This window comes from Lepidochelys kempii, chromosome 6, assembly GCF_965140265.1.
Source record: "Lepidochelys kempii isolate rLepKem1 chromosome 6, rLepKem1.hap2, whole genome shotgun sequence".
Taxonomy (NCBI): domain Eukaryota; kingdom Metazoa; phylum Chordata; order Testudines; family Cheloniidae; genus Lepidochelys; species Lepidochelys kempii.
Genome location: NC_133261.1, coordinates 90,519,441 through 90,645,206, shown reverse-complemented (window position 1 = coordinate 90,645,206; position 125,766 = coordinate 90,519,441). Strand labels below are relative to the sequence as shown.

General features: G+C 48.7%; 3 protein-coding genes across 12 annotated transcripts; 1 reads left to right on the top strand and 2 right to left on the bottom strand.

Annotated features, from left to right (window-relative positions):
• Positions 1-10,515: 10,515 nt before the first annotated feature.
• ABCD4 (ATP binding cassette subfamily D member 4) lies at positions 10,516-45,066 on the top strand. 10 transcript variants are annotated; one of them, XM_073349151.1, is made up of 20 exons: positions 10,523-10,833; positions 13,497-13,818; positions 15,029-15,156; positions 15,310-15,437; positions 17,878-18,017; positions 21,211-21,327; positions 21,659-21,784; positions 22,784-22,834; positions 25,087-25,181; positions 26,218-26,339; positions 27,864-27,955; positions 28,758-28,850; positions 31,433-31,650; positions 31,991-32,082; positions 32,341-32,377; positions 34,379-34,428; positions 34,886-34,938; positions 35,460-35,536; positions 43,103-43,218; positions 43,474-45,066. In XM_073349151.1, the coding sequence occupies exons 2-20, from the start codon at positions 13,559-13,561 to the stop codon at positions 43,567-43,569; spliced, it is 2,091 nt and encodes a 696-aa protein (XP_073205252.1). In that variant the 5' UTR covers positions 10,523-10,833; positions 13,497-13,558; the 3' UTR covers positions 43,570-45,066. The 10 variants fall into 10 exon arrangements, with proteins under 10 accessions (XP_073205251.1, XP_073205254.1, XP_073205253.1 ...); XM_073349158.1 differs by lacking the exon at positions 22,784-22,834 and having other exon boundaries at positions 10,522-10,833; XM_073349148.1 differs by lacking the exon at positions 43,474-45,066 and having other exon boundaries at positions 10,522-10,833; positions 43,103-43,465.
• LOC140913193 (acetyl-coenzyme A synthetase 2-like, mitochondrial) lies at positions 41,785-61,518 on the bottom strand. Its single transcript, XM_073349159.1, has 14 exons — positions 60,871-61,518; positions 59,003-59,099; positions 58,589-58,788; positions 57,312-57,487; positions 54,977-55,129; positions 50,677-50,824; positions 49,867-50,004; positions 49,524-49,616; positions 48,933-49,045; positions 48,128-48,254; positions 47,265-47,392; positions 46,151-46,214; positions 45,491-45,612; positions 41,785-45,337 (listed from the first exon to the last, which is right to left on the bottom strand). Exons 1-14 carry the CDS (start codon positions 61,181-61,183, stop codon positions 45,161-45,163), a joined length of 2,049 nt encoding a protein of 682 aa, XP_073205260.1. The 5' UTR covers positions 61,184-61,518; the 3' UTR covers positions 41,785-45,160.
• A 15,212-nt stretch (positions 61,519-76,730) lies between these two features.
• On the bottom strand, positions 76,731-119,151 carry VSX2 (visual system homeobox 2). The gene is made up of 5 exons (XM_073349160.1): positions 118,731-119,151; positions 117,383-117,467; positions 113,252-113,375; positions 78,608-78,788; positions 76,731-77,059 (listed from the first exon to the last, which is right to left on the bottom strand). Exons 1-5 carry the CDS (start codon positions 119,149-119,151, stop codon positions 76,731-76,733), a joined length of 1,140 nt encoding a protein of 379 aa, XP_073205261.1.
• Positions 119,152-125,766: the final 6,615 nt, after the last annotated feature.

The window sequence follows — 125,766 nt, the reverse complement described above, 5'->3', positions numbered from 1 at the left end:
AGAACCTGGTTCTAATATGGCAGACCCAAGTCTCAGCTGCATTGCCTTTCAGAAAGAATTATCCACATTTACCTGCTTGTCTGTAACCACCAGGCCCTACTGCCTCCTAGAGCCCAACCTTACCAGTCTCCCCCTGGCTCTGGTGCTCTACCCACTGGCTCTTTACTCCTGGCAGCTTGCTTATACACATGGCTTGTCCCTCACCCACACCCTTCTACCATCAGCCTCTTTCCCCCACTCTCCCTGATACCTGGACTGGTCCCTCTCTTGTTCATTGGATCTCTTCCCTCACTCCTTTCTTGCCCTCAGAAACCACCCCCCTCCCACTAGCTCTGGCCTGCTGCAGCTCTCTCCCTCTCCCTATTCTCTTGGCCCCAGAAATCTCTTTATCAGCCCCTCCCAGCACATTAGATTCGTCACATTCCTTGGGCTTTACATGAATCTGTGTAAACAATAAAACCCATGAGAGTTTTGCTCCATTGTCCCCCAGTCCCTAAAACCAACTGCCTCAAAGTCTAAGTCCTCTCTGCAAGACCCTGCAGCCTCTAAGACCTCACTCGAGACCCTGAAATTGCAAACCTTACCCTCTTCTTCCAGCTACAGCTCTGCCATTCCCACAGCCTCTCCAGCCCTCCAATGCCCTGTGGTCTATCCTAACCTAACCACTGCCTCCTGCCAGCCCCCCTGAAGCCCCTGCACTCTTGCCCTCTATGTCTATTCCACACTGGCTTCTCCAAAGCATCTGTCTCCCATGCCCTGTTTGGATTTGTGTGGAAAAAACAGCAATGGAATGAATGGTATGTCAATTTCCTAGGACTCTGGTTCTACCAGGGGCGGCTTCCTGCAGTCTTTGTAGTGGGTTGGTCATTTGCACAGTCAGTGTCCAGGCTCTGGACTGGGACAATTCAGATGAGGGAAGTTTAAACAAGTTCTTGGATTTGAAATGCTTAATTGAGAGAGTGAGAGACTGACTGTCCACTGCCCCAAAATGGGGCCCTGAGCTTTGGTGCTTGTTACTGAGGGTGGGCAGATATAATGGACCCCAGTGGTCTTGGAAGCCCAGCATACATCATGTTTTCTCTTGCAGGTATTAGCAATAAGAAGAGAGGAGCCCTGGTGTCAGGTTATCCCCAACCGGTTCATTATTCTCGTTGTCAGCTGCATCCACCTTTGTTTAGCCAACGTGTGATTTCTGCTGGCCCCCAAACAAACCCTTTACTCAGGTCTAGTCTCCACCCACCCCCTTCTCCCAGGACTAGCCCAGACCCCAACCCAGCCCCGTACCTTTTGACCTGCCAAACCCCAAGCATGGGATATGGTGTGTGACAAAGACCCGAAGTGAGAGGCACAAAATAGTTATTGATGCAGATACCGAACATGCTGTAGCATTCCTTCGTCAGCATAACTCACTTTCTGGACCTTCCATTTTTTTATTCTTTATTTCTCATGTAATAATGGCCAGTAATAATGGAGGGGGGGGATCAAATTTTTGAAGTTGTGTGGCCTGTAGGTAACTTTGGGGCTAAAAATGAGTTAGGACCCTTGAAATGAGGGACATTTGAGAAGTGTTTCCAGACCCCCTATGTCTCATTCCTGTTTTCTCCCCCACTCTCCTCCCAATGTGCAAATGACTCGCTCAGTTGCCACTGCTCACTCCAGAAGCATCTTGGGGAGGTTTCAGCAGGAGAAGAAGGGCATGACTCCCTGTAGACTAGTGCTGTGACCAGCCCCATCTCCCAGCTGCTAGACTCTCCTCAATCCCTCTAATTAAGACCATGACCCAATCTACCTTCGAACCCTGGCAGCCCCTATTTCCAGGTGTTGGCTGCTCACCCAGAACTTGGATTCCATGCCCAATGAGTTCACTATTCTGAAACACTGAAGAGTCATTTCAGAGAGAGTGAATGAGGGAGAGGAACCCAAAGAGCTGCCAGATTAGCCTCCTTCTCCCTGACACCTTGGGCAGCTGCATAGCCAGTTTCCTTCTCCCTCAGACCCTGATTCAGAATCACCTCTCCCTGGCAGCCTGGCTGGCTCCTTTCTCCCTAGCACACCCACAGACACTCTAACAATGTTTTCCTGCACCCTTCTCTTTGTAACTTTTTGGTCTTATTTGCAAGGCTGCGCTCACAGGCCTGGGACACTGGTAAATCCAGAGTCAGCTGGATCAGTGATTAACATGGGGGCTGGAAAGCACACAAAGAGACACCCCTGAGCAGTTCTGTTATGCAGATCACTGCACACACAGGCTTGCAGCATATAAACAAGTAGTTAGTGTTTTTCTGTGCTTGGTGCCGCCTGTTCCCTGGGCCAGGTCAGCGGGAGACACCATTGCTCTCTGTTACTTGGTTCTGAGGAGGCTGGATTTTTTTTCTGTAGGTCATGGAGACATTTGTGGTTTAGCTGTTGTGCTTTAACCTGCCTGCTGCAGCCCGTCCTTCTCAAACAAGCCCTGGGGCAGGGGGCGCAGAATCCAGCTGGGCTCAGTTTCTCATGCTGGGTTCTCTGCCATGTTGTAAGTCAGGCCTGTCTGCTCTAAGCCATCGGCACATGCATTTCTGTGCAGAAAACTGGTCCAGTTTTCAATAGACATTTGTAACTCTCCCTGGTGTTTTTGAAATGGGGGAGGAGTGTCCGCAGGGCGTAGAGCTGGGTTCTTGTTCAAGGAGGGGTATTTGTAGCTGCGTCACTGGAATGTGATGACTCTGATAGCGCCTGAAAAGGGGAAGGGGGGCACATTTGAACACATTCCACACTCTCCCCCAAATAAGAAGAAAGCACTCTCCTCTCCCTACCCCAATGCAGAGTCAACTTCCCTCACAGGATCAGATACAGGGGACCCTCCAGAACGGAGCATGGGCTGAGCAAGTCCAAGTAACTCATTGACTCCAGCATTGTTCAGGGGAGGACAGAGGAGACCGATTGATTTTGGGCTGTGGGATGTCATATAATTGCCCAATCTTCTGTGTGTCACAGCTAGAGCCAGGCTCTGTTCTGGGTGGGTCAGGCTGCTGCTGGGGTGATTCTTCTGGATTTGGCCTGAGTTGATCTGAATGGATTCAGGGCTCGTGTCGCTCAGCCCTTCTCTAAAGAATAGATTTTGTTCTTTGCCTTTCTCAGGGCTCAGTCCAGCAAGGTGCTGAGCTCCCTCCATTCCCATGGAAGTCTATGGGAGTTGAGGGTGCTGCACATCTGTTCCCATGGTTTGACTTCTCCCCTCTTACTCATGTGCTGTTCTGCAGGGAAGCTGAAACCTGGGAAGTGGGAAGAGTTTGCAGCAAGCAGGGTGGAGTTTGCAAATTGCACCAAAAGCTGGGTCAGTGCAGTGGCCCCAGGTCAGGAGACAGAGGGGTGAGAACCCCTCTCTGTACAGCTCTGGTGGGATATTATGTTCAGTTCTGGGCACCTCTCTCTGAGTTAGATAGAGAGAGTTCAGAGAAGAGCAACAAAAAGGCTCAGAAACTAGAGCAATTGAATTATGGGGAAAGATTAAATGAGCTAAATCTGTGTAGCTGAGCTAAGTAAGGACTAGAGGGGAGGGACAGCTAGCATCAAAGGGGTTAACCCAGGGATTTCTCAAATTGGGGGTCAGGACCCCGCAGGGGTTTATGAGGTTATTACATGGGGGGGGGGGTCACGAACTGTCAGCCTCCACCCCAAACCCCGCTTTGCCTCCAGCATTTATCATGATGTTAAATATATAAAAAAGTGTGTTTAATTTATAAGGAGGGGTCACACTCAGAGGCTTGCTATGTGAAAGGGGTCACTGGTACTAAAGTTTGAGAACCACTGAGTTAACCCTTACGGAGGGAGAGGAACTAATTAGGGTGATACCAGGGGCAGGGACTGAGCGTAATGGAATGAAATGAAGGAAGGAAGGGGAAACCCTTGCTCAGAGAATGGCTCAGGGGGAGACTTGTCCCTCCAGGGGAAGGTGAGCAGGAGGGGAGAGGCCCCATTGCTTGAGTCATTTCGACCAGAAAATGCACTGGCCCATTTGCAAGAGGGACAGTCCTGCCCTGGGATAATAGAGATGGGACCCAAATGGCTTTCTCATCTCTGCCTTTGATTTCCAATGACATGCTCTGGGCTTCTGCACTCTTAGGCTCCCTGCCCTCCTCGCTCAAGGTACCTGCCCAGTTGGGTTCCCTTCTCCCGCACCCTGCTTTTGCAAAGGGTGCGTGCCATGGACTGATTTAACGCTGGTTCTGGGCTCTGTTTTCTGCTCTGGGGGGCTGTCCTTAGGGGTGACTGTAATGCACACAGCACAGTTTCCTGCTGTTGGACAGGAGCGGGAGACACCAGCTTATCCCAGCCCATGTCCTATAATGCTGGGCAAGCTCCTGGCAGCAGGTGGTGGGGGAGGGGGAGTTCTGGGAACTGCTGAAGATTCAAAGTCAAGATCAAAGCATTTCTCTTCTGATCCCCTCACACTTTCCTTCCCTCCCGCATGCACATAAAAGCATTCAGCCCCCAGCAGGCTCTCTGTGGAAGGGGATGGGGGCTGCTCTTCCCCTTGCTTTTCCTGTGTCATAATAACTCTACCCGCAGTGGAGACCTGGTGAATGTCCCCCACCCCCAGTGTTAGTGGAGACCTGATGTGAGTTTGGTGACTGATTTCCTCCCATGCTTGTGCCAAGAACTCTCAAGGAGCCTCACAGTCCAGGGCTTCTTTCAGGGCGGGGGGAGGGGTCCCAGAAGATCTCCTTGCTACCCCTTTCCCTACCCCTTTCCCAGGAACAGGGGCTGCCAGTAGGACCTGGGAGGAGTAGGGATTGGAGGTTAGTGGTAGACGGTGAACCACAAGGAGAGATTTGGAAGAGGAGAATAAGGCAGCTTGGCCCTCTGGAAAAGGAAGGTTAAGCCAAGCATAGTGAATGGGGTGAGAAGAAGCAGAGTCATTAGATACTAGGATGACAGGCACCAACCTACACACATAGACTTGAGAGCAAGAGGAAGACAAAGGGAGTGGGAGTGCAGGGGACAATAATAGGCCGAATTATATTTAATTTCCTCATTAATGATCCAAAAGGGGGACTGAACAACCTGCTATGACACTTGCTGATGACACTGAGTTGTGAGCAGCTGCCAACTCCAGGGAATACAGAGAACTATAAAAGGGCCTAGAGATTAGACCCATGGGCAGGAAACAGCAGAGCAAGACTCAACTTTGGAAAGCTTCTGCTGATATGTCTGGAGGAAGATAATCCCAAACCCAGCTACCGGCAGGGGGAACCTGGGAAGTAGGAATGTCTGGAAGAGACTGAATGTGGAGAACAGGCAGCTTGCAATGCAGTCTAGCTGCAAAGAAGCCACTGTCACTCTGTCAAAGAGAATGTATAGTCACTGTCCATACAGCTCTGCCTCTGCTGTGACCGCAAACTGGAAGGAGCTGGAGAGCAGCAACAAGAATGGTTCAGGGGCTTGAGAGACTGACTGATGAGGAAAGTTGAATAGAGCTAAATCTGTCTAGCTTGGGTATAGAACATTGGGCTCAGGGGGGACAACAACCAGGAGGTTTGGAGGATTGTGGGAGGCATGCAAGGGGTTATAACTGAGAGCAACAGGATGGACTGACACCTAGGAAAATACAGGCTGAATCTCAGGCAATTTCTGAATGCTGAGATCAGTCAAGCTCTGCACAGAGAAGGGAGTGGCAGCCTTATCTCACGGCTCATTGAGAACTGGACTGGCCAAAGCCCTGCTTAGTACACCAGAGGGAATTACGTTGCACTGCTGGGAGGGGGTCAGCTGTATGGGACCAACTAGAGCTCTTCCTTCTCTAACTTCTGAATCAATAGCAAATCCCTCAGTCGGGGCCCTGCAGTGCAGAGGGGATCATTTGGTGCGTGTCGCCAGAACAGCGGATATGAAATGGCCTGTGGTGTAAACAGTGCAGCGCGTCCCCAGAAGGTCTGACTCCAGGACTCACTCCCCAGCCCTGCCCTGAGGCATGTCCTGGAATGGACACAGCCTTTGCTAGTGAAGAAGTGTGAGAAGTGGGAAGGGTGTCATAAAAGATGTAAATGTTCAGTGCTGAGAGCGGCTCCGACTGTCTTGGACACGGGCTCTGGGGGGGAGGGGGAAGAAAGCTGATAGAGAGGCCCAGAGGGTGCGTTTCTCTTTTGTTCTTGATCTTGGCTGTGTCAGGAAGAGCTGGGGAAATTCTTGGAACTGATACACTAAATGGAGCTCACAGCAGGTGTTGTATGAGGCAGGGGGAGGACAAAGAGGTGGTGGGAAAGGGGTTGGAATAGACAATTGCAGCCCAGCATGTATATGTGTGTCAGATCCCCTGGCTTCCAAGCATTCAAAGTGGAGTCCAGTTTATAACAACCCGGACATGAATATTCTGTCCCAGCTGGGAAGCCACTTAATCTTCCTAGTGGGAGGGAGAGCGAGGCAGATAAATTCCAGTGATTACTGACATGACAAGGCTCACAAATGCCACCTCTTAAATACTGGTTTCAGAGTAGCAGCCGTGTTAGTCTGTATTCGCAAAAAGAAAAGGAGTTCTTGTGGCACCTTAGAGACTAACCAATTTATTTGATCATCAGTTGGCAAGAACAAATGGGACAAATGCCCAGTTTGCCAGAAAAGTCAGGTGCAACTGCTAGCGGGGCAGGAAAGACTGTGCGGGGGGAGGGAGGGTTTGGGCGAGCAGCTCAGGCTGGCCTGGCCCCACGCAGGCGGGGAGAGTGAGTGGCAGGAGCTGGCCCCACGCAGGCAGTGGGGACCCTCAGGCTAGCCCCAGGCGGTGTCCCGTTTTCGCTTTGGGGAAATATGGTTAACCAGTAGCCATAACATTCCATGCTAGTGGGCTCAGTGTTTGACAGTGGTGGTGGGCTTGACCTTTAAATATGACTGATAAAGCTGTAAATCACAACAGCCTGTGGTGGGAGGGAGCTGAGATGTGAACCAGGTGGGAGAGCGATATTTGCAAGGAGGCAGATTGTGTGCATTTTAATTGATTATGTAGAGTCTGATTTTTTTTGTTGCTTTTTAAACTGATCAGGCACAGGACCAGCTAGTGCCTGAGTAGAGAGGAGTGTGGGGAAGCAGCCAAGAGGAGTGACCTGCAAGGAGGGATTGGACAGGACAGGGGAGTGAGGCTGGTTGGTGTGTGGACAAAGGGAGCATGGTCTGGGCACAGGGGTTGTGTGTGTGCAAGGAAAGGCCCAAAGGCGCAGTGGGAGAAGAGATACAAAGAGAGGTCCAGGTGTGAGGGGGGATTGTGAGGAAATGTGGGCCTCAAGCCCAAAGGGGCTCAAATCTCTTTACAATCAGATTTTCCTCAAGCAAAAAGGTTTCCTAACCCAGAGTTAAGATACAATTTAAAAAACAATAGCTTTAACTGACTCCAGCATTAAAGATGAGATTGCTGAAAGGCCAGGAAAGTCAGTGGTAACTTAAAGAAAAGGAGTACTTGTGGCACCTTAGAGACTAACCAATTTATTTGAGCATGAGCTTTCGTGAGCTACAGCTCACTTCATCAGATGTTTACCGTGGAAACTGCAGCAGACTTTATATACACACAGAAATCATGAAACAATACCTCCTCCCACCCCACTGTCCTGCTGGTAATAGCTTATCTTAAGCTATTACCAGCAGGACAGTGGGGTGGGAGGAGGTATTGTTTCATGATTTCTGTGTGTATATAAAGTCTGCTGCAGTTTCCACGGTAAACATCTGATGAAGTGAGCTGTAGCTCACGAAAGCTCATGCTCAAATAAATTGGTTAGTCTCTAAGGTGCCACAAGTACTCCTTTTCTTTTTGCGAATACAGACTAACACGGCTGTTCCTCTGAAACCAGTGGTAACTTAGGTTCCAACACAGACCCTATTCTGCCACCTACTTCAACTTCCTACCACAGACCCTCCCCATTTCGCATCAGTCTCACTGTGCCTCTCTCTTCTGCTCCTTCACCAACCTCCACTCTGACCGCTTGTGTTCATCCTTTACAATAGGAGGTTTCATTGCAGGATCATGGGACACACATGGGATTATGCTGTTAACCACCACCTACCTACTGTATATTAGTCTAATGTCTTCTTTGCTTGCCAGTATGCTGTTTGCACCGTGTTGTGTGACCCTGGAAAGAGAAACCTGTTTGAAAAGAGCAACAGGGCCATCACAAAAGGTTCTGGTTACTTGGGATGCTTCTGTGAAGGCCCCCCCTCTATTCCCACCCCACAAGTCATCAACCCTGCTGTTCTCCTTCCCTTCCTCAGCCCCTCTGGCAGTAGCACACTTGAGAGGAATGCTTGCCACCTGCAGGGGCCTTCTCTCAGTCGGTGGGGATCTTCATGGGGAGGGTCAGGCTCCTTGCTCCCCAGAAACAAGTGGTGGTGCCCATTTTTGAACTGGAGACACCAGAAAGCTTTGCTGACAGCAGCAGCCCAGAATGTAAATGTGTAGCATCCCTATGTTGGGCTTAATATGACATTTTGGGCTCCGGACTGGTGCAGCCAGGGAAGCTCCCCAGAAGAGCTGTGCCGGCAGCAGACTCAGATTGTGTCGGCAAGCCATAATGTTGATGGTGCCGGTCCTGACTCATACAGAGAGTTTGGTTGGGCTTTGTTTGAGGAGATAGGGTTTGGCCAAAGCACTTCCTATGTGTAAGGAGCTGGTGCTGGAACATCAGGGTGGAGGAGTTTGTGGGTTGGTGTTGGAATTATTACTGGGAAGTTCCTGACTGGCAACATTTAAATTAATCTCATGGTAACTTGAACTGTTTGTAGAGGGGAGAAATTCTCAACCTTAGCCTCGTGCGCTGGATGGAGATTTCTTTGGTTTCTCTGGGAAGATATCTTAGAGACTAACCAATTTATTTGAGCATCAGCTTTCGTGAGCTACAGCTCACTGCATCGGATGCATCCGATGAAGTGAGCTGTAGCTCCCGAAAGCGCATCCGATGAAGTGAGCTGTAGCTCCCGAAAGCGCATCCAATGCAGTGAGCTGTAGCTCCCGAAAGCGCATCCGATGAAGTGAGCTGTAGCTCCCGAAAGCGCATCCGATGAAGTGAGCTGTAGCTCCCGAAAGCGCATCCGATGAAGTGAGCTGTAGCTCCCGAAAGCTGATGCTCAGATAGATTGGTTAGTCTCTAAGGTGCCACAAGTCCTCCTTTTCTTTTTGCGAATACAGACTAACACAGCTGCTACTCTGAAATCTGGGAAGATATGTAACTGCTGTAGGTTGTCAGAGAGTGACTCAGCTGTGAAAAATGTAAGAGATAAAAAGATGACAATCAGTGTAAGCTTGCCCTATATTTCTACTGCTTTATTGTTCTTTAAGTGACATCACTGCGTGCTCATCTTTGTACAAGGGGCTCACAGTGCAAACACAATGCAGCTCACGTGGAATTGACCAGAGGAGGGTTATATTCTCTGGCTGTACTATTCACAGCACTAGGCTTGGCAGCAGGATGTGTTTTAAGGCAGTGGTTCCCAAACTTTAACAGTCCGTGAACTCCTTTCACAAAAATATCAAATCTCATGAACCCCCTCCTTAAAATGAATATTTCCATAAATTATAGAAGCATAAATTATAGAAGCAGTGATCTTGGAAATAATTTGGTTTTTTTATGACATTACACTTATTACACACTATTTATCATTACATTATTAATTTTATTACATTATGAAAATGGCAACACTCTTCCAAGATTTCACTTCTGTAGCTCATATCCTACATGTTTCATCAAGGAGTACCAGACGTGAAACAGCATGAAGGTATTTAAGAAGCCAACTCAAATCAAGAGTTCCTCCCACAAAGATTCGGGTCTTGAGCAGTCCAGGCAAACAACGCATGATTACAATACAACAAAGCTTAAACTTGTTCTGTCAGGAAGTCATGGTCACGGAGCTCGGGCTGCCGGCCCCCGCGCCTCACGGGGCTTGGGCTGCCGGCCCCCGCGGGGGTTGGAGTCCCTCGGGACAGCTCTGTCCCCCATTACAGAATTTTTTTCTGAGAACCCCCTGATACATTTCACAAACCCCAAGGGTTCACGAACCCCAGTTTGGGAACCACTGTTTTAAGGGATTTGAATGAAGAAAATTTTATGTTGCAAATCTTTGACTGTGAATATTATTAGGAGAGCTGCACATTTCTACCATAACTCAAAAAGATCTCCTTTATCATGTCTAGAGTTTCCTAAATAATTCATCTGTGCATGAGCCTGATCTATGTCAGCCCTGGGGAAATGTATTTCTGAAAAGAAGAAGGGCTGGAAAATGGAGGGGAGGCCCAAAGAAAGTCCAGATGCTACAAAGAGCCATGTGGTGGCTCGATAGGGGTCGCTGTGCCCTCTAGCACCGCTCTCCCCAGTGTTGCAGACGGTGGCGCTTGGGGGTGCTGTGCTGTAGGGAGCGGTGCTGGTGATTCCAGACTTTATGGGGCTGCAGTATCTTGTTATCCGCTGGGTGGGAGTGTAAAAGGACCAGCAGCAGCGGACTCGTGGCCCTTCTAGCCCCCCTCGCGAGATGTCTATCGTATGGGATTTTCCTTCCCTGCCGCCATGTTGACCGCGTCCGCGCCCTCCCTTTCCCGGATCTGCTCTATCTCAGCTGTCGAATTCTTTGGTCCCTGCCGGCGCCTGTCTGCCTCGTGGTGTAGAGACGCTACAGTTCCATTGGTGGGCGGGCTGAGAAGGGCATCTCATGAATATTCAGAAGGAGTGATGAATATTCATCACGTGGTGCTGGGGGCGGGGTAGGACGCTGGCGAAGTGACGGTCTCTTTCGGACTCTGGCCCCGGCGGCGGCAAGGCCCGGTTCGGGGGGTGCTGGGCTTATGGCTGTCGGGAGCGCAACGGTGGGGAGCGCCGGCAGCCGGTGAGTGGGAGCGGGGTGCAGTGGGGAGGGATATGGGGGCCGCGTTGGTTTGCGGGGGTAAGAGGTATGTGGGGGGCGTGTTTTCTGGCAGGGCGTGCAGGGGATATGGGGGTACGTTGGCTGGAGGGGGTACGGGGGATGTGGGGGTTCTTTGGCTGGTGGGGGTATAGGGTAGGGGCACGTTGGCTGGAGGGGGTACGGGGGATGTGGGGTTCTTTGGCTGGTGGGGGTATAGGGTAGGGGCACGTTGGCTGGAGGGGGTACGGGGGATGTGGGGTTCTTTGGCTGGTGGGGGTATAGGGTAGGGGCACGTTGGCTGGTGGGGGTATAGGGTAGGGGCACGTTGGCTGGAGGGGGTACGGGGGATGTGGGGTTCTTTGGCTGGTGGGGGTATAGGGTAGGGGCACGTTGGCTGGTGGGGGTATAGGGTAGGGGCACGTTGGCTGGAGGGGGTATAGGGTAGGGGCAAGTTGGCTGGAGGGGGTACAGGGGATGTGGGGGTTCTTTGGCTGGTGGGGGTATAGGGTAGGGGCACGTTGGCTGGAGGGGGTACGGGGGATGTGGGGTTCTTTGGCTGGTGGGGGTATAGGGTAGGGGTACGTTGGCTGGTGGGGGTATAGGGTAGGGGTACGTTGGCTGGTGGGGGTATAGGGTAGGGGCACGTTGGCTGGTGGGGGTATAGGGTAGGGGTACGTTGGCTGGAGGGGGTACGGGGGATGTGGGGTTCTTTGGCTGGTGGGGGTATAGGGTAGGGGCACGTTGGCTGGTGGGGGTATAGGGTAGGGGTACGTTGGCTGGAGGGGGTACGGGGGATGTGGGGGTTCTTTGGCTGGTGGGGGTATAGGGTAGGGGCAAGTTGGCTGGAGGGGGTACAGGGGATGTGGGGGTTCTTTGGCTGGTGGGGGTATAGGGTAGGGGCATGTTGGCTGGAGGGGGTACGGGGGATGTGGGGGTTCTTTGGCCGGTGGGGTATAGGGTAGAGGAACGTTGGCTGGAGCCCCCCCACATACCCCCCGCCAGCCAATATGCCCCCCACATACCCTGTACACGTGCCAGGCAATACCCTGTACCCCCGTCAGGCAACTTGCCCTCCATTGGTTGGCGGGGGTAGGGGGTGGGGGCATAGCTGGAAGCAGGACGGGAGGAAGAGGAGAGGGAAGCTGTGTGGTGTCCAGGATCCCAGAGGCTAGTCCAGGGTGGTGTGGGGCTGACTCAGCTGTCTGTGGGGGACTGGAAAGGAGCCTGAGTGTGTTCTGATATTACAGCAATAAGGGCCACACAAGTACCTAGATAGCTAGGGAAGGGGAGCTGGCAGAGAATGGGAGGTGGTGGTGGTGGGGTGTCCTTTGGATAGCAAAAGGTGGTTGCTGGGGGAAGAGCTGAGAGAGAGCCTGGAGGCTGATGTCCAGGATGGGAACGTGATGCAGAAGGAGATGTGAAACTAATGAAGGGAGTGTGACCCAGAAATGGGGGAATTGTTGGAGCAACAGAACAGGAAGATGGCTTTAGCCTCAGCACTTTAGTTAGACTTTAGGATCCAACTCAAGAGTCAGGTGGGCCAGTTTTCCAAGGGATTGTGAATAACTGGGCTTTACCTCTCCCCTAGACGGCATCATCTCTTTTTCCCCGTTCAGGTGTTTCATTGGCAGGACAAGTTAGATGCATCTTGCCAGAGTGTAAAATAGCCACACTTCTTGGGCATGTGCTGGAGGTAGATCTAGAATGCTGGAGCAGCAGCTTCTCTGATTCGCACTCAGTGGGTGGAATCAATCTCATCATCCAACCATAAGGCCTGGATCCTGCCTGAACCATGATGTGGGGCCAAGCCTATCCCAGCCTGTAGAAGGCACAGGAAAGGATTCATATTCTCCAACATGAAGAGCCATCTTGGCTACTTCCTTTGGGATCCTCCGGCACAAATGCTCTGCTGTGGAATCCCTGACTAATGAATTCTTATTAACGCACTTGACCCCTGACTGGCTTGCTGGCCTTGGACCAAGCAGGTGTATCTTCCATGGGGCAGCTCTGCAGTTTGTTCTCTTGGCATGTAGAGTCCTTTATTTTGAGGATCACTGCACTCCTGGTGCCCCGAGGCTAGTCCGTGGCCTCTCCTGCAACTGTCATTGGGGATGTCACTGGGACATATGACCAGGGAAGTGTATAAAAATATTGCTCGGGCATGTAGGAATGAAATCAGGAGGGCCAAATCGCACCTGGAGCTGCAGCTAGCAAGAGATGTCAAGAGTAACAAGAAGGGTTTCTTCAGGTATGTTGGCAACAAGAAGAAAGCCAAGGAACGTGTGGGCCCCTTACTGAATGAGGGAGGCAACCTAGTGACAGAGGATATGGAAAAAGCTAATGTGCTCAATGCTTTTTTTGCCTCTGTCTTCACTAACAAGGACAGCTCCCAGACTGCTGCGCTGGGCATCACAACATGGGGAGTAGATGGCCAGCCCTCTGTGGAGAAAGAGGTGGTTAGGGACTATTTAGAAAAGCTGGATGTGCACAAGTCCATGGGGCCGGACGAGTTGCATCCGAGAGTGCTAAAGGAATTGGCGGCTGTGATTGCAGAGCCATTGGCCATATCTTTGAAAACTTGTGGTGAACGGGGGGAGTCCCAGATGACTGGAAAAAGGCTAATGTGGTGCCAATCTTTAAAAAAGGGAAGAAGGAGGATCCAGGGAACTACAGGCCAGTCAGCCTCACCTCAGTCCCCGGAAAAATCATGGAGCAGGTCCTCAAGGAATCAATCCTGAAGCACTTACATGAGAGGAAAGTGATCAGGAACAGTCAGCATGGATTCACCAAGGGAAGGTCATGCCTGACTAATCTAATCGCCTTCTATGATGAGATTACTGGTTCTGTGGATGAAGGGAAAGCAGAGGATGTATTGTTTGTTGACTTTGGCAAAGCTTTTGACACGGTCTCCCGCAGTATTCTTGTCAGCAAGTTAAAGAAGTATGGGCTGGATGAATGCACTATAAGGTGGGTAGAAAGTTGGCTAGATTGTTGGGCTCAACGGGTAGTGATCAATAGCTCCATGTCTAGTTGGCAGCCGGTGTCAAGTGGAGTGCCCCAGGGTTCGGTCCTGGGGCCGGTTTTGTTCAATATCTTCCTAAATGATCTGGAGGATGGTGTGGATTGCACTCTCAGCAAATTTGCGGATGATACTAAACTGGGAGGAGCGGTAGATACGCTGGAGGGCAGGGATAGGATACAGAGGGACCTAGACATATTGGAGGATTGGGCCAAAAGAAATCTGATGAGGTTCAATAAGGATAAGTGCAGGGTCCTGCACTTAGGACGGAAGAACTCAATGCACAGCTACAGACTAGGGGCCGAATGGCTAGGCAGCACTTCTGCGGAAAAGGATCTAGGGGTGACAGTGGACGAGAAGCTGGATATGAGTCAGCAGTGTGCCCTTGTTGCCAAGAAGGCCAATGGCATTTTGGGATGTATAAGTAGGGGCATAGCGAGCAGATCGAGGGACGTGATCGTCCCCCTCTATTCGATTTTGGGCCCCACACTACAAGAAGGATGTGGATAAATTGGAGAGAGTCCAGCGAAGGGCAACAAAAATTATTAGGGGTCTGGAACACATGACTTATGAGGAGAGGCTGAGGGAACTGGGATTGTTTAGTCTGCAGAAGACAAGAATGAGGGGGGATTTGATAGCTGCTTTCAACTACCTGAGAGGTGGTTCCAGAGAGGATGGTTCTAGACTATTCTCAGTGGTAGAAGAGGACAGGACAAGGAGTAATGGTCTCAAGTTGCAGTGGGGGAGGTTTAGGTTGGATATTAGGAAAAACTTTTTCACTAGGAGGGTGGTGAAACACCGGAATGCGTTACCTAGGGAGGTGGTAGAGTCTCCTTCCTTAGAAGTTTTTAAGGTCAGGCTTGACAAAGCCCTGGCCGGGATGATTTAATTGGGGATTGGTCCTGCTTTGAGCAGGGGGTTGGACTAGATGACCTTCTGAGGTCTCTTCCAACCCTGATATTCTATGATTCTATGTGAGGCTCCTCCATTGAGGTAGAGGAAGGGTTGATAGAGTCTGGTTCCAGGGAAGCAGGCCCTGGGGTGGGGTGGAGCAGAGATGGCTACTTCTCTGTAAAAGGCAGATTACATAGTGCACCTTCAGGAGTCTAGTGCCTGCTTGCTAACCTCACTCTCCTGCTCTTTCTTTCTCTCTCTCAGCAGGCCCCAACCCCAGCTGGACCTACAGTTCCTGCAACGCTTCCGGAAGATCCAGGCCATCTTGTTTCCCAGATGGTCCTCCCAGAATGTGCTCATGTTCCTGACCCTGCTGAGCATTGCCCTGTTGGGTGAGCTAGTGAATGGCTGGCCTGGATTGGGCTGGGCTGGGGGACGGAGGGGAGGCGTGCAAGTCCAGGCCTTTCACTGGGGCATGCTTCTTGGCACTCCTCCACCGTGCCTCCTCAGTCCTTCATTTTCCCTCTGTTTTTCTTGTCTCCCAGAGCAGTTGGTCATTTACCAGGTTGGATTGATCCCCAGCCAGTACTACAGGGTCTTGGGGAGCAAGGACTTCTCTGGGTTCAAAACCCTGACTGCGATTGCTGCGATACTCATCGTACTCAATTCCACGGTAAGAGAGGCATGTGCTTCTAGAGGGCTAGGGAGAGCAAAGAGGGACCCTATGGTAAGACAGTAACGCTTCCTCGTCTTCACTCTTAGGATGGGGAGGAACAGAGAGGGACCCTATAAAAAAGGAGAGCCCTCCGTAGGCTGAAGCATGTGCTCTCAAGCCTGGGTTCTCCAGATGGCCTGGGATCCCTTGTCAGCTTTACTCCTGGTGGAATTCTGGACTACTGCATGTGTGCATAATTAATGAGCCATGCATATTTTAAATTTTTTATGCAGAAAAAGCTTCTGCCAAAATGTTGCTGCAGTTCTGCCTTTTGCCCACCAGAGGACTGTCAAGGCTGATTCCTCTGGCACTTTGAGTACAGAAGGTGGGGGCCTGCAAGGATTGTAAAAATTAATACTGGCCACTTCAGGCTTGTATTAAACTCCCAAGGTTACAGCTTTTCTCTGACCTTGGATGGGTAGATGCTGCCATCACCCAAGTGAAAAACCCGTTTGAGGACCCAAGAAGGCGCACTTGGGAATTCCTTCCTGTGGGGTACCCTCAAGCCCTTTCACCCCCACCCCGGGGAAGAACTGAGGAAAAAAAACAAAGGTTTAATTAGCTGGTGGCAACAGCTGATTTCAACGTGTGCACAAACCTCTTAGGACACAAAAATCCAATCCTGTTCTTAAAAAGGTACATTTTATTAAAAACAAAAAGAAAGAAAATACATCTGGAAAGTCAGGCTGTTGCTAGATTTAAAAAAAAAACAAACCACCATTTACAAGGATTAAGCATCAAGAATAACGTTCTTGAGGTCCAACTTAAAGGTTACAAGCAAAACAAAAGCATTTGGGGTCAGCACAGAGGAGTCCATAAGCTATAAAGAGATAAACCTAATCGCATCTGCCTAGACATTTCCTGGTTTACTAACATGTCTGGGATTTCAAATGAGTAATTTCTAGGTATGACACCGATGATTTTTCATACCTGGCCCAAAGCTTCTTACAGCATAACTGTCTGCCTCTCCCCAAGAACAACAACAACAGACAGACAAAGGGGAGTCTTGTTTCAATTTTAAAAAGTTCTAGCCTTCCCATTGGCTCTTTTGGCCAGGTGCCTACTCACTTGCTTTTACCTTTGCATCGCAGTGAGATTTTTAACCCTTTACAGGTAAAGCAAGTAGAGAACAGCTACTAAGAGAAATTTTATAGCTAACTGGTGGGCTGGATCCATAAAAGGGAGCTTCCTCCCTCCCCCCTTTCATTTATCACAAGGGTGCTGTGGGGCAAGAACAGCAGAAGCTCCCAGCAGAAAATAACTTCTGCAGTTCTGCCTTTTACTCACCAGAAGGCGTTGTGGTGATAGAACTCAGCAGCAGCTCCCAGCCAGCTAGGGAAGAGAAAGAGCCTGCCTTCTTCACAGCACCTGTTAGGCCAGGTCAGGAGACAGGGGCTATAGGGAGACAGTGTGGGGCGCTGGGGGAGTCAGACGGGGGCTCATAAGGGCTAGTATGGGAGGACAGACTGGGGCAGGGGCTGAATGGGAGTGGAGGAACAGGCCCACGGTGAGGGGGAGGGAGGTGTAGGGCCACATGGTGATGGGGGAGTGCAGAGCTACAGAGGGTGGTTAAGTGGGGGTACAGAGCGACGGGGAGGGGGTACAGAGCCACATGGGAGTGGGTATCTGAGTGGGGGTGGAGGGACACATGTAGACAGGGGGTGCAAGGACACAGGGATGCTGGAATATATGGGGATGGGGCAGATGTGTCTGAGTGGGAGAGGCTAAGGGTCAGCCTGGGTGTGCATGGGGGAAGCTCGCTAACAATTCCTCCTCACCCCCCAACAAAACCTGTTCCATACTTTTCCTACCCATATCCAACAGCCCTCCAAGTTAACACCCAGGCTCCTTCCCAACAATTTACTTTCCTCTCCCTTACCTTCTCTGTTACCCCCGACTGCCCCAAGCCTTTGCACTGTTTCTGGGGCGTGAAGGAAATACAGTTCTGTATTGTAGTTTAAATGAATTATTATTTAGAGTTCTGTATTAATATGCCTAATAAGGAATCTATTTGTCAAAAAACATTTCCTGGATCTTTTTTTGATGTCTGTATTGTTAGACATACTTGCCGACGGGTATTTTGAAATAAATGACAAAAAATAATTGAAACTGTTGTGATTTATATTGTTGTTTTGACAAATAAAATATGCAGAATATTAAAATATTGTGTGCAGAATTTTTAATTTTTTGGCACAGAATTCCTCCAGGAGTACAGCTCGCAACGTTGCTCTTGGACCTTAGTGCCCAAGGGGAGGGACTGAGACTCCCTTCTGCCCTGTGCAGACAGCTGAATGTGGAATGGGCTATTTAGTTTTTTATTTCTGATTCATTTTGGATTTGTATCATTAAATGATTGCTCTCCCTGCCCCTCTTTCTGTCTCTCTTTGCCTCATCCCAGCTGAAAAGCTTGGACCAGTTTATCTGTAACCTGATGTATGTGAGCTGGAGGAAGACGCTCACCGAATACCTTCATGGCTACTATTTCCAGGGCCAGGTGTATTACACCCTGAACGTGCTGCGTGAGGACATCGATAATCCGTAGGCTGTTCGAAACTTCTTTCAGCCTCTTGCTTGGTGTCTCCTGAACTGCTTCTCACTCTTTGGCTGTCATGTCTGTGTATCTGGCTACCCTTGGTAGGGGGCTGTTTTGAGCTCTCTGTGTGTGTAATTCTGCTCTGTGGGTTTTTCTGTAGGGCTGGGTGGCCTGGGTCCCTATCTCTGTGCCTGGTGGGAGGCAGCTCCTGACAGAGAAAACTCTTCATTGCCAAAAGATCTCAGTGCCTGCAGGTTGACAGAAAGTGCTGTTGTTTCTGTTGGTGGGTCGTCTTCTGTGCTGCCTGGTCTTTCCTGCCTCATGCAGCTCCCCCTGCCCCCACAGCCAGCTCCCTCCCGCAGGGCCTTGCTTCCCTCTCAAAGACTCTGCTCCCCCTGGTAGGGATGTGAGGTCATCCTTTGGGCTGGTGCTTTGCCCGGGGTAAATCCTTCCTCTTTGACAGGGCTCAAATACGGAGCAAGGAAAATATGCCCACTTGAGGCTTAAAATAATGAGACTAGTTATTTGCACAGTGGTGTTGGTTATAAACAAGACTCCATGTGCTGTGCAGCATGTTATCCTGTGGAAGGGACCTTGGAACCATACAGCTGGTTCCCCTCCGCCTTCTTCCCCCCTCTCCCCAGTCCAGTTGGGACAGGCTTCTTTGTTTGTTTTGATCTTAAACTACTCAGAATTTTTAATTTGATGCAGGTGTTTTTCTAAGAGGTTTTGACAGGCAGGCAGGGGTCAGGCAGGGCTTTTGACACCTGGGAAAGGCTTGGGAGTTGGCTTTGTTTCTTGCAGTAGAGGCATTTAGAACTCGAGAAGGGGGTGTATCTTCTCTTTTCTGTCCCCTTTTGGGCAGAGTCAACGTGACTTTGAACTTGGGAGTAGTGGGTGGAGAGTTGAATTCCTCATAGTTCATCTCAGCAAACTTTGACAATTGGCTTCTCCATTACACCCCACTGCAATATTTGCCACTGCATCAACAAGCAGGGGAGAGGAGGAGTATATTAGCTGGATGATTCTGATAAAATGATGAGCAGCTAAATAGTTAATGTTGTCATTTGAATCAACATCCTTAGGCTTTTGAGAGGTCCCTCCATTTAGCTGTCACCCCTGCCAAAGCTATTGTTTCAGGCTGCCTATAGATTTGTGAAGTCAACACTGTGTTAGTTGCACTCGTATCACGGTTGGAGAGAATAGGGGCTGTATGTTTTTTTTTTATTTCACTACAAATATTTAATCCAGAATCTGAACAAAAAAAAAAATGCAATCTGTAGCAAGTTACATGGCTGCATAATGACATTATGGCTGAGGAATGGGTACTTCAGACTTGGATAGCTAGTGATAGAATTCACTTCTCTTACTGGTGACCCCTCCAAGGGAATTGAGCTGAGCCCAGAGATAGTTACAGGAAATGATTGCTTAATGGGGACCATAACTCTTGTTAATGGAGATGACTTCAGGTAATTTAGTCCTCTCAAGTAAGAGGATCATGATCATTCTGTAATAAAAGTGATTTAGCACCACATCTGTGTGGGATGGAGATACAGGAGTGGCACTGAACTATGATTCTCCAGCCATGACTGGAGCTGCCACCCACCTCAAAAAATGTTTGTTGCTGACAAAACTTTGCACTAGACCAAACTTGCAGAAACAAGTTTAGAAAGTAGTGCCTAAGGTCAAGACACCTGGATGCCTCGTTAGTGTGATAGGCACTATCGGTGCAGAGCATGGATCAAAACCAAAAACTCATGCACACCCAGCTGTTCCTTCAGGGAAGGAACAGAGAGGCCCCTCACCAGACTTATCTTAGTCAAATGTTTGCTTTTAATCTTGGGATGTGCACTATATAATCAGGGCCCCCTCGGTTCCTCAGCAACATGGGACCACATTGTACGGAAGCAAGTCCTAAATTCTGCGGCAGAATGAATGTGTTGCTATGGAATACTCCTCATTCCCCACCGCCAAACAAATGTGTTCTGTTATGGCTCATAATTGAAAATATTCCAGGACATAAATGTGTCTGATGGGTTTTCCTCAGGGATCTTCCTCTGCACCAGGAAGTTAGAGGCTAAGCAGTAATGGTGAGGTGGTGTCTTGTTAGCTCACACAAAGTCCCCAGTTTGATTTACAATCTCCCTTTCTTTCTCTCTCACTCCCCTCTGTGTGGGGGGGAATAAGTAGATGGGCACCATCAGGGTATCACATCCAAACAGCTCAGAGTTCTAGCAGGGTATCCGAATTAATATTACTTATATAGAGCTATAAATGTTGTTTAACAGACAAAGGAAAGACAACATTCCTGCCCCGGGTTTCCAGTCTAGTTAAAATGTAACTGAATGAGAGATGATCACAAACACTTGTGAGGAGGGAGGGTGGCAGCAGTAAGATCAGTGTATGATGGAGCAGCATAAAAACAAAAAGCTGGTGCTGTTTTGGGGTTGCAGAGGGAGCATGTCAGAGTTAAGAAGGGGAGAGTCTCCCTCCCCCTGGCTCTAGGGAAACCGTGCCTCCTGTACTGTGTTGGTTCAGGGCACCTCCTTTCCAGGCAGGTATTGACAAATTGGAAGGAGTTCAAAGGAGAGCAATGAAAGTGTGGGATTGATTTATGGAGAAAGTTTTGAAAAAATATGTGTAGCTTGCATAAAGGGCCAGCCTACATGCCAAACATAATCCGGTCAAGCAGCTCATTACAGCAGGGTCAGCCTTTGGCAGTGTGGTTAGGGCCCCTCACTGTGTTGTTAACTGGTATGTCTAATCAGGCTAAGGGGGCTGGCAGTGACTTGGTGGATTTTGTAGTGCACATGGGGCCCCAAGAGATGGCTAAGTAGGTTGTGAGCACCATGCGGGGAGAAGGGTGATTCAGGATGGGCTAAAGGGTAAAACTGGGAATGGGATGAAGATAATGAAAGGAACATTGTGCCTGGGTGGTGTTAGTGGCATCTTAATAAGTCCTGTCAGGTTGTGGAATGGTTTCGCAAGGGAAGTGGTAGAAGCCCCATTACTTCCTCAAAAACTGGATTGGACAAAACCCTGAGACTAGACAATGGAACAGCCCTGCCCAGTGTGTGGGATGGAAGTGGTGGGGGAAGGAACTAGGTGCGTCCTGACAGGGCTTTATCATCTCTTGTTCTGATTTGTTCTTGCTTTCATACTTGGCTTTAACAGTCAGTGTTGTTTTATGTCGAGCAGAGACCAGCGAATCAGTCAGGATGTGGAGAGGTTCTGCAGACAGCTAAGCTCCATGGCCAGTAAACTCATCATCTCTCCTTTTACGCTGGGCTACTACACCTATCAGTGCTTTCAGAGGTAGGATCTCTGCACCTTCCCATTGGAGTACTGCACCTCTCAGAGCTGCTTTCATATCATCCCTGGGAGTGCTATGGTCCTCAGAACTTAGTGGTTGGGAATTTGAAGCCTGGCACTAGTACGTGGTGTGGGATTCCTGGCACTGATCTGGTGGGGTGACTCTGACTATGCTGGAGCAGGAGGGGGGTAGAGTTCCTAGTCCTAGTGTACTGGGGTTCATGTGTAGGGTTCCCAGCAATAGTGGGGTGGGTGTTGCTCTGACTGCACTCCCAGTCTAGTGTGCGGCCTTTCCTGGGTTTGCTAACTAACCTCTCTCCATCTTCCCCTTTAGCACTGGCTGGCTGGGCCCAGTAAGTATCTTTGGGTATTTTGTCATTGGGACTGTTGTTAACAAGGTGCTGATGAGTCCCATTGTGTCGAAACTGGTGCATCAGGAGAAGCTGGAGGGGGATTTCAGGTGAGTGGTCGGAGTCTTGCTGTCACTGACCCTTCCTTTCTGGAATTGCTCTGTTTAATGCCAGCCTGGTCATCCCCCAGTCCAGTGCACTCAGTGTGTGACCCAGATGTGGCTAATCTCCTCCCTGCTCCTCTGACTAAGCAAATCAGCCTGCTCAGCTCCTTTGAGTGCACAGCCAGCCCACTGAACCCAGCCTCAGAGAGACCCATCTGGAATCAACCTGCTAAGCCCCAGCCATCCCTGCCACTAGAGTGTGACCTGGTGAGACAGCGCCCCTGGGTCTCTGTTGGTCCAGCTGTCAGTGTTTTCCACTGATCCCTCACTGCTGCTGCTAATTGCAGTGAGGTGCTGTGGTGTAGAGGGAGCACGGAGCTTCTGTTAAATTGGATCTTGATCCACGTTCACCAAGGATGGTGGCTGAGACTTGAGGCATTGCTCTTCCTCCCACCACACACATGCACTTACCTTCATGATGTGCCTGAAATCCCCACACACACCCTAGGTCTTCTAAATCTCTCCTTACACTTTGGGGCATAAACTGTGGAAAGGTATTGTATCAATGACCAGGTGCATTGTAAGGGTTTGACAGCTTCCTCTATAGCATCCATCACTGTCAGAGGTGTGGATGCCGGATTAGATGGGCTCATTTATCTGATCCAGTGTATCTCGGATACTGGGCTAGTAAACAAGATATGGAATACTGGACTGTCCCAGCGAGTGGGATGCCAATGGTCCAGTGCGATTGGTGCAGAAGGTAGGAGACCAAACTAGACCACTGATCTGACCTGCTCTGATGGTACCTATGTATAGGGCAGTGTAGTGCCCTTCTGAACCTTGCTCAAGGCCCCTGGCCCTATGTTCAGGCCCATTCCTGGGCTAAGAATCTGTCAGGTCACTCACCATGATGGCAGGAGCAGGAATGGATTTTTCTGTTGCAGGGATGTTCATTGTTTATCCTGTGGGGTGGTCGCATCTCACGTTTTGGTTTGCGTTGTGCAGGTTCAAGCACATGCAGATTCGTGTAAATGCAGAGCCAGCTGCTTTCTACAGGTAAATGATGGATTAACCTGTTTCTTCTCATCTCTTCTCGTGGATCCTCCCAGCTCCTAGAATAACTGCTCAGTTCACGCGTTCCAGAACAGTAAGGGAAGGGACCTATCCTGTTGCTTGCACTGCCTCGTCCTGTCCTTTTTGTTTAAAAGCTCTTGTCCCTGCCCCCTGTGCTTGGTACCAAGTCTCTAACTTGCTGCTCTGCTATGATCCCACTATGATCCAAGTACAGGGCCTGTGCTGGGTCCTACCTTTCCTTTAAGAAACAGTGCCTGTAGGAGAGTTTCCTAGACCTGTGATTGTGCCACAGTGCCTTCCTTTGGGTTCTGCTCAACACCTGCTGGCAGCGGTCAATAAATAACTCAGGTGCATTAAAATCCTAGGAGTTGGAGGGGAACAACCTTTTGCCCTCTCCCCCCCTCCTCAGGGTCCAGTTTCGGATTATCCTATGGCCTACGTTTATCCTATGGCACCATTTTCTGGTGCATCAGACTGGGGCCTCTTCTACTACTCTGGGAGACTGTTCAAGGGCCTCATCCTATCTTGTTAAGATCCTCTTCTGAGATCTGTTCTAAGGTTCCCTTTTCCTAATTTCATCCCACTACTCTCTCCTGTTTCCCCTTTGTTGTCAGCCCAGCTAAACAGACTTTAGTTCTTTCTCTCTCTATCCTTCTAGCTCAGTCCCTCTAATCACCTTGTTGATCTTCTGCGAACTGCATCCACTCTGTCAATGTCTGCTACTACTGAGGTGCCTAGAACTGAGTGTGCGCTCCCAGGTGGGACCAGTGCTGTATGGTGTCTGTAATGTCTCCCAGTGGTGTTCTTCTTGTGGACATCATCAGCATGCTCTTTACCCCCCTGAACCAGATCATTACTAAAGATGTTGCATCTGATTTGCTAGAACCCTGATGCCTGAGGGCCCCCAGCTTGATTAAGTCTGGAGTGGAGTGCCTGGCTGTGGGCAATGAAGGTCCATGTTCCCCTCACCACCTAGCCTTAGCACTATGGAATCTTATCACTGGGGGATACTGGGGGCTGCCCCGTTCTCCAGCCCTCCCTGCCTCCACTGTGTATGTGGCTCACTGGCCTGATCTGATTGAGCACCTGTAGCGGTTCTCCCTCCATCGGTCTGTGCCCATGTGGTGCTAACAATAATGGGAGCTGGGGACCAGTATCTTCACTGCTGTATCATCTAGGCGTGGTGAGAGCAGAGTTGGACAATTTGGTGGCAAAAGCACCTGCACTGGACCTACACTGGCAGCTGCTCTGGGGCTAGCCCCATGCGCTGCTCTGAGGGGGCTAGAGTTGGTAGAAATTCAGCGTGGACACAGCCTGCGTTTGAATACTAAACATTTTATCTTTTTCTGCTTTTTGCCACCTGAGGGTGGTGTAAACTTTGTGAATGAGTGGAAGTAGCTGTTGCAGACCTCAGCCCAGGTGGTTTGGTGTGTAAATGGAGCTCTCTGGTGCAAGGATCTAGGCTCCCAGGGTGCAGTCAGAGTGGTGCTGATCTAAGAGTCAGCAATGACTGCAACTATATCAGCAGCTACTAAAGCTGGGGTGGGAGAGAGCCCCCTTCCAGGCTTGAAATCCAGTCTTAGACCGATAGTTCCAGGGACATGAATTTGATGGGCACAGATTCACCTGGATTAGCTGTGTAAAGTACTTCACGGTTTGGCTTCTCAGGATGTTGAAGGCCTGAGCCAAAGTGACCCACAAGAGACCAGTGATCAGTCCATTTCTGCTCCAGTGTGATAACAGTTATGGAACAGTGGCCAGGCTAAGGCCTGGGCATCTTGGTGGTCAGGGGACAGGTAAACAGGCTAGACGTCACTTCCTCAGCTCGCCACACTGCTTCCCTTTCTGGCTGGAGGAACACTGCAGGGTGTTGTCCATCCATTCCAGAAGGCTCTTTGTTCAGGTGCATGAAATAGCCCCACAGGTGCCCTAGTCCAGTATTGGGCCTTGCTGTCATCACTTGCCTCCTTTTTGCCCTCCATGTCTAATAGAAATACCAAGGTGCTCTGGCAGATTCTTTCTCAGAGCCACCTGCCTCAGCCGAGGAACTCCTCAGAGGCACATTCACCAGGCAGCACCTGGGTATTTAGTGCCTGGCCACCACAATAACATTGCCCAGAAACTGTGGTGATGGGCATGCTCCAGATAGCTACAATAGTCCTGCAATGTTTACAGTGCACCCAGCATGTGGTGGCTTTTGCAGATCCATGGCATGCTACTGTCTTGTTTTGCAGAGCTGGGCAGGTAGAGCACATGAGAACTGACCGCCGGCTGCAGAGCCTCCTGCAGACACAGAGGGAGCTGATGGGTAAAGAGCTGTGGCTCTACAGTAAGTGGAGAATTTCCTTGATTTGCAGGGGCATGTGGCAGCTTCATCAGGGTAATCCTCAGACCTGGGGAGTGCGTCCCCAGAGACGTATAGGAGTGCTGGCTGCTCCTGGCTGCAGGAGGCCATACCTATTGGTGTACTGGCACCTCAGGTGTTTGCTGAGGCGGCATTGCCTTCCTAGAGGAGAGCCCAGGAGAGAATGATGTTGGGTGTCACACTGATGCTGTGGGGGGACACTGGCAAAGCCGGAGGACCAAATCAGGAAATGGGTTCTGCAGGAATCCAGACTCTGAGGGGAACAGGTGGCAGCAGCACTTGGGATTTCAGTCATCCACACTAAGAGCGTCAGGGAAACTGGGCCCTTAGAAGGAAGAAGGGTTGGTGGGGGTGAACGGGAGCTGCTCTGAGACCATGTCCCTCTTGCCCTGATGCTGCCCGGAAATCTTGACTATGATCCTGATTCCAGCCCCACCTGAGCCAGTCCCTTAGTGCTTAGAGTCAAGGGCAAGTGGGTGCCTTGCCTTCAGGGTACAATCTAGAGCTCTGCAAATCGTGGAGTGGCGTATGTGGGAATTCTGAACGCTTGAGCGTTTCTGCCTTTCCTGTGTTCCTTAGGAAGGTCAGTGATGTAGGCTTCCTGCCCCAGCCAGATCCCCGGATATTCCTTCCTGCGTCCTGGCTTGGCTGGCCACTTTGCTTCCCCATGTTTCTAAGAGGCAGCGGGTGCTCTGACATTTGGAAACAAGTAGGCTAGGTGGATTTTGCCCTGTCTAAGGTACTCTAGCTGTGTGGGTGGTGGTATCTGGATGGCTTTTTCTCCACTTTGGTGTCCTGGCTGGGGGAGCTTCATGCCAACAGGTTTCATCTCTGTGATGTGGGTCTTTTGCTGTCTTTTGTCTTGGCCCCTGAGGTGCAGTGTGAGGCGTGTAAATGGGGGGGACTAGTTCTGTGTTTGGCCCCAGAAATTGGGCTTGGGTTTGCCTGGGACAGAGGGTGCTCCCTGCTCATTAACTTCTGCCAATGTGCTTATATCCAGTTGGGATCAACACCTTTGACTATCTGGGCAGCATTCTGAGTTACGTGGTGATTGCCATTCCCATCTTTAGTGGTGTCTATGGCGACCTGGATCCAGCACAGCTGAGCGCTCTGGTCAGCAAGGTGAGTTCAGCACGTGTCCCCTCTACTGTGTTTCTTCCCCTTGCACCCTGCAGGACACTAGGCCAGGGGGTGTGACCTAGCACAGGCTGACCCAATCCTGAGGGTCTGGTGCTAAGTCCGAAGACAGCGATGTGCTGTGCAGGGCTGGGCTCCAGAGGAAGGGGTGGCTGGTATTGAGAGCAGAGCGCCGCAAGAGGCGGTGCTGAAGGTTGAGGGGGTGACTGCCCCTCGCTAGGGATGGCTGACTTCACTGAGTCACGTTCAGGACATTCTTTGCCAACATAGGGCTAGAAACGTAGGCCCTGTGCCTGCAAACTCTTAGGTATGTGATTGATTCGATGCACTCACGTGTGGAAAGCTAATCACACGCACAGGCATTTGCAGGATCAGGCCCTCCTGTTTTAAATGAAAGGTTACATACTGATGAGACCGCACAAGGCATCGGCGCAGGGCTGGGCCCATGCAGCACTGCCAAGCCCACTGCTTCTGCTGACTGAAGAGAGACTGCAGCAGCTGGCTGCTCATGGAACCAGCCTGTCCACAAACCAGATTCTTGGCTCTAAAAGCCCCTGTCTTCATGGAACTGCTCTGTCTAGAAGGCTGATCTCTCTCCTGCTTTTGTTGCCTCACTAGGCCCCTAGGGAGGGGCCTCCAAATCTGACTGGTTCCCAGCTAAACGAAAACAGCCCAAGACTAGTAATGCAGATCTAAAAACAGCCAGCTTAGCATTCCAGGCTGTGTAGCAGAGACATGCATCTGAGAGTAGCAGACCACTTCCAGTGCAGGGGGCGGGGGGAGTGGTCAGCGTGCCACCAGGGAGAGGACATCGACCCCAGTGCTGGCAGGAGTCACAGTGCAGCTTGGCAGGACTTGTGGACGTGCTAACTGAACAGCTGCAGCCTGTTTGTTTAGAATTCCTGGTGGTTCTTCTGGTTGTTCCTCTTTTGCTTAAAGCTGTTAGAGGCTTTAACCCTTGGAGTACTGAGAGGAGCTCCCTACTGGCTGGGATTCCTAAGGCGTTAGTGTGAGGTGCTCGTCCAGGGCTCTAGGGAGTGTTCAGGCCAGTGGGGATTCTTGTGGGGAATGAGTCCTGGTGCCCTCTCCTCCCCAAGTCCTACCACCAGGCCCCCTGGCCAGTTATTGTGTTTGTAGTGGGCTGATCGTGTTCCCTTCAGGGGTGGCCTTATGGGAGGCAGTTCACTCAATGGCTGTGGGGAGTGAGAAAGGGCAGCTCCTAGCAGACACCCAGAGGGGTCTCCCCAGGGTCAGTCTACAGGCTGGTGCAGGTGAGCCCTGTTATGTCTCTTGTCTGATGCCGCTTTTTCTGTGGTTCGTCCCTCTGTTGGGTCACCGCTCTCCTGGAGTCTGAGCAACTGCACATGTCCAACTGTGATGGCTGCCCCTAGCTGAGCATATGGCATCCATTGCTTCTAGCTTACTGGCTGTGAGGGCAGGTACAGCCGCCTGGGCGCTGCTGCTCCATCTCTGTGCTAACTCTTCTCCCGGTGTGTGCTTCTCCGGCAGAATGCCTTTGTCTCCATTTACCTGATCAGCTGCTTCAGCCAGCTCATCGATCTCTCTGCCATCTTGTCTGACGTGGCTGGCTACACACACAGGTGAGAGTAGCCCTCCCTTAAGCCTGTCTCCAGGAGAGGGAACCTTCTTGGTGCCCCAGTGCAAGGCTTCTGGGACTGAGCCCAGTCTGCGGCTCTGGCAGAAGTGGGGAAGCTTGTACCCTAGGCAGGGCTCCTTGGTAAGGGGTGATTGCTAATGTGGGGTCAGCTTGTACAAGGTGTCATTCTTAGTATGAAGATAGCACCCACAGACCCAAACCCAGATGGTGCTAGGCATGGTCCGTCCATACACCTATTGCGAGACTGCCCTTGCCCTAGAGAGCTCGCACTCAAAGGTCACTGCCATGGGCCCATTTGGAACTGAGGTTGGCAGGGAGCGCGTCTCTCCAGAGCCTGGGTGCTGATTGCCTAGGAGTGGAATCCCCTTGCCAGCAGAGGCCACTGAGGAGGCCAGATGCTAAATGGAAGGGTAGCTCTTCCTTTAAAATATGCCTTAGTCGCAGCCCACTAGTGTCCGTGTGCTTTCTAGTCCAGTGAGTAGCTTGCAATGGAAGCTGACTGCATGATGCCTGCTGCTTAGGAACTCTGGGTAATTCAAAAACAAAAGAGAACTCCTTTTAACCTCTCTCCAGTCCCCCAGGATGGACGTCCTGTCAGTGGTTCAGCCTGGCAGCTCTGCAGGGTAGGACTTGCTCTGTGTCCTGTACAGCACCGAGCACATTGCTCAGGCTAAACAAATATTAAATACAATCTGTTTAGAAGCCCAGTTGGGACAGGAGCTGGAATGTGGGGAGAGGGCTGCAAAGTCACGTCTGTCCCTCTTGCTACCCTCCCTGTCTTACAGGATTGGGGAGCTGCAGGAGACACTGCTGTCTCTCTCCAGGAAACACCGTGATTGTGAATCAGAAGCCAAAACCAACTGGGACTTTGACAAGTGAGTATCTGCGGCCAGCCTTAGCTTGGGATGGTAAATTACTGTCTGAAGGTGGGTTTTCAGGCTGTGGGGAAAACTCTCATGTTCATCAGGTATTTTGGATGTGCCTCTGGGATGGTAAAATAGGGTTTCTTCCAAACGCTGCAGCCTAGGGTCCTTCTCCCTTGAATTCCCCCGGGGGTGCTATTACGAGGAGCAGAGGTCTGCATCCTTTGTGTCTGAGGAATAGGCACAGATTAAACAACCACTAGGCATGTCCCCAGATCTCCCTGAGGCAGGGAGGTATGTTCATGTCACTGGAAAATCAAGGAATCTGCAGCCTTGGAAATCAACCAGCTCAATAAGAGGCAGGTGCTGGTAGCCAGGTGTTTGTGAAAAATACTTTTGAGGCCAGCAAGTTGAGCCTCCCTAATGCCAATGTATTCGTAATCATATGATCATACGATCTGTTACTGGCTGCCTCCACTCCCCTCCAACTGTCACATTCACCTGTCATATCTTGTTTCATATTAGTTTTATAAGCTGTTTGGGGCAGGGAGCATGTCTTCATGTGCGTGCACACGCAGCACCCAGTACGGCGGGGTTCTGATCCCAACCAGGATTTCAGGGCACGACCATAGTGAAAATAGTAAATAAGTCGAGAGAGAGAGAAGCTCTATCTAGTCTGCCCCGACCCAAGCAGCTAGTGGGATTGTTCCTGATAATGTGTTCTCCAGGGCTTTGGCCAATTTCAGGCTCCCTCCAGTTCCTCACTGTATCCGTCCACGTGGGGCTCTCTTTCAGCATTTTCCTTCTTGCTATTGTCCCAGATCATCACATCCTGTCAGACATGGACAGCCCCTGCATTTGGGGGTGTTTCTATGCTTTGGAATGTGTTCCTTCCATCTGTGGAATTGGAACCAGTGCTTGGAGGGGTGGGGATCTGACGGTATGTTCGGGGTGTGGGCCAACCTTTCCAAACCTAGAAGTCTAAAAGCAGGCCTGAATAAAAGTGGCCTGCCTTTAACGGATGAGGACTGCAAGCCCCAAAGTCTGAAAATCCTGGCCTTGGCCTCTAACCATCAGATGCCTCTGGCCGGCAAAGTTACTTCTTTCCGTTCCCGCCATTTCTACTGTACCTGTGCTCCCCGATTCCTTCCTGCTGGGTTCCTGGTCCTGAGCAGGTTGTCGAGGAGAGGGATGGGTTCGCCTCATGCATCGGGATTGTTGTAGCTGAGCTCAGAGTGCAGCTCCCATTGTGGGCAGTGAGGCGTGAAGCAGAATGAGTAGTTTGGTTCCTGCAGTCTGACAGTTTCTGACTTGCAGTCTGAGAAGATTGGGTCTGGGAGCCCCACTGAGTATAACTTATGTAATAGCAGCCGTGGCCCCCCACAGGATCTGGGCCCCCTTGTGCTGGGGGCTGGACAAACATCTACAAAAACAGTCTCTACCTCAGAGAGCGTACGCTCTAGATCAGGGGTTCTCAGACTTTTGTATTGGTGACCCCTTTCACACAGCAAGCCTCTGAGTGCGACCCCCTCTTATACATTAAAAACACTTTTTTATATATTTAACACCATTATAAATGCTGGAGGCAAAGCAGGGTTTGGGGTGGAGGCTGACTGCTCGCAACCCCCCATGTAATAACCTCATCGCCCTCTGAGAAGTCCCAACCCACTGTTTGAGAACCCCCTGCTCTAGATAGATGAGTGAGGGGAGAGGAAGACAGTGGGATCTAGGCCTCTTATTCATAGGAGGGTGCGTGTGTTTTAAAAAGTTATGAATGAATCATCCACTCTCTGTCCATCTCTTGACCTGTCTATCAATAAGTAGCTGATTCCTTACAGGTTGTTTTCTAGCTTGAATCACTGTTTAATTCTGGATTGAAGTGTTGCCCCCCCATGAAAGGGCCTCATAAGGTATGTCTACACTGCAATGAAAACCCTGTGGCAGCGAATCCCAGAGCCTGGGTCCTTGGCCTTGTGCTACAGGGCTAACAGTAGCAGCGTAGACTTTCCCACTTGTGCTTGAAAACCCACCCCCCGCGCCAGGTTTCAGAGCCTGAACTCCAGCACAAGCGGTAACGTCTACACTGCTATTGTTAGCCCTGTAGCACGAGCCCTGAATCAGCTGACCCAGGCTCTGAGACCTGCTGGCATGGTCTTTTTGTTTTTTTTTTTCCAGTGTAGACCATCCATGGGGGCTGTCTATTCCCAGTACAGCCTTCCAGAGCTGGCAACTGTTATGGCAACGTTTCCACAAGGGGGAACTGGAGATCACATTTCGGTGTTACCCTTTGCCACAGCTCCTGCTGCAGGCCGGTGGCTTGTGTGGTCTGTGCTGTGCTTTTGTGCTGGGTCACTGATTAGCCCACTATTTCACGGCATAGCTGGTATAAATGACACCTTGGTACCCCAGTAACTGGTGCTTTCTAACTCAGAAGGCTGGAATCTGTTGAGTTTTTGTCTGTTGGCACCAGTCGCCATGATATCTAGGCCCTAAATATGACATTAGGGGAGGCATGTCATTTGAAAGACATCTGCTCCTCACCACCACGAGGCTCAATCACTTACCCTTGGTTCTTTTCTTCTCCTTCTGCTTTGGTGGCTGGGCTCCAGTGGTCTTGGAGAGCAGAGTGTGCTGGGGGAGACAGCCTTCCTTCTGGAGCGAGTGTCTCTCTCGGTTCCATCCTCGGACAAGCTGCTCATCAAGGACCTCGACCTACGGATTTCCCAAGGGAACAATCTGCTGATCGTGGGGAACACTGGCACGGGGAAGACGTCACTCCTGAGGGTCCTTGGTGGCCTCTGGGAGAGCACACGGGGTAAGGACGGTGACTTCTCCAAAACCTCATCCCATGAAATGGGGGGCAGGAGCTGATGCTGCCCCAGAGAGGCTGGTGGGTGGAACTTGAGCCACGAGTGGCAAGTTAGGGCCTTGTGAGTGCTGTCACTGGTGCATTCAAGCTGTCCCCTCTCCCGTGTGCTGTGGTGTGAACTTCTCATCCGTGCACTCTGCTGAGCACCTGACCTCTGATCCATGGAAGCGTGATCATTACCTAGTGCTTGGATCTCACTAATGCAGGCCTGTGCACCGGGAAAGGGCTAGAAGGTAAGCTTGTGAATTGGTGTGACTCTCTCTCTCTCTCTCTCGGATCTATGCAGGGAACATCCACATGCTGAGCTGCTTTGGTCCCCATGGGGTGGTGTTCCTGCCACAGAGACCTTTCTTCACAGATGGAACCCTGCGAGAGCAGGTGAGTCTGTTTGGTGCAGGGGTCCCACAGGCTGGCTGCACAAAGTGACAGTCCCAGTCCCTAGTTGCACTCGGAGCAGATGGGACGGGACAAGCAACCCCAGTGCTATGAAATTGTGGGCTGCATAAAAGCTCATAGGAGAATGGACTGGTGACAGCTCATCTCCTCGCGTCTGAGTTCTGGGCCCAGCGTGTGGCTGTGATGAACTCCATGTCCAGCTTCCTCTGACATGGGTCTGTGTTTGGTTTGTTCAACCAGGTGATTTATCCTCTGAAGAAGATTTATCCAGTTTCAGGTGAGTGGAAATTAATTGAAGCAGCTATTAAGTGATCACTGGCTGCACCTGCCCCCCTACACAGCCCACTGGCACATGGTTTTTTCTAGCTCAGCATCTCCGTGCCTGTCCGTATGTTAGCAGCACTAACTCGTTCTGTTTCTGCTGCCCTTAGCGTTTCCTTGAAAGCCTTATCTGTGTCTGTAGTTCAGCTCCATGCTCTCCATACACTTCCGGGAGGAGGATTCGCTTTTGTGAAGCCACATTGGCTGCTGCTTGTCCCTTGTTCATTGCTACTTATGTACGGAATCTTCTCGGATTCCCTGCTGATTTCCATACGTGTGTGTGGAGAGGAAGTACTCAAATCACCCTTACTACACTTCTGAATTCTCCCAGATTCTGAATTAGTCAAACACTGAGTCTTCACCTTCTGACCAGTAAGAAGTAGGTCCATGAAGGGTATCTTAGGAGTGGAACTGCCCCGTGAGACCAGAATCAGTGGATTCAGGGTGCTGTGGATTTTCTCTCGGTGCTGTACTAGTTGCCCATGACACTCCTTTGTTCTTTGTAATGTTACCCAACATATTTCATCACCAGCCCCCTTCTGAACCAAATTATGTCTTGTTGTCATGGTAAATATATATTGAGTTAAATTTCTGAAAGCACTTTTCCCAGCAGATGTAGGTGTTTGTTTAAAAAACAAAAAAACATTAAATATACAAAACCGAAGCTTAAAAAAACCTGCCCATCCAAAGTTTACCGAGACCACAGGGCTACTTGTCCAGTGTAACCACTCTTTATTGCACAACTCATGACTGGCTGCTCCCACTCCTAGATTTATTGTGTTATCCTCCTGCTGGATGGTGGGTATTTATTGCTGTACCAAGGAGGGCTGGACAGTCATTTCTTGTAACTTTTAGTGTGTTTTATGACTGCTTCACAGAGTGTAGAGCCTGCCTACAGAGCCTATTCTAAATAAACCTACCCCTCACAAAGAACCTGAGAAAATAGCTGGACTTTGCATTATGTCCTGAAGGCAAATGAATCCTGGTTCTGTCAGACCCCTAGGAAGTGTGTTCCATAGTCAGGCCCTGCTGTGGGTGGTATCCTGTGGGAGGGAAAGAGAATCTTTCCCATGCTCCCCCGCCAAAGCACACCCCGTGACCAGTGTAGCCAGGAGTCAAGCCTAGTAGGACTCTATCAGTTATAACCAGACTGGAGTCTGACTGGAAGCCAGTGCAGACTGCAGAGCTCCAGTGTAATGTTGTCTGAGGGAAGTGATGCCCAATAAGCTGGCAACTACATTCTGCTTCCAGATGTAGAGTGCATTGGAGTCGCCTAATGTCAAGGTGGCAAAGGCTAACTTCACTTCAGAGAGGCACTTGGTAGGTACATGGCCCTTCTGTTTAGCTTCCAGATCAGCTCACGTGTCTATTTTAGATTTCAGCTGGCTGGCTTGTTTTAGCTCTGATATTGTCCCTGCATTTGTTGGAACTTCTTGTTCCTCTCCCAGAACTCCCCATTTGTTGGTGCCTGTGTTCTGACTCCTGGGATTCCCCGGTTTGCAATATGAGGGTTTAGAGCTTTTAGGCAGTCTTGCTTAAGGCATGTTTCTGTTGCAGTTGGGCACAGTCAGAACTACTGAACCCTTGGTCCCTGTGTTTCTCCTCCCTTGCTCTCCACTGACCCAGGCGCTAGATATAGCTCTGAAATGTGCTGCCTAGAAGTCTGCTTTGTTCATGGTGCTGCTCCTGGATGTTGGTGTTTAACCTCCCCTGCATGTGGTGGGCCTGTAGGAGCCACTTGAGGATTAGCCTTGGGCCGAACGGTGGAGTGTGAAATCTGCAGCTTTCAGTGGTTCAGACAGTCAAAAGTTAGACTTTAAATGACTTAGTTGAAAAATAAACAAGCAACCAGAAACTCTCATGGGAAGCAGTGGGAGATTTGGGCCCATTGGCCCATCCTTGGTGATCCCACAGAAGTGTTGTCCTGGATGTGATGATGATGCTCTTTGTGTTCTAGGGTCTGCAGATGATGAGAGGATCCTGCATTTCCTGGAGCTGGCTGGGCTGGTGAGTTGCTAAGGGAGCTGACAACAGCATAATGGGCCTGCTCTATCACTGAGGGCACTGCTCTCCTACCTCTCCCGGCAGGGCAGTACAGTGCTGAGTGTCATGTGCAGGGGTTATCTGTTACCTGGACAGGGTGTTATCTGTTACCTACCTCCCACTAGGCTCAGCAGAGGAGGAGTATTGCTGTGGAAGGTGCGACACCGGTGAGGAGGTGGGAACGTATCAAAGGCAGGAGTGACACCGGGGTGGGAGAAGGGATGTCATGGGAAGGTGAAATCAGGAGGCACGTTTGTGGGGGAGCTGACTTTGGGAGAAGGATGGAAAGGGGTTATTGAGGACAGCACTGGGGAGGAAAGGGGTGGTTCTATTCAGGACTGTATCTGCCGTGGGAGGCTGTTGGTCAGAGCCGGGGACGTGCTCAGATTTTCATTAGTCTCTTTTCCTGTGTCGTTTGCAGTCTGATTTGTTGGTGCGCACAGGGGGTCTGGACCAGCAGGTGGATTGGAACTGGTAAGGCTGGTGCAGTGTCTGAGGCTAGGTTTGTGTAGATTTCCTGGTTAGTGGAAGTGAGTGCGGGGCAGTCACACAGAGCTGACCTGAGTTATGAGGGGAATATCCTCTGCATCCAGCCGCACAGGGGTAAGGGAATGGTATTTTGGAGCAAAGATGTCATCTTAGCACTGAGTGTCTGTTCCGGCATCCCTGCCCCCAACATCTGAGTCTGATAGTCCCACATAGGCACATCTGCTCCCAAAGCAATCTGAGATCCCTGGGGCTGCAGAGCCACCCCTAAGCTCTGAATCTGACAGCTCTGGGTGCCAAGCTTGGAAAGGAATTGGCTCCATGTGAGCGGGGTGTGTGTGTGTGTGTGTGGCAGGGGGCGGCTGTGTACCTCTGCAGGAGACTGCTCTGTGAGGCAGACAGTGAAGGTGGATCACATGATTCTCTGGTGTTACCGATTGCCAGAGGGTTGGGTTCATCAGCAAGTTGGTGCTAATTGTGGCTTGTTCTGATTCTTGGCTCTGCTGCAGGTATGACATCCTGTCCCCAGGGGAGATGCAGAGACTCTCATTTGCAAGGCTCTTCTACCTCCAGCCCAGATATGCAGGTGAGTGACTGCAAGCTGGAGAAGAGTAGGTCTCTGTGCAGCTGGAGGGGTAAACCAGCTCTTTTTAGAAAACCTCCTTTCCTTTGCCAGGAACCATCTGGGTCTCTTTGACATCAGTCATGACTTCCTGTGTGTACCCTCCAGCTGCCAGATGACGTGTGCTTCTGTCCCAGTGAACATATTTATACAGTCCCATAGTTCAGGATGCCTGCTGGACAAAAAAGTGGCAAATATCTGCCCTAGGGAGCTTTTGTCTGTTAGACTAAACTGTGCAAAAGAGGCTGAACAAAGGTGAGGGATTCAGCAGGTAATCACTGAAAGTGGAAGGGCAAGGAAGAAGAGAAGAGTGGCTAGCCCTATAGGAAAAGGGGAAGAGTCAATGGAGACTACACCAAATATGAGCCCCAGGAGGATACAGGATGGGTTAAAGAGGATTACAAGGGAGAATAGGAATGGAAAGAACTTGCAGCCAGGGGGAACAGGGGATAGACTGGAGAATAGCACCGTCACTAGGAAAAGGCAGGTCTATGTGACTGGGGACTCTTTACTGAGAAGAATAGATAGGCCTGTAACCACAGCTGATCCAGAGAATAGGAGGGTGTGCTGTCTTCCAGGTGCTAAGATACGGGATGTAGACCTGAGGTTGAAAAGGATTCTAAAGGGAGCAGGAAAGAATCCCCTAATTATTATTCTTGTGGGAACAAATGATACGGCTAGATTCTCGCTGGAAAGTATTAAGGGAGACTATGCTAGGCTGGGGAAGATGCTTAAGGAAATTGAGGCTCAGGTGACCTTTAGTGGGATTCTGCCTGTTCCTAGAGAAGGGCAACAAAGGTGTGACAAGATTATGACTATCAACAGATGGCTCAGGCAGTGGTGCTATAAGGAGGACTTTGGGATGTATGGCCACTGGGAGGCATTCATGGACAGAGGACAGTTCTCTCAGGATGGACTTCATCTGAGTAGGGAAGGAAATAGACTTCTAGGATGGAGGCTGGCACAACTGATTAAGAGAGCTTTAAACTAGGAATTTGGGGGAGATGGTTGGGAGATGTCCAGGTAATCTCCACGCCGGATTTTAGCATTGAGAGGAAAGAAAACGAAGTAAAAAAGGGTACAGCCGTGGGTAGGAGGAAGGGCAGTGTGGATACCAGTCTAATAGGTTATACTGGCTGTAGAATGACTGTGCCTCATAGGGTACAGAATGTGAGCGAGGCCAAACAGCAAAAATGAAGATGTTTGTACACCAATGCGAGGAGCCTCGGTAACAAAATGGAGGAACTAGAGCTACTGGTGCAGGAAGTGAAACCAGATAGTATAGGGATAACAGAGACATGGTGGAATAGTCGTCATGACTGGACTACGGGTATTGAAGGGTCTGTGCTGTTTAGGAGAGACCGAAATAAAGGTAAAGGTGGTGGAGTAGCACTGTATATCAGTGATGAGGTAGAATGTAAAGAAATAAGAAGCAATGAAATGGATATGACTGAGTCCGTCTGGGCAAAAATTACATTGGGGAAGAAAACTACTAGAGCCTCCCCTGGGATAGTGCTTGGGGTGTGCTATAGACCACCGGGATCTAATTTGGATGTGGATAGAGTCCTCTTTTTAATGCTTTTAATGAAGTAAATACTAATAGGAACTGCATGATCATGGGAGACTTTAACTTCCCAGATATAGACTGGAGGATGAGTGCTAGTAATAATAATAGGGCTCAGATTTTCCTAGATGCGATAGCTGATGGATTCCTTCATCAAGTAGTTGCTGAACCGACTAGCGGGGATGCCATTTTAGATTTGGTTTTGGTGAGTAGTGAGGACCTCATAGAAGAAATGGTTGTAGGAGATAGTCTTGGCTCAAGTGATCATGAACTAATTCAGTTCAAACTGAATGGAAGGATTAACAAAAATAAATCTGTGACTAGGGTTTTTGATTTCAGAAGGGCTGACTTTCAAAAATTAAGGAAATTAGTTAGGGAAGTGGATTGGACTGAAGAATTTATAGATCTAAAGGTAGAGAGGCCTGGGATTATTTTAAATCAAAGCTGCAGAAGCTATCGGAAGCCTGCATCCCAAGAAAGGGGAAAAAATTCATAGGCAGGAGTTGTAGACCAAGCTGGATGAGCAAGCATCTCAGAGAGGTGACTAAGAAAAAGCAGAAAGCATACAGGGAGTGGAAGATGGGCGGGATCAGCAAGGAAAGCTACCTTATTGAGGTCAGAACATGTAGGGATAAAGTGAGACAGGCTAAAAGTCAAGTAGAGTTGGACCTTGCAAAGGGAATTAAAACCAATAGTAAAAGGTTCTATAGTCATATAAATAAGAAGAAAACAAAGAAAGAAGAGGTGGGACCGCTAAACACTGAGGATGGAGTGGAGGTCAAGGATAATCTAGGCATGGCCCAATATCTAAACAAATACTTTGCCTCAGTCTTTAATAAGACTAAAGAGGATCTTGGGGATAATGGTAGCATGACAAATGGGAATGAGGATATGGAGGTAGACATTACCATATTTGAGGTAGAAGCGAAACTCAAACAGCTTAATGGGACTAAATCGGGGGGCCCAGATAATCTTCATCCAAGAATATTAAAGGAATTGGCATATGAAATTGCAAGCCCATTAGCGAGAATTTTTAATGAATCTGTAAACTCAGGGGTTGTACCGTATGATTGGAGAATTGCTAACATAGTTCCTGTTTTTAAGAAAGGGAAAAAAAGTGATCTGGGTAATTATAGGCCTGTTAGTTTAACATCTGTAGTACACAAGGTCTTGGAAAAAATTTTGAAGGAGAAGGTAGTTAAGGACATTGAAGTCAATGGTAAATGGGACAAAATACAACATGGTTTTACAAAAGTAGATCGTGCCAAACCAACCTGATCTCCTTCTTTGAGAAAGTAACAGATTTTTTAGACAAAGGAAACGCAGTGGATCTAATTTACCTAGATTTTAGTAAGGCATTTGATACTGTGCCACATGCGGAATTATTAGTTAAATTAGATAAGATGGGGATCAATAGGAAAATTGAAAGGTGGATAAGGAATTGGTTAAAGGGGAGACTACAACGGGTCCTACTGAAAGGTGAACTGTCAGGCTGGAGGGAGGTTACCAGTGGAGTTCCTCAAGGATCGGTTTTGGGACCAATCTTATTTAATCTTTTTATTACTGACCTTGGCACGAAATGTGGGAGCGTGCTAATAAAGTCTGTGGATGATACAAAGCTGGGAGGTATTGCCAATTTAAAGGAGGACAGGGATATCCTACAGGAGGATCTGGATGACCTTGTAAACTGGAGTAATAGTAATAGGATGGGTTTCAGAGTAACAGCCGTGTTAGTCTGTATTTGCAAAAAGAAAAGGAGTACTTGTGGCACCTTAGAGACTAACCAATTTATTTGAGCATAAGCTTTCGTGAGCTAATAGGATGAAATTTAATAGTGAGAAGTGTAAGGTCATGCATTTAGGGATTAATAACAAGAATTTTAGTTATAAGATAGGGACGCATCAATTAGAAGTAACGGAGGAGGAAAAGGACCTTGGAGTATTGGTTGATCATAGGATGACTATGAGCTGCCAATGTGATATGGCCGTGAAAAAAGCCAATGCGGTCTTGGGATGCATCAGGAGAGGTATTTCCAGTAGGGATAAGGAGGTTTTAGTACCGTTATACAAGGCACTGGTGAGACCTCACCTGGAATACTGTGTGCAGTTCTGGTTTCCCATGTTTAAGAAGGATGAATTCAAACTGGAACAGGTACAGAGAAGGGCTACTAGGATGATCCGAAGAATGGAAAACTTGTCTTATGAAAGGAGACTCAAGGAGCTTGGCTTGTTTAGCCTAACCAAAAGAAGCTTGAGGGGAGATATGATTGCTCTCTGTAAATATATCAGAGGGATAAATACCGGAGAGGGAGAGGAATTATTTAAGCTCAGTACCAATGTGGACACAAGAACAAATGGATATAAACTGGCCACCAGGAAATTTAGACTAGAAATTAGATGAAGGTTTCTAACCATCAGAGGAGTGAAGTTTTGGAATAGCCTTCCAAGGGAAGCAGTGGGGGCAAAAGATCTATCTGGCTTTAAGATTAAACTCAATAAGTTTATGGAGGAGATGGTATGATGGGATAACATGCTTTTGGTAATTAAATATTCATGGTAAATAGGCCTAATGGCCTGTGATGGGATGTTAGATGGGGTGGGATCTGAGTTACCCAGGAAAGAATTTTCTGTAGTATCTGGCTGGTGAATCTTGCCCATATGCTCAGGGTTTAGCTGATCGCCATATTTGGGGTCGGGAACTAATTTTCCTCCAGGGCAGATTGGAAGAGGCCCTGGAGGTTTTTCGCCTTCCTCTGTAGTGTGGGGCACGGGTCACTTGCTGGAGGATTCTCTGCTCCTTGAAGTCTTTAAACTACAATTTGAGGACTTCAGTAGCACAGATATAGGTGAGAGGTTTTTTGCAGGAGTGGGTGGGTGAAATTCTGTGGCCTGTGTTGTGCAGGAGGTCAGACTAGATGATCATAATGGTCCCTTCTGACCTAAATATCTATGAATCTAAGGCCTTGAAGTTTGGCAGGGAGATGGCCTTAGTGTCAGGGATGTGCCTTTTGCCATCCTCCAGGAAAATCTGCCCAAATTTAGTCAAGTTATAAGCCTTTCAAAAAATTGCAACTTGCACCTGCTCATTAAAGACTTGCTAGAGCTTCAGAGCTAGCTTTGCAGAAGAGTCGATTTGCACTGGATATGCTGTAGCCCAGGGCTGAGTCGGACTTTCCCTGCAATTGCTGCTGTAGGCTGTGTGAGACCTGGGCACTAGAACTGAGAGCAGGGAGCCTGTCTCTCCTGTGCTCTGTGGGATGAGGAGCCCAGCGTGGGTAAGAGACAAGAATGGGACAGGTTGGAGGGGACAGGGCAGAAGGGGTCAAGTCTTAGTGGGGGAGTGGCAGTACCCTCTAGAGCGTGTTCCTTCCAGAACCTGCAGTAGAACCCAAGACTCCTGAGTCTCACCATTGCTCTGGTGTCAGCAAAGATCTGTGAAATCCACTGGTAAAGCATTTCCCATCCCCCTCTAGTGCTGGTTAAATGGGTAACCTTAATCCTGGCATTTCCTGACTTTTGAGTGCTTGACTTTGCAACTTTAATAATGTACTTTCAGTGCAGATTTGTATGTGTCTGTGTGTAGTATAGGAGGTAACTTGTGAGTGAATTTTGGGTTCATTGTTATATCGTGGACAAAGTACAGGTAGATCGAGTTACAGTATTGAGCTTTTTTGCCTCTCATCAGGTTCTCTGGCCCACAGTGAGATAGTTGTTGGGGAGAAGGTTGTGACTGGCCTCACCACTAGATCACTTTCCCCTCCAGGGGGAGGCTTGTGCATTAATTATTTACAGTAAGTGTTGGTAACGAGCGAGCCTAGCATTTTGGCAGGGAGAGTGTATCTGTGATCTATATTGCAACGGGAGGTCGGGTGTAGGGATTGAGTGGAATTAAGTGGGGGAGGGGGAAGAGCTTCCAAGTGCGAAAAGTGATCTTAGCTCATCCTTAGCTCAGTTTTTTTTATCCAACTTGTTTACCAGGGAATTTCTTACATGGGGGTGCGTATTCAGCAAGGTTCCCTGAAAGCTCCGTCAGGGACACTTGTAACCCCACTTAGTGCAACATTTCATAGAAAAACATCAGAAGTTACTTTTCAAAGGTTGAGCTTATGGAGGCTCCTCTTCCTCGGCTGGCGGCTGTCATAACCGGGGCCCTGATGTTCCCCACAGTGCCACACAACCCACCCTTTGGTGTGGAATTGTGCTCTGGAATCTCAACTTTTGTTTGTTTTCTAGCTCTAATGGTTGGGAAGATAAACTTGAAAACGTGACCTGCTCAGAATCCGCGCAGTGTTGTCTGCGTAGCAGCAGGCCGCCTGAAATAACTCTGAGCGGGAGTATTGTGCTTAGGAAGGAAAAATCAAATGCACAGCTACAAAATGGAGAATAACTGGCTCAGCAGCAGCAGAGGATCTGGGCCCATAGTGGATCATAAATTGAATATGAACCAACAATGTGATGCATTTGAGAAAAGGCAAATATCCATTCTGGGTGTATTAACAGGAGTATCATATCTAAGCCATGGGAGGTAATTTTTCTACTCAGCACTGGCACAGCCTCAGCTGGCGTATTGTGACCAGTTCTCAGCACAACAGTTGAAGAAAAATGTGGACAAATTGGAAGGAGTCCAGAAGAGAGCAACACAACGGATAAACAGTTTAGACAACCTGACTTTTATGAGGAAAGGTTAAAAAAAACTGGGCACGTTCAGTCTTGAGGAAAAAAGAGTGAAGGGGGGAAGCTGATAAATCTTCCAATATGTTAAGGTCTGTTGTTGAGAGGATAGTGATCAGTTTTCTCCATGTCTATTGAAGGTAGGACAAGAAGTAAAGGGCTTAATCTGGAGTAAAGGAGATTCATGTTGCTATCAGGAAAAACTAACTATAAGGCTCGTTAAGCACTGAAACAAGTTACCAAGGGACGTTGTGGAATCCCCATCACTGGAGGCTTTTAAAAAAGAGATTAGACAAAAACCTGTCCGGGTGATCTGGGTTGACTTGATCCTGCTTCAGCGCAAGGAGCTGGACTAATTGACGACTTGAGGTCCCTTCCAGCCCTTTATTTCTATGATCTATCCCATTCATCACATTGGGATGTTGATTCTGAAACCTAAAGATCCAAATGTACCTGGCAGCCTTGTTGAGCTGGATGTTTCTGCTAAAGTGAATCACCAATGGAAATGCTTACAGCACGATCCCCAGGCACCAACACCTGCAGCTTGTTTCCTCTCAACCCCTGCCCACCAGTACAGAAATCTTTGGCATATTGAAAACAAAAATTATGGAGTCTGTAAAATAAATTCAGTTTAATCTCTAACCAATACCCCAGGGACTCCAGGACTGTAGTATTAATAAACCTCTTCATTTTTAATTTAAGTGAAATGGCTGCAGAATTTCCAGTCTGCCCCACCAGCTTGTAGCTGAATTCAGAAACATTGCCACAGAATTGAGGTCCAGTTTGTGGAGTGAATGGGCCTGGGGTTCTAGCTTCCCCAATGTCGCCAGCCCTGGAGACTTTCTCATAGGGGAGACTTCCCCAGATTATAAGGTGTTTGAAGGTTCTTAGGGAAAGACAAACCCCGGTGATACTCACTGGCATCTGGCTGTGATGGAGGGGGTACGTGACGCGAGCTGCATTCTTTTGGCTGGAGTAGGAGTCCTTTTGGGAAGACCAGGTTTCCCCTTCAGCAGATAGTAGCTTTGGGAGCTGGGACCAGCGGTGAACAAAGGTCCCTACTCTGCTTCTCTGGTACCTTTTGTAGTTTGCCTAAGAGTCCCTCCATGGAGGTTTCAGCCTTGCCAGCTCCATGCAGCATGTGAGCAATGTTCTCAACAGCTGCTCAGTTCAGAATCCACACCTACAGGGAAGAGCAGGCTCGAGGGCAGGGATTGGTTGGGCTGGCTAGCTAGCCTGAGTGGTTGTAGTCCTTGGATGATGCCATGTTGATGGGGCTTTCTGCTTTGCTCTCAGTGTTGGATGAAGCCACCAGTGCTCTGACAGAGGAGGTGGAGAATGAGCTATACTGCACCTGCGCTCAGCTGGGGATGACACTAGTCAGTGTGGGACATCGCACCAGCCTGGAAAAGGTGAGACAGAGAGTGGCAGACCTATTTCCATCAGCAGTGTGGGGCCTGTTAGCTCCTGGACTGCATGTGGGACTGAACAGGGCAGGGAAGGGCAGGTGGATGAATGGGCGAGGCATATGTTGTCAGTGGGTGGATGGCATGGAGTTGGGCAGGGAGGGAGAGAGATGGTGGGGTGTATATGGGTCAGCTCCTGGGGAGGAAGTGGATCCCCCCCTTTGAAGCCAAGGCACTCAGTTGTGTGTTGCTGAATTGCAGTTTCACAGCTGGATTTTGAAACTCTCCGGAAGAGGAAGATGGGAACTAACAAGAACCCAGAGAGTGAGGAGGCTCCCAGCCAGTGAGGGATGCTGAACAACGTACTGAGGCTTGAGACTGGTTAATTACCCAGGAGCTGCAGAAACTACCTGCACCACAGGAGATACCTGATTAGTAGAACTGTAGGAACTGCAGAGCCACCAGGAGCCAATAAGTATTCAGGGAGGAAGGTGATGGTTTCTGGATTTTACTGAAGGAACCAGGGCTGAGTCTTTTCTTTCTGCCTGTTGTCCAAACTGCTGCTTGTTGGGTGCTGCTGAGAGTGGAGGCTTCTGTCCCTCCCAGAGAGGGGCTTCTCCCCAAACCTTTCCCCTGGCATCTGATTCCCTCTTCCTGCCTATCGTGCTAGGGGGAGCAGAAGGAGCCCCTCTTCTTGCTGCTTTTGAGAGGGGATAACTTTGGGTGGAGTGGGGGAACTTCTGGGTGCCAGGAGAAGGCATCATTTGGTGCTATGCAAAGGCAGGGCCAGTGCTGCCTGCATTTGACTGCAGTGTGATGCTGGCTCAGAAAGGACCATAGTCTCCACAGGGACCATTATCATCTGGGCCTGAGGCTGGAATCTGTTTGGATGGACAGGGCCCATGTCTCCTCATTCTGTTCAGGGTCGTGCTCAGCACATGGTGGATTAGTCCATGGAGTTTGTGTCGTCTCACCCTAGGGTGAACCTCACTAGAAGCATTTTGCATGAAAATCCCAGGCCTGTTCGCATGGGGTATGTGTGTCAGCATTCATCAAGAAGCCTGAGCTGGTGCCAGGCAGCAGCCGCCACCGCCTCCTGTCATCCTGCACTAGGGCTGGCCTTACACGAGGGCTACGTGGGCGACTGCCTAGGGCATTGAGGATGCAGCGTCCGAGTGCCACAAGCTGGTGGCCCTGGGCTACCAGAGCAGGGGTGAGTGGAAGCTGGGCTGGAGCCTCTGGCCAGCTGGGCGGGGGGTGGGCAGTGCTGCCCTGAGCTGCCAGCCTTTCTGGGAGGTGCAGGTCAGCCAGGCTCATGCCTGCAGAGCCAGTGCACCCACTCTCCTCCTGCTAGGTGTGCAGGGGTGTATGGCCAGGGGAGACCCTGGGGTCAAACTTCTCCCTGTGCAGCCTGGCAGGCACCTGATCCCTGCACCCCATGCTGCAGTTCTCAAACTCCAAAGAAAGGCCGACTCTGTCTGCACCGCCACCCCTCCCCTACACAGACACAGTGCTGTGGCAGTGGGTTTGGAGCAGCAGCCGGAAAAGTGTCAGCGATTAGTGTTCTACATGGACATGCTGGAGCTGGGAGCCATCCTGAAGAGAGGCCTCCAATCTGGGGTTAACTAACCTCCCCCCTCTGCCTCCTTTCTCGTTATCCAGATGCTGGGAGGGGTATGGTGGCTTCTCACTAGGGCCTTCTGCTTCTCAGGGAGGAAGCAGGACCCCCTTCCTCACCCCCTCACTCCTACTGCCCCCAGACATGGTCACCTCTCAGAGGAGCGGTCTGCTTTGGAGGTTTAGTCCAAGGTCTTCAGTGCCGGTGTAAAAAATAAAGGTCTGATCTCAGCTGAATTACTGGTGCCTGCTGATTGGCTTTTTCTAGCCTAGGTCCCAAATTTGATGGGGGTGGGAAGCGTGAAGAAAAGGGGAGCAGAGAGCACTCATGTTACTGGCCCTGCTCCTCCTGCAGGAGGCGCTTGTGCCCCTTGATGATCTCCTCTACAGCCTCGTGGTCATCTAAGGTGGTCAGGTCCCCAAGCTCATCTGCCTTGTTCTCTACAATCTTCTTCAGGACACGGCGCATAATCTTACCTGAACGGGTCTTGGGGAGCCGCTTTGTGACCTGTGGCAGAAAGGAGCAGAGTAAGCGCTGGAGCCCTAAGCTGTATCATCTGGGGCTGGGAGCAGTGGGGAAGGGGCTTCCGCCATGCTGTTGAGACAGGGTTGAGGGCATACAGGGTGTAGTATGGGCAGGAACAGGCCTACGGGCTGTTACCTGAACATATTCAGGGCTTGCGTATTTTGCAATCTTCTGTGAGACCAGCTCCTTGAGTTCATTGCTCAGCCTCTCCTGAGAGATATCAGTCCCCTTCTTCAGCACAATGAACACATACGCTCCTGGGAAAAGATGGAGTTACTCATCCATGCACTAAGCCATGGTTCAGGGAGATGTCCAGTGCAGGGCTAAGCACTCTGCAGCTGGCTGAGATGCAACCTGAAGTATGATAGGGGCTGAGATGGTGTGTCTGTGACCTAAGTGAATCTCTGAAATGGTATCACCAAAGCTGAGACTGTTCCTCTACAAGGCTACAGTTCCTCTACTCCAATGAAGTTGTGGGACCTCCCTCCTGAAGATGTCCTGGAGGGAGTCCTGTGTTGCCTGAAGCTGCAAGCCCCTGCAGTGTAATGCTACCAGAGACTTGCCCCCTTCCAGCTCAAAGCCATGTGGCTCTTGCGGGGACTCCCACCACATACTCTGTGTCCTACAAAGCTTACTGTGTGTGCCGCAGGGGTGAGTGTGGTCCCTGTGTCCCTATGCCCCAGTACAAGTCAGGTATGCAGTCACCCTGAGAATGACTCTTCCCCCCCACCACTAGCCCTAGCAGCTGTGAAGCCCATTACAGAGATTGCAGTAGCAGGAATCAGAGCCCCTCACCTTCTCCTTTGATCTCATGAGGGAAGGCGATCACGGCTGACTCTGCCACTGCTCTGTGCTGATTCTGGAACAAAACATGTCTGCATGTCACTTCAGCAGTCCTGGCAGGCTGTCCTGCCCCACACTGGCCTGGTATGTGGCAGAGAGATGGGGAGCTCCCAAGGTGGCCTCCATGCCCTCTTCCTACTTACCTGCCACAGTAGAGTGTAGGGAAGAGGCCTGACACCTCTGCTTCCCCTTCCAGCTCGGCTTACCTCTGTGAGTGGCAACTACCCACTCTGCTCCTCCCACCCCTGCTGCAGCAGGACCCAGTAACCTGTTCACAAGATCTCACTGGGTAGTCCCTGCTTACAAACCCAGGGACATGTCGGCTCCAAAGAGCACTGAGAGACTCCAATCACATAACAGTGGGGGCCTCCAAGGGTTAATAATCCCCTACATTTGCATGATGCTCTGAATTCACCTAGCTGTAGCCTGAGCTCCAAATAAACCTTTTTCTCTCCCTTGAGTGCAAGGATAGAGCTGGGGCCTGTGCTATTAGAACAGCTTAGTTGTGATATTGGAGCTAAATACTTTGCCATCTCGTCTGATGCTGGTGAGGAAAGTGGAACTTACCATAGTGCAGCCCTGTGCTGGGCTTTTTGACAGAAAGGTAAGAAGGCCTGAAGTGTTTGCAGGGAGAAGGGGTTGCCCCCTACCCAGTAAAGCAGCAGGTACATACTCGTAGCTAGCTTGATGGAACTTGTGATGGGAAGAGTCCTAATGTGACTTGAGAAACGATGGCTGCATGTTGTGATCACTATCCCAGCTGGATAGCTCTAGAGTTGGTTGGAAATCAGAGTGGGAGTGGTAGAGATGAGAGAACTGCTCCTTCCACCCTACCTGCTCCAGGTAGAACTTCTGCCCCATTCCCTACAAAGCCTCCTGCTGGAGCAGAAAACTCGGGCATGATACCAAGGTGCTATGTTCACTCAGTGTTTCATGGCTTCTTTACTTGGAGGCCCCTGTGCCCCTGCTCTGCTCCCTGAAGAGGCTCTCCCCACCTCAGCTCTTTGGACTTGCTTATAAGCTAGGGGTCAGATGTTTGCCACTTCTTTCTGCCCAAGCCTCTTACCACAATATCTTCCAGCTCTGCGGTGCCTAGCCTGTGCCCGCTGACATTGATGACATCGTCCAGACGTCCTGTCAGCTGGTAATATCCTTGGCTAGTACGATAGGCTCCATCTCCCGTGAAGAAAAATCCTGTGATGATCAGAACCGTGAGTCTCTCACAGCTAGCCCATGCTAGCTACACTCTCTTCCCATTACCCATTCCCATTACCTCCATGGCTTAGGTACACCCCTCCCCACATCAACACCATCCCCCTGTATACTATGCCCCCCCTAAACTCACAGCAAAGGGACTTCCCCACTCCCAGTCAACCTCATGGCTTCTCCCAGCTCTACAGCTCAGGGGCATTCTCCGTTACCACCCTTAATTCAGGGGTGCATGCTCCATTGCTGGACTAGCCCCATTCCCACAAGCCTGGGACACATGCCACAGTGCAGCCCTCCATGGTCTGGACACTCTTCTCTTCCCTTTCTCTCATTGCTACAGGAGCTGACATCATTTGTATTACAGAAGCAATTGGTGGTCCCCACTGAGATCAGGATCCCTTTGTGCTATATATACACACATGGTAAGGAGCTGTCCCTGTGCCAAAGAGCTTATGTTCCAAATAGATGAGACAGGCGAAGGGTGGAAGAAAGAAAGAGCCATCTCCATTTTACAGATGGGGAACTGAGGCACAGAGAGGCTACGTGACTTATCCAAAGTGTTGCAGTGAGTCTGTTGGAGCCAGGAATGTAACCCAGATCTCCCATGTGCCAGTCTAGTGCATTTGCCATAAAACACTTCTTCATGTGGCTCTAGAAGCACTCAGTCTCCAATCCATGATCAGCTGTGCTCCTTCCTCTGTCCTTCCCTGCAAATCCTACCTGGGTAAGGCATCAAGTAGGTTTCCAGAAATCTCTTGTGGTCATTGTAAATTGTCCGTGCCATTCCTGGCCAGGCCTGAGAGATGCAGAGGGCTCCAGAGACGCCGTTCTGTGTTAGGACATTTCCCTGGAAAATAATACCCTTGGTCATGACTGGGGCTGAGGGTAACCTTCATGCTTAGTCTTGGGTCTAGTTTTACCTGCCACATCCCCACCACAACCTTCTGACGGGGAGAGACATGGAGAGCAGTGGGGGAGGATCTAGTTCACACCACCCGCAGGGAGATGATGTGCATGTGTAGCCCACTCTGCTGCTTAACACCCGGTATTGGTCCATTGCTTCTGACAGAAGCCAGTTCTCACTCAGGCCCAGCTTGTTCTGTGCCCTTGTCCAGATCTTCTTCCCCTAGTGTGTTCCAGGCTCCCTGGGCACTGGCATATAGCTACAGCTATGATTGTAAGTCTAGCATGGCATCCGTTCAGTTACTGAGGAGCTGGAAACCACTGTTCCAGAAAATACCTTTGTAGCATTTCTGAGGCGAGCCTCCAAACTTCTCCCAGGACAGGGTGCTATAGAGAATGGTGCAGGAACACAGGCTGAGATGTCAAGGGGTTGCTACCAGCTCCCTTGCTGGAGTTGCTCGAAATAGGAGGATCTGTGGGGAGGGGGACATGACCTTGGGGGTGGGGGGGGGTGGAAGACAGGTGCAGCTTGCAAGTTCTCTACTTCCAGCTTCTGCCTCCTAGAGGGGACAGTATGGGAACGTTGGCTAAGAGAACCTCTGGACTGATGGTTGTAAGTTACCTTGTCATCCAGGAGGGCAGGGCTGATCCCAAAGAGTGGTCTCATGGCCATGCCTGGAAGAATCTCATCTCCAGGGCTGGATGGACGGGGAGAGATACAGATGCCTCCTGTTTCTGAGGTAAATGTAATGGTGACACCCATGAAATTAGGTCAAAGCGAAAGCCGTGGAATACTGCTAAGAAATCCACCTTCCCCCCTAAGTCTTGCATGGTTAATGCAGCTGCTTCCGTACCCATGCAGGGGTTACTGTAGGCAAGGCTCTCTGCTGTCTGGAGGTGGCTGGAAAAAATTGTTAATTAGAGATGGAAAGTCTTGCTCATCTAGTCCAGTGCTGGATTGGTCCCTACCGTCTCTTCTCCAGGTTAATTTTAAATCCTATCATTTATTTAACTGTCTGACCTGTGGTGGGGCCAAAAGGCTCCCTGTGCTGGGCACTTGGCTACAATGGGCCATGCACATCTATGGTGATGTCTAAATAATAATTGCCTCAAGCTGAACAATCCCAGATGGGTATTACACCTCCTAAGATGGGGAGATGACTGGGGAACTGCTTAAGTGCCTGTAATGGGAGGGGTCTTCTTTGCTTCTTACCAGTTTGCCACCATGTGTCAACTACTGGGCACCGTGCATCCCCAATCACGTTGAAGTACCACTCCCACGCTTCTGTGTTGATGGGTTCTCCCACTGCAAGGGGAAAGGGAGATGAATCGTGTTTAAGGGACAATTCAGAAAAATCTTTCTCCTTCCGATTTCCTTCGACATACTGGCTTTATCAAGATCATGGACCTGGGCCAACTAATAGGCCTTCTCCTTGGTGGTATATTCTCTCTCACTGCGAAGTACTGACCCAACACACATCTCTAATCCAGCCCACTACGGAACTGAGTCTGAGAGTGGTAGTCTGGTCAGCCCTGAACCATCACCTGGTACCAACCTGATCCAAGGGTCTTGAGGGAAGATCTGTCGTATCTCTTTACCCACTCGTCCCCATATCTCAGCAGCAAGCGAATTGCTGTGGGTGCTCCATAGAACTGATTAATTCGTAACCTCTCCACTGTTTCCCAGTAACGCCCTGGAATAGGAAACTGGGTCAGTTACCTCTAGAATTGGCTCATTCACCCTGATCCCAATACTTTCCTTGCTTCCATACCCCTGCTGTAGCCAGGCCAACCTAGCTCAGGATAAACACCAGGAGCAGCAGCAGTGGCTCTTTCCTTCCTTGAGAGCCCTTCCTGATAACCATCTCCACAGCGCTCTCTGCGGCAGGGAAGGGCACAGCTAGCATCCCCCTCAGGACCCTACCATGTGGAGGTGACTTCCCAAACATGTAATACACAAGAGACTACTCCAGAGAAGGAGGGATTTGCTCTTCTCCTTACTGCTCCACCCATGATTAAGATGGTTTCCTACCACCTCCCCTGGGGTGTGAGAGGAATTCAGTGTGTTCTTCAGCTCCACATAGGGACTCAACTCGTGCCATGGGGGCAGGAGTCTTTGGTATGTGGGCTGAGATGGGAATTAATTTCAGGCCTCTCTCTCTTCTGTATAGAGCATCCAGGGTCACTTCCCTGCTTGCCAGAGATTTCAGAGCAGGGTTACATTCATGCATTTCTAATAGCTTCTTACAGTTTTAGCAGAATGGCTGCCAAGCATTTTTGAAGAAGGATCCTTGGTCCCTCAGCCCCACAGCCTCTTTCGGCTGCCCTTCCCTGAGGCCAGGGCTCTTCTGAACTTCATTACTCACCAGGATTGGGGTACACTGGAGTGCTCTCAAAAAGGACTGTGGTACCTCCGTTGCACAGAGGGCCGTACACCACGTAACTGTGCCCCGTGATCCAGCCGATGTCGGCTACGCAGCCAAAGACATCCCCATCGTGGTAATCAAACACATACTGTGCAAAAAAAAGAAGAGAGCAAGAGCTATAGCCTGGAGACAGGGCCCCTCCTACCACAGAGGTTGCCAGAGCAGCTCTTGTGTGGGAGAGATCTATAACTAAAGTCTCCTGTCTCTGCCAGTCTTGTCTTTCCCTTCATAGATGCCAAGGCCAGAAGGAGCCATTGTGATCACCTCACCTGCCCTCCTGTGTAACACAGGCCATAAAACTTCTCCCAAATAATTCCTAGAGCAGGTCTTTTAGAAAAAACATTCCATCTTGACTTAAACATTGCCTTTGATGGAGAATTCACCACAGGCTTGGCAAATTGTTCCAATGCTTAATTACTGTTCAAAATTTACACCTTATTTCCAGTCTGAATTTGTCTAGCTTCAACTTCTAGTTGTTGGATCATGTTATACTTTTCTCTGCTAGACTGAAGAGTCTATTATAAAATATTTGTTCCCCGCGTGAGTACTTATAGACTGTCATCAACTCACACCTTAATCTTCTCTTCAATCTAAATAGATTGAACTCCTTGAGTCTATCACTATAAGGCATGTTTTCTAATTCTTTAATCATTCTCATGGCTCTTCTCTGAACCTTTTCCAATGTATCAACATCCTTCTTGAATTGTGGACCCCAGAACTGGACACGCTATTCCAGCAGCGGTTGCACCAGTGCCAAATACAGAGGTAAAATAATCTCTCTACTCCTACTTGAGATCCCCTTGTTTATCCCAGGATGCCGTTAGCTCTTTTGGCCATACTGTCACACTGGGAGATCCTGTTCACCTGATTATCCACCATGACTCCCAAATTGTTTTGAGTCACTGCTTCCCACCCTCTCTGCTACACCAATCTGTCACAGCTTGTCCCTGTTTAGCCTGTAAGCAGGGACTGGCCTATTCTGCATTTGCGCAGCACCCAGCACAATGGAGCCGTAGTCCTGGTTAGGGCCCTGCTGAAAAAGAAATAAATAACTAAAGCAGCTTCAGTCCTGTGCTGAGGAAAGGAGCCAGGGTCCTGATGCAAATTCAAACAAGCCAGTTCCCATTACTACTGGAGTCAACACTTGAGGACTGTCAGGAACTCCAGAAGACCCTTCTAAAGGTAGACTTGGCAACATGATTTCAGATGAAATTCACTGTTGGCAAGGGCAAGGGTATGTTTGTTGGAATGAATAATTTGGACCACTCCTTCACATTGCTGGATTCTAAATTGACTCACGGAAAAGAGCTGCTTTGTGCAAACAAGTTATTAGGCTGTATAATGAATTGAACTGACCATGTGATACTGCCATTAGACAAATCAACAGTAAGTTCATAGCTGAAGTTGTGTTCAGCATTGCTTGTCACGTCACACACAGGTACAGTAGAAATAGAAATGAGTGGAGGCCTAGAAGACTTCTCTAAGAGGCTAGACTATTTAGTTCAAAGAGGAGATGAGTCAGAGGGGATGTGACAGTGGTGTATCGATTTGCCAGTTAAAAAAAAAAAAAAATTCTTTCCACTTGCCAGCCCTCAAACTCCCCCGTGAGCAGAACTGGGCTCCTTCCACCTCACAACACTCTCTAATAAGGACAAATAGTTGCACTGCTGCTCTGCAAGCCAAACTCGATTCCAACCCCTCTCTTCTTGTGGCGTTGGCTCTGCAGGGCTAGCAGGCGGACACCCCTCTGTCCCTCTCCGCAAGTTAAGCCTGGCTCCGCACCAGCACAGGGAGCCGGAGTTCAGACCTTGCTATTTTCCACACCCTCCCATTTCATTGGATGTAGGGGGAGGGACAGAATGTCCTAAAGTAACTGGATAGCAGGGCTGGCCCTGAGCGTGAAACCTGTATTTTACTTGGGCCTGGCTCCTCTTACTCCATTTCCCATCTGTTTCCCACCAAGCAAGTTTCCTGGTGTAATGTCTCTTGGAAGCCCTTTGTTTCTTGGCGGTTGCTCTGGGATCCGCCATTTCCAACAATACTTTAAAAGCCTTTCGTCCCTTACTAACATGCTCTAGCTGCCATTAGGTTTGCTGTGGCAATGCTCCAGCAGCTCCCCGCAAAGTGGGCCCCGCTGACAGGAGGGTGACAGATGAGGATTCCAGGGGTGAGGAAGGCTCTGGTGTGTTTGTAATGGAAACTCGCTGTCCTCTGAGCTAGTCTCTGTTTAAAGTAACAGAGTATTCAAGCAGCAGCAGCTTGCTGAACCCACCCGGGGAAAACGAGCCGGAATTCATTCCAGCTCTGGTCATGTTTTCCAGAGCAGCTGGAGCTAAAGTGGCCTTGTGTTGGAATTGGACAGTGCTGCCTCATTCCCACATTCCTGTCTTGGGGCAACATCCGCTGCTTTGTTCTGTGTCCAATCACTGGCTCCCTGATTTCCACATGTCCCACCTCCAGGCACACAGGGCATTTCAGACTTAAGTCACCAGATCTGGCCTCACATGAATGCTAGATGCACCAAGGCTAGGACTGGAGCCCTCTGGTAAGAGGGCCTGGGTGGAGGTGTGAAGGTCCCTGGATCAGGTATAGGGGGAGCTTGCCCATGGCTAAGGAGCCCACACTGAGGTGTTTAGAAAGGGACTTGTCTCATGAGAAGCCAGAAGGGTGGCTCTTGTGTAAGACCGACAGGCCCTGGTGGTCAGGGGGCAGGATTGAACCTGGGACCTCTGGAGCTTAGTGCATGAGCATCTACTGCATGAGCTAAAAGCCACATGGCTGTTAGCTAAGGCTGTAGAGCAGACTCATTAATCTCTCTCTCTCTCTCTCTAAGTGGTCTTGGTGCCACTAGATGGGACAGAACACCACACCCAGGAGGTGTGTGGGTTACACTTGGAAGCTGTTTGCTTGGTGAACTGTCTCAAGCAATGGACTTTTCCCCACTTCCCTTGGAGGGCTGTTCTGCAGCCCAGTACTGTGCTGTCTCAGGAACACGAGTGTGGCTCAGCACGTGAGCTCCCAGCAGCTCGGTCTCCAGCTCTCTCTCATGTCTACACAGCAAAAAACCAACAACCCCACGGCAGTGAGTCTCTGCACCTAAGTCAACGGGTGCCCAGTGCTCACGCTACAGCACTAGAAATAGCCATGTAGGCATTCATGCTCAGGCTCTGAAGCCCGGGGGAAGAGGGTGAGTGTCAGAGCCTGAGCTCCAGCCTCAGCGGGAATGTCTACACAGCTAGTTTTAGTGGCGTGGCATGAGCCTGAGTCTGTATACCCAGGCTCTGAGACTCGCTGCTGTGGGGCTTTTCCCCCCAAGTGTAGATGTATCTTCAAAGGTCTTGCCTACAGGCAACCTAATGACTGGAATAAAATCTGGGACATTGCTGTCTGTTTTAGGGGCTTCCTCTTCCCAAAGCTACCTCTGCTCTATTGAAGTATGGACCCCTCTCTTTAGTGCTCTAGGGGCTCTCTTCAGGAGCAGAGCTTTCACTCTCATGTATGCTTAGGGGTAGTTGAAGCTCAGAACACAGGGGAGAGGGGGCTTGGAGATCTCTCTCTCTCTCTGTAAGTATATCCTGTATTCCCCATTGCCGGCCTGTAAGCAGGTTGCTGGCTAAATTGCAACAGAGCTTATGCAGAGAAGGAAAAGGCTGGAATATTTCTGTAAGATACCAGCCATTTCTCCCTCTCCATCCCCTGGAATAAACTGGCTGGGTGTCTGAGCAATGCTTTTCTCTGTGGGTAGAGCACCCTCCCTGAACCGATTGGCTCAGGGCGTGGCGAGGACAGAAGAAGGAAAAAACAAATGTTTAAACATAAATGACTGTAAATATAAAACCTGTGTCTTGCTGGCATTTGCTGCTCCTCCCCCCCTTTCTACCTCACTTGTCATCTTGGCAGCTCTTTGAGGCATAGACCGCCTCTTCCCAAGGGTTGGAGCAGTGCCCAGCAGAACAGGGCACCCAGGTCTACCTGGGGCCTCTGGGTGCTACTATAAGTAATGAATAATTGACCTGCTCTAGAACATGCACTGGTGCCCCCTGTTGTCTGGACTCAGTCCTGCTCCATTCCTAGTAACCGTCTTGCTCTCCAGCAGCTGGACCCCTAATAACATTAGCAGCTCCCAGATTGTGCTTTAGCTCAAATAGTAGAGACATGATCTTGTCATCATAGCTTGGTAGTTCTGCTGCCTGTACGCCTTGACCCGACATCCCTGGTGTCTGTGTCTAGGCCTCATTACCTTGTGTGTGATGGCAGCATAGAGCAAGTATCCTGCCTGGGAGTGGACCAGCCCCTTGGGTTTGCCAGTACTGCCTGATGTGTAGAGAAGGAACAGCAAGTCTTCACTCTCCATGGCAGCAGGCTCACAGCATACATCCTCTTTCATCATTTCCTATGACACAAAGCAGAGTGGTTCTCACTCAGCTCCAGGATCTCCTCACAGCCCCCAGATTTCCCTCCATTCTCCCCACACTTGCTCTGACCTTACATTTCATTAGTCATTTACTAAGCCCAGAAGAGCTGAATGGAAAGCATTGTATACGTCAGAGAAATGAACCCCACTGTGGCTTATTCCTCTGCTGCCTGGTGACGGGCTAACGCTGCTTGGCAGGGGGATAGCACTGCGGAGGCTGGGACAGCACTCTAGCAAACCAGATCCTAACCCCTCTCCCCACATTCAGGCTCTTGAATCCTGTTGCTTCTTCCTTCCTACATTTCTCAAGTCCATCCCTTCCTCTCCTTCCATATGGCTAATGTCTCGTCCAATTGGTCAATTCTCATCTTCGTTGCTGCAGCCTCTGCTGCTCTTGCTTCCCTGCCTGATCCTCTCCAGTACATACCAGAATGGGTGCTGCCACTGTGACCATGCCACCCACCTCTCTTCAGAGCCCTTCAGTGTCTTCCTTTCACCTTCCACATCTGGTTTAAGGTCCTTTTCCTCCCGCTCACAAGGCCCTACAGAACGCTGCCCCATCAACATCTTTGCTCTCATTTCCTCCTCTATTTCCTTAGCTTCCTAATCATGTCTTTGCATCTTCTTCTATGCTACCCTTCAGCTTTGAATTCCCTCCCACTCCCAAACGCTCACCCCTTCTTCATTCAGCTGGCTCCTTAAAATGCAGAACTACTCTGGAAAGTGACTATCAAAATGGCACCAATGGGAGCAGTGTTTATTGTTTTTCACTCTTGCCAGATCAAGTGTTCAAGTAAACGGAGGGGTTCTCTTCCACATGCTGGCACCACAAACTCCCCGTGGGTTCTGAGGGTCAAGCTGGCTCTTGCTGGCTCCGGCATCACCACCAGTAATAACGATTCTGCAGTTGGGGGCGCACTTAAAAATTGTGCTGAGGCCCTGTCCAGAATAGACTCCAGCTCCCTCTCCCAGGCCTCTGTAGCCAGCAGGAGTAAAAGGCTGTAATCACTGAGCCAGCAGCTCTAATGCTGAACCCTGCCACAGAGCAGATCTCCTGAGTAGGAAGAGGCCATTTGTTCCTGTCACTTTTCTCACCATAACAGAATTCTATGAGAAGCCTTCTCATGTTAATTAGGTTATTTGTTGAGCACAGACAGTGAGCTCCGCTCTGTACAAAACATGGTGGAGGCAGTTGTTCTGAACCCAGGAGCTAACAACAAAATACTTCTTCAGCAAGCATGAGTGCTGCTCCCCTGAGGTCTGACCATCGTTGGGTGCATTGTGCCTCACTAGGAGCGTAAACACCAAGAGAGACAGCCTGCGTCACTGTCTAGGCCAGGGGTAGGCAGCCTATGGCACGCATGTCAGAGGCAGCACGTGAGCTGATTTTCAGAGGCACTCACACACCCCGGGTCCTGGCCACCGGTCTGAGGGGCTCTGCATTTTACTTTAATTTTAAATGAAGCTTCTTAAACATTTTAAAAACCTTATTTACTTTACATACAACAATAGTTTAGTTATATATTATAGACTTACAGACAGAGACCTTCTAAAAACGTTAAAATGCATTACTGGCACGCGAAACCTTAAATTAGAGTGAATAAATGAAGACTCGGCACACGGCTTCTGAAAGGTTGCTGACCCCTGGTCTATGCCTTGTATAGCACTGACTGCTAGGACTGCCCTCAGTAAATGTGGCCCCACCCAGACTGGAATAGAAGGGTACTGCAGGCCAGGAATAAGGTGCATGGACAAAGCTGTGTGGAGAGCTCAGGGCTGGAATAGCAGGGCGTGCTACAGGCCAGGTCTGAGGTACATGGACAGATAGTTTTCAAGGTCTTGCCCACACTATTGCAGGCTCTGGTTAGTGCTGCCAGCCCCTGATGTTACACAGAGAATATTATGTCTCCAAGAGCTCCCCACATTAACTCATTCATTCATTCTGGAAAGCAGGGCAACTGTTGTTGGGAAGGTTCCTGGCCTGGGCATTAAGCTTCGGACCACGACGCTATTACCCCAGAACAATGTCCCCAGTGCAACTAAGTGCAAACAGGGTCCTTTGGGCTGGGCTGGAAACCCACCCCCACCACTTCTCCCGATTCCCTCGAGCAGATGTCCTACCCTAGGGGGAAGTTGGTGGTAGCTCCATATGGCATCTTACCTCCTCCAGTGGCACATCCAGTTCTGACATGGGAACCTTCTGCTCAGTCCTCATGGAAACCAGAACTCGCTTCACCAGTGGGCACGCATGCACGGCCTGGTCCACTGTCTGCTTCAGCTCAATAACCTTGCCCCCCCGCAGCCCCTGATTCACAGTGATCACTGTCTCTGACTGCGCTGAAGAGGGCAAAAGAGAAGAAAATGAACAGCAGCATGATCAGCCCTTCCCCTCAGCCCAGCTGCCCCTCTGCCCTCCATCATTATTACCAGGATATCTAGCGCCCCCTCCCCCCCGGCTCCAGATACACATCTAACCCTGCCCTGCCCCACATGCCTTTTCTCTCTCCTTCCCCCTCCCATCTCCAGTTTTCATGGCCTCTCTAAAATAAGAGCAGCAGTTTTAAACTCTTTCTTTCCCATTAATGTGTCCCATTAAGTCTCATACAACTTGATGAGAGGCAGCACTCCAGGCCCTTGCTCCCTCTGTTGAGGCAGAGAACTCAAGCCCCCACACCAAGAGACAATGGCCTGACAGACCCTGCTGCTCTAGGAGCTTATTTTTAAAATGCTGAATTTGATGAAGCTGGGCATAGCATCCACTGGGCTGGAAGAGGCTTCTAGTGAGACCTAGTGAATAGCCTTGCATCAGGGGAGGCCCTCTACCAGGATACAGTATTTAGTCCTCTCCTCCCTGCCGTGCATCATCATGGCAGGATTTCTTAATCATCCCTGATAGGGCAGGGGATGTTTCTCCTTAAAGAGGTCCAAGGAGCAGCATTCCAGCACCGTCCCTTGGCAGCATGTGCCACTGCTGAGCTCTGCTTAGGGTTAGAGAGCGTCTCTGAATATTGAACCTGAACTTCCCTGGCTGCATCTTAAGCCTCTTCCTTCCAGGCCTGCCCGTGGGAATGAGCGATCCCTGTGCAAACCGTTTCATCTCCCTCAGTCGACTTCCTGGCTGCAGCTTTTATTTTCCAAACCGTCTCTCAGGGCAGGGCTTGTCTGTAGCTACAGCTTGTGGGGAGTTGTGGTGATGTTCTTGGGTGGCCTGAGCATGTGGTCCAGGGCTCACTTGTTTCCTCCACTCCCTCAGGCCACTCTCTCCTCCATGGCTGGAGGAGTAAGAACGCCGGGGCCAGGAAGCTTTGGGCACAATCCCCACACCCACAGCCCCACTGGTCACTGAAGCTGACAGGGGTTTATATTGTTCTCCAAGGGGCCAGGCTGAAGGGACAATTTGTGCACAGAGCACCTATCAGTTGTGAAGAAGGCTCTTACCATCCCGGATCCTGTCAGCTAGAGCCTCGGAGCTGAATCCGGCAAATACCACTGTGTGTACGGCTCCTATCCGGGCACAGGCTAGCATGCTTGCCACAGCCAGAGGGCATGGGGGCATGTAGATGGTGACTCGGTCACCTTTTTTTACTCCCTGTCGTTTCAAGGTGTTTCCCAGACGGCAGGTCAACTCAAGCAGTTCTCTGTCCAAAGAAACCAGCTTGTAGTTAGAAGCTCTCCCATCCCAGAAGCCTCTCTGAACTGGGAACAGATGGGGCTAGCTTCCCTTCCCTTCCCTTCCCTTCTGGGAGCCCCGCAGAGCTGGAGATAAATGACTCTGGTCCCTTAATCAGATAAGTAACCATACCAGCCCTCTGTGCTCAATTCCTCTAGCTCAGGATTGGGGTAAGTACTGACCTGTATGTAACCCGAACTTCTTTCCCAGGCTCATCTTTCTCCCAGATCAGGGCCACTTTGTCTGGGGCTATATGGACATGTCGATCCAGACAATTCACTGAAAGAGAAGATTGACTGTCATTACTCTCTGAGCTATTTTCAATTCTAGTAAAGCCAGTGCTCGCCACTTCATTTTCTGAATACAATCAGGGTGGCTGCATTGTAAGTTTGACTGTTATTCAACCCCTTAAACCACATCATTGCTAGCACCAGCCATCAGGTCAGAAGCACCACCCCAATCCCACTCCCACACCTTCCTTCCTGCCACACCCATGACCATCCTCATCATCCTTACTTACAATCTGCACATTCCTAACCAGAAACTGCCCCCAAACACCCTGAGTAACCATAACAGCCCTCTGCACTCCTCCTTGGTGGCTCTCTGAGTGCCTCATGAATATTAACTCAGTCATTTCTCAGCAACCCTGTGTGGCAGGTAAGCAATCCACAGGGAACACTACACCTCCCACTGAAATGCAGCTGCCTCTTTAGTGGAATGAGGGAGCTATTAAACAGTGACAGCAGCACTCCAGAAGGCAGTTTAGGACAGGAAGTGAGGAGCGCTGCAGAGGGAATGTAGGGAAGTAGAATGCAATCACCTGAGATGAAATAGGGCCAGAACTCTGGGGGTATGTAGAGTTCCTTGGAATGTTGAATGACCACAAGCGGTCAAGACCTTGGTTTTAAATCTTATCCCAAAGTGGGCTCCTCTGAAAGCACTAGTGTTGCCAACACTTGTAGTTTTATTGGGAGTCTAATTACATATGTTGTTCGTTGTAGAGCTCCAGCTCCCAGAGTTGCGATTAGGTGAGACTTTCAGCTTTCATTTAAAAAAAGTTAATTTCTCTCCCTCATGGTTCCAGAGAAAAGCTTGAAAAAACTGACCCCTGAAGGCTCAAAAGCCAGAAGGCAAATAAAAAAAGAACTAAAACTTATTTTTGAAATCTCATGATTTTGGGGGGCCTGACTCACGATTTTTGAGTGATTTGGGGTTGGCAGTGCTGCTATCTAGCGCTGTGAAGAGGCACTCGTTGATAATGGATAAGGGAAGAGCACTAACTTCTATTTGATGACCTCAGTAGTACATGGGTGCACCTTTGAGGACTCCCACAAAAGGGTACTGACCAGGCCCAATGACACAGCTTGCGAGAGCAGCTAGGCTCACAGCACATGGTGGTCCAGCTGTATTCATACATCCTAATGAGACACACTTGCTCCCCTACAACCAATCACATTCCTACACACCTACTACACACAGCCAATTGGAACGTTCCTGGCAGGCGTCCTCTGGCTGAACTTGTGCCTGGATCTGAGAAACCATCCCTCATTTGAACCCTTTTACCAGACCGTGCTGCTCAGCTCTACCTCCCTAGTTTTTCTTTAAGTGTTGGATTGAGTGACACCGTTGAGCACTCCTGGATTTGTGTGTGAGGAGAATAAGACTGGGAACAAACATGCCAGGGAAAGTGGGGGTCAGAGGCAGGTGCTGTCCTAGACTCACACCCTCGCTCTCTGACACACGTTCTTCCCTTGCCTTCCTCCCTCTTTGATGTTTGTTCCTCAGACTATTCCTCTCAGTTTAGGATTTCCACATGCAGGGGAAAGACAGATTGGTGCACTTCCAAGAAAGTGTCTAAAAATAGAAAGCTAATTCTTGCTGCCATAGAACTTCCCCAGTAGCAACTGGCTAACAGAAGGAGTTAAAGGTGTGTGCATTCCCAGGAACAGATTCATGAGACTGAAAAGGATCCATCCTGAAGATGCTGGGACCAGGTGGGTTCCCCAAGAGGCCAGCAAACTAGGGTGGGGAGGTCTGGCTTCCTGCTTACCTGCTACATTCAGTTGTCCTCCCAGGAACCAGGACACCCAGCCCTGCTGTAGATTACAGTCTTGTACAGAGTGAAAAGGATTAATCCACATGAGTCGGTTTCTCCCTAGAGCTCCCCAGAATTCATCTGCCTGCTCCACTGACACCTTGTACAGCCCTGGGTGGTCCCTTGATCCAGGGAACGCTGCAGCTTCTGGCATATATGCAGTCAGGGGCCCGCCACTCCAAGCTCTAGCTATTCCAGAAGAAAAGGGTCCTCTAGAGGATTGACAGAAGACTTTTAGGCAGCAAGCCCTAGGAAGCAGCCAGGCCATGATCCAGGGTTGCAAGAGAGCTCCCCAACTCTGCAACAAGCAGGAAATGGTCTTCAGAACTCTGCTTTTCTTCTTTAGGTACAAAACTCAGGCTAAGTGCTTTCAGTCTGCCCTGGAGCCGTGGCGTTGAGCGGGAAGGAGTGGAGTGTTAGCTGGGTCTCTCTCTGTCCATCAGATTATAAATCTGCACTCAGCAGACAGCTCAAGAGGTGCGCCGTCTCTTTCTGACACGCTTTCTCGCCTGTTCCAGATGGATACATGAAAAGGAAATTCAGTCCCTTCTAAGGGAGGAAAGGGGGTGGGCTCTAGGAATGTTTGACTGGAATAACCTTCATGCTAATCTGAATTCTGACGACTGCTCTTGCACTGAAGCCAGAACTGGCTGGTGATTGTATTCTCAGCAGCCGGAGCAATCCAGGCTGGCCTGTGTCACCTTACACTTTCCCTTTGTCCTATCATTAACCTGCCCTTGCTTAGAGGTTGAATGGAACAGTTTGCCTGCTAGATTGATCTGGCCCCACCCAAGCCTCCTGACTATCTGCTCCGCTTGAATTCTTTTCCCAATCTCACTTTGTGCCTCCCCCACTCACGCTGCCCCCTGTACCTGTAATTATTTCCCTTCCTTTATGTTCCAAATGACCTCACTCTCCTCAGTCAGAATCCTCCTAAAAATACTCTTCTGAAGTCTTTTAGCCACAGTCCACCACAGAACTATGGGTCTATTATGAGTCTATGAAAATGCTTTGCTGACTGAGATCACACCTTCAGCTGGTTACTCAAGTTGATCTGGGCTGTTTATATACACTCTCTGGGGCGGGGACCGTGCCTTCCTCTTTTTTGTCATTGCTATTTATGCCCTGCCACAGCATGCCCAGAGTTTTACTGGCAACTGTAAAAATGAGATCCTTGTCCCAAGGGGCTTCCCATCTAAAGTTGGACTGAAGAGACACAGCCAGATTCTGATCTGCACCTCCCTGGAGATGCAACACCAAAGGCGAGGGCCAGGCAAAAGTGGCTTCAAGCACAGCTCCTGGAGTAAGTTACAGCAGTCCCTAATTGCACAGCAGCATTGTATAGCTGCCCAGGGATGGTCCCACAGCACAGAATAACCAGAGTTCAAACTACCCTGTCCACTCCCCTTTCTAGCCACTAGCTGCACCCCAACACACCTCTTCTGAGAGCAGCGTAGGGCCCTGTGTTGCTCTTTTGCTAGGGGAATGCCCCCAGACCGGGGTTTCCAATCCCTTTGCACCAGCGGACAGCATCAATGGGCCATAGTGGGACCAAAATCTAGCCTACAGTGAAAGGATAATAGACATGAAGGGTGTGGAGAACAGCCCAATAAAGAAAAGAGGGGTCCCTACCCTCCAAGTCCCAGATTCCTATGCAGAATGAGAGAAAAAAGCTGGTTGCATCTGAGATAGTTTTGTTTGGGTTTTTGGCACTCTCACTGCAGGGGGTGACGTAGCTTCTAGGATTTGTAGAAAGACAAAGGTTTCAATGAGTAGCGCCTCGTCATTTGGTGCAAGACCACAGAAACTGTTTCAGGGATTGGGAGACGGGGATGGAGACTTGCCTGGAGGATGGGGAATAACAGGAAATGAGCCCAAGATGGTGCTAGAGCAGAAATGCCGCACAAGAAAATTTAAAAGGGAGTCTGTGTGTTCAAGTGGCAGCAGAGGGGCAGTGAGATGAGATATAGGGAGGCCAGGGAGAAGAAGGTGGGAGAAGTCAGATGAGAGAGAAGGCCAAGAGATAGAGCAGCTTTGAGTGTTCATGGTGGATCTCAGAGATGTTGCAAAGGAAGAACTACCAGGATGTGCTGACAGCCAAGCCCCTGGATGTGAGTGAAATTCTCTGGCCCATGATATGCAGGAGGGCAGACTAGATGGTTTAATTGTTTCTTCTGGCCTTAAATCTATGAAAGGGAAGAGAGGAGGCAGCTATGGCACTCAGGCGTGATTCTGGGTGTTGGGAGGACAGTGGAATCCCAGTGATTGCAAAGGAATGACCATGTGTACAGCACCAAATGTATTGGCAGCAGCCCCCAGTCCCCACAACAGTGAAGGGGCCTTCTCTGGAGCCCTAAGTCTCCACATAGTCTCTACTGGTACCATGAGGGGCTGAATCCCTGTCAACCGTCTCCTTCCAGGTGCATCCAGGCTCCTAGGAGGCAGAGAACCCAGCAGCAACAGCAGCATGAACACAACAGGGCTGCAGCTTCACTGTCCCAGAAGCCCCTCTGATATCAGCAATGCCAAATTTTTGTGCTAGGAAAATGGGTTTGGGAGGAAGAGCTGGGGAAGAGGCTAGGGGTCAGAGTCTGTAAGAACAGAGCTGCAGCTTTATGCAGGCTGCCTGAACTAGAGGAGTCTGAGGCACCAAGCAGGAATTACAAACACAAGAGTTAAAAACTGCCCAGAGACTGGGGAAATATATAAGCTGGAGTAAGAAGGCCGTCGGGGGGGGGGGGGGGGGGAGGGAGGGAGAATTTGTAATTAAATGGGCAGGTGGAGGAAAGCAGAGAGGCTGGGCTGAGCCATTGTATCTTATAGAGAGAGGCACAGAGTGGGTGGGCTGAGTGACTGTGTCTAAAGGGGCAGGTGTAGAGAGGCCTGGCTGAGTGACGCGTTTCTAAAGGGGCAGGTGTAGAGAGGCCTGGCTGAGTGACTGTGTCTAAAGGGACAGGGACAGAGACAGGAGGCAGAGAAGCTGGATGCAAGCTTAGCAAGGAACATGAGAATTCCCTGTCTGCTCCTTGCATTGGGGCAGGGTCCTGGTTTATTGTCTGTGATGCACCCAGCACACTTGAGGGGATTGGGTTTGAGGGAACATAATAATAATAATCTCTAAGGGCTTGTGCTGGGGCAATCCAGGGAGAAAGACTGGAAGTGGTTCCCAGAAGGAAGGCAAGGGGCAGCTGCAGCCTCAGTAATTCTTGAAAAAGAGTGACCTCCAGTGGCTTTTTCAGGTCACAACATGTGAGTATTTCCCACCGGACTGGTTCCAGGATTGGCAGAGTTAAAGCACATGGAACATAAACTAAGCCCCTGGGGCAAAAGGGATTGAGGGGGACAGGTCTGCCTTGCCCCCTAGTGCTTTCCTATGCTGATGATTTTTCCCTTCAAAATGGCCAAAAGTCTCAGGCATTCGGACACCTACACTAGTGCCAACCCCAAAAGTTCAAAAAACCATGTTTGACCCCCAAGAAACATGAGTTTTTAAAAAGATTATATTTTTTGTCTCTTTCAATTTTTGAATTATCCTTGCCCACCCCCTCTGTGTGTGAGTGTGCGCACACACATACATGGGATCATTAGTGTTGCCAGATGTCTCAAATTTACAAAGTGATTTTTGACACGCCTTCCCCCCGCCCCCAAGTGCATGAGCTCTCACTGGCTGCTTGAGGATGTGGGGCTTCTAGCTTCTCCCCAAATCCAAACAGTCTAAAGCTGTTTTCCCCTCAAAAGCCCTACATCTACCCATCCCACAGCCCAGCAAATAATTATGCATCTGTCCCCTACCTCCATATCAATTTGGTTCCACCAGCCCCCACATTAATTTTGTCCCCATATCTGCCTGTGCCTCAGCCCCCATATCTGCTCCCACTCAGCTCTGATAGGCTGTTATTTCTCAGGAGGTAGGGAAGTGGGGAAGGCAGCCAATCAGAGGGGAGTTTCTGATGGGTGGTCTGAAATTGGCGTGAAGGCCGGGGTGTCTCTGAGACTTGCTCCAGCAGGGGCCAAACTCATGTTACTCATGTTATGGGTGATGAAGTTGTGAAAATTGGCAGCACTGATGTTAGGTCTCCATGCACAGGACTAGTACACATCAAGGCAGGCAGGCTCACCATCTAGCCCCGTGGGAGTGGGATGTATCAGGCCAGGTCATCTCCCCCTGCAGGAATTGGGTGTCGGGCCAGACCAACTACTTCTATAGGCATATATGCTGGTGAGTAGGTCCATCTTTCCCTTGGCGATGTCAGCCCAGGGAGATTGGGGAGCACTGAGCTGGACTATCTCCATCCTACAGGCCTGGGTGGAGTAGGGCTAGACCATCTTCCCCTGTGGATCCAGGATATGTCAGACTTGGAGTAGGGGGCTTGCACCAGGTAAAGCCCCCATGTGGGCCTTCTGGGCTTTAGATCAGGCCATCTCTTCTAGCAGGATGGAGGTGGGGGGCATCAGGCTGCATTGTCTTCCACCAGTGGGACCAGTAGGTCAGGCTAGACCTTCTCCTCCCTGTGAGCGCCGCTGGCTGGACCATCTCCATACACAGGAATGTTATGTGCTGGGCTGGGCTCTGTTTTCCCACAGGACTGGGGGGGGTCATTGGACCAGGCCACCTCCACCTTACAGCATTGGGTGGTGTAGGGGACATCAGGCTGTGGGGGCTCTGTGTCACATAATGAGCCCCTCATATGACTATGGGTGTCAGTCCAGGATGAGCTCCCTCCATAGGACCAGGGATGTTGCGTTGGTCCTTCTCTTCCGTGAGGGACTGGGGGAGCACCTGTCGAAGCAAGGCCTGCACTCTCTCACATGCCACGCCCTGACTCATTGCAGGACAGAGAGGTGTCAAGCCAGGCTGGCTCCCCCCTGTGAGTTGTGCCATAGTTGGCTCAGCACCTACCTCCATGGGAATGAGGCGTATTGAGCTGTGCCATCCCCCCATTCCATCCCCCTAACCCATGGGACAAGGCATTGGGCCAGGACACATCCCTATGGTGGACTGGGGTCAGAGGATCAAGCCAAGCCTTCCATCTTCCTCAGGTAGACTCGGGGGCACTGGTCTGTGTATTATCTCCCTGTGACACTGGAGTGAATCTCTACATGCCATCGCATCTATGTATGCCTCCTGCCCATGGCAGGAATGAATTTATCTCTGAACATGAGAACTGCCAGCTTGTTGCATCAACCTGGCAAGGTACTAACAAGCTTCAACAGGACTTTATTTTCAAAGTGGAAACCTCTTTACCAAGCTGCTGCTGCACACTCTGTAGCTTTCTCCCAGCCTCTCAACTCCTTCCTGTTTCCTGTCCTTTCAGACTCCCAACAGCCAGTGCTCCCAATTCTAATAATTACAAGCAACATCTAAACACCACATTCCCTCCTCTCTTAAACTCTAATTAAAATAAACATTATTGTTCTAACCACAGGAACAAATATGAAACAAGACACTATACTGTTGGCAGAAATATTACACTGAAAACACTGTAGATACTACGTAACATACCAGGTGGTCATCTGGGTCTGACAGGCTCTCTCTCAAGCCCCAGTTCCAGTGCAATGTCTTGTTGTGTTGGTACTACGATGAAGTCATCCAATGCAAACTCTTCTTTTGCGTCACTACTATAGGTGAAACCCATTTCGAGAAGTCGATCTCTTCAATAATGTCCTTTTGAACAAGTTTTTTAAGTTCCTCTGAAACAGCTTCCCTGACTGAAAATGGTAAGCACCATAACTTCTGTCATACAGGCATCACATTATTCTGCATTTTAACTTCATGCAGAAACCCATAAGCACAGCTGAGTTTCTCCTCAACCTGGTGTTGGGTCCCAGCTAAAATTGGTGTGTGTACTGCAAGAGTGCTTTGCTGAGGAAGATCAATTAATCCATTAACTACACTGAGATTTAAAGCAGCCAATAAATCTCTGCCGAGGATAGGAGTGCCTTTGTAGACAATGTAGAACTCTGTATTTACAAGCAATCACCAAAAGTAACTATTGCTGGCAGGCAGCCACGTACGGGAATATGGTTTTTCAAATAGCACACCACGTGAAGCCTGGGTTCAGAAAGAGGCACATCTTTAAAGTAATGCAGATAGATGGAATCAGGTAGTATAGATACTGCTGAGCCAGTGTCCAACATTAGCTGAATAGAGTGTGGTTTGCCTGAGGGTATGGCAGAAACATTTACAGTGCACTTTATCTGTTCTGGAATATGCTCAGCACAGGAACATCTGGTATTGTAACTGCATGTACCTGTTGATTGAACTGGCTACTGCAACATACTTTAGCAAAATGTCCAATCTTTTTGCAATGATTGCACTGAGCTACTTTTGCAGGACATCCTGTGTAGCTTGCAAGGTGTTGTGAGGAACAGTGAAAACATGCTTTTACTGTATTTTGAATTTGCTGATTCAGTGGTTTTTCATTAGTTTTCCTCTTGCAATTGTGTATCTGCAGTGGTAGTGAATTTTTCTGCAAAGGAGTCACAGCCTGGACTGTGCCTCCTGTACCTATGCTCATTATTTTGGCTTCAGCTGTAGCGGACTCAATCTGAGTAGCAATGGTTACTGCTTTTTCCTAGTTTAAGTTGTGATTCCAGAAGTAAGCGTTCTCTTACATGAAGCATGGTTGTTTTCTCAATGAGCTGGTCTCCAATCATCTCATCTGCCATATTCCCAAAGTCACAAATTACAATCAGACTCCTCAGGGAAGCAATATACTGCATTTTAGGTTCCCCTGGTTTCTGCTCACGCTGGCGAAATCTGTAGCGATTAGCTACTACAGTCACTTTTGGCACAAAAAAATTCTTTAATGCAGTGAGTGTAGTCTCATATTTATCATCTGCAAGGAGAAAAGTGTAAAATATACGCTGCCCTTCTGCTCCAAGGCAGTGGATTAGCAGAGCATGCTTTCTTACTTCAGAAATCTCTGTAGCACTGATTGGAAGCAGATAAGTCTCAAACAGATGGATTCAGGTAGTAAAAGCAATTGGAGGCTCACCTGGGCTTTGCAGAAAGGGTGCGGGTGGGTTCAGAGGCAGAAGATCCATCCTCATCGCCAAAATGTTGCATCAACCAAGCAAGGTACTAGCAAGCTTCAACAAGACTTTATTTTCAAAGTGGAAACCTGTCAAGGTTCCTCCCCCACTCTGAATTCTAGGGTACAGATGTGGGGACCTGCATGAAAAACCTCCTAAGCTTATCTTTACCAGCTTAGGTCAAAACTTCCCCAAGGTACAAAATATTCCACCCTTTGTCCTTGGATTGGCAGCTACCACCACCAAACTAATACTGGTTACTGGGGAAGAGCTGTTTGGACATGTCTTTCCCCCCAAAATACTTCCCAAAACCTTGCACCCCACTTCCTGGACAAGGTTTGGTAAAAAGCCTCACCAATTTGCCTAGGTGACTACAGACCCAGACCCTTGGATCTTAAGAACAATGAACAATCCTCCCAACACTTGCACCCCCCCTTTCCTGGGAAATGTTGGATAAAAAGCCTCACCAATTTGCATAGGTGACCACAGACCCAAACCCTTGGATCTGAGAACAATGAAAAAGCATTCAGTTTTCTTACAAGAAGACTTTTAATAAAAATAGAAGTAAATAGAAATAAAAAAATGCCCCCTGTAAAATCAGGATGGTAGATATCTTACAGGGTAATTAGATTCAAAAACATAGAGAACCCCTCTAGGCAAAACCTTAAGTTACAAAAAAGACACACAGACAGAAATAGTCATTCTATTCAGCACAATTCTTTTCTCAGCCATTTAAAGAAATCATAATCTAACACATACCTAGCTAGATTATTTACTAAAAGTTCTAAGACTCCATTCCTGGTCTATCCCCAGCAGAAACCAGCATATAGACAGACACACAGACCCTTTGTTTCTCTCCCTCCTCCCAGCTTTTGAAAGTATCTTGTCTCCTCATTGGTCATTTTGGTCAGGTGCCAGCGAGGTTACCTTTAACTTCTTAACCCTTTACAGGTGAGAGGAGCTTTCCCCTGGCCAGGAGGGATTTCAAAGGGGTTTACCCTTCCCTTTATATTTATGACAAAACCTCTTTACCAAGCTGCTGCTGCACCCTCTGTAGCTTTCTCCCAGCCTCTCAACTCCTCCCCCCTCCTTCCTGTCCTTTCAGACTCCCAACAGCCAGTGCTCCCAATTCTAATAATTACAAGCAACATCTAAATACCACACAGCTTCTTTCTGTTTTCCTTTTCCTCAGGGCCTAAATAAGCAACTATTTTTAATGCAAAGGTTTTGTTTTTTTATAGAATCTAACCAATTTGCTTTGCAGGGGACAGAAATGAGGAGGGAGGAACATGCTGGGGATCCCCGTCCCCCTGCAGTGAGGGGCTGTGACAAGTCCAGGGTAGGGTTGCCACCCCTCTAGGATTTTTCTGGAGTCTCCAGGAATTACAGCTCAATCTTTAATTAAAGATTATGTCCTGTGATGAAACCTCCAGGAATATATCCAACCAAAATTGGCAACCCAAAGCCCAGGCCAGTCTTGGTGGCAGGCCAGACATGCTGAGGGAATCAATGGTGGAGCCATGAAGGTTAATGAGTCTCTGATTCTTCACTCTTCATTAGTGGCATCCCTTGTGGCTCTTGTTTCCCCGATCAGTGGGATCTGACTTGCCTGGAGCGCTGATCAGATACCAGTGAGGAAGAAAGTCTGTCTACAGGGAGGGGCTGCCTCCACAGAGAAAAGAAGCAGGGGTCAGGGAGGGGGGAGTGTCTTGCCTAGCATCAGAACCATTGGCAGAGTTACACGTTAGGGCTCTAACCCCACTGCATAAGTCCCTCAAAGGACTGACTGTCATTATTCAGATCCCTGTGTGTATACAACATACCAATGACCCTGTGACAAAAGCAAAACACCAGGATTGTTCTTTATGCAGCAGGATGAGGCCTTGTCTACAAGTGAGACTTACACTGTCTGCTCTTCAATCAGTTGTGCACAAATGGGTCAGTGTGTCCACACTAGACATGAGCAACTCAGATACAGTCCTACCTCATAGTCACACTGGCACTTTCTTAAACCTAGGCAACACCAAGCCCCATCCACCACTTGGAGGTATAAGGGTCCAGAGCAGGCAAACCTTCCTCTAGTTTTCTGCCTGAGTCCCCTCTCTACCCTGCTCCCTTGTGCTTCCACTACATCTGTCCCACTCTGCAGTGTCCCTCCCATCAGTAGAAATGTCCTCCCAACCAGCCCCACCATCAGGCAGTATTGCCAACCCTAAACGTTCAAAGAATCATGACTGATTCCCCCAAAATCACTAGATTGACCCAAAAATCATGAGTTGTTTTTTTCAAAAAAAAAATTATACTGTGGTTTTTGCTTCGTCTTTGATTTTTTTTTAACTCCTCCCTCTCCCTCTGGCCATCCCCAGTGTGTGTGTGTGGCAGGGGAACGACACAAATTTAGTGTTGCCAGCGCTCCCAAACAGATAAAGTGATTTGGCCCCTTGCTGCAAGAGCTATTGCGGGCTGCCAGATAGTGTAGAGCTTCCAGCTTCTCCCCCAAATGAACAATTCAGTGCCCCCCAATCCCCCATCTGCCTGTCCCCCTGACCAGCCATTAATTCTGCCCCTCTAGCCCCACATCAGTTCTACTCTCCACAGTCTCTGCATCTGCCTGTTGCCCCAGCCCTACCTCTGCTCCACCTGCAGCACCTGGAGTTCTTCATCCTCCTCTCCCAGGCAGCAGAGGGACAGCTGCAGGGGTCCCCTCTCCCCCCTCCTGGTGTGGGGGGCAGCTCTAGGGGTTCTTCACTCCCCTCTCCCCCTTCCCAGGCCTGGCATTGGCAGGAGGGAGGAGCAGAGTGTTGAAGGACCCATTGTTCACAAGAGGGGAGCTCTCTTCCCTCCCTTCTCATGAGAACGGGGTCTCCCTCCCCTACCCAAAGAATCCTTTGGTGCCTGAGGGGATTGAGAGCTCTGGTGAGATCTCTGGCTGCCTCCTGCAGCAGCCCTGATTGGTTGCCTTCCCCACTTCCTCACCTTATAGGGAAGAGCAGCCAATCAGAAGGGGCTTTTCCCCTGGAAGCGGGGGTGCTTTTCTCTCATCATCATCCGTCACTGGCTCCAGCAAGGCCCAGTTGGTTACTGGCGAGAAGAGTTGGTGATGCTGCCTCACGGCCTTGCCTTCAGAGACTGGGGATTAATTCTAAGGGGGTAGGTCTGGAGGGGCTCCTTGTGCCACCCCATTCCTTGCACAGAGAGGCCTGGAAAAGATGCCCACCTTCCCCCACTACAGCTGGGCTAGGTCAGACTTTACTGTGATAAACCACACTGCAGCCGGATCACCTTACCATCCACCTCCCTTACTGGGCAGGAGTCACTCGCCCCACAAGAGGGGCCCTAGGCTGATGAGTTACTCACGGCCCTTCTTTCCTGCTTTCAGAGATGCGACACCCATGAAGGAGACACAGGCAAGCAGGGAGGTGGATGGATGATAGCCACCATCATGGCTTATACCAGGGACCTCTAGAGCTAAAGCGGTAAAGAATCAGGCTCTGTAACTGGTGCCTGTATTAGGCTTACACCCTCTGTATGTTGGGGATGTAGGATATACCCTCACCAGTGAATTACAGCTATAAGTGCCTGGAGATTAGACACAGGAGGTTTGTCGGGGAGTGGGCTATGTGCATTGTGGGTGAGGTGTAATTTGATGATAATGGCATAATGCATCATGCAAGCTTTGCCAGAGTGACAGAGACAGAACCCAGCGCTTGCCATCAGAAACAGAGACAACACAGCAAGTACTTTGCTGATAAGGCCTCGGATGGAATACTGTGTCCAGTTCTGGGTGCCACATTTCAGGAAAGATATGGAGAGACTGGAGAAAGTCCAGAGAAGAGCAACAAAAACGATTAAAGGTCTAGAAAACATGATTTAAGACTAAGAGGAAAGATTTAAAAAATTGTGTTTGTTTAGTCTGGAGAAGAGCAGACTGAACGCGGCTGGGGGGGATGGATTACATATAACAGTTTTGAAGGTTGTTACAAGGAGGCGGGTGAAAAATTGTTCGCGTTAACCTCTGAGGATAGGACAAGAAGCAATGGGCTTAAATTGCAGCAAGGGTGGTTTAGGTTGGTCATTAAACAAACTTCCTGTCAGGGTCGTTAAGCACTGGAATAAATTGCCTAGGGAGGTTGTGGAATCTCTGTCTTTAAGAGCTTTTTAAGAGCAGGTTAGACAAACACCTGTCAGGGATGGTCTAGTTATTACTTAATCCTGCAGGGGACTAGAGTAGATGACCTACTGAGGTCCCTTCGAGTCCTACCCGTCTATGATTCTGTGACTGGGCTTCATGGCACATTTGGTTCCCCATGAATTCACTATCATTTTTGTCAGTTTCTGATGCAGATGCCTGGTGTCATCTCTGCATCACTTTCTTTTCATGCCAAGACAGGGCCAGGGCCAGTGCATTGGATACACAGGGTTACCCAGTTTTTCTTTATTGCCATTTAATGGAATGTCTTTAAGTATTTCTGATAGTTTGAAGAGCCTGTCTCTCACACCCTTGGAGTTTGGACACAGGACTAAAATGTCTTTATTTCAATCTCTTCTCTGCATAGCTGTTCCTCTCTTCATTTGTGTCTCCAGTTGCAGAGCGTCTCTCGCTTGCTTTTGGTCACGGATTCAGTATTTGGTAAGAGTCTGTGTAAGTTTGGCACATTTCACTGTGACTAGGTATCAGCTAGTGTGGGATTGTTTTTTTTAAAATCAGTTAGTTTCAATGACTTATATATTAGGTAATAAAGCTTTCAGTCCCTCTTCTCCCCATGGCTAGGGCTTTCCTACAGCCTGGTGAAATTTAGTGCACGTTTCAGGCTACTTTCAGTTACACTGAGGGACTGGCTTGGTGTCCAGACTTGGGGAGCTTTGCATTTAAAGACATCTTTGCATCACCTCTTCCTGAGGTGCAGTGTGTGTTCTCTAGCCCCAGTGGTGGCTTTATCTCTGAGTAGTACACTGGAACAGCTGGGTCAAGGGATTGCTCCAGTAGGATTCATAGGTCACTGAAGTATGTGCTGGAAAGAGTGGGCTGAAGTAAAAGTCCAAACTTGCAATTTCCATTTCAGTTCAGTAATACTTTGTTGGCACGACAAGCTCTGCGTGTGAGACAGACCCCAACCCCCACCCCACCCCCCGCGTTTGCCCTCTTGCGCCTTTCTCAGTTGAAGGCCTCTATTTGCATGCAGTTGTCTTTTACTCTACACCTAACTTGGTAAATTGATTTAATGGTGTCATATGTTCCCCCCTCCCCAACAACCCCAATAGCAATGGAAGTTTTTGTAGCAATGGAAGGTTCAGTCCTGGGTGCCAGATTGAGACCAAAGTGTCAAGAACCTCTTTTATAAAAGAGGCACATGTCTCCCCCATTGCGTATTTTTTACATTGGTGAATGAACAATGAAGGATAATTAAAATATGGCCAATGGTTTTCTCAGGGAGGAAGGACGCTGTCTTGACTCCATGGATAGATTGTCATGGGCAGTTACCATACCTTTTTATTGAGAATGTTGCAGAATACGGCTTCTGGTTCCATGTGCAGTTGTGACTCCCCATCTAAACCAGCCTGTAGCTATCTCTACAAGATACCTGGTATGTTTGCTACTTTGGCAATGCTCCTAAAGCTCGTCATATCAATACAGTACTATTAAATTGAATGGCATGTGTGCCAAGTGTGTTGTGTACACTTAAGTGAAGTGTGAACAAGTGTGACGTGCAGGTGAGTCATGGATGTGCACAAAGTGTAAGCATGGCATTGTGTTGGTGCGTAAAGTGTGTTCATGTCTGCAGGGTGTATGTGTGGTGCCTGGATGTGCAAAGCAGAACTGTGCCTGTGTCAGGGAGTGTAAAGTGTGTAAGTACAGGTATGTGCAATCTGTGTCTGTGAGGTGTGACCATGGGTGTGTGCAAGGTGTAAATGCTTGTGGGTGAGACACAGTGTATGTGGCTGAAGTGGGATGTGTATGCGGTGTGAGAAGTGAAATCCTGTGTGTGGGGCATGTGTGTACACGCGGGGTATTAGAAACAGCGCTAAGTAAATCTTGAAATATGAAGCCTTAGAACATACGCCACTAGCCCCCTTCCCAGGAGGCCCCCAAGCTTCCATACGTCCTACATGATGCCCAGGAAATATCTGCCTTGCATTTTGGCCTTTGAGTGTAAGATGGTGTGTGGCATTTGGGGAGAGAATTGTAAATGTGTCCCCTGAGCACCTCTCCTGCTGCAATATGATGCAGGGATGACCATGACCAATGCCATGTCACCCTTATTTGGTGCTGCTTGAAATGTGCTAGTCGCTTGTTGGGAGGCCCAGCTCCCTCTCTAAACATTACAGAACTGAGAATTCATTGGACCACATTTGGCACCACATTGGAAATGGTGGGTTGTGAACAGAAGTTGAACATTTTTAGGTTCCATTGGCTCTGGCACAAAGCAAATTCTTTGGGCTGCTCCATGTTTTTATTTTATTCCACTGGTTGTCTTAAGAGCAGATGGAAACAACTTTCACACAGATGTGGGGGTAACATATATCCCTCCTTTAGTTGTGTGCATGGGCGTGCCTCCCCCCCTCCCCACACACACACGCAAGTACACATGCACACTCTACACTTATGCCCAAACTGCTGGGCCATCTGCCTTCCGTCCAGACCCCCTTACTCCAAAAGATGATGATTCCTCCAAGCTTGTTGCTAGCTTTAGTTTAGTTTTATTCTTGTTTATATCTTTACAGAAAATGGCACATAACTCACAGGTTCTGAATTACTAGAAGTTGTTACAGTTCCATACCTCAAACACCTCAATACCGAATTTTTTTCTCACTGTATGTACAGTATTTACACACCATGGGCTATAGTCTAACACGTCAAACAAATTGGGGACAAAGACAAACAGAGGCTGCATGGAAGGGAAGGATCAACCTTTGACAGAATAAAAACAGTAGCTCTGGGGAAAAGCAGCTCACAGCTGAAAGCAGGACAGAAAGGACAGGTGTAAGTCATTGTCCTAGAGCCTTCATGGAGGGTGGCTCCTCAACAGGATAGAAGGGGAATGTTATCTTGGAGCTGTGATGTCTGGCTAGTGGGTTTTGTTGGTTGTTAGTGACAGGGTCTGTGTGTATTCATGTGGGGGGTCTGTGTGAGGCATATGTACACCTCAGAGCTTTAATGAGCATGCCTGCATATCCGTGGATGTGGCTGGAGCTCCCTTTGAAACTCAGAGACATTGCTGGTGGAGTGTAACTCAATAAATACCTAATTTGGCAAACGTTGTTTGATATAGAACCGTTTATTCAGTGAATATTTCTCCCCCAATATTTGACCCACTCCACACTGAGATTCAGCAGAACCTGCAGGCCTCTCACTCTCTTGGGATGCCCTGCTGTTCTGGGAGCCATAGCCAAGTCTCTGAGAATGAGCTTTGTGGAAACAGGCTGGACCCAGGGCATGCCTGCAGCGAGGACTCTGTTACTAATCCATATGAGTAAACCTCAGCAGTTTATGCTGGGGAGCGGAATGTGCTGACCAAACATTTCTAGGGAGCAGTTTGAGGCAGCCTAGATTACAGCTAAAATGATACAGTGCATGGAGGAGGATGCAGCGTTGGGGTGGAGCCTGGCCTCAGCAGCTGAGGAGGGTGGAGCCAAGTGCCAGGTATCTATGCGGGGAGGAGCCGGGTCTCATTTACCAGTAAGGGGTGAAGCTGGGAGCAACACTTGGGTACCCGTTAGATCCTGGATACCTGTTAAGCATGATGTCAGGTGTAGTAGGTGTTCAGGATGGCTGAGGGTAGGGACCTGGTACCTGAGTGGGTTATGAGTCTTCGGCACGCCTATAAGGGGAAGACAGGTGCAGGACTCGGGATACTCCCAAAGGGAAGGAATGGGTCTTGGGTACCTGAGGTTGTAGGGATCAGCTCCTGGAAGTTAAGCCTGTGCTTCCCCATCCCCTTGGCTTCTTACTGGAAAACTGAGACCAAAGTCAGCTGTCCAGCACACCACCCTCCCCGTCTCACAGTGCCCCTCGGACACTCCACGACTCAGTCAGGAAAGACACACATGGAATATACAAACCACCATTTAAATAGACTCACTGTTTTACGTAAACACTTCCATGGATTTGTCCCGCAGTGCTTTAGGCCAGAGAAAGAGTAAAATGGTCCCTGTGAGGGCAGTGGGGCAGCCCCACCCACACCAGGTTCTTGGGTGCCAATGGCCAGGTCCATAAACACACTGGGAAGAAGCACATTCTTTGGGAGATGGAGTTCATGCTGCTCTGGGCAGGTGGGAATGCAGCAGAGGATAGACTCGCTCTCAGGGTTGGGGTGGGGGAGACTGGACCAGGGAGAAAGAGTTGCTCTGACATGGGAATGGGTGGGACTGGGACAGAGACTCGCTCTGAGACTGGGTATGTTGGATCAGGACAGGAGAGACACAAAGCTGGTTCTCAGGCTGATACAGAGGGACCCAGAGGCTCAGTTAGCCCCAGTCTCCTCTCAGAAGAAGATGCTGATAATTCCTGATCCCTCAGAAAGAAGGGGGCAGTGTGGCAGGAATAGTCCTGAGGGCAGGGACAGTGGAGGGTCAGGAATGCTCCTGAGGGGAACAGTCTCTGGACACACCTGACAGTCAGAGCTTGGCCGGAGCCTGTGGCTTCCTGAAATGCACAGAGACCATGTGGGGCCTCACTCCCTGTGAAGGGGCTGTCGGAGGGGCCCTGTCAGTCTGAGAGGAGGCTGCTGCCCCCCAGAGGAGACAGTCTTTCGGGGCTGGTTTCCATCATCTCTTTCCCTCTAGATCTGCTTCTCTTCCTCTTGTGATGAGTTTGATTTCTCCATTTGTCTCTCATCCTCTGCCACTACCTCCTCCTCTTTCTCTGGCTTCCTGGCTGGGGTGGGGGGGTCCCCAGGTACGGTCCCCAGGACTTTGGTGCTATGCTCCTGAGCTTTGGCCCTGAGGGCAGCAATGCTGTTCTCTCTCAGTTCCTCCTGGGAAATGGTGGTTTTGGGATCCGGGGCCCTCTCTTCCTTGCTGCTCTTGTCGAGCTTGGGCAGGGCCTGGCGTTCCGCCTCCGGCTTCCTTCCCACCTCAGCTGCTGCCTCCAGAGACTTTTTGTGCATCCCTAAAAAGAATTGTTGGTATTCGGGTTTAGAAAAGCGCCTGGGCATGGGAAAGCCATCTTGAACTGAAAACAGCAAAGATAAAGAGAGGCCAGAATTAAGGAAAAGCAGAAACCCTTGCTTCAAACAGCAGTCACACAGAGGGCCCATTGCTTTGGGCCCTGCATGAGGGAGAACTCAGGCCAGTTCTCTTCTAGAGACAGGCCAGCACTGAGGGGGAGCCCAGGACAGACCAGAGGGGGGAGCTTGTGCCAACTCTGTGCTCCTAACAGGCCAAACATAAGGGAGGAACCAGGCCTGTAGCAACAGGCATGGAACTTGGCCAGAACTGAGATAGGCCACACCTAAGGGAGAGCAGGGCGGTGGGAGGGGACAGATCCCTGTGCTCCTCAAGGGCCAGTCCTGAGAAGTGGACAAATGTGCCAAAGTCTGATGCCACTTCAGGAGGCACAGGCTAAACATCATGGAGAGCCAGGGATTTCCTGCCCCAGAGGTTAGGGGTGTGGCTGCAGGACCGGGGCATGAGGGATCAAACAGAATGGGCTCCCTGGCACTAGCGAACAGTGAAGGTACCCAACTAGCAATGACAAGATAACAGGGCAGGGGGGCGCCTTTGTACAGCACCCTATTACTGGAGCCAGGTAGCAGGAGGGGAATCTGGCTATTCTCTCACCCACAGGGCTGATGAGAGGTGTCCCTCTGCCTATTCTCCTCCCTCTCGCACAGCCTACCCCTCCACTTCTCTCACTCCCAACTTCACACAGACAGAAGGACAGGGCAGCGCATTTCTAAGAGGCCAGAAATGAGCTTTTTGGCAGAATGAGCCTGAGAGATCAGAAAACAGGAAGCAAAGAGCAGGAATGTGAAAGGGAATCTGCTACTTCCACATCCACACAGCCCCCAACCCCCCAGCAGAAGGCAGGCAGGAATTAGACTGCCTTCAGCTACAGGGAACTGTGGGAGGATACCAGTCCCTCCCTTCCTCCCAAAAAGAGGACTCAGGAGGACACTTGGTTCATCACAGGAACAACAAAGTTGCCCCCCCCACCAGCAAAGCATCACACAAGGGGCCCCTCAAGGGCTGCAGGAGTCAGACCCAGACAACTTCTTGCTGTGTAGCAGGGAACCGAATCTGCCATGGCTTTTGTGTACAGTGGATGTTGACGCCCATGCCACAGGAACCTGGGCCAAGGGGATGGTACCCCCACCTCATGCCACAGGAGTCTGGGCTCAGGGCTGATAGCCCCCACCCCAGGAGTCTGGACCCGAGGACTGATACCTTACCCCACCCCAGGCCAAGGGGCTGATATCCTTGCCCCTCAAGTCAGGACCCAGGGCTTGCAGGCCCACCCCAGGGCCCAGTGGTCAGGCCCTAATATAAAAGGCAATGTCCTTGTGCTCTCGGGTATGGGGAAAGTGTGAGTGTAACTTCCAGTGTTACTCTAAGTTTCCCTATTTCAACATGTCACTCCCTAGAAGTGTCATGTCACTCCATGTCAACATGTCACTCCATGTCATGCCTGTGCCCAGGTAGGGTGCTGGTCTCTTACCCAGGAGCCAAGGGGCGCAGGACTCCATGATGCCGTCCTTGGCGGATTTGAGGATAGACTCTGGTAGCGGGATGGAGTGACGTACCATTGCGCCATAAAGCCCATATTCTGCCATCACGCTGCTCCTGCCCCAGCACTTTTCCCGCTTCCGCCACTTGGCTCGCCGATTCTGGAACCAAACCTGCAATGAGCAGAGCAGTTTACTGAGGCTCGGTGAATTGTCGCTGCCCCCTTAGTTAGCTTGGGATTCTGTGTGTGCGCGTGCATGGACAAGTGCTTGTGGATATCTGTGTGAGGGCCTATGTCCCCCTCAGGCATCACAAGCCAAAACAAGAGAGATTTATTAAAAATGTTGCGAGAGACTTTAGTCACCTTTATTCCTGACAAAAGCACAGGCCTGACCTTGCTGAATGGACAAGGCATAGTGCAGGCCAGAAATGGGCAAGCTTCCACCTGCTGCTCTGCTGATGCCCCTCAGGTCCCCTTGGTATGCCAATGATGGGACACTCTATACACAGCTCTGCCAATATCCCTCAATCTCTCGGAGAGGGTGAAGAGCGCCCTTCTATGGGACATGGAGATGTCTCAGGAGCAGCTACACCTCTCCCCTGAGGGCTGTGCAGGGGCTGCCATGTGTACCCCAGGGGGGCAATACATGTTCTCTATTGGAGCAGCTGTGGCTTTCCTCCCCTCCTGCGCCCCTCCAGTAGTCTGTGTCTTTTCCCCACCCTCGCAGGAGCCAACCTTCAGTGCAAGTCCCATCTCTTGCTGCAGGATGTAATTAATTTCCCATTGCAGTGTCTCTCGCTAGTGGCTTTTGGCTCGGGTGCCTGGGATTTTCTCTTTCATTATTTACTGAGTGGCTGAGCTTCAGAGAGAGGCTGTGTGCAGCAGTGTCTGTGGGGATGGCTGGCCCAGAGTGGTGTGTGCTGAGGGTGTGTGTGTGTGGGGGGGGGCGATCGCCACAGCTTGCCCTGAATTCCCCGTTTGAAAAGGCCCTCATCTTCTCAGAAAATTGGCAGAATAATCTCTGGGCTGTGACCCAGGGGACAGTGAGCAGAGACTCGGGTGGCATCAAGGGGGGTGGGGGGGCTCACAGAAATCTATTAGTGTTCTTGCTCCGATTTCCATTCCTCTTGTCTCGCTCTCCCCCCACCCTCCCCTCATTCCCTCCCTTCCCGCAGTGGAGCGGCATCAGCTTTAGATGAAAAATTGCTCGAGGTCTATTCAGAAGGCGGCAAAGGAAGCGTCAGCCCCAGGGGCAGCCCGGGCCTGATTGAAAAATAAGTTAATTTCAGTTTGAATCGATGGGCCTCAGGCACTGAAATATCACGGGAAATTAAAGCAGCTGGTCCCCTGGGAACCAGGCCATTGACCCGCGCTAATTAATGCCATGGAGTTACCATTCGCCTCTCTGCGAGGCAGCCCCTCCCTCCCTGAGGACACCCCAACCACCTCCTCATTTAACTAATTAGACTCACGGAAAATTGGGTGTTAATTTGTTTAGGAATTTTTTTTTCTTTCCAGGGAAGTACATGGCAGAGTGGAAATGAATGGCGGGGTCTCGCTGGCAGATGGATGCTCGGGGTCACTCCGCAATCTTCTCCAACTTGATTGCTTGATTAGGTCGTTAGCACATTAAAAAAAAAAATTGCTTGCCGTCTGGTGCTGGCCTGATGAGTGGGATGAGGCGGGAATCGCCTGGGTAATTTATCTTTTTATACTGCAAAGAATTTGATTTCAATCTGCAGATATATGGAGGCGCCTTTGACACCTGTTTAACATTACAGAGCTGACAACTTAACCCTCTGATGCCTCCACTGCCATGAGCCAGAGGGGAGCAGTGCTCACCACTCCAGCTGGGGGCCCGAGGCTGGGAAGTGGGTTCTCCCAGGGCTGGGCTGGGGAGAGAAATTCTGGAATGAACTCCGGATGCGCCCCTCCAGCAGCGAGGGAGCACTTAGAGGGGGAGGGCTGGATCATAGGTGGGGGCTGTGGGGCTGCAGCTGACAGGTTTGTTTTGTCAGCGCGCTTGTCGATTTGAAATGAGTGAGTCTGGGCAGACCTTACAATGGCTGTGGGGAGCAACCCAGGTTATGGAGAAAGTGTGATGCCAGCCTCTCGCAGCAGGGAGCTCTGTGGGGGGAAAGAGGCGGGAGCACCCCCGTGGGGAAGCTCCCAACTACTCCACTTCCGGCCTTTCTCAGAAGTAGGCACTGTTGGGGATAGAGTAGGGCACCAGCAGTTACTTCTGTACCCTGGGGCGGGGAAGCAGGGGTGCCAGCTTCCAGGGGGTGCTGCACCACTGTGCTGCTCTGCCAGGGGATTTTTTGGTGGGGAAAGGGACTTGGCTTTTTTTCTGCTCAGGGACTCGCAGGGAGGGGGTGGCACCAAAAATGTTTTCTGCCCTGCCTGGTGGAACGGCTAGTGCTGCTCCTGCCAGTACCACCGGTTCTACCAAGAACTGGGTATGGTATGGGACAGTAGCACAGTTACTCCAGTCCTCTCTCTCCCAGCAGGGGGCAGCAGGAAATGGACCAAGGCACTAGCTGTAGGGGAGTTGCCAGTGGCTTTAGCCCCAGCCTCTCCAGGCAGGAATTGCTGAAGGGCAGTGGTTTTCAACCTGTGGTCTGCAGACTGTGACTAAGATTTCCAAAGGGGCCTGCACTTCCGTTCGAAATTTTTTAGGGCTCCACAAATGGAAAAAGGTTGAAAACCACTACTGTAGGGAATGGCAGGTGACCGTCTCAGCTACTCTCATCCCAGCCTCTCCCAGTAGCAGGCACTGCAGGGAATGGAGTCAGAGAGCTCACCACCACTGACTGCCTCACAAAAGAGTAATGTAAATAGCTTCCTTGCACATTTAAGACCCATATTCTTTGCATTTTCATTCTGCTGCTATTTTATTTCTGGACTGTTAATGGTTCTGAATCCATAGATCCCTTAGCAAGCACCCTCCAGGATTCACCTGTGCCCTCCTGCCTGGAGGGCTCTTTATCAGTCAGGAGGTAGAGAAATTCTTGCTCAGGAACTGCTTTGTTCATTTCTCCTGTGAGCTTCCCGACTCTGAGGCAGCAGTGCAAATGGTACCAGTCCTTTCTAACTGACCAGCTTTGAATATCACTGGTAACAACACCTCTGACCCATACAGCAGTTGCCATCAAAAGGCCTCCACCTCCACCCCCACACCAAGCAACCGAGCTTGCCAATTTTACCTTGGATAAATAGATACAGTTATCTCCCTATCTACAGAAGTCCCATGTTCTTCCCTTGATATCCTATTAGAAACACCTTGGGCGCTGCAAATTCTGTGGGAAGCTGACTGCAAATAATTAAACCCCTGTAAACAATTCCTAAGATGCTCAGCGCTGCAGTAGCTGAGCACCAAGATTATCTTGGCATTTGTCAACAATTATCACACAGCGACAGCCGAGCTGGCCATAGATTTCCCCCTGTGAGATAGATATGGGACGTGGGGGATTCACTGTGACTTTTAAAGTGCATCTACTGTACATAAAGGGCTGTCCATAAATTAATCCATTAGGGGGTGGGTGGGTTCTTAATTTTAAATATTTGTTTCAGTGTTACAAAGGGGTAGGTATTGAAAACCACCAAAAAATGTGTAACAATTTATGGATAGCCCCTAACTCTTCCCCCTTCCCCCCCGCTCTTCTCTCTTTCTTGTACATACACCCTTCTTTCCTTTCCCAACCCCTGGATTTTATCACTCTTCACTTTCTTTTTCTTTTTCCCCTCAGTACTTCATTTCCCTCCCCCACACTTCCTGCTGCTCCTCCCCTGGGACACACAGTCTTGTGAACTTCTCTCACTCACATGTGTGTCAGATGCACACCATTACTCACACACCTCTCCCATACCACACCTTTCCCCAGCTCTTTCATGTAACTGCATCTGTAATGTCCACTAGGTGGCTCTATGCATTGAAACTCAACATACTTACTATCTTTTTCACAGCAGAGGAGAGGAAGCAAATGTAAAAACAACAGCAACAGACTGCCAGGTGGCAAACAATTTTCTATGTCAGTGAGATCAAAATGTTTCATGAGAACTGTCAATTCGGTCAAAATTTTTGATGAAAAATTATCAAAGAGCTTAAGAGCAATAAGATCAAAGCACCTCATTTTGGCTTTGTTTTGACTATTATATATTATAATTTATAAATATAAAAGTCATGATATATCATAAATATAATATAATATAAATATAATATAAAAGTCAAAATGATAAATTTGAAACAAAGCAGTCTGATGAGGTTGTTCTGACACTTCCAGCATGGCACTTTTCTCAGATTCTTTTTTTTAATGGGAATCTTCAATTTTTTTGTTTTTAGTTGGGATGCAAAGAAATTTTGGAATGTCAGAGTATCGTGTAGAATGGAAATTCTGGGGTTTGATCAGCTTTGGTATTGACCCAAAGAGCCAGAGGTTTGATCAGCTCTAGTATTGACCCAAAGAGCCAGATTCTGCTCTCACTTACTCTCATAAATCAGGCAGAACACCAGTGAGACCAATGGAGTTTAAAACTAGGGTTAATGAGATCAGACTCAAGCTCGGCATCGCTGCCACAATTAATGCCTTAGACCTCAACACACAGAATCACAGAAATGTAGGGCTAGAAGGACCTTGAGAGGTCATCAAGTCCATCCCCCTACACTCAGGCAGGATCAAGTAAACCTAGCCCATCTCTGACAGGTGTTTGTCCAACCTGTTCTTAAAAACCTCCAGTGATAAGGATTCCACAGCCTCCCTCAGAAGCCTATTCCAGAACTTAACTATCCTTATTGTTAGAAAGACTTTCCTAACATCTAACCTAAATCTCCCTTGCTGCCGGTTAAGTCCATTGCTTCTTGTCCTATCTTCAGTGGAAAAGGAGAAAAACTGATCACTGTCCTCTTTATAACAACCCTTAGCATATTTGCAGACTGTTCTCAGTGCCCCTCTCAGACGTCTTTTCTCAAGACTCAACATGACCAGCTTTTTTAACCTTTCCTCTTTGGTCAGGTTTTCTAAACATGCTGTCATTTTTGTTGCTCTCCTCTGGACGCTCTTCAATTTGTCCACATCTTTCCTAAAGCATGGCACCCAGAATAGGACACAGCACCAGTGCTGAGAAGAGTAGGACAATTACCTCCCATGCCTTACATACAACATGCCTGTTAATGCACCCTAGAATGATATTATACTTTTTCACAGCTGCATCATATTGTTGATTCATATTCAATTTGTGATCCACTATAACCCCCCGTGATCCTTTTCTGAAGTACTACCACCTAGCCAGTTATTCCCCAATTTGTATTTGTTCATTTGATTTTTCCTTCCTAAGTATAGTACGCTTGTCTTTATTGAATTCCATCTCGTTGATTTCAGACCAATTCCATAATTTGTCAAGACCACTTTGAATTCTAATCCTGTCCTCCAAAGTGCTTGCAACCCCTCCCAGCTTGGTGTCATCCACATATTTTATAAGCACACTCTCCACTCTATTATCCAAGTCATTAATGTAAATATCGAATAGTACCACACCCAGGACAGACCCCTGTGGGACTCCAGTAGATAACCCCTCCTAGATACCCCCTTCCAATTTGATAGTGAACCATTGATAACTACTCTTTGAGTATGGTCTTTCAACCAGCGGTGTCCCTACATCAGTAATTTCATATAGACCACATTTCTATAGTTTGCTTATGAAAATGTCATGTGGAACTGTGTCAAAAAGCCTTACTAAATCAAGCTATATCACATCTACTGCCTCCCTCCAATCCACTAGGCCAGTAACCTTGTCAAAGAAATAAATTATATTGGTTTGGCATGATATGTTCTTAACAAATCCATGCTAGTTATTGCTTATAACCCTATTATCACTTAGGTGCTCTCAAATAGATTGTTTAATAATTTGTTCCAGTATCTTTCCAGGTATCAAAGTTAGGCTGACTGGTCTATTATTCTCTAGGTCCTCTTTGTTCCCCTTTTTAAAGATAGGTACTATGTCTGCCATTGTCCAGTCCTCTTGGACCTCACCTGTCCTCCAGGAGTTCTCAAAGATAATTGCTAATGGTTCTGAGATTGCTTCGGCTAGGTCCTTAGTTACCCCGGGATGAATTTCATCAGGCCCTGCCAATGTGAATACATCTAACTTATCTAAATAGTCTTTAACCTGTTATTTTCCTGTTTTGGCTTTCATTCCTTTCCCCTTGTTGTTAATGTTAATTGTGCTGAATTTTTGCTCATCATTTTGGTCACCTTTTTAGTAAAGACTGGAGCAAAATAAGCATTAAACACCTCAGCCTTCTTGATCTCATCAGTTATTAGCTCTTCTTCCCAGCTAAATAGAGGACCCTCATTTTCCTTCATCCTTCTCTTCCTCCTACATAAGAATGGCCATACTTGGTCAGATGGTCTATCTATCCCAGTATTCTACCTTCTGATGGTGGCCAGTGCCAGACGCTTCAGGGAGAATTAACAGAAGAGGGCAATTTATTGAGTGATCCATCCCCTGCTCTCCAGTCCCAGCTTCTGGCAGTTTGACGTTTAAAGACACCCAGAGTTTGGGGTTACATCCCTGACCATCATAGCCATTGATGGACCTATCCTCCATGAACTTATCTAATTCTTTTTTGAACCCTGTTATACTTTTGGCCTTCTCTACTTTTGGCAATGAGTCCCATAGGTTGACCATGCCTTGTGTGAAGACATATTTCCTTTGGTTTGTTTTTGTATTTCCTGTTGCTTATTAATTTCATTGGGTGACTGCAAGTTCTTCTGTTATGAGAAGGACTAAATAACACTTCCTTATTTAGTTTCTCCACACCAGTCATGATTTTATAGACTTCTATCATATCTTCTCTTAGTCATCTCTTTTCCAAGCTGAAAAGTCCCAGTCTTATTAATCTCTTCTCATATGGAAGCTGTTCCATGCCCCTAATCATTTTTGTTGCCCTATTCTAAAGCTTTTCCAATTCCAATTTTTTTTTTTTGAGATGGAGCGATCACATTTGCATACAGTAATCAAGATGTGGGCAATCCTCCATTTATACAGAGTCATTATGATATTTTCTGTTTTATTTTCTATCCCTTTCCTAATGGTTCCTAGCATTCTGTTTGCTTTTTTGACTGCCACTGCACATTGAACCGAAGTTTTCAGAGAAACTATCCACGATGACTCCAAAATATCTCTCTCTTGAGTGATAACAGCTAAGTTAGACCCCATCATTTTGTATGTATATTTGGGATTATGTTTTCCAGTGTGCATTACTTTGCATTTATCAAAATTGAATTTCATCTGCCAATTCTAATGTATTTAAAGAACCTCTTCTTACTGCCTTTTATTTCCTTTGCTAAGTATAACTTATTTTGTGCCTTAGCCTTTCTGATTTTGTCCCTACATGCTTGTGCTATTCTTTTGTGCTCATCCTTAGCAATTCATCCATATGCTACCCTTGTTGTAGGATTCCTTTTTGTTTTTCAGGTCATAAACAAGCTCCTTATGGCTCCATATTGGCCTTTTGCTATCCTTCCTATCTTTCATTTGCATCAGGATAGTCTGCAGTTGCACGTTTAATACTGTCTCCTTCAAAAACTGCCAGCTCTCCTGAACTCCATTATCCCTTAGATTTTCTTTCCATGGGACGTTACCTATCAATTCTCTAACACTGTGGAAGACACTATGGCTGTGAGCCTTAGCAGGTCACATCCAGTCCACCATTGTCAGACAGGGCAGACTTATTTCCTACAAAAAGAAAAGGAGTACTTGTGGCACCTTAGAGACTAACCAATTTATTTGAGCATAAGCTTTCGTGAGCTACAGCTTACTTCATCGGATGCATTCAGTGGAAAATACAGTGGGGAGATTTATATACATAGAGAACATGAAACAATGGGTGTAACCATACACACTGCAACAAGAGTGATCACTTAAGGTGAGCTATTACTAGCAGGAGAGCGGGGGGAGGGGGGGTGGGCACCTTTTGTAGTGATAATCAAGGTGGGCCATTTCCAGCAGTTGACAAGAACATCTGAGGAACAGTGGGGGGTGGAGGGGGGGAAATAAACATGGGGAAATAGTTTTACTTTGTGTAATGACCCATCCACTCCAGTCTCTAGTCAAGCCTAAGTTAATTGTATCCAGTTTGCAAATTAATTCCAATTCAGTCTCTCGTTGGAGTCTGTTTTTGAAGTTTTTCCGATGAAGTGAGCTATAGCTCACGAAAGCTTATGCTCAGATAAACTGGTTAGTCTCTAAGGTGCCACAAGTCCTCCTTTTCTTTTTGCGAATACAGACTAACATGGCTGCTACTCTGAAACCTGTCATTATTCCCTACAGTTTATTCTCAGGGCTTTCTCTAGATTTAAAAGGCCCAAGCCTTGGGAGATGATTCCACAGCCTAACAGATCTCATTCTTGGGAACCGTTTCATGACATCCAGCCTACGGTTTCCTTTGCTCAGTTTCTCAGTTGACTCAGGGCCAAGGGAAGCCCTTTCTTTATGACAGTGGGAACCCTGTCTATTTTCTCTGCTTTTCCTGATGCCTCACTTTTGGTAAATCTGTGGAATTGGCTGTTATGCAAGTACATCTCTTCAGCCACCACCACAATGTATAAATGTGGAGCCACTTATTGTAGGCAGGTGTCTTGCCTTCACTTTCCCTTTCCCTCGGTTCTTCTATGGCTCCTTGATCCAGAGTAGCCTTTGCTTTGGGATGGTGCTGACATTTTTGTTCTATAGCTCTTTCCATAATCTGCATCAGCAGTAATCTGTTGGCCACTGGGAGCAGTATCTAGGTTTAATCAAGACATTAGCTGCTGTATAGGTCTGCTCTTGGTGCCTCCCCTTGTGGCAGGCTTTGCATGTGTATACCCTACACTTCGCTTTCATCTAATAAAAGCTTGTCCTTAGCTTGGTTTTCCCATTATACTGACTGGGATAGGGCAAGGAGGTTATGTATTTGCACTCCCAAACTTCCCAAGTAATGGCTTTGTGAACCATGAGCCATTAGCAATGGCCACAACATTAGAAACACAAAGGTGACTAACCTGCTCACTGCAACACTCCACAGTCATAGGAGAGGCTGTGTCTCTGGGAGGTTCAAGCTCCCTGAAGTCAAAGTGATAGTTAACTGCTCTGAATACTTAAGCTATTTGTCTATACTAGCTTTGCTCCAAGGTCTGAGGGTACATCACGTGGCGTAAGTGGCTCCTTCACGTTATTATGCAAAATATTACACATTGCACTGGCTCTCACAGCACCTGCTGTCCGAGTTCCTGCCTGGCCAGAATAACATCTACGTCTTTGCCAAGACATCTTCTATGTGCCTTGGTGACCAGCATGAATTCTTGACAACACCCCCATTCTCAAAACTTTGGCTAGAACTATTCTGGGTCCTTTGTAGGAGACTCTATTTTGCTTCCTGCAACATGGCTTTCAGTGCTTGTAGTATTTCATCTCATCTTCCATCTTCAGCTAGGTACTGATCTGATGTACAGAGGCATACACCACAGGGAGAAGAAGAGTAGAGTCCTCTCTGAAAGACCTGATGGTTTTTACATTTTACAGATACTTTGCTGACGGGCACATTCAAAATGCACAGAGTTAATTTCTCAAGATTTTGTTTCTGTTTGCTGAAGGATGTCTTTGATTTTTTGCAAAGCTCTCAATTTGGTGGTCTGTCTTGGACCAATGCAAAGTATCTTGAGACAGTGCTACTCCCGAGATAAGTTTGCAATATATACTTCAGGTCCCTTTTTATTTCATATGAGCACATTATGTGTGCTCAGCCCTGTAGAGACAACAGAAAATATAGAGCCTGCCCCAAGAAGTCCATAATCAAAACTGCCCAAGACGATATAGTAAACAGGAGAGATTTTGTTATGTTGTTTTTACCTTTTAGGATGTGGATGAGAAAAGGGGAGGTTGTTCAGCATTTGAGAAGACAGAGGGAGTACCAAGTATTTGGAGAAGCAGGGGAGAAGATGCAAAGAGGAAAGTGGGAGGATACAATGGTTAGGGCAAGGAGATATTCTAGGATGGAGCACAGACAGCAAGTGGGAAGAGGAGGGAGAGACAAGAGCACAGATATAAATGGGTGGAGTCATGAAGTGGTTTGAAAGGAAAGATGAAAAGCTTGGGAAGCAAGAGGAAGCCACTGTAGGGGCTTGAATAAGGCAGCACATGATCAGCACATGCCTCTCGACCCCTATCTCTGTACTTCGAGAGGAGTCATGGGCAAATTGAAGGGAAAGATGTTACCCTGAGGTTTATGGTCTGAATCAGCACTGATCACAGCTCGCCATTCAGATCAAATCCCCTGGATGTGAGCGCTGCAGTCTGGCACTATTTTTTAATCGGTGCCTATAGCAGCTTCCTAGCTGAAAGAGACTTTGACCTTCAGGCTGTCTTTCCTGTGGCAGGGTTGAACCTAGTCCTGGCTCACTTCAATCACTCTGAAGTGTTACATCCTCATTGACATCTTAGTAGCCAAGTGCTGATTGCTGCATGACAATTGCTTTCACTTGCTCAGAGGCTTATTATGCTGTGACTGCCACTCCCAGGCAGTGTCCTTGTGTGACGGTTGATGGAGTGGCTTATACACATTGTACAGGTGGGCAAAAATTGACAGAAGTAATTCACAGACACCATCAAACTTCATACTGCCTGCACACTGGCTAGCTTAGGTGTAGCCAGAATTGCATACATCTTCTCTGGATCTGGACACACCCCCTCAGCAATGAGCAGATGGCAAATGCAGGAAACTCCTTTTTGCTCCTGGCTCTCTGTAGTATGTTGCTATGGTCAGTTACTGCTTCTTCCATTGTCTCACCACAGCCACATACCAGAGCACCTTCTGCAATAGTCACTGCTTCTTGCTGTTGCTGCTGACACTCCTCTGGAGCATCTGAAATACCAAACAGCACCTGGTGCCCTTGATATTGCCCCACTGGGAACCAAGGTACTAGAGAAACGTGGGTGTTGAAGCTGACCCACCACAAGCTTCTCAATACCCTTTTCCTAAGGAGGGGAAGGTAGAGACAGGGCAGTAGTTGGCAAGATCTTTGACACCTAATACAAATTTCTTGAGTAAGCTTTTGACACTTAAGGGCTAGTGGGAGCTGTCCCTCCCTCAGCCAGGCATAATTGATCTCCATTAGCCCCACATCCTGTCTTTCATTAACTGGATGGGGAAGGGGTCCATGTCATGTGAGACGGAATGGTCTTCTCATTGTCTAGTGCCTTCAGAACCTCCACCTGTGTGGCAGGCCCAAGTTGCATCAGGAGACTAACAGCCCCCCTTGCGCTCTGAACCCATTTCCACAGATCTGGTGGAAATGACACAAGTTCACTCTGTTCTGCAGGACAAAAGCTTTCCACAGCAGGACATGTTAGATTCTGAAGTCAGCTGAAGACAGCTCAGCCTCAGTGTTTATTGTTTAAATGTCTAAAGTCGTCTGCCCTGCTGTTGATGAACCAACACTGTCATGTAAGGCTGCCCTTTGCAGGTAAATAGCTGATACCTGGAGCTGTGAATCCCAGCCAGACGTTAGCTGGGTTAAGAGGCAACAACACAAGCATAAGTACAGCAAATTGGCTGGATCACTCTCTGCGCAGTACCGGTGAGACAAGAAGATGGTCACTGCATAGTGTGGTGTGTGTGTGCATGCACAGACTTCCTGAATGACCTTGGGCAAGTCACATGGGGTACGTCTGCACTTCCAACTGGAGGTTTAAATTCCAGCTCAAGGAGACATACCCGCACTAGCTCTGATTGAGTTAGTGTGCTAAAAATAAAGGTGTAGCCATGGCTGTGTGAGAAGCGGGAGGGGCTAACTGTCTTGAGTTTGTACCTGTCCAAGACACTACGTGCGTACTCAGGTGGCTAACTACTCCCACTACTCGCGCTTCTATTTTTATCACGCCAGCTAAAGCACAGCCTGTGTGGGTATGTCTCCTCAAGCTTGAATTTACACCTCCAGAGCGAAATGTAAACATACCTGCAGTCTCTCTATGCCTCAGTTCCCCATCTGTATAATGGGAATAATAGCACTTTCCTATCTCCCAGTGATGTTGTGAGGATAAATATATTAAAGATTGTAAGATGATTAGATTCTACAGTGATGGGAACCGTATAAGTATGATAGACAGACGTGTTCCCTCTGGTGGCTAGAGCCACAGAGCAGATAAGGGATCTGCTACTGCTGCCAACTAAGGGAGCTCATTTTTATGACAAGTAGCCTGTGTTTTTAGAGGTCGACTACCCTGCTCCCCAGGTGTGTGAGAGAGTTATCTAGTTGCTGTGCCTGGAGCACTAGGATTATTAAATTTGGAAACCTGCCATCATTATGTAATAAGCACATACTGAGAGGTCACATGGCATCCTCAACAAAGAGAGATGTGATCATCATCTGGATCACCGTAATTTGCTTTAGATAACAGGACAGCACGGGTTCTCTGAACCCGCTGCTGATCCCTTTCCTCCACCGGAGCACAGGACACAAGAAGTTGCAGGCATCAAACTGATACCACTTATCTCCAGTAGATATCACAATCTGTGAACCATAATATCACCTCTTGGAACATCACCCACCCACCCCCAACCTATACCTGTGATGCCTTATCACCAGATCTGGCTGTGCAGTGAAATCTTGGAAAATGTGATTGTTCAGAAACTATTTCATTTGGCAATGGGGTGACCATTGCCCCAGAACAGCAAAATCTCAGCTATGATACACTGTAAAATTGTTTCGCTGTAAGGGCTTGACAAAGTTATCCTTGTCTGTTTCCTTCTTCTATTATCCACAATTGATATGACTAATTCTTATTATTACTGTTGATGGTGATGTTATGAGTAAATTGTATCAGAAAGATTCTTTCATTTTGCAAAGGGAGATGAGACAGAACGTACACTAGTCATTTGCAATAATCATATTAGTTTGTTTACTCTAGGAACTCCTGAAGCAATGCCTGCTAAAGAGAGATTTCCTTCATCTTAGTCTTGTGGTTGGGAATCAGAATTAGAAAACAGAAATTTTAAAAATGTCTAGTTTCTAATGCTGTCCATGTGCTCAAACAAAACACAGGCTATTACAACATGTTTTTTGTGGGGAGTGGGGACAATATGTAAGCGTATCTCCCCTCCAATCCGTGCAAGATGGATAGACCATTTTTTGCTTTTTTAATTAAAGTTTCATACTACATATCCAGGCATTGACCTTCCCTGGATCTTCAGGCTTGAAGTTGATTAATTTACTTACTGTTTCTGTGATAGAGTGGCTTACAAACACCAAATCTTGCCCAGCACCTTTGATACCATATTTCAGTAAATTTTATTGAGCATGGAATGCTATTCCAACAAACAAGTGCATCCTGAAATGTCCACTAGATGGCCACAGGCAAATATGTACACACCTATAGACAGACAGACAGACCAACAAAATCTCTCTGTCTCTCAGCACATATTTTGCATAGTCACTAGGATGCACGTGTGCATCACTGTTTGAGAATCTGAGATTGAGGAAATGAATAGCTGGCATTAAAAAGTCCTCTAGCTCTTCCCACCACTGATTCATAGTTAATTTCCCCTTGTCCTGCAGATAAACCAACGTTCGGCCATTTTATCACAAATTTCTTCAGGTCTGATATTACCTGTGTCTCAAACATCCTGCTGCTTTCTCAGGCTACCAGACCTGATCCCTTCCACTACAGAATAACGACTCATAAAAAGGAGAAGTCTCTGACTGAGAAAATAGCAGGGAATAATAAACCCCACCTGATGGCCAGAAGAGCATGGCCAAGGAGCTAGTGAGTTTTGCTGGATGTTTTTTTTCCCTTGACCCTCTTTCTTGGGTGATTTTAGCTGCTCCCATAGTCTCATCTGTCATCTCTATGCTGATGATTCCCTGATCTACCTCAGTCCCTAATATCTCCCTGTCTAATCTGGCATCTCTGACTGGCATGTCTCTGAAATGTCCTGCAACCCCAGTGCTTTCAGTGATAATCCACTGAGATGAAAGTCACTGAAATGAAAACGCCATTGCAGCGATACTGATCCCTCTACCTTTGCATTAAATGTGTCCCACTACATCGTCTGGGTCTGATTTAAGCTGCAAACAAACCCCTTGGGGCAGAGACTCTCTCTTTGCACATCACCAAGCATACTGTTGATGCTCAATAAATCAATTAATTATAATAGTGCAAGTCTTGACTGGATCTTGATAACTCCCTAGCAAGCCTTGATTGCCAGCCAGGGGTGCAATTGTAGGCTTGGCTCGGATACTGCTCTCTGATAGGTACCGGGCCCTCCTCCCTACATGCCCAGGAGTGGAAGACCTGGCCTGGCTTGGAAACTTCCAGGCTTCTCAACGAGGCTGCAGCACGTTTATAAACCAGGAAGCTGTTTATTGCTGTTTATTCAAATGTAATGTCAAGATTATTGGCACTGTTTATGGTGACATCACTTTCTATGGAGGGTGTAAAAGGGCTATGAAGTTAAACGAGCACAGTAAAGGTGGCACACGGCCTGCATGGCTGATCATGGAAGTCTTGACTAGCATTGTCCCTGTTGCTTGCCTAAACCCAGCACAAGGGAACTCGACACTGACACAGGAGATGGATTCTCACCACACTGGAGGACAAGGGCCTTTTCTTCCAGGCTCAGCAATTTGTAACAATTACCTCTGCCTCTGGACTCACATCCACACCGCTCGAGGGGGAGGGTAAATCTATGTGCAACTTTAAAACATGCAATTGTCTGGCCTTCATTTGAGAAACTGTCACTTGCTGCTAGTGATCTTACCAACTACTGACCTGTCTGAAATCTCTCCCTCCAAGGTTACCTCCCTGACAAGGTTGCTGCAAGCTAACTACACTAGTTCCTCTCCTCCAGCAACACCTTGGACCCTTCCAGGCTGATTTCAGACTGGCATGTGGCATAGAAACAGTGCTAGTGACATTGATGGACAGTGGACAAGCTAATGTAATATTAAGGTTTATGGACATGCTAACATTGCTAGATCTGGTAGCAACTTTCATCACTTCCATCATGTGATGCTACTGATCCACCTATGGGAGTCTAGAAGGGGTAGCAGGTGTCACGTTCAGCTAGCTTCACTCTTTCCTCTTGAATAGATCCCTGCGGGTAATGATGGGCACTATTCCACCACACTGAGGGCTCTCACCTGTGTCACTCCACCAAGCTCATCCCTGTTCATCACCTATGGTAGGCTGCAAGGGAGATTGTGAGACACTGTGGGCTACAATACCATCAATATATTGATGCCACCCCACTCTTGCTGGCCTCATGAAGCACAGACATACTATCATACTAATACCCCGGTGTCTGAGGGAGCTAGGAATGGGGATAGAAAACAGCTGGCTCAAGATCAATCCTGGAAACCTGAGGTGCCTTAAGGTGGATTCCCCGCTGCTCGCAGGAGCCCAGACAGAAGATGGAGCCAGAACTTAGCCAAGAGACAGGGCCCTTACCCCTTGAATGTGGACCTGACCACAGCAATCCATACTTTGGTCACCTCCAGGCTGAACTAGTGCCTTTGCTTGTTTGACACATGCTTCGTGGGTAACCAACAAGAGTGCACCACACCAAAACTCCGCACTCTGCTGATTTCCTATCCAGTCCTGGTTTGGTATCTAGGCTTTGGAAATTTTCTTTAAAGCACCAAGTGGGTGTGGGTCTGGCTACCTGATACACCCAGTCTCACCTTGCAGGGTAGCCACGCTCAGTGGGGATGCTCAGGCAGGCGGAGCTCAGTTTCAAACTCATGGAGGGTAAAGTAGGAGAGCCCTGGGCTGTGGACTTCACCATGGTTGGAGATCAGGCTGAGCAAGAGTTTTGCCACTTTTAGGGCTTCACTGTTGTTACTGATTGTTTTTACAGCACCCCAATGCATGCTGGGAACTTTACAAAACAAGTGAGACCCAGGCCCTGCCCTGAAGGGCTTAGATAGGACACAAGTGAGACATAAACAAAAAAGGGATTAGAGAGGGAGTCCAGGGTTCACCTTGGCCAGAGAACACATGTTAAAATACAGCACTGGGTTTCAAATGTGCTAGGTACAACATTGTAGATAACACATTTCAGACATACACATGGATCCTAATCTAGACAAGCCCAAAGATCCATTTTACATTAACACAAAAGATGACACTTCACAGGGTTTTGCCCGGTCTTGTCCTGCATGTGTCAAGCTGACCTGAGGGGCCACTAGAAACAAGTGAAGTATGAAGGCTGAGCAGAAAGTGGCCTAATCTCCTGAAGGCCAGTGGAATAATCTAGTTGCATCAGAAGTGCCTGAAAAGCTAAGGCAAGCCCTGTTGGAGTCTATCCACAGTCAGATACCTTTCTGTTGCTTCCATATTGTGTGGGTTCTCTCCATGAACATATGGCCCATCTCTGCCGATCAACTTATCAGAAATCGTAAGTTAAGCAGTCAGGGCTGCTCAGCATTTAGATGGGAGGAGGCCTCCAAAGAAGAGACATAGGAAGTAGTATGGGTTATGCTGTAGCACTATTCTCCTCTTGGACTCTGTACCAACCCAAATGCCCCAGTGTGGTGCGCTTCAGGGAGTGGTACAACTCAGCAGGGAGTGCTCTCCCTTCTGAGTCAATGCTGACCCCCGTGCTTCAGCATGGTGCTAGGGAGAAATGTGCTATGATAGGTGCACACTTTTGGGGGAGATATAAAACCAGTGTGCTATCAGGCAACACCAAAGGCTCACTCATTAAATCTCACATGGCACTTTTTGTAACATAGGGACCTACAGCTTTGGGGCCAAACTCAGCCCGTGAATATCTGCACTGACTTCTAGGCCTTTTGTTTACAGCTGTCATGTTCCACTTCAGAGGAGGCCGTATTTTGGTGAGTAGTCCCTAAACACAATGCACACTTCAATCTCCCTGGTCACTCAATAACAGACCTAAAAGTGGCAATTCTTCACCAAAAAAACTTCAAAACCAGATTCCAGCGTGAAACTGCAGAAGTGGAATTAATTTGCCAACTGGACACCCTCAAATTAGGCCTCAATAAAGACTGGGAGTGGTTGGGTCATTAAAAAACCTAAACCTAATTTTCCCCCAACTGTTACTTTCACCTTCTTGTCAACTGTTTGAAATGGGCCACTCTCATTATCACTACAAAAGTTATTTTTCCTCCCTTGGTATCCTACTATTAATTGAATTGTCTCATTAGACTGACCTCACACTTGGTAAGGCAACTCCCATCTTTTCATGTATTTATACCTGCTCCTGTATTTTCCACTCCATGCAGCTGATGAAGTGGGTTCTAGCCCACGAAAGCTTATGCCCAAATAAATTTGTTAGTCCCTAAGGTGCCACAAGGACTCTTCGTTGTTGTTTTTTTGAAGAATGTAAGTGCTTTGGCATTCTTCAGGATGACAGACACTATGGCAACATGAGGGTGATGTCACAGAGAGAGAGTACATGCGTGCCCACATCTCAGCATGGTAGCCACCCGTTTACTGAGACTAGGCTATGAATAATCAATAGGAGATTATAATACACTGATGCTGCTAATCAGCTCCCCTTCTTCTGCTCTGTCCAAGATTCATCTCCGTTGGATGGAAACCTCCAGAGAGGGAAGCAGGGGGAGGGGAAGAGCGAGAGATCTCCAGAGGCTCATCTAAGTTTAAATATTACCCAGTGAAATATGCATTGGAGGAGTTGGGGAGGGGAAGAACGCACACAGCTCCATGCCAGGGGCTACACTACAAAGGGGTGAATATCACACAGTCTATGAAACCTCCAGTTAGCGCACCAGCAATTAGCAGGCGAGTTGATCCCGGGCTTAGGGTGCTAACCAGAGAGCCAGGTTCAATTCCCTGCTCTATCACAGCTTTCCTGTGCGACCCAGGGCAAGCCCCGTAGCCTGGCTGTGCCTCACACCCTCACCCATAAAATGAGGATGACAGCACTTCCCTCCCACAGAGGGGTGGTGGGAGGCTCAACCTGTTAACAGCTGTGAGGTGCTCAGGTGGTTATGGTAATGGGAGCCATCAGTGCCTACAATAGACAGACAGAATTTCCCAGAAGTGCCTCAGCCTGGGTCCAGTTCTCAGGGACTTTCCAACACTACAGAGGTTTCCATCCAGGATCCTTGAGACTCCTGAGCTACGCTTAATGTGTATATTAACAGAATGACTTGGGCTGTAAGCTTTTTCAGGCAGGCACTGTGGTTGTGGAGCCCCTACCACCAGGGCACCAAACTCATTCAGGGAGGAGGGCTGCGTTCCCACAGTAGGGAGGGGACTGGAGCAGAATTCTAGGACTCCACATCCATCTCTATCCACAGCAGAACACCTGCTGCTGTCAGTGGGAGATTTGACACAGATCAAGGGTAGAGTCTGGGTTCCTGTTCTTTATTAACTACTTTGGTGTCACACTCAGTAACACTTGGCAGAAAAATGCATCTCCCCTGTAGGCCACAGTTATTTCTGCCCTTTGTTTCTCTTCTTTCTCCCTCCTCCTTTGCTGGTTTCTCTCCTTCCTTCTGTTTTTTGTGTCTCCTCGGGTCTTCCCTGTGCATTTCTGTCCTTGTACAGATGCCCAACGCACTGGGCTCCTCTCTGACTACTGCCCCCAGTCCATCTGCTGAAAGGATTGGTAACACAATTCATGTCGATATTAACATGTCCTTTTGGTTGACACTTCAATGAAATGAATAGGAGTCTGAACAGCAAATGCCTCTCTGAGCCATTGTTTCAGGCTGGCTGCAGACTTAGGAAGACAGCAGTGCATCCATTTACTCTCCATTCACCCACAGAAGCTTTTCTTTGCAACCATGAGGGCTAGAAACTTACTTTTTTACCAAATGTAACCAACTGCCTGATCAGTGTGGTGCTTTGTCTCCCTCGAGTGGTGACTGGGCCACAGCTAGAGGTGGCTTTTACAGCCTTAGCTAGCAGAGCTTTGGTCTTGCAGCTCAGGAATTAGAGGGTCATAACATTCTGCACATGAATATATGTCACGCAAGGCACAACAATACAGTAGACGGGCCAGATCCAGCCTGCGGTCAATACATTTGACACTTCTTGCCTTACCCAACAGGGTCCTGCTACTGATGCAGGTCCCCAGGTGTTATGGCACTATAAATAATAATACCCAATTTAGGATTATTTATCCTGCTCCCTTTCTTCTTGATTGGTAGTCATCTCCTTTGGTCATTTAAATAGCAAGTGGTGCTAGCAAGTCCTTGTTTCATGCAATAAGAAATCATTTTACCACTATGCTCACGACAGCTCTTACCCCAGACCTCCATGTGTATGGGGCCGTGAAGAAACCCTCAGCAGTCCAATGCGCCAGGTCAGATGAAGCACAAAGGAAAGTACCACCAGAACATCGCCAGCCAACACAACAGGCAAGATGGCCGTCGTCAGAGCAGAAGAACAGGTGGAAGGATGTGACAACCAAAAAGAGTAATATGTGTAGAAACCCTCTCCCGGGCACTAGCACCTGCCCCAGCTGTGATGCAACAGCACAGAATGCATTGCTGGGCAGAAAGACAGCCAAGGAGAGGGCAGCTCAAGCTGGGGCAGAGGCTCGGAAACCACCTGAAGGGGGCAGTTGGAAAAAGATGTTAGAGAAGAAGGTGGGAAGGAGAAAGATCTAGCTGCTGAGCTCGCAGAGGAACCAGAGCTGGGGTAGGAGGTGAAGTAATAAAAGAAGAGGAGAATAAAAGTAGGGAACTGGGGAGTAAGTAGGAGGTTAGCAGAAGCAGGGGAAAAATAGACTTGGTGAGCAGCCGCTATTAGAGAAGGGAAATAGAGGGAAATAAAATCCAGACTTACCAGAGAGCGGGTATCAAGGGAATAAACCAAAAGGAAATAGAACTGGTGGGGAAAGGAATTGATCAAAGGGCTGTGTTAGATGCAAACAGACCCTGGAAGCAGTAAACGAAAAGCCCACCCACAAAGGACCTAGAATACATGAACAGAAAGTGTGACGGTTTGAAGCTCTGTTGAAGGTGGCTAATGCAAAAGTGAGGGCCCACTAGGTAAGGGAAACCCACTTGTGGTTCAACTTGGTGCAAAGAGGCACGGGCACACAAACATCAGACCTCAGGAGCACTTCAAGCTGAAGAGAAACAAGGAACTGGGCAGCTGGAGTGGAGCTGGACTTACAGCCGAGGAGAGGAAAAGCTGATTCTCCTCTGAAGGGACACAGTATGTTGTAATCTCTCCTGTTAATAACAATGCATTTGGTACGAACTGCCCAGTGTGCAGAAGCTCATTAAGGTTTCAGAGTAACAGCCGTGTTAGTCTGTATTCGCAAAAAGAAAAGGAGGACTTGTGGCACCTTAGAGACTAACCCATTTATTTGAGCATGAGCTTTCGTGAGCTACAGCTAGCTCCTTTTCTTTTTGCATAAAGGTTAAGGAGCTGGTAACCTACAGTTCATTACTATAAATAGTAGGTCTTTGGTAATGTTCTATATTATTTATACTCAGAGTACAATTTGGGGGTTTCCCTAATAAAGTTCTAAAAATTTACAATCACCCCGATTGGCTTGGTTTGCCTCTGTCTCTCCTCACAGCTATTATAGTCCAGCCTGACTGGGTCAGCACAATGCAGAGGACAAAGGGCTATGGAGCCTCCCAACATCATCCCTAATGACAGGAGCCTGCCCTTGAAGGAGAAGAAGAGATGGAGACCAGGCCAGATATGGACAGTTCTCTGACCAGTGCCTAAGAAGCCAGGAAGCCACCAAAGAGAAAAAGCAAGTACTCCTATTGAGCCTCACTGTCAGGGCACTTCACAGCTCTGCCTCAGCCCACATCTCAGCTCCTGTCTCCTCCTAACCCCCTCTTGCACCTCACACTCTGCCCACTCCTCTTTTAAAGCACTCCCAGCCTTCAGCTCCCTCCTCACCCTTACCCCTTTCCAGTTGCTTTGCAGCGCAAGTCTCCACCCCCATGTTTTCTACTTTGGCTAGAGCACAACATGGCTAATGGTATGATCCATATGACCGACTCCGTGGGTGCTCCAGGGCTGGAGTACCCACAGGGAAAAATTAATGGGTGCTCTGCACCCATTGGCAGCCAAGCTCCCCCCCAACCCCACCTCTGCCTCCACCTCCTCCCCTGAGCGTGCCGCGCCCCCACTTCTCCACCTACCTCCCAGCTCTTGCCACCTCAAAACAGCTGTTTTGCGGTGTGACAAGCTCCAGGAGGGAGAGGGGAGGAGAGGGAACGTGGCACACTCAGGGGAGGAGGTGGGGAAGAGGTGGGGATTTGGGGAAGGGGTTAGAATAGGGGCAGGGAGGGGGTGGAGTTGGGGTGGGGACTTTGGGGAAGGGTTTGGAATGAGGGCAGGGCAGGGGTGGAATCGGGGACGAGCCGGCGGCAGAGGGGGTTGAGCACCCACTGGCGCCAGCAGAAGTTGGCACCTATGGTATGATCCAGTACCCATGTTAGAGAACATCCTCTCCAGTGCAGTGCACTCTTACCCTTGCTGTCTCTTCTTTATCCTTCTTCTTCCCAAAACTCCATTGCCTGTTGTCTTCTCCTTTCTGGATCAGAAAGGAGTTTTCTGTATAACTTGGGGACCTTGTTGATGAGGCTTGCTTGGCTTTGTTTGTTACCCAGCGTACATGGATAATCAAAATTCCCCACGAGCTGAGCTGAGAACACCGAGAACTGCACCCCAGGAAATAGTCCTCCTCATCTTCTTCCTGTCCCGAGAGATCTTTCTGCTTTGTTTTTCATTCCCCCAAAATGTCTCCACCATTCTTCATTGTCCACTTGTAGCTCCCTAGCACTGCAAATGGCTCTGACATACCTTGTGACTCTTCCCTCTCTCTTCCAAGTAGGTTGTGCTGCTATGTACTTTCCAGTCAGTAGGATGATTCCCATGAGTGCCCATCATGCCCACAACATTGCTGAACTGTTGAGGAGGAGACAGGGCCAAGCACCCTGCCCTGGCCAACAGAGACTGATTCACCAGTCGCTGTCCCGCTGCATAGAATCATAGAATATCAGGGTTGGAAGGGACCCCTGAAGGTCATCTAGTCCAACCCCCTGCTCAAAGCAGGACCAATTCCCAGTTAAATCATCCCAGCCAGGGCTTTGTCAAGCCTGACCTTAAAAACCTCTAAGGAAGGAGATTCTACCACCTCCCTAGGTAACGCATTCCAGTGTTTCACCACCCTCCTAGTGAAAAAGTTTTTCCTAATATCCAACCTAAACCTCCCCCACTGCAACTTGAGACCATTACTCCTCGTTCTGTCATCTGCTACCATTGAGAACAGTCTAGAGCCATCCTCTTTGGAATCCCCTTTCAGGTAGTTGAAAGCAGCTATCAAATCCCCCCTCATTCTTCTCTTCTGCAGGCTAAACAATCCCAGCTCCCTCAGCCTCTCCTCATAAGTCATGTGTTCTAGACCCCTAATCATTTTTGTTGCCCTTCGCTGGGCTCTCTCCAATTTATCCACATCCTTCTTGAAGTGTGGGGCCCAAAACTGGACACAGTACTCCAGATGAGGCCTCACCAATGTCAAATAGAGGGGAACGATCACGTCCCTCGATCTACTCGCTATGCCCCTACTTATACATCCCAAAATGCCATTGGCCTTCTTGGCAACAAGGGCACACTGCTGACTCATATCCAGCTTCTCGTCCACTGTCACCCCTAGGTCCTTTTCCGCAGAACTGCTGCCTAACCATTCGGTCCCTAGTCTGTAGCTGTGCATTGGGTTCTTCCGTCCTAAGTGCAGGACCCTGCACTTATCCTTATTGAACCTCAGATTTCTTTTGGCCCAATCCTCCAATTTGTCTAGGTCCTTCTGTATCCTATCCCTCCCCTCCAGCGTATCTACCACTCCTCCCAGTTTAGTATCATCTGCAAATTTGCTGAGAGTGCAATCCACACCATCCTCCAGATCATTTATGAAGATATTGAACAAAACCGGCCCCAGGACCGACCGTTGGGGCACTCCACTTGACACCGGCTGCCAACTAGACATGGAGCCATTGATCACTACCCGTTGAGCCCGACAATCTAGCCAGCTTTCTACCCACCTTATAGTGCATTCATCCAGCCCATACTTCCTTAACTTGCTGACAAGAATACTGTGGGAGACCATGTCAAAAGCTTTGCTAAAGTCTAGAAACAATACATCCACTGCTTTCCCTTCATCCACAGAACCAGTAATCTCATCATAAAAGGCGATTAGATTAGTCAGGCATGACCTTCCCTTGGTGAATCCATGCTGGCTGTTCCTGATCACTTTCCTCTCATGCAAGTGCTTCAGCATTGATTCTTTGAGGACCTGCTCCATGATTTTTCCAGGGACTGAGGTGAGGCTGACTGGCCTGTAGTTCCCAGGATCCTCCTTCTTCCCTTTTTTAAAGATTGGCACTACATTAGCCTTTTTCTAGTCATCCGGGACTTCCCCGGTTCGCCACGAGTTTTCAAAGATAATGGCCAATGGCTCTGCAATCACAGCCGCCAATTCCTTTAGCACTCTCGGATGCAACTCGTCCGGCCCCATGGACTTGTGCACGTCCAGCTTTTCTAAATAGTCCCTAACCACCTCTATCTCCACAGAGGGCTGGCCATCTCTTCCCCATTTTGTGATGCCCAGCGCAGCAGTCTGGGACCTGACCTTGTTAGTGAAAACAGAGGCAAAAAAAGCATTGAGTACATTAGCTTTTTCCACATCCTCTGTCACTAGGTTGCCTCCCTCATTCAGTAAGGGGCCCACACATTCCTTGGCTTTCTTCTTGTTGCCAACATACCTGAAGAAACCCTTCTTGTTATTCTTGACATCTCTGGCTAGCTGCAGCTCCAGGTGCGATTTGGCCCTCCTGATATCATTCCTACATGCCCGAGCAATATTTTTATACTCTTCCCTGGTCATAAGTCCAACCTTCCACTTCTTGTAAGCTTCTTTTTTATGTTTAAGATCCGCTAGGATTTCACCATTAAGCCAAGCTGGTCGCCTGCCATATTTACTATTCTTTCGACTCATTGGGATGGTTTGTCCCTGTAACCTCAACAGGGATTCCTTGAAATACAGCCAGCTCTCCTGGACTCCTTTCCCCTTCAAGTTAGTCCCCCAGGGGATCCTGGCCATCCGTTCCCTGAGGGAGTCAAAGTCTGCTTTCCTGAAGTCCAGGGTCCGTATCCTGCTGCTTACCTTTCTTCCCTGCATCAGGATCCTGAACTCAACCAACTCATGGTCACTGCCTCCCAGATTCCCATCCACTTTTGCTTCCCCCACTAATTCTACCCGGTTTGTGAGCAGCAGGTCAAGAAAAGCGCCCCCCCTAGTTGGCTCCTCTAGCACTTGCGCCAGGAAATTGTCCCCTACGCTTTCCAAAAACTTCCTGGATTGTCTATGCACCGCTGTATTGCTCTCCCAGCAGATATCAGGCAAATTAAAGTCACCCATGAGAATCAGGGCATGCGATCTAGTAGCTTCCGTGAGCTGCTGGAATTCAGGGGCTGAGGCAGTTCACGGCTATGTTAGCTTAGGTGGCTAGTGTGCACTGGCCAATGTCGCTAGCATTCCGAGTTGTATACTCGGGGCTAGATTCTACCTTTTACAGGCAGACACACACTAGAGGGGTAGCGTCAACCTCGGTAAAAATGCAGCAGATGCTCCCATAGGCCCAGTTCCTGCCCCTGGCCACTGCCCCAGCTCATCCCGTTGCCTTGCAGGTAGCTAGAACCCAGAGGAACACTAATTTGAAGCAGAGCCTTGTGCACTACAAAAACATCATAGCCAGCTGCTGGTGGGGGCACAAGAATGAAGAGAAGGTGCCACGAGCCCTTTCTCTTCTCAGCCTTGCTCAGCCGCCAGCTACAGTCATCGGCCCTTAATCTGTCGTGCAATGAGCAGGTGTGGTTTCTATGTATATGCCTCTCCTAGACTCCAGCTGGCCTTCACAGCTCAATGTGCAGGACTACAGGATGCTACACACAGACAGTATCTTAAGGGTGAAGAACAATTGTCATTTGCATGGTGTTTGAGAAATAGTACATGGCTATGTAATTAAGAACTGGCCCCATTGCTGCAAATGAGAGGCAGCTCCCCTGAAAGCACTGGTGTTACCCCGGCGTAAGAGGAGAATCGGGCCCACCATGAGTGGCTATACACACAAGGCGGCAAACCCAGGCCTGCATGTACAAGCTTGACTTTGGCATTTCCAGACTGTGATCCATTCGTGTGTCTTGGCTGTGTAGACTGTAAGATCTTCCAGGCAGAGACTGGTTCTCGCCCTGTGTGTGTACAGCACTGGCATGGGGATACTGCAACAGGGGCTGCTTCATGTTGCTGTAATATAAATAAATCAACAGGAGCACTCCAGTAACAGAGAGTGGGGCCAATTCAGGAGCATTTTGACAACATTCTCAGCTGCTCCTGAAGTGGGAGGAGCCACACCCCCATCAGGCAGGACAAAAATACAAAGGGACCAACAGAGATTAGAAATACAGGCAGGAAACAGCAAAATTTGATTCAGCTTGACCTAAACAGAGCTAACCTAGCTGGCTAAAAGTAATCCCCCACTCAGGTACTCACTAGAGGGAGGAATCCGGGGTGCGAGAACAGTGCAGAAAGTCTGAAGGGCCAGGGTGGGCTAGGTGTAGTGCAGCAGGTACAGTTTAGACAGGAGCTTGCCCTGCGATACGGCCAGGAAAGAGGCTAATGCACTGCTGGGCAGCGTATGCCAAGACCTCACCCTAGGATCAAAGAGGGGAGCATTTGTCCTCTCCGCAGCTCAGATATGAGCCCTCCGGGAACGCTGCATTCAGGCCCTGAGTCAGCAAAGCATTTAAGCAGGTCCTTTGGTGAATCGAGGCCTCAGTTCTGGCTACATCCTTACCTCAGGAATAGTGACAGATTGGACCTGTCAGGATCAAGAAATAGACCCTGTATCATGGCACCGATAGCTAATGGAGACTTTTATTCTCTGGTAGAGGACAGGGCCAAGGTCTGTCAGGATGTGTATGCTCCAGTAGCAGCATGGCAATGGGGCTCAGTTCAGTAACATGGATAGGTCAGATCAGTTGTGTAGCACCATGGCTCAGGCTTGGCTGAAGAGCACGGTCTATCCCAGCAAAGGGCTGCCACCTGCCCTGGGTGCCCGACACTCCCCTCCCAAGTTGCATCCACCAGGGGCCCCAACAGCCAGAGAGCAGGCAGTCACTTCTGGGTCACAGGAAAGACACTTTCCCCCATGAGGTCATGCTCCTCATCACAAAACTTCACCTGGGAGTTTGTGTTTGATGCACCGCACACCGGCATGAAGAGGGAGCCAACAAAACCAGCTATGCTGCTCTTACCCTCCCCTGCTGGGGCTTTGAAGAAACATGCAAATCAAGGAGGTGGTATTTAATAAAGCTTCAAGTTTTATTAGCTAGCAGCCAGCAGCTTCAGCTATGCCTACGTTCAGACTGCACAGCATCACACCCCAGCTGGGGACCGACAGAGTCCCTCTCAGGCTGGCTGCATGGCAGGGGAGCAGAGACCACCTCATACCCAAAGTCAGATGGCAGGGTCTAAGCTAATGCTTCCAGCTTTGTTTGATCTGTTTGCAAGAGTTTGCAAGGCCCTTCCGGCATTAGCACTGCTCAGATTAGAGGGAGGAGAGGCCTGTCTGTTCGCACTGCCTCCAGCAGGCCTCAGAAGGTACCACTGCTGTAGAGCATAACTGCAGCAGTTTCTTCTTCACCTCAGTCTCCAGTTTCTCCCACGCAGTGGCTCATACAGGCTTCAGGTCAGGGAAGGACAAGAGTAATTTGCATCTGCACCAGGACTTCTCTCCTGGTTTTGGTGCACCCAATGGTTAGGATGCAGGACAAGAGTGACAATATGCTTTTTAGATCTATATATAGGCCCTAGAACCTGCTGCAACACCACCCAATCACAAGGGGAAGAGAGGGCATTCAAAAGGCAGGATGGATTAATTCTGGCAAAGAAGAATCAGACAGCTTTTAGAGATCTATCAGGAAAAAGAGAAGCGTTATAGAAAAATTCATCCCTTAAGATATGAGGAGGGGTGTGTGTGAAATTAACCATGATGCTCAAATGGCTGTGATAGTGAACTGCATTTTAAAAAGTTTGTACTCAACAAAATCAGGGAGGAATTTTTTTAAAAAAAATAAAGCAACTAAGGGGAAATCTGAACATATACCAGTCAGCTGGTCCCTTTGACATGCACCCTAGGGCATGATCAGAATTAACTATTGAAGATATTGAGCCATCCACAAATTTTTTTTCCCCAACTCAGGTCATGAAAAGTTGGGGAAGTATCAGAGGATTAGAGAGAAGTAAATTCCTCAGCCAGGGGCAGGAGTGAGCATGACAGTTACTAGCATAGAGATTTAGAGTAAAATTTTCAAGAGCACCTTGGTCCCATTTTCAAAGACATTGCTGAAATCAAGACTGAGGCGATTTGAAAATTTTACCCCTAACTTCTATCTCTAGGAAAATAATGGAACAAATATTGAATGTCCCGACTGTCACAGCTGTACTCAACCATGCAGAGACCTCCCTCACTCTCTTGCCTAGACCATGGTCTCCACTGTGGTGGGGAAAGCAAGAGCTAGGCACCCAATGTTCCCTGTTGCAGGAAAGTGGGTGGGAGTAAGCCACTCCCCAACAAGGGGCTCAGTAACTTATTCCTTCAGCACAAGGAGAGATGTGGGAGGAACAGTCACTCCTGACTCACAGTTCATTCCCTGCTCCTTGGGCAGCGTGAATGTGTTGCCTCCTACTTTGAGTTGGCCCTTAACATCTAGTAGGTAGAGCCACAAACAACAAGAAGCAACATGAGGTGTAAAAAACACACAAAAAATGAGTTCCAAACATTAATTTGTGGCTGAAGGAAGTCAGTGGATTGAATGCATCTGCAGTTTAATAAAGCCCTTGAGAACGGAGAGTTGCAAAATATTAATTCGTTTTAGCTGCCCATGCCCATGCTTTTGTTAGCACATGGAATGGCATTCGAGCAGGTCAACCTTCTCATTTAATTCCTTCCCAAGACTCACTTCCACAGCAATGCCTACAAGAAACTAACCAGCTATTAGTGGCTAGATGATAGCCAGGGATAGTTTACATAATAGAAGTGAAAAATAGAATGGCACTAAGAGGAAGTATTCCAGACACCCCATGTTTTTCTTGCCTACTATATCACCTTCGCCTCCCCACAATCCAGCTGGTTTTAACTCAGCTCTTTGGGGCAGGGTTCACATCTTCCTATGTGCTCATAAAGCAACTAGCACATTTCTGGCACTGCATTTTACTCAAGTGGTAAAGCAGAGAACTCCTCACATACCAATTAAAACACAAGTGCCGAGAAACACCAAGTGCCCCAAGAAATACCCAAAATAATATGGTTACTAATCCATATGTCTGCTTACTTTTATCTCACCTGTACACTTCTAAAAACAGAGAGGAAGTTAACAAACACTTATCTGAGATTTCACTGCCCAGATGTGCCCCATGAGTTATTGGAAGATGATATATCTGTTGAGGAGATAAACAGGCTATTTCTAAAGTACCTCATGGCAAAGGCCCCAGCCCTGATGAACACACTATTGATTTTAAACAATTCTTTAACAAAAATGCTGGTTCCCAATTAACTGATACCTGAAACTGCTCCATATGCCCTGGCAGTTTACCTCCAACTGTGTGTGCAGCCATGACCTGCATTCGTTTGTGCCTTAGATTGGCCTATTTTATCCTTCAATAAGAGCATAAAATCATCCAAGTTTTAGGAAGCAGGAAGAATTTCTCTCTGGTCTGGTCTTTACCAATCACATGGTACTTACACAGGCAAGAGATGATGTCATAATATTAATATTCCTTAAGGTAGCATATTTCTGAATAAATTCCATCCCTAGATTCCAGAAAGGCCATTGATTGCATTGAGTGGTCAGTCCTCATTTCTAGCCTTGAGTGATAAGATCTGGGCCAAAATTCCTTACTTTGGTAAGGTAATTGTACCAGACCTCAACAGCCATGATCTTTAACAATAGTTATGAGTCCAAAAACTTGGCCTTCAAGAAATTAAATGTGCTCTCACTGTCGTTTTCTTTTATTATGGCTCCCCTAGCTGAAAAGGATTCATTCCAGCAACTGTATTTCCAGGGGGGGAAAAAAATCAGGGATAACAATCACCTCCCAGGTTCTGTGTTTCACCTCCTAAGGGGTCCCCTGTTGCCCATTCTCATGGGCTCCAACTCAGTTAGACATTGGAACATTAGAATTAGGTACTGGAGTCTGTGTAGCCAAAGATTCTTTAGACCTTTTCAAGTTGAATTATCCTCCTTTAGTCCTGCACTTTAGAAAACTGTCTTGCATAACTAGAATATACTTAACCTCTATTTTCCTGAATAAACACTATTAGTATGAACTCCTGTCTCCATCCCCCTGCGATTAATTACCTTCTCCCAATTCTTCCAGGCCCAATCTCAGTTAAACGTCTTTTAACAACTGCAGGGTGATATTAAAATGTATTTTGACAGATAAAATCTTTATAATTCTGTATCCAAAAAAAAAAAGTCCATCGGTGGTTTGGAGTTTCACAACTTAACTGTTTAGCAGCACTGTTGGATCCATTATCAGAATGGTGCATATACTGCCTATGCCCTTCCAAACAGCACTGGATCCCTATGGAACCACAAATCCTAGATACCCCATTTGAATATCTCTCTTTTCCTACACAGTCTAATTTTTACCTGCTCACATATAATTACATTGTTTACTCACCATACAAAGGTTATACTGACTAGAGTTGCCAGAATTCTTAAATACTTTCCATTCCCTTCTCCCCTCTGTAATAATTGATCATTTCCCCTAGAAGATTATCCTACTCTCCATCCAAAAAAAAGACAGACATGGCCTTACTAGATGTACTCAATTTCTTTATATGACTGGTCAGATATATTCCTCTGATCAGTAAGCAACAGTGTAATTACACCTATATATCATTATTTCAATAATCCCATACTTGGACTTTTACAGGGCAATAGCACTTTGAATGCAAGAGGCTTACCAAGCTTGGAAAATATAACATTTTAGATAACCAGAATTTAAATGTATCTAAGAGACCAGGTTCTGCCCTCTTAAGTAGTATATAGGTAGAGTTGGATATTAGATTCCTGCAGACAGAGTGACTATATTTTGTGGAAGAGGCCAGATTCTTAATGCATCTCTTACGTTACCATTGCTGGGAGTAGAGTCTCCCAGCCTGGGTAGACAGACTTGCACGAGAGGGGCTCAAGCTAGTGTGCTAAAAATAGCAGTGTGGACATTCTGGCTCAGGCTGGAGCTTGGGCTTTGAAGCCCAGGAGATCAGGTGGGCTCGAGACCCTGAGCTAGAACATCCACACTGCTACATTCAGTGCACTAGCTGAAGCCCTGATAGTGCAAATCTACCTGCCTATGCTGGGAGTCTTGCTTCCAGCTGCAGTGTAGACACCCTGTATGTACTAAACATGTGCATACACAGTAGCAGCCTGCTTAGCCCCATACAGAGTGCCCTCAATTTATTTTGATAAAGGTCACTTCAATTCTGCGGTCGGCTCTTTCAAACATGTGTGATGGGATTACACATTAATCCCAATATTTTGTGAAATGGTCACAATGCAAGTTACTAGAAGATGAGAGAAAGAACCTGCTAGCAAAACTAGTTCCTCAGTTTCCTTTTGATAAAGGAGACTTTTGAATGCTGCCCAGTGAGGAAATCCTCATGTTCTTTCTATGAGGATCTGCTTCAGAAAAGCATGGGAGAATCCCTGCAATGAGGAAACTTGCTGTCCTAAAGAATTAATATCCATATTAGCTCATTGCCTGGGCACCTGGGAATATTTATACTGAGTCCACTATAATGTATCAAAACCAGGAACTTCAGTATTTGATACCTGTTAAGAACACATGGTGCTTTGCGACAGGTATTGCTTGTGTGAAAAGTTCTTACACACCACTCTATTTCAGTTTTTCCATTTACTTCTGTATGTATTTTAATATTGGTCTCTGCTTGTGACCTCCAAAAACTAAACCCATACATGAAAACAAAGGGTAGTAATGAATGGCAATATGCAAGATGGGTCCAGTGGGAATGTGCAGGGGTTGGCATTAGGAGTCAGTCTTATATAACTTCTTTATTAATGATCTAGACGAGGGAGTGAACAGCATGTTAATGAAATTCACAGATGGTACTAAATTGGGAGGAGCTGCAAATCCCACAAGGACAGAGAAATATAGAGGGCCCTGGAAAGATTAGAAACATGGGCAGGGAATAAGGAGAGATTCAGTTTAGGAAAAAATATAGCTAATATGTTAAGTGGAAAAATAATTTGAAACCAAAAATACTGAATGGAAGAGGGAAACCTGGGAAGCAGGAATGTCCAAAGGAGACTTCGGAGCGGTAGCGGACAGCCACCAGACAGACAGAGTTTGCAATGTGATGTGGAATCAAAACCAGGCCAACACTAGTTTGGAGAGAGATGTGCAGAAAGACTCGGGAAGATAGCGGTCCCTCACTATACAGCACTGGTGTAAACTCATTTGGTATATTCCAGTAGGCTCTTGATCCCCTGTTACTAGAAAGGCTGACAAATTGGAGGGAGTTCAGAGAAGAGCAACCAATTGATTAAGGGGTTGGAGAGACTGATTTATGAGGGATGATTTAAAAAAAGATATTATAGCTTGGATAAGCAATGATGAAAGGTTGGAGAGTTGAGGTTGGAGGGGAGAGGAGAACAGGTTAACAGTCTACCACTATTTAAAGGGTGTAAATCAAAGGCTGGTGAGAGAGAGAGAGAGATCATTCAGGCTGGTACAAAAGAGAGTAACTGGAAAGTTTAAAAAGGTGATATTGAGGTTAAATATCAAGGAGCACTTTCAAGCATTAGCATCATCCTCCCGATATGTGGGGAGGCTGACAACACAAAACAGCAGCCAGGGAAACACTAGAAAATATACAATAAGGAGCAATCCTGTACTGGCCGCTTGGAGACAGCTTGCTCTTTTCCTTCAGTATCTCTTAGAAGTCTCTTATGTGATTCTGTGATCTCTGTCCTGGCATGAGATGCTCATGTTCCCCACACAATAGTGCCATGAAAAGCTACTGTTTCCCATACCATCCCAGTTTCACTAACGATCACTTCCCCTGTGATACAGGTGCTGATGCTTATTACGCCCATCTATAGCTCCCACTTAGATGGGTCTAGCCCAGATCCAGTTGAGTAGGCAGATCACAACAATGACAAGTTGCGGCACAGAAGTTGCCAAACAGTTTCTCACTGGCTAGTGACAGAGTAAAATATAAATAGCAATTTGGTGAAAGAAAATTGTTAAGCGCTATTCAGCTACTACATGAGACAGACAAAAACATTGGCTCACATCACCACAAAAGTGACCCAGATGTTGACATTACACATGCAACCTTGACCTGCAGCACGTGAAGATATTGGTCAATCCCAGCCTGACATGATTTGTAAATGGTGTCTCTACATTTCAATAGTCTGGTTTTGTCCATGGCGAAGGTTCCTTCCCAGACAGACAAAGGGTAAAGGCCTATCTGTGGGAAATCAAAGAATAGACTTTCTAATCGGGCTCCAGATGATGAATGCAAGCAATGTTTACCTCCCCACAGGCCTTACACCCTGATTCACAGAGAGATGACATCCCAGAAAGCCAGAGGTATCTAACTGGCTGTCCATCTAATTCTTTCTTGATAGAAGCATCAAGACCTACCCATCACAGTGAAATCCCAACGTGGAATACAAGGAATAAGAGACCTTATTCTAGCCATTCCTATTTCAGGTAAGGAGCCAATTATTTATATCTCAGGCCTGCTGGAAATCAGTGCTTAGGATACCAGTGGTGAGGTCACCAGGAGTCATGCCAGCACAATAGAAGGATTGGGATCTGGTTTTATCAATATGGTATGTTTGATCAGCGTTTGGTGGGGGAAGATTTGTGTTGCAAAGAAAAAAAATGAAGCTGTTTGGGTTTGGGAAACTCTCCATTCCTCCCTCTCCTGTCACTCCTCGCTCCGCCACCTCCCAGTATATACCTCAGTAATTTACAGCATCAGCACTATATCCTTAAGAGTTCTCTAAGGTTCTTGTGAGCCCATGGAACAGGCAGTCCACCAGTGCTGAAGAAATAGCTGGATAATGATGTGTTGGTCCCCTGGGTGCAGGGAAGAGGCACTGAAAGAGGCACAGACTGAAAGAGCAGATCTGAGTGAGGGGGGCAATTGAAGGAATGAGTGGGGACAGTAAGAAAACGTGCAGTTTAGTGTGGCACAAAGTGGAACCCAGGCCAAGCCCTTCAGAGAAACCGAGCTGCATCAGCTAGAGAAGCACCTACCACAGGTATGCAGGGGAATAAGGCCAAGTTTCAACCCTGCAAGCCCAGAAGCTTCACTCTGTATCAGCACACGCAGTGAAGCCAAAGGGCTCCATACTTTGCTGCTCTGTTCCTGCGCTTTGTGCAGGAACCGGGAGCAGGGGGCAGAGGTGGCTTTAAGCTACCTTTGTGATCCCCACATTCCCAGGCTGTCAGGGTCCTACACTGCCTCGGACAGTTGCAGCAGTCATAAGGATTCTCTAGCTTCTGTTTTGGCCTCAACGCCCCCTATGGGCCATCTGCCAGCCCAGAATAGCCAGAGAACAGCATTCTCCAACCATGCCCCCTCCCTCCCCACCCTGACATGCCCTACGCCAAAGGCTGTGCTAGGCATAGACACACACAGAGCTGTTCTGGCAGTTCAGTGCCATCCAGGGAATCCCCATCTAACAGGGATATAATGCCGGAGGGAAATAAGAAGGCGGGGGTGCAATGGAAAATCAGCCCCAAAGGTTTTGCTGGGAAGCCACAAGTCTCTGTTTTGAGAGTTCGACAGAGAACATAAAAGGCACATGCCTTATTTAGAAACTCATCCATACCAGAGTTCATAATACCATCTTTTCCAGGGCTACACTAGGCAATCTGATGCACCCTCAGACAATGAGATCTAGCCCTCCTGTGGGCCTCCAGGAGAACAGAGACTGGCTGTTCCCCATGTCAATGCTTCAATTTGTAGTGGGTTAGGATCAGGGATTTCTCAGTTCAAGGACCTGGTCTCTATGGAGTTTCCTCTTTAACCACGTCCACACAGACCCTTGGGAGCTGCAAGGCATGGCTATCCAGGTCATTTTGACCATTTTGGACTCTTGCAGTACAGCAGCTCCTCATTTTGGGGTTATTTTTCTATTCTGCCTATTGTAAAATATATCCATTATCCTGGGCACCTTGTGGCAGGTGCTATGGAAGTTAATAGAACAAAAACACACACAAAACCAGTACAATACAGTATAGTACACACACACAAACACACTAACACCAGCACACAGTGCAACCACACCCACAAAACACTACACCCACAAAGACATACCACACACATACACCAAACAGATGTTTGCAAAGAAGCACAGAAAATATGACTGCCTAGAGGTTTTGGTTACAAGGGGTGGAGTTTTATTCAGTGTGATGTGACCATTTCTGTGCTGGAAGCTGCCGTGTCCTCTCCTTAGGGAGAGAGCAAACACTGCTTGGGAAGGGAGGGATGAGAGGGCTGCTCTAAGGGCCCAGAGAGGTATGATTACCTGTATCCTGTCTTCAGGCAGTTCCGTTTTCATGGCCAGCATCTCTCTGGCATAGACATCGGGATAGTGGGCCTCATTAAAGGCCTTTTCCAGCTCCTCCAGTTGGTAGGATGTGAAGATTGTCCTGAGGGGAGTAAAACTCATTGATCAGAATATAGAGAAAGCTGAACAGTCACAGAGACAGAGAAACAGGGAAAGGAAAATCTCAGAAACTGGATAACGTATGTAGATTGTGTTTTACTGTTTTTCTATGGACAGAAGGTCAAGCCCTTGGCTGAGAGAAAGCCCAGAAAGTGCCAGGACATGGTGTTCTTATACAGTCACAAGTCACCTTCCTTTTCAGCCACTTCCTCCTCTAGGCAGCCTCTCCTCCAGTTTCTCTCCCCCCACAGGATGACCATAATCTCTAGATTAGATCTCAGACATTATTTCCTTCCAAAAGACATTGAAGTGTCTCTTTTTCCCCTCAAAGAGGACCCCACTTCCTGATTTATGGGCACTATGGTCCCCTTTATGTTTGCCACACAGACACTCCAGAAGATTGCACTGAGGCACCCACAAGAAGTGACATTGTTCTCAGCATCTCACCTCTCCCAAGTCTCTCCTGGTTTACAAACAAACCATTCCCCCTCAGCAAGTCCCCAAAGTTTTGTCACAGCCCTCACTACTTTCACCAGCCAGTTCCTCACCCCATGCATGCAACCTCCAACCATGAACCCAGTGCCAATTCCCTTGCTCAACTTCTACACAGGAACCCAGAAAAAAAATCATCTCCCATTAGCGGATCCCTCCCTTCCTCTGATTTGCATTACCCCATTACCCATCGTTGGAAATCCTTCCTGACTGCCCTGAATGGTCAATTGTCCCAGCTTGCATCCGTATGCCCAGTTCTCAGCTTGGGATGGGTGGATTAAAAAGATAGCAGCAGCTGGGAGCTGAGAAAGATGAACGCACAACTCTAGGGGAATGCAAAGAGATTCTAGCAACGGGGAAGTAAGGTACCAAGACCTTCTTCACCTCCCTGGTATCAGAAATCCTCCCTGAACCTCAGGCTATCCAAACCCTTTGAAACTCCAATTTCTAAGCAGGGTCAGCCTACACAGCAGTCAGCATTCTAATGGGTGGGTTTTTTTTAAACCTGACTTGCATTTCAAGTAAACAATCAAACCATAGGACCGGAGATACAGTGCCCGAAAGTTTTTTTTTTTAATGTTTCACTAAAATTAGAGAATTTCAAAAGATCCTGCACCTTCCCAATAGCACAAACAGAAACACAGGCTCAAAATGACCTTTCAATGTTCGTAAACCTAAGGATTCCACCAGATCAACATTAACAACAAGAGGGGCTTGTGAATGCAAGGGACCCAGTCTGCAATCAGATCTTTATTTAAACTCACTCCTAAATCTGTTCTGTGTTCAGGAGGATTCTGCTCCTGCTCTTGTAGAATCATGGACACTAGGATGAAAAAAGACCTATTAGCTCATCCAGTTTCTCTCTTCTGGACCCAGTGCAGGATTATTTCTTATTGTACATTCTCTAGTTTTTAAATGCCTCACGTTTGGGGTGTCTACCATCATCAGGAGATGATGCCACAGCCCAGTGCAGCTCACTGGCTGAATATATATCCTGAAATTCATCCTATATTTTCCCTTTTTAAAAATCTGATTAGTCCAAGCCCTTTTTACCACAATACATAATCCCTCCTCCAGTTGTCACTTAGCCCAGATACAGCAGACAGATTTGGCAGTTTTAAGCTTTTCTTATTTAAAAAAAAAAACTAAACATGAAAAGTTTGTTACTATGCAAAATTGAAAATTATAAATAAATCCAAATCCTGTTTCCAGTATCCTGATCCATCTCTAGTCCTGATCCAATTGTGATCCTTACTCCAGTCCTAATTGAGATCTCACCCATTCTTGAGCCCAATCTAGTTCACAAAGGAAACGAGTCCATATTTACTCTGGGGGTAACCATAGAATTGTTTGACTTGAAAGTATGTCACATAGGTCACTAGTCAATCCCCCTGGATTGGGGTGGGACCTCTAGCAGGGAATCTAACCCATCCTGGGATATTTAGTCTCTTCCTGCACAGCATCCTGGCTAGGCTTTCACTAGGATATCTTTTAATCCACCCATCCTGAATTGTGGTAAGATTGATTTAATTATCCCTAAACCATCCCTGATAGATGGCCATCCCACCTCCTTTTGTCCTGACTATCGCTGGCCATGGCAATCCCAGAATCGAGCTAGGTACTTTTAGCCATCACTGTAGCGTCTAATGTTTATGTGGCTCAGTGATTTTTAGCTGCGTTTTACAGATGGGTAATAGAGGCACAGGGAGGCAAAATATCAGTCTTATGGCAGAGCTGGGAAACGAAATCTCAAAGCTGTGACACAAGTGCCTTACCAAACAAGTCATCTTCCCTCATCTACCTTAGCAGCTTGTTCTACCTCTTGTTAAAGATCTTCAATACTTTATTAATAATGAATAAGTGATTGATAGAAACTGCTATTTGCCTAATACATTATGCTAAAATTGCTCTACTGCATTGCAGAGTCCAGTTTTAATAACCCGACTACTCCCATTTCTAGTGGCCCTGGATAAATGGCTTGTCACTTTAGGAAATATTTTAAAACTATTGATGTCTCTGGGGCCCACACACCTAAAAATTGTAGGCATCTTTTGAGTTAAGTAGTAGCCTGGTTTCAAGGTTCCAAGATCCAGAGCCGTTGGGAATAAATCCCCCAGGGTAGCTTTTCAAAATAAAACAAACAAGCTTTTTATTATGACGAAGTTACAATAAAACTTTAACATACTATATTGTAGATTACTTATTCAGGATCAGATTAATATTCAAAGAACCTGGCTAAAGATTCTGGCTTGCTGGCTGGGGAGCCCTCCTCCTAATCCACTAGCAAAGATGACCAAATTTCTTAATACTTATCCTCTCTTTTTGGCACTTCTCTTGTTTATGTACTTGGTGTGAAAGCTTTCCTATTAGGACAATCCATATTTTACTATATCATAATTGTATAGGTGGAAGGGTCACTTATTTCCAATAACGTGCAGTACAAAGTCTCACTGCCAACAATAAAAAGAAAAATTTGTGTTCTGTTTAAGATGCAGACCCTTCACTAGAACATTAACTAAACAGGTCAGGGGATCTCTAGGAAGCCAGCATTTTGTCATAAGATAAATCTCTTTATTAATTTCCTCCCAAACCATCTAATTCTTGGGCACAACCACCACATGTGAAAATATGTCCCCAGTTCCCTGCAACCCTTGCAACAGAGTGCCTCTCTAGTAGCAAATATATGATGGATCTTAACTGAAGTCAAATGCCATCTGTGGGTAATTTTCTTGCGATTCATAATCAAACCCCAAATCCTGCTTCCTTTGATTGGGGAGCAAAAAGCAGACCGTTCCCTTCAGATAGATTCCTCCCTCCTGTGCCCTTTGTCAGACCTGAGCCCCTGTTCCTATGGGCTGAATTAGCTCTTATGTGAAGGTGCGTGGACCTATACAGAGGAGGGGGGGGGAGAGGGGAGTGGAATAGAGGTGGAAGGTAGGGTTAGACCCAGTTTGGATCCTGGGCTGGCTACTAGGGATTGCCGATCTCATTAATTCATGTTTATTTATATTTTTAATCAAACGTCCTTTTATTTGAAACCCATCAATGGTACAGCAAATCCATGCAACCAGGCAGTCCTACCGCCGTTACCCTCATCCTTCCTCCCTAGCCCCTTCAATCGCCTGTTACACCGAATTCGTGCATTTTGTCTCAAGGCAGGCCCCGGCGCAGCAGCTGGATCCAAATGAGCGCGAGGTTCTGCATGCCCAGACCCTACTGCACCACCGGGGCCCGAGGCTGGAAAATCTTTGGGGCAGGGGCTGCGCCATCCCGTGCCTCTGTGCAGTGCCCCCGCACGACAGGGCCTGGGGGATAGAAATAATAAATAAGGCTCCGAGAGGCCTAAAGGTACTAGCCAAGGTTGGGGCAGGTTCTGCTGTTGGGGGCGGGCGGGCAGGCGAGCCCACAAGGTGCGGGGGGCTCCAGGGTAGCCCTGCGGGGTCTCGCTCGGTGGGGAGCTGAGCAGGCGGGGAGGGGGGCAGCGGGCTGCTCTCCTACCTGTGCCGTCTCTTCTTGCGTTTCTTGCTCTGGTTTAAGGAGGATTTGGACATTTTCCTGTCGCTGGAGGAAACATCCTCGGAGTCTGGGAAGAGAAACGCGGCACAGACTGAGGACGGGCTCGGGGACTCGCCTCTCCCAGCTCCGCAGAGGCCCCCAGCGCTGGCGCCCCCTCCCCGGGCCGGGCCGGAGGCTCCCTGCCCGGCGCGGGGTGCCAGGGGCTGGCACGGCCCTTGCTTTGCATCTCCCTGGGGTTTCGCTTTATTTTTCGTTGGTTCAGCGGGGATTTCGTTGCGATCCCGCCGCGGCAGCCCCCGGGTCGGCCGGACTCGGCAGAGCCCTCCTGGAGCCCCTGTCCCGGGGCGCGGCGGGGGAAGTCTCGGGGCTCGGCCCCCTTTTGCTCCGAGGGGCCGGTTCTTTGCGCGCCTGTGCCCCGATTGCACCCAGTTTCGTTGGTTTTTAATTCCTGGCGGCATTTAAAACAAAACCCCCGAGAGGGCGGGAAATCCCCGCGCTGTGCCCGCTCCCCCAGGACCCCGCCGCAGGGGTAACTCGGGCTCCGGGGGATAATCCGCCCTGCTCACCCGGGAGGCGCCGGCCGATTTCCGGCGTGGCTCGGGGCGCATCCCGGAGCCGCCCGGCGGCTCCTTCCCTGTATTCGCCGCCCCGGGTGGTTGTTCGTTCCCCCGGGCCGGGGGTCGTTCCGGCAGCTCGGGATCTCCCTTCCCCGCCCAGGAGCCGCTGGTGCAGGGCGCCGGGACTCGCATTTCGATACAATCGGTTCTGCCATGGGGCGGGGACAGTCTCGGGCTCGCCCGAGGGGCGGCGGGATGGGATCGGCCCCCTCGGCCCGCTGGGCATTTGCTATGCGGACCGGGCGTTACAGGCGGGCGGGCGGCGCTGTGCGGCCCCGCCGGGCAGGGGTGTGTGTGTGTGGGTGGGTGGGGGGAATTATTATGATATTTACTAACTTTCCCCCGGGCAGCTGCGGGTGAAGCGCGCCCGGCCGGGGCCCGGGCTCCGGAGAAGGCGGCCGGGCGAATCCTGCCGTCTAGCAAACGGACGGCGAGGCACCCAATTCCCCGCAAACGAGTTAGAGGCTCCGGCGCCCCGGGGGTCGGCTCCCCTCCGGCTCCGGGAAGCCCCGGGGACGGCGCTCCCCATCCCCCGAGCCCCCCGCTGTGGCACCCGCCGGTCGGGGGTTTCCCATCGCGAACCCATCCTCCTGGCGCCCCAACGAATTTTCATAAAGCCGGGCTTCCCTGCCGCCCTGGCTCCAACTCCTCCGATGCGCGGGGAGAGAGGACCCGGCTATGCGGGGAGCCCCAGGGCGGCAGCCTGAGCCTACCTGAGCTGGCCGTCTGGCTGGTGTCCAGCTGTCCGGGGGCCCTGGCCAGGGGCTGCAGGTGGACGCTCTGGGGGTCGGACAGCACCTCCAGGAAGGTGGGCTGGGTGTAGAAGCTGGGGATGCTGCCTGCCCCCAGGAGCCCCATGCTCACGCCACCTACCCCAGCGGGGCTGAGCACTGAGCGGGCCGCCAGCAGGTGCCCGGCGGGCAGGGAGTCCAGGGCAGCCCGCGGGTGCGAGGGCGGCTCCTTGTTCAACCCCAGGATCTCCTGGATGCCGAAGCCGGTGCACCTGGGCGGGGTGGGCCCGGAGCTGGGCTTGGGCCCAGCGGCGGCCCCGGCCCCAGGCGCACTGGCCGCGCTGTCGGGTTTGGGTTTGCTGGGCAGGCTGTGGGCGAGCGCGTCCCCCGCTTTGCCCGTCATGCTGCGGCCGGCCGGTCCCTAGTGCCCGCTCCCGGGAATGCTCGGGAGCCCCCGGCTCAGGCCCCTTTTATCCGCCCAGCCTGGAGCCCAAGTGGGGTCAGAGCCGAGCAGCCAATCACAGGGGCCAGCCGCGATTAGGAATTCCAAAAAGCCGGCAGGCTCCAGCACAGGCAGCGGAGGGGCCAGGGGGAGGCGGCCTGGGACACGAGGTCCGGGGGGAGCCCGGGAGATGGGGGAACCCTGTGGAGGCAGCAAGGACCTGGGGGCCGCCTGGGATGGAGGGACCCTGGCAGGGCAGAGCGGGGAGATCGGGGCAGTGTCTGGGGGGAGCCCGGAGAGGGGCCCTGCCGATCAGCTGGGCCAGGTGTTATTACTGATGACAGCGCGGGTGCCCAGCGACCCCAGCCAGCTGCTGGCCCCCAGAACGTGGGGTCTGAACGGGGACTAGGTCTGACAGGTGGGTGCAGAAGGCAACAGCAGGAGGGGGAAGGCAAGGCAAGGCCAGGGCCAGCATGCTGTGGGCATTTGCCAAGTGCAGGCTTCGGAGCTGGTGTTTTAAATAAGCGAACGGAAAGCCCCCCAGCCACTGCTAGCGCCTTTGTTGGGGGGTGGGGGAACGATCAGAGGGCAGAAGCGGACCGAGGAGCAATGTGGGGGCAGACCCTCACACAACCCCCGGGGAGGGGGCATTGCTGAGCCCACAGTGAAATTGTGCTGTGGGGAGGCTGCCAGGCTAGAAGGTGGGTGGAGGGGAGAGAAGGGTTGTTGTGGTGGGTTGGGAGTGCTTTAAGAAGGCATCAGAGTGAGCGGAAGTTGAAATGCCTGAGCACATCTCTCTGAGCCTGCCAAGGCCCAAGCAGGAGGGTTGTGTGTGTCACACCCCCAAGGGGAGAGACACACAAAGTGGTAGTGATGGGGGAAGCTGAAGAGGCTGCGGGATTCCTCCCAGCATAATTAGCCTTCTTAGTTGCATGATTATTTCTGAGGTAAACAGTTTAAACAACAAGAGTGAGGTGCTATCCAACTTGTATGGAACAGAGGTAAGGTAGGGACTGAAATGAGTTAGGTCAAGGGACACACGGTACAGCTGAGAGCACAGGAGATACAGACTACTCATTGCTCAGATAGCACCTCCCCACCCAGACCCAAAGAGGCGGGTAAGAAGTGCAGACAGAGGATGACCCACCCAACTTCTAAGCCTGGGGCTCCACAGGGACAGAGCCTGGGCAGCAGGCAAAGCACCTCCTTGGTGCTTGGGCTTCAATTTCAGAGAAGATGGCTTAATTCTCAAGCCTACACTTCATCCCATGCCTTTTAGGTATAACCTGTTTGTCATCCTGACGATCCCCTCCTTCTTGAAGTTTGTGCCCATCAAATATTGTTATGACCCCTCAAGTGTCAACAGTTGCAGTAGCACCTATAGGATGTGGGGTGTTTTCCAGCCACAATAGAAAACTGCCTTGGCAGTTATTGGGTGGAATGGCTCAGAGGTGAAACTTGGTACCCTGTTCTGCTTCCCCTCCCACAGGAATCCTTCCAAGGGGACTTGATGGGATTCCAATTACACTGAACTAGAAGGGACAGGGTGGAGTAGCCTGCTAGGTTCCTTTGTACTCTCTTCCACACAGATTATGGGTCACAGTACAAATGTTTTAGTGAGTCCCAGTCAGCACACAGGCCATTCTGCTTTGCAATACAACATTCTAGAGAACAGAAGGAAGACACATTTCAAGATAAAATTTGATCACACCTGATTTTGAGTTAATTGCATCCCAGCTTGAAGGTGTAAGAAAACAAAACTATCCAGTACTTTTACTAAAGAGGAACAGCACTTGAGAGATGGGGAGAAGTGAAGGTAGTTTTGTGGGAAGCAGAAAGGAAGTCCAAACATCTCCAAGAGGGAGCTGTATTTGAAGATTGGGACATGAAGAGAATTGGGCACCTTACTGTCCACCTCTTTTACATGGCCCCAGTGGCATGAGATGGTAAAAACAGCAAATGGAGACAGAGTAAGAGCCAGCCAAAGGCATGGTGAGGAATGTGGCCAACACTGGCTATTCCAAGCCAGCAGAGCAGCCTATAGCTTGTTTAATACTGGCCTAAATTAAAGCAGCCCCTGGGGCTGCTCTTACTTGGGCCAGCCAGGGTGCCAGAATTCAGTAGACAGAGGTAGCTTAAAGCCATCTTTACACCCTCCCCCCACAGAGGAACCACTCAATCTGGCCTTAAAGTTTGAAATTGCTATGACTTAAGAGCAGCAGGATTCCTTGTGCAGTGGGGAGCAACTGTTTCCATCCTTGAGGCAAAGGCTAGTCTATTTTGTTATACTTAGATAAGAAAAGTGAGGTCAATTGCCTGCCAGCAATAGCTCTTTATAATGCTTTCCCTCCTTCCCCTCAGAATGCCTCCTAGTGCTCAAAGTTCCATTATACTTCAGTGTTTAGGGCTAAGTCCTGCTGGACCAGCCATCAATGTACTGATGGGGAAAAGGGAGAATGGGAGACTGTACAGAAAGCCCCTGTCCCTACCCAACACTCCCACGGAGAAGGCAGTTATAATGTGACAGCCTGAGCTCTCAGGGTCAGCTCCTGAGGGCTTCCAAGTGGCACACTTCTGTTCCCCAGTCTTGGAGTTGGCTTGGTCCTTGGTATATCTTGGCTCCCCTCCCTGGTGGAGTTCTGAGGCAGAACCTTAATGTTACACCGGTAGTCATAGTCACCTAGGGATCAGTCTGCTGGCTAAGAATCACCAGAGAGTACAACACTCTGGCCACACCACCTTGCCATGTAGAGGGACCAGGAGCAGACAGCATAGAGCTGTCGAGTCCTCTACACCAACGGAACTCCCAGCAAGGCAGCTAATTGGCTGTAAAAAGCCAGGCCTCAGAGTGCACAGGGTGATGGGGTTTTCTGGCATTACCAGCAGGCCTTAGTGCCCTGAAGTGAATGTGTGTGGCCATGCCCAGTCCTTCCCCTCACTCCCCCCACCCTGCTTCACAAGAGCGCTGAGAGGATCATGTGCTACACCTGTTGTAGCTATGTAGTAACTGCTGGTAGAGAGTATGTGCCTCTTTCCCCCTGAGGCATTATCCTTTCTCCTCACCTACACAGGCTCAACACTACTATGTGGGCAGTGTCCCTTCTCTTCCTACCCTCAGTAGAGCCCAGCTTTTTGTTAAATATCTCTGAGGTCTCAGATATTTACTCCAAGGTTTTGCTACAGGATCACTCTTTTCTTCCTGAAGAGTAGTACCACATTTGCCCATCTCCCTTAGCTCCTCCTGCCATTCTTCATCTTATTAGTCACATCATTTGAGAATAGGAAAATGGCTATCAACTTTGGGCTGAAATGGGAAGAATAGCTTCTCTTGCACATGGAGGAATTCCAATGACTAGGCTTTAGAGTGGTCCTCAATGGAGGAACATCTTCAGTGATTGCATTCCATTTATAGGATACCTCCCCTCCTGCTCGCCTCCCCCAAGCACAAAGACTTCTGTATGTTTAAGAAAATAGAACTGAATGCAATTTCTCAACAAGCAAGAGCCCATTTAAGCCAAAAGTTAGGGGCTCCCTCCACAACCCAGACACAAGACCAGAAGATTACAATATGCCTCATCCCTCCCCACAAACACATGAGATAGAACAAATAGAGACGCTAAATCTTCCTGTGTCTCACCCAGGAGGCCACATCCCTACCCTGGCATATTTCCAGGGGACAACAGTCCAGAGTCATGGGCCCCAAAGGGTGTTCTACTCTGCCTTCTTGGGACTATGCCATAGGATTGCTAGCAGCTTCAACCCCAAACATCTGAACTAAGATAGGATATAAATCAACTCAACAGCCATTCAGCTAGACTAGTCCTATGTCATTCAAAGATTTATATTTTAACAGGCCTTGAAGCACCTCCAATGTCTGTGCTCAAGAGTGTCTTCAACTGTTTCCTGCACTGGCTGCAACCTACTGAGGCCCATCAGAGAAAGTCACTAGAAGATGCACATTTAAGCAACTCAGCCACAACCTTCCCCAACACAGGTTAGTTAGATCCAGAGTGTCAACCGCTGGTGTCTTAGCAGAGGTCAAGCCTTTGGCATGCTTCTGCTGGGCTCATGCTCTCCTCCAAAAAAAGGAGGCACTGACCATAGACAAATCCCATGAAAATGGAGTGGGATCTAAGCACCCTTAGGAGCCTGTCCTGGGGGAGAAACTCACCCTTAGCTAAGATGCATTTGAAACCATACTCCTAACATAAGAGATGCTGGTGCAGGTGGAGAACTTTGCACCTTCCTGAGTCAGCAGGTATAGCTGTACCCTAGGAGAGGACAAGGGGCATTTGCACCTTTAACCTTCCTTAAGGGTTCTACCAAGGGAGAATAGCTTCTATCTGCAGGTAGAGAATCTAGAGAAACCCTGCAGGCAATGGCTGTTAAGCAGTGCTGCCCAGATTCAGTGTGTTCAGACGTCTTTCTGTGACCCCTCAAGGCAACATTGCCAAGGTTTGGGGCATGCAATCTTCAGTCCCCCTTCTGGAACAACCCACAGCTGACTGTAATGCAACTAATTTCTCAGTGAAGATGGAAGTTGTTCACATCATTTAAACACTGAGCCTTCAGGGAAGAGAGTGTCCAAGTCTAGTTTATTAATAGCAATTTAGCCTTGGGCCAACGTGTAAAAAAACCAAAAAGTATTTCTACACAATTTAAAACTAAATCCAAAATTATAAAATGTTAGATTATAAATACAAATTAAAGAGACATCCACCATTATCCATATGTGATCCCAGTGCCACTTGCCTTTTCCTTATTTTAGCAGCTGACTGTGCCAACAGGGTAACCGCTCAGCTTACAGATCCATTGTCAGTAGGTCCTAACAAATATGCTATTTTCTGAAAGGTTGTAGAAAGAGGCATGCAGGACAAAGAGATGGAAAACCATTTTGACTTCAATACAAATTAAAATGTAATAATGGGGTAGGAGAACCATTGCATGTGCACCAGACTTCACCACTCTGAACGTCTCCACTGGAGAATTCTTTGCTAAGTCTATAACAAATCAGAGGTTTGCCTGTGCTCTAACCCTCTGCTAAGCCAGAGGCAACTGGGCTTTCTGAGCATGCAAGGCTCCTTCCCTGTCATTTCATTTCCCTGGATTAAACTGTTAGCCATGGGAAGACCCAGCAAGATTGTATCTTTAACTGGCAAGAATTCAGTGGCTGAGGACAGCCAGTTACCAGAGGTCTCCACTAAGCTTTCAAGATCCCATCCTGATGGATTAGCTTATTCTCAGGCTCTCCTGGAATTGTGTCAGATACAGAAGCCTCTAGAGACAAAAAAACACACACATGCGCACACCCTTTTTCTGGTTGCAACACTGGATTGTATTTGGGTTGCTTTGACCTCCAACTGCACCAGCCAGTCATGTGACCATGAACTCCAGATAGTTACCAGACACCTGTTCTAGGGCCAAGGGCAGAACAACAAGAGAGATGGAGACAGAGACAATTCATTGTGGCTCAGGTTAGAAAACAGAATCCCCCTTTCTGGAGGAGGCTTCACTGCAGGAGTCTAGCTTAATCCACATGGACAAAGGTCTCTAGCTCCATTATGTCTATCCAGTCCTTCAAACAGATAGAATAAAAAGAACAAACCATTAAGGGTCATTTATTTGTCCATCACTGGCTTCTAGCATTCACAATCCCCCTCAGGCTCTTTCTTTTGAGGTTACACTTTTCCTTAAGATGTTCAATCTAAATAGGCTCAGCTTCACTTAATTTGCTCCTAGCTGGGGGGGCTTCCCTGAGCTTCCTCTGAAATTTGACTAGAAATTAGACTAGAAGTTAATCCCCAAAATGTCAAGCCATGAGTTGGCTCAGCTGAGCCTCTTGCCAGGGATGCCAGTGGGAAGGGGTGAGTGAAGGTTTTGGTGCTGCCCCAAGAGGGCCTCAAGGACCGATAGTCCCCATTACATACCTTTCCAGACCCAAATCTCAGAAGAGATCCACTCACAGCATAGGTAAAGCCCACAGATGCAACAATGTCCAAAAACTCTCTGGCAAACAAGCAAAAGTAATTATTGACTTGGCATTTTTAGTATAATTTTGAAGATTCCAAATATAGCCCACACTGGTTGACAGTGGGTCTTTATCCCCCTCAAGTGCTTGGTCTCCTACAGTTGCTATATTAACAAGTTTACTCCTTTAGCCTAAGTAATAGGTGCCAACGCTGTGAATACTGAAGGTCTTGGGTTCAAAGCCCATTGCTGACACAAGTGGGGTCATTGTAAAAACACAAAGGAGCTCATCTAGCCCAACAACAAAGTCCCTGGGATATGGAGGTGGATGGTAAACACATGTATTGGTAGCTAAATTGGCCCATGAGAATAATATCTGGTAGTTTCAAGCTGCTTGAAAGTTGGGCCAGAGATTTTTCATTCTCACCCTCCTCCAATCTCAGGATATGAGGAATTGATGGGAACAGAATAAGTGTGGGGGGTGCCAATACAGAAATTGAGTGGGCATTGGCATTCTTGCAAATAGCCACTGGAGGTGCTTTGTTTTTTCCTTTTGATTGCCTTTCCCCAAATACTTCATCACATCCTCTCATCAAGTTGCATCTCATT

Bases quoted from the DNA above. Each gene is read 5' to 3' on its own strand.
- VSX2 (XM_073349160.1), bottom strand. From the start codon at position 119,151: ATGACGGGCAAAGCGGGGGACGCGCTCGCCCACAGCCTGCCCAGCAAA. The intron at 117,468-118,730 runs GTAGGCTCAGGC...TTCTCTTCCCAG, and splicing joins CAGCCAGACGGCCAGCTCAG to ACTCCGAGGATGTTTCCTCC. The intron at 77,060-78,607 runs GTAAGAGACCAG...AATTCTTTTTAG, and splicing joins CTGCGCCCCTTGGCTCCTGG to GGATGCACAAAAAGTCTCTG.
- ABCD4 (XM_073349148.1), top strand. From the start codon at position 13,559: ATGGAGCAGGTCCTCAAGGAATCAATCCTGAAGCACTTACATGAGAGG. The intron at 15,438-17,877 runs GTAAGAGAGGCA...GCCTCATCCCAG, and splicing joins TCATCGTACTCAATTCCACG to CTGAAAAGCTTGGACCAGTT. The intron at 22,835-25,086 runs GTAAATGATGGA...CTTGTTTTGCAG, and splicing joins GAGCCAGCTGCTTTCTACAG to AGCTGGGCAGGTAGAGCACA.
- LOC140913193 (XM_073349159.1), bottom strand. From the start codon at position 61,183: ATGGCCTGGCTGCTTCCTAGGGCTTGCTGCCTAAAAGTCTTCTGTCAA. The intron at 57,488-58,588 runs GTAAGAGCCTTC...TGCCCTCTTCAG, and splicing joins AGCTGACAGGATCCGGGATG to CGCAGTCAGAGACAGTGATC. The intron at 50,005-50,676 runs GTGAGTAATGAA...TTCCTATTCCAG, and splicing joins TCCAGTGTACCCCAATCCTG to GGCGTTACTGGGAAACAGTG.